The sequence below is a fragment of the Buteo buteo genome, chromosome 18, assembly GCF_964188355.1.
Source record: "Buteo buteo chromosome 18, bButBut1.hap1.1, whole genome shotgun sequence".
Lineage (NCBI taxonomy): Eukaryota > Metazoa > Chordata > Aves > Accipitriformes > Accipitridae > Buteo > Buteo buteo.
Genome location: NC_134188.1, coordinates 713,615 through 829,907, shown reverse-complemented (window position 1 = coordinate 829,907; position 116,293 = coordinate 713,615). Strand labels below are relative to the sequence as shown.

The 116,293-nt window shown below is 39.9% G+C and overlaps 1 protein-coding gene across 2 annotated transcripts; it reads right to left on the bottom strand.

Annotated features, from left to right (window-relative positions):
- Positions 1 to 16,923: 16,923 nt before the first annotated feature.
- TRPC4 (transient receptor potential cation channel subfamily C member 4) lies at positions 16,924 to 108,878 on the bottom strand. Of its 2 annotated transcripts, none has more exons than XM_075050505.1 (10): positions 108,501 to 108,878; positions 85,455 to 85,973; positions 58,956 to 59,292; positions 42,801 to 42,940; positions 34,307 to 34,620; positions 31,880 to 32,075; positions 30,000 to 30,194; positions 23,103 to 23,144; positions 21,181 to 21,270; positions 16,924 to 18,162 (listed from the first exon to the last, which is right to left on the bottom strand). In XM_075050505.1, exons 1-10 carry the CDS (start codon positions 108,876 to 108,878, stop codon positions 17,446 to 17,448), a joined length of 2,928 nt encoding a protein of 975 aa, XP_074906606.1. In that variant the 3' UTR covers positions 16,924 to 17,445. The 2 variants fall into 2 exon arrangements, with proteins under 2 accessions (XP_074906606.1, XP_074906607.1); XM_075050506.1 differs by having other exon boundaries at positions 16,924 to 17,771; positions 21,213 to 21,270.
- Positions 108,879 to 116,293: the final 7,415 nt, after the last annotated feature.

Below are 116,293 nucleotides of genomic sequence, written 5' to 3'. Positions count from 1 at the left end.
AAGAAGGAGGGGAGGAGGTTGATGCCCCCGTGGTGAGGCGGCAGGCTGTCCCCCCCAGCCCGTGGAGGGGAGCGGGGGAGCAGGTGCCCACCTGCAGCCCGGGGAGAGAGGAGCCCACGCCGGAGCAGGGGGATGGATGCCCCCCAGGATGGCCGGGACTCCATGGGAAAGCCCGTGCTGGAGCAGGCTGTGCCTGAAGGACTGCAGCCCATGGAAGGGACACATGCTGGAGCAGTTCGTGAAGAACTGCAGCCCGTGGGAAGGACCCATGCCAGAGAAGTTCATGGAAGACTGTCTCCTGTGGGAGGGACCCCACGGTGGAGCAGGGGACGAGTGAGGAGTCCTCCCCCTGAGGAGGAAGGAGAGGCAGAGACAAGGTGCGATGAACTGGAATCTTAAATACCTGTTTAGCAAGGTGAAGGGTGGGATGTGTTACGCATCCTTTTGTCTTCCCGAGTATTCATGGTGAACAGTAAAATTCTCCCTCCCAAGATTTGTATAGTATTACCTGTCTCAAGAAACAATGTTTTACACCATAAGAAAGTTCTGATTCTCCTCATAAAATTAATAGTCTTTCTTTTTAATTATTTGCATTTGAAGACAAGAGTGGATTTGTTTGGATTTAAATCACAAGGTGTCTCAAGGGTTTTTCTTCTCCATAAGATTTTGATTAAATTGACTTTCTCGGTACAGAGGTTCTCACTAGGTATCTTTTCAGGAGCTGGCCTGGAGCTATGTGGTTTATGAAATGAAAAAATTAAACATGTGCATGTATTTCAGCAAATAAATCAATCAAGTTATGGTGCATATTTAGTTCCCAAACATTGTTTTATTTATTTTCTTATGCAATTGAGGGCTAATACTTGCCAATCTTTATAGGTCCTGAATATCTAAAGGCATAAGATTTGTGTTCCAGCTGTGGTTATTTCTACAGGCAAAGTTCCTTTGCAGAAACAGCTTCTGGAAACAGCAAATATTAATTTGGTAGATTTCAGAGAATGATTATGGAAAGTAAATTTGGTAGAACACATCCTGTAAACACAGCTGACCCAAGGAACTTTGCACTGGTCCTGGGTTGTGATGATATTGTTGGCACCTGTTGCAGAGGCAGGTTGTGCGGGTTAGTGTGTGTTGTGTGTGTTCATGTTGATGTGCAGACCACAGAGAAGCAGAACAACATATCATGCCTGAAAATGCTTAAGAGACTGCAGAAATCTTAAGCTTTGAAAACCTATTGGCTAAGTAAATAACCCCTATTCTAAGTGAATGACCCCTAAAATGCAAAGCTGTTTGAGAGCAAAATAAAGTAAATAAAAGATGGAAGATTATTTGTGGTATTCTTACTATTCAAGAGTAACCAGTCTGACCAGCATCAAAAGAAAATATGAACTAAAGCTAATGAGTTATTCTTTTCAATAAGAAGTGTTGATGTGGTTGCAACAACATGTTCACCTCCTTATGTGACTAAATGTTTTTGTCTTACACAAGACGTAGAATTGAAGGTGCTAGATGGAGCTTACTGACTTTGAATTCTGTTCTTCCAGGGAAGGCAAAACATTCCTGACCCAGGAAGCATCAAAGGTCTGCAAAGAACGGCAACCAGACAGACCTGCTGCCATTACTCTTGCTGCCCTCAGAGTAAAAGCTGTGTCTGAGGAGCTATGTCCATGGAGGGCTGTATTCAGATTGTGCTGCTTAGCCCTTTGGGACTACCGAGAACCAATAAATCTGTCCTTCCTTGAGTCTGGGACAGCGCTATGGCTTGGGATCAGGAAATTGTAAATGGAAACCGAATGCAACAGTTCACTTCAATCAGATGTCTTGCATTTACCCTTTAACTAACTACTGTAGTTTGTAAGTGTTTATAAGTGTCATGGGAAGGAGGATACAAATCTAAAGATGAACCTAATACACGAACCAAACAGAAGTGAGAGGAGTTCCTTTTGTCATTACCAAAAAATTAAGTCTAGTGGCAATTTGATATGAGTTGAATGGAAAAAAAAGGAAGCCTCATGGTTAAATATTTTATACTCGAGTATTTTAAAATTATTTTCATATAAACACGCCTAAATTTAGCAAAAAGTTTTTTTAAAAATAAACTAACTTATTTTGCTCTTCAGCTTTATGACTGAGTCGTAATTGGCTCAGATTAAAAATAAGTGACCGCACATAAACATTAAAAAGGAATTTCCAAGGCACCTACTCTACTAAAGAAGGTTATGTTCCAGAACAGAGAGTTTTCCTTCATTTGTTTTATACATTATAGCCTTATCAGGTTACTGGTTGGTGAAGTAAACATTTCTCTAAGGACTGCAGATGCTGGAATGAGAGTAATGACTCAAAGAAACTATAGTTAACTGTGGCAGGGTTCCTTTAGGAAGCGAATAAATATCCTCTGACATAATAAATAGCAAAGGTTTTAAAGGAGTCATTGCAGTTTATAAAGTAAATAATAGTTACTTTAACAAACATTACTATATAATTGTCCATGGCAATGATTACAGACTATCTGGAAAATATAGTCTGCTGCAATAGAAATACCATGGAGTTTAAAACCAACCTTTGTATGCACCTTAACCTCCTCAGATGCACAAAATTCTTTTTATTCCTTATAAGAAAAAGCACATGTCAATCTAAAAGGATCCCACAGGCTGGAGAAATCAGGTGCTTTGCTACCTGTATTGAGGGTTTGTTCTCAGGAAGGGGGAGCTGATCATACTGGACACCGACTTCTCAAGGATGGATGGGCTTCAGCGTGTGGAGAAGCTTAGGACTGGTCGTGTGGCTTCCCTGACCTCAGAGGCACGTTCTGTGCACCCTGTTCAGTGGTACGTGGCAGGCTTCACCCCCTGGTGTCGTCTCCCACAAAGCAGCCTGCATCGCCAAGCTCTATACAGTTCTCATTGTAGGTGGACAAATGAGGTGAGAACTTAACTCCTGGGCTGTCTACAAGCAAACTCTTCAATTTTTCAAGTTTTCCTTCTTGGAGGCTTCCAGGAACTCACTGCATTGTAAATCTAAAATATCAGTAATGAAATTGTCAGTGCAGAGGGTATGTTCATATGGCAGCTCTTCCAGCTGTACTGTTCAAATTTCAAGCTCTTCAGATTTCTTTTAAATCTGAAGATAGAGCTAGAAAAGAAGGAGGCAGGAAGGCACCTCTGGGGATCACCTCATCCAGTCCCCTGCTCAGAGCAGAGTCAGCTAGAGCGGGTCACTCATTGCTGTGTCCAGTCAGGTTTTGAATACCTCCAGGGATGGAGACTCCACAGCCTTTCTGGGAAACCTGTTCCAGTGTTTGATCACCCTCACAGTGAAATGTTTTTTTCTTATGTTTAAATGGAACTTGCTGTATTTCAGTTTTTGCTCATTGTCTCTTTTCTACTCACTAGATACCACTGGGTATCTGTTGTCTTTACACCCTCCCATTAGATATATGGCTTTTTAAAAAAACAGTTATCTAAGTTCTTTCCAAAAATTCCTATAGAGACTCAGCTGACTCGTGTGTAGAGCAGAATGTGATTTTTCTTGTTTCTGTGAACTGATGAACCGAAGATGTAAAAGTTCAGCGATCATTTTATTATTAAACAAATGGCAACAGAACCCAGGAGACTTGAGCATGAAAACTTATCTGCTTGAAAACATTTCAACCATTATTCTTGGTGCTTGGCAGCTTTAAGCCCAATGCCATATTGCTATAAGGCCTATAACGGACCTTTTATTCCCTTACAGATATAGCAAAGGGTACTTCACATTACACTCCCTTTGAACCCTGGATATAAAAACATAAACCTTCAGCTAGGATAATTGCTCCTATAATGGTTCAGTTTAAAGTGTTTTAAATTATCCTTTCATTATTGCAGACTCCAGGTTCTTACATGCAGAGCCAATCAAAATGCAAGTGTGTTTTAAGCAAGTTTAATTTGCTGTGGCTTATTTTTGTGTTACTTCTACATAATCTTTTTCGAATTCCAAAGAGCATGCATGGATCTTAAACTAAAGCAAAATACATTCTAATAAAGAAGAAGTAGAATTATCTGAACTCTTTTTTTAAAAAAAAACAAAACAAAACAAAACAACTTTGTTTCATTTGTTTCCAATGAACTATTTAAAACAGACTCACTAAAATACTATGTAGATGTGAACGAACTTTAAAGGCTGCTTGGAACACATTGACTGCTTTGACTTAGATAGGTGAAAGCTTAACAAGGATCAGCTGCTATGAATCTTGTGACTCACCAGAGCTAATCAAGACCAGACAGTTCAGATTTGGATATTGAGTACACAGAAGAAACTGCTTATATACTATCTACAGCCCGAATTGTGTTCACCAGACTTAGTAACCTGGTTAGTTTTAAATAACCTAATAGGAAATGTATGGCTTGAGCAATAAGGGAAATAGTCATGTAAGTATATGTTATGAATTATGAATTATAATTATATGGTAAATTAAGATGCCCATATTAAATAGCTGCATGTAAACTGGTAAAACCTCAATTCAAAGTCCATGTTATGTTTTTTGAAAAAAAATTTCTATGGAGTCATCTAAATCTGCCTGTCTTTTCAACCCAATATTTTTAGAGGGTGTATATTTAAACTAGGATCTCACCTGGTCTGGCTTTCTATGGCATGGTTGTCTCAAAAACTTGTAACAGTTCAGACAGTGCCTGATGAATAGAAAATAACATTTTTATTATATCACTCAGAAACACTATAGACTCTTCTTTTTTCCTTACCACTGTCATACAGGGGAACTGATAATCTAATAGATTTCTAAAAAAATTTCCCTGAAATCCTTTTCCCAATTGTAATGATTTTTTTCCACAGCTATGACATGTAATGACTGTCATGGAGACATTATTGTAATAATGTCTTCTTGTTCTCCTCCCCATTTTAACAGTAGGATCATTCTGTGGTAAGCCCTATACTTCCTATTTACAGGGTTGTACTCATGCCTTTTTACTCACAATGGGAACCAGATATAATTAAAATGCGCAAGGGTGATTGTTTGCTATGTATAGTATAGCGTAGTTTCCTCTGCAATCTTTTACACAAAACTAAATCAGTGATCAGAAGAAAGCAAGAAACAAACAAACAAACAAGACCCTGACTGGGAAATTCAGAACACCAACTTGCTTTTCTTACATGTAAGGAAAGCTTTAAATGTTACCATAACATCTGAGTATTAATTGGAAATACTTATTCCAGAAGAAGAGGTAGATGCTGAGTTCAAATCTAGAGTCATCCTTAATATCGTCCCAGTATTGGTGTCCCAGATAATTTGCTTGTAAGCTGAGAGGAAAGTATAAATAAAGAAGAAGGAAATGGATAAAAAAATAGTGTTGCTAAAAGCTGAAATATTGCATTTATGTATTTGAAACATTGAGCAGTATGGGACATTCACACTGATGATATTATTTTCCATGCAGAGCATATTGGATCTAAAGATGAATTCTGAGCAGGGCGCACGGATGGATCTCATTTTACTTTAATAGCTACCTAAAAGTAGGCCCTGAGGAAGGAGCAGAATTCTGTGCAATGCAACATAAACAAAAAAGAGCCCAAATCACCATCATTCTAGAGTCCTATATGTCCCGTGGGATGTGAGACCTAATACGTTGTGAAGAATTTCATTACAAAGGTAGAATTAAGTCCTGTTAGTCAGAAATTACAAATAGAACAGTATTCAGAAATTTCTGGATCTGTAAAGATTGACTATATTTCACATTCCTGGCTTTCCTCAGAGGCTTGGGGAGCTCTTTGTGCAAAAGGAAAAAACTCAGAAACATCACAACAAACTATTTAGCACAAATCCATGACAGCCTCTGAGTGTCAGAGCTGAAGCCTGCAGCTTTCTATCAAAACTGCGGGCAATTTTTGAGGGGAAATATTCCCATTGAGTTTCAGAAAGCATTTTTGAGATTTAATGTGTTCTGCGTTTGATTACATGAGGCTAAATCATGTTGTTCTTTTGACATTAGAAACTAATAATAATGTACTGCCCTTTTCTTGACGATGCTAGTATTTTTCAACCACATCAGCTGAGCAGTTGATAGCACCTTGCATTAGAGTGCAGAGAGACTTCTGTTGCTTCATTGACTGATTAGTGTCAACATAGCAATATAAAAATGAAAGATGGCCAGTCGTTTTGCAAGGGGAAGCTGCATGTGTACATTCAATCCAGCTTCAATTTTAGTGGGCATACTTGCATGTGGAAAGTTAAGCATGGTGGTGTTTGTAGATTAAGGACTGTTTACTCTTGGTAAGAGTAAGCTCCTTTCAAGAGCAGAAAAAATTCTTTTTGACAAAAGTTTTCTGAAACAACAAGAGTTCTCTGAAACAAACATGAGTCAATAAGAGTAGAATTTACAAACTCTTACTTATTTTTTTTTTTTTTTTTTTTTTTTTAGTAAAGAGAAGACATGTTTTTCAGGTTAAGTTATTCCAAGTATCTTATTCTTCTGTTTGTGTCCTAAAACTGCTTTGGAAATAGGTCTTAGACTTCCAAGTGTTTTCGCCTCAGACCTATAAAGGTATTCCAATGCTTCAGGTTTTGGTTTTGTTTCATTTTTTTCCCCCTGGATCTGCCATTTTAGGTATGTATAAACCATTTCTTTGAATTTATAATCTTTTTATCCTATCTAATTTAAAAAAATTCCTGTATTGTGAACATATTCAAGACTGTTAGGTGTTCTGAAACTGTAATCTTACCTGGGGTCTGTACATTCTCTACAAAGGTCTGAAAATTCAGTTTGAGATTTTACAACACTGAAGTGATAAAAATAGGTAAGAAGTAGTTCTTGATAAGCATCAAGACTAGGCCATCAAAAACTAATGGACAATTAAAAAATGAATGCAGCAACAGGTAGTTACCAAAATCTCTTCCTAGATTTGTTTTTTCAAAGGCAAGGTCAAACCAGTAATATAATGCTGCAAACACCAGCTCCTTGTATTTCACAGAATATTAGACATCAGTCCCCTGAATTTGTTCAAGGCAGAAACAAGGACAAGGGAAATACGATTTTAAGCCACCTCTTAGCTTTTTTTGCTATGGGATTCAAATGAATGCTCAGCATCTGATATATTTGTGTTCCCGGGGATTTAGCGGGTGGGGCTGGGACGCTTCCAGAAATACTGGAAGGCTCAAGTCGACGGTGGAGGTGTTGCTGACAAAGTCACAGCAGCCACTCGGTGTCTGCCCGTCTCTGCAAATGAAGAATGCTCTGCAGCCGGGGCTACGGTGCAGCTTCGGGTCCATCGTGCCGGAGGGACACAAGCCCTTGGCAAGCCAAGCATTTTCCCAGCTAGGTCTGTGTTATGCTTAGCCTTTCATACCAGAATAGGTTAATGCTGGGAAAACTCCAGTAGTCTGGGGGGAGACCTAGCTACTTGCTGCTGCTGATATTGTGGTAAAGTCCCATCAGACAGTGTGCTGTAGCCAGGACAAATGCCAAATCCACCAGACCTTTATATTAATAAGCATCTTTCTCAGGTTCTCCTGTTAGACTTGTTCTACTTTATAAATACCTTTTTTTGATCAGAAGAAATGGAGAAACAGTTCAGGGTGCTTAGCTGGGATTTGGGACGTCCAGGCTTCTTTTACAGTATATACTTCAGCTAAGAGTGGGAAGCTTCCTCCAGGCTCCCTAAGATCCTTGAGATATCTTTTTGTAGAGAGAGCAAGAGAGCAAGATCTGGAACCTGTTCTTCTGAGCTGAGTGTCCTTTAAAATAGGTCTACCAATATTTTGAAAAGAGGACCAGTCCTCTTCTCACCTAGGAGTTGAAGCCAGAGGGAAACACCTCCTTCAGTTTCTCCCAGAGTAGCTGAAGTGACTTGATACTCGGAGGTTTTCTTTTAATCCTCAAAAAGTGTGAAAGAAGCTTGGGTGCTAAACAAAGAGATAGCAAAGTATCTACCTTGTTTTAAAAGAAATGCTTAAGTCTGCTTCCAGGTATAGCAGTGAAGTATTTAATTTTCAATATTTAGTTAACAAGGTCATAGTGCAATAAAGCAAATGTTGGCTTCTCCTCTGCTGTGATCATTTCAAGAACCTCTGTGAAAAGAGATGGTCTAGGCATTAGAAAGCATGCTTGGATATTAAAAATATATGCTTGTTCACTGCCTTGATGCCAAATCACAAGCACATCCTAAACATGTTTAAGTCATTTACTGGAAAAATACAAAGATCACAAGGTCACGATTAGCAAACAAAACATGATTAACGGTAGAAAATACACTACTTGAATACAAGATATTCCCAGGGAGTGGAAGTATAGAACATTTCTGGGAAAGAGCTGAAAAGCAAAAACTTTGCTTCATAGCCAATAAACAAAGTATGAAACAACAACAGCAACAAAAAAGAGTAGGTTATTTTGAATCATTTTAAAAAATTAGTTTGTATTTTAAAAGGTTAAAAAAGGAAACTAAGATCAGTTAGTAGATTTTCCTGCAAATGGTGAGAATGCTTTAGTCAACTTTATGTTCACTTCCTCCTTCCATTAACTGAAATGATTCTGTCTGAAAGCATCAGTATGAATCTCAGATAGAAATGTGTAAAACACAAAATAGGCCCCAAGCTGGAAATTAGAATGATGAAATATAATCCTAATTCCTCATGCTTATCCTCATTAAAAACCAGATGTCTCTATTGTGTAAGTAGGTGTATTAGACTAAATATCCTAGCCAAACTGTATTAGAGGTAAATTCCAACTGCATTTTCATCTGGATATGGTTTTCTTCATGCTCAGCTTAAGCTTTCAGAGTACTCTTCAATATTTGTAGTGTCTGCTTAATGCATCATGATGCAAAGTCAGCTGAAAAAAGGTCACGTAGTGTGATGACCCCCTGTTGTGGTTTAACCCCAGCCAACAACCAAGCACCACGCAGCCGCTCACTCACTTCCCCCCACCCAGTGGGATGGGGGAAAGAATCGGGGAACAAAAGGTAAAACTTGTGGGTTGAGAAAAGAACAGTTTAATAGGACAGAAAGAAAGAAAATAATAATGATAATAATAAAATGACAATAATAATAAAAAAAGGATTGGAATATACAACACAAGTGATGCACAATGCAACTGCTCACCACTGGCTGACTGATGCCCAGTTAGTTCCTGAGCAGCGATCCGCCCCCCGCCCAGGCCAACTCCCCAGTTTATATACTGGACATGACATCACATGGTATGGAATGTCCCTTTGGCCAGTTTGGGTCAGCTGCCCTGGCTGTGTCCCCTCCCAACTTCTTGTGCCCCTCCAGCCTTCTTGCTGGCTGGGCGTGAGAAGTTGAAAAATCCTTGACTTAGTCTAAACACTACTTAGCAACAACTGAAAACATCAGTGTGTTATCAACATTTTTCTCATACTGAATCCAAAACATAACACTATACCAGCTACCAGAAAGAAAATGGACTCTATTCCAGCCAAAACCAGGACACCCCCTAACACAAAAAGTGTTCTTTGGTGTTCCACCTCATGCTTAATACAGACAATTGATTAAATGATTAAAAAAAATTTGGGGGGGTCACAACACATGAGATGAAGCATAGATTAATCAGGTTGACAGATTGCTTGCATTTTTTTGTGATATATGAAGAGTGAATATACTACTTCAGAAATTGTGTGTGATTGTATGACTTGACTGGGTGAACATCGACGACAGAGGAGGGAAAGAAAGTATACAAAAAGACTAGGAGGTGGGAGAACAGGGAAAAGAATGGTGGAAGACCAAGAGATAAAGAAGGACTGAATTTAGAAAGATGGAGAGTCAATAGTAAATACAGCTAGAAACAGAAGGGAAGAGAGTTTGGAATACCAGAGAGAAGCCTGGAAAAGAAAGGACCAAAGTGAACATAGAGGTTTGTATATTGTTAATCTGTGTCATTCACTGATTGAATTGATTTCAAAGAACCATTCACTGAATGATTTTGTGTGATTCCTGAAGCAGGTGCTGAGGACATGACTTAGCATGCTGTGTTTTTCCTCATAAATTCTGTTCATTACGGCTATTCCCACTTAGATGGCGTGGGAACTGCAGTATAGCCCTCCTGCTCCTACCATACAGCCCAGCCTTGCATCAGACTGCTGCAGCTGCAGGTATAAATATTTCCAATAGGCAGCAGTCTTGGTCTGTAGATGCAGCAATAATACACAGTAACTTTGTTGTAATGTACTTCTAAAGTTTCCAGCACATCTGTTATCTTAAACAGACGTAGAGAGAGGAGTTATTCCATCTTGCTCTGTAATGTACCTATCTCTGGGATGAACCATTATCTCTGTTTAATGGGATAGTTACTCTTGTCTGAAGTATAAAAATGTGAACTAAAAGTCTGTCTTCCACTTGTATTCCTTCTCTGTTTTTTTTAAACTGAGAAAGAAACAGGCCAGAGAGGAAAATAAGCCAAAATAAAGCCTGAAATGTTGCTCCTAGATTGAAGAATCAATTTGGCACAGTCAGGAGATAACACAGGTCAATCTCATTATGCTTTCTTTGATACTAATGACAGTGTCACAGGAGATCAGTAAGCAAATCCCAGGTGTGATTTCAGAAGTTGACTAATGAGAATACTTCAAATGAGATTTTAATACTGTCTTTATGTGGAAAATTGATTTCCCAGGGAAATTGTGCTTTTCCTAGTTTCTTATAAAAATTTTTGCATTTTGCAATACTAACAGCCAGTTTCAGGTTTATAATTGCTCTCACTTGGTCTTTCATCACTTATCCTGACCACGCTGGATAAATCTTGGCTCACTATCATACATCTGGTTCTCACTTCATCAGCTCCAGGGTGTTAGCGTGTAGGAATATTTCAGGTTTCAGAGGTTATTTGTGTTCAGCAGAAAGAGAAAACAAACAAACAAAGAAGTAGCTCCCCAAATGAAGTACTCTTTCCCCACCATACATGGTCCTTAATGAGTAAAATTTGTCAGTATTCATTTCTCTGGGGATATTTGGGCCAGATTTGGGGTTGAGTGTGACTTTCTAAAGCCTGGCTGTTTGGACTGATGCTTTGGGTTGGCCTGTTTTAGACAGAAGTCCATTGCTTAAATACTGAAACATGGATTATTCTTTCTGTTTTTCCAACTTATATTGTGTGTATCTATTTTTTGTATTATTGTTATTATTCTTTAGACATGACTGTTAAATGACTATAAATCATACCCAATGGGCCTCTCTCCTGAAAGCAAATCATTATTGTAGACTCTTAAAATGAGCAGAGCACATTTTGCTGAGGCTGAAATCCTGACACTTCCTCCATGTGGATCTGATTTCAGATCAGAGCCACATAATTCAAGGACTGTAAATTCATTTGGGAAATGGTCAGGGGGGTTTATATCTTGGGAAGTTACAATCCTGTAAAAATAAAATTAGTAGAACCAGTCCTCAGATGAGGTCTTCCTTAATGGTCTCCTGATTTACAATCTCTCAGTTAATGAAATTCTTATTAATTATTAAATACGAAGTCTGGGTGTCTTGCAAAGCAAACCAAGAAAGCAACTGTATCATTTAACAAATAGATGCTGAAAAAAACAAACCCTTTTATTTTACTTAATAAAAGTGAAGGGAACTAAGGTTACTAATAAACACTACTCTAAGTCTAATTTAATAAAAAAAAAAATCTCTCTCAATTTTCTTTTTTCTGTTTACTTCTTTTTCTTGGGGTAGAACTGGATTCAGTTAGTCATGGAGAAAGACTATTTCTGTGCTTTGTTAGCTGGATATGGGTACTCATGTTTGTGATATGGCTGAATGATACCTTTCAGTACCACATGTAATTAATCCAAACAAAATATTTCTAGTATTCCCTAGTAAACTATCCTGTAAGCCTATGGACACAAGGTCCCAGGTTATACTTCAGATGATGCAATGTGAAATATTGCACTAGTAGGTCTTACTGTCTATTTTTAGAAACATGTAGTGGAAATGTGTAAGATATCTATTGTTATTGGGAAAGCAACACATTCTCTGTAGAAACAAATCATCAGACAGGGAAGATGAGTGGAAGAAAAAGGAATGAAAATTATTGCAGAAATGAGCATTTGTGTAGGATGTCATGAGTTTCTCTGAATGTGTATGAATACTTACTGTATTTATTTTAAGATATTTGACACTTTCAGAAAATGGTGATGTATGCATCTCTCATCTTGTAAATTGCATTTTGTGTACTAAAAACATTATTCATTAACCAGAATTAGTTATTCTGCAGTTACTATTCTCACTTGGCCACATTTAAGGAGCAGTCTATGTTGTCTATTAAATTTGTGAAAGGTTACCTCAATGCTTCCAGATATTCTGAGGGTACCATTTACACTAAGAAAACCCATGAATCTCTGAAGTCTGAAAAATCTGTGTATTTTTGTTTGGGGTTTGGGGGTTATTTTTTTTTTTAATGGGGACTAGAGTTTTGGGATATAGTATTGCAATCTGTAAAGATTTTCTGTTACAGGAGAAAAAAGGCTTTTTACTAACCTGCTAAATTGAAACACATGGATTTCTAGAAGGTTATTTTATCTTCCTCACTAACCATGGACTTTTATTGCCTGTTTAAATATTCATGGCATAATTTTATTGTGAATGCCTTGGGTTTTTTAAAAGTTGAGCATACAAAACAAATATAGATGGGGCTATTCTGGCTTTTTCTGTTCCACTGAATAAAAAGTATGCAAGCTCTTATGAATTAACTCTTGATTCCATGCAGTGGAAGAGTTTCCCATGAGTTCTGCATGTGTGAGGTTCCATTACTAATTTCCAGACTAGAAAGCATTAGTAATGGTAATTAGTAATTAGAAAGTATTAGCGGTTTTAGAGGTTCAGTCTTTATGGAAGCTCCTGTTTTATATCTTGAATACTTCCTCTGTCCTTATTGCAAGCACAGCTCTGATACTCTTAAAATGCAATAGTGAGTATGTTCCCTTAAAGAGACTGCATTACCAACAAGGTCATCATCAATTGCATTGTTAAAGAAGAGAGGTGAGAGAAAGATAATGGAGAAGCACCATGTGGAACTGGCAGGGATTAGAACTGAGGAGTGCCACTTCCCAGGGGTAAATGCATAGGATTCTTATTATTACATTTACTACCACTATTATTACTACTACTACCAGTACTACTACTACTGCAATCACTACCACTACAATTACCATTACCAGTACTATTGTTTTTGTGAGGTTGCCCTACTCAATCAAGCTGTTGGTATCTCTTAAGAGACTTTAAAATGAGGATGGATTATGTTGTTGTCCAACTTGTACCTCTAGATTCTCAGAAGAAAACTTGATACCAAATGTTTTGAACTGTGTTCAAAAGTTCATTGCCTCATCACAATCTTTAAGCATGATCCACTTCCTCTTTCATGCTACTTCCCAGAATCTGATTAAATGCTCATCTGAGGTTTATAGAGGAAACAGGATGTTATAGCCTGCAATACGTATATAGTAGAATTTGAGATGGACATAGGATAATTTGTGTCTTTTGTCTACACTTTATTCCTGTGAGGAAGCTACACAAAAATTCTTCTCCTGAAAGATTGGTCCAAGGATGCTGTTATGAAAGATATTCTTGTTTCAAACGTTCTGTTGAAGAATATTTGGGTGCCCAAATACCAGAAATTTCCTCACCTTTTCCAGCTCTCAACAGTTACAGCTATGATGAAGATAGACATTCTCCTGGAACTGGACACTACTTATCCTACAGAGTAAGTACTACTACAGAAAAAATTCAGATTAGGAAAGTGGTAGAATTTCTCATTAAATCCTGACATATTAGGAAAAAAAAAACAAAGGTGCTGTGTGCCAAATGCCTCATACAAACTGTATGTGTGAGAAGTTTGGCCCACACCAGTCAGTGGTCTCAGTCTGCGGACCACGGTTTCCCCGAGGGACAGCTACCTGGCGTGCCCCCTGGCGATACCGTCCCACATGCAGGCAGCGCAGTGGCCCGCAGCCTGAACGCTCGGACGCACAGCTCGAACCTCTGCAGTGCCCCTGAGGGCCAGCGAAGCACGCAGAGCCAGAAGCAGCTCTTGCAATTTTGTTTTGAAGGTGCAGCATGCAGTCCTTGCATCCCTGACCTCTGACTGTGAATCAGTGTGCAGCCCGGGGAGAGTGGAATTCAAACCAGCCTTGATAAAGACACCCACCACGCAGTCTGGTTTGGCTCAGACCTGCTGTGCTTGGGAGGACTGGGTTGCAAGAATTCAAGCTGGCTCCTGCCCAGCTACGCCAGGGTAGAAGAGTCCTGCTGTGCTGTCTCCACTCTCTGTTGCTCCAGGGGCTGATGAAAATGCAAAGGGCAGTCAGGTTTTGCCCTTACCAAAGAAAAAAAAAGTATAAATTTAAAAAATGTTTTCTGAACATTCTGAATGACCTAATATTGGGATTAAACCCCTTTGTATTAACACGATTTTCGAATTCCTTGGAACATGTCATGATTTTAAGCTCTGCTTCAAAAGACTGGCTTTTATAGGGGTTTATATCCTGGGGTTTTTTTGTGTTCCTCCTATATTGATGATAATAGAGGCTGCAGGCAGAGACAGGTAGGTTTGAACCTTTTATTTCTCTTGAGGAGAAAGTATGCTCAGCTTTGCAAAGCTTAATGATGACTCTGCTGTTGTGTTGTTACAAACCTTGCTGTGTGCACCTCTAAATCTTTCTTGGCACAGATGTCCTCTTGGAGGCATCCAATGAGAAGCGGGGTTTTTTTGCCTGCCTGCAAAGCAATAAAAGTCCATCACCATTTCAAATTTGGACATATTTTGGACTTTTATCTGTTTTCACAGAATGAGGTGCTTATTTGCCATTAAATTTAAATCAAATGGGATCAGGTCCTTATTGGTGTCAGGATTCAATGCCTAAGAATCACATAAAAATACAGCAAATGTTGATTTGAAGTACGCTTTATTTAATAGACCTTCATTTCAACATTTGGTTGTAAAAGAAAGAAAAAAGACAGCAAAAGACTGACCACCTATTGCTATGCAATACAATGTCATGGCCCTATGCCTAAGTATCTTGCCCACCTACGCTGTCTTTGCCGTTCTGTCTTGTATCTACTCCAAGACTTAGACCGACTCCCAGCACAGTGGGGTCATGATGTGACGGCACGGCTGATGTTTCAGGTTAACTGTCCTGTGGTTTTGCCCTGCTGGGAAATTCATGCACAGGAGAAACAGGCTCTTATGATGGCAGAATAACATGCAGGGCTCTTAGAGCTGTGGTAGTTGTCCTCATAATGGTGCTGGTGGCATTAGAAATACCTTGCTCAGGCACATTTTGTCTGGAATGAAACCATGTGGCTGGGCTGCATTGAAAGCTCTTCGGAGCAAGGACTGTTTGTTTTGAATTTGGCTAGTGAGAGGTAATAAGCTGTGCTACAAACCACAATGAAGAATGAGACAATGAAAACAATGGTGGAGAAGAGCTGTGAACTGGGATATAGAGAACTTTGTGACAATGTGTGACACATCGGCTTTATGTCACTCTTAGCACAAATGTTACAGTAGAAAAGAGAACTCTCTAAAAGAGTTGACATAGTAAAAATGATATGAAGGTATTCCACTATTATTATTATTATTTATTTCTTGTTATGCTTGTAATAATTCAGGTGCTTTCCAAACAGAAAAGCTACAGGCCTTGCCCCAAGGAGCTCACAATCTAAAGGTGGACAAGGAGAGAGACATGAAGGAGAGGGAGTCCACAGAGAAGTCAAGAGGCCAAGATGGAAATCAACCATATCTTAGCAATCAAATCTGGTTTGAACGCGTTGTTGCAAAGCTATACAAACTATTTTCCAATTACTGCTCATATTTTCCATTTTGGTTCAACTGATTCACTCCTAGGTGCTATGGCACAGGCAGATGTGCAGGAAGGAAGCTTGCAATATGTGAGCTCAGAGAGAGTAGCACGTGTAGAGTAGAGCTGGAAAACTCACCTAAAAGTATAGAGATGAAAGGGGTTTGTCTGGATTTTCAAAATTCAGGTCAGTACCAGGATAGTTTAGATCCAGAATGGTATGGCTTTAGGTCAGGTCCTACAAGGTGGGAGTTACATGTGATGGTTTCCATCTGGAGTGTAAGTGTACTCTATGCATCTGGAGGTTCCTTAATACAGGCTAATACTAACTGCAAAATCTGTCATGGCAGGGCTAGGGAAGTTAAGAACGAAATGACCACACTGATGTGGTATATTCACATGTTTCCAAGGGAGGAGAAGCATGGCGCTGAGAGTTCGAGGGTTGTCATTCTTAGGTCAGTTGTAAAATTACATTTTTAATAATGTAGGACACCAGTCACCGATTAAAAAGAAACAGACTGTTTAATTTTAAAAATACGGGTTTTGACTATGACAATAAGTCACTCATCAGTTATGAAAAATACTATTAGATTTTCTTTATACATTTAAATGTTTAAGTATTTTTTATAAAACCTCCAAACAGGTTCCCCCAAACTCTGAAATTGTCAAAGAAACTCTCTTAAGGCTTGCCTTTAAAACCTTCTCAACAAATTGCCATATTTTTCCAAGTACTCGGGGGATCATTGTATGTTTGTTTATTCCTGAAGTATCTTTCTCTTAGGAAATAGGAGTGTATTGTGAAGGCAAAAGCTAATAAGCAGTTGAATATTAAAGTGCATAGGTTGTCCATGTTTGGAAAAATGAATGGTAGAAGAAGCAGTAGCTGTTGTGATTACAAATTTCCGGGGAGTAATCCGTCATCAGCTTTTTAGCAAGCCACAGATATTTCTTTTACTGTAAGAAACATTTTTTTACAGTCTTCAAATCCTGCAAATGCATTTCTAACAATGGTATCAGGACAGTGATAATCCTCGCTGGGAGGGAGAAGCTGTAATTAAATAATCAAATAGACTGATCTTTCATAATTTACAGGTATTCATATTCCTTCAATAAATAAAAGAATATACTTTATCTTGTGATCCTGTATAGCTTTTGAAACAAACCAAGTTTCTAGCAATTTAAATAAATTATTCTAATAGCTTGACATGAATTATGCTGACAAGAGCCGTTTATGATTATTATGGTGCCCAGAATCTTTTAAGAAACTACAAAGTTAAATAAAGGCTTACGAGTCTCTTAAGCTACTTTTTATTTGCATAGAAAAATATTTATCATAGGAGTCAACTATCATATGAGAGAAATTGCATTTGTTGTAATTGAAAAAGATAGCTAAAAAGTTTCTGTGGGTTATTGCAACAGTACAAGAATACAAGATGCTTCCATTTATTAAAAAATGTAAAACAAATCGTGAAAGCTAAAGCAGGCTACAAAACAGAAGGTCCCCGTATTATCTTTCTCTTGACTACTATGTTACAAGATCATGTGCCACAGTTGAGTACTATAAAGTGTAATTCTGCATTTGCTAATGTAATTCTTAAAACATTCCCCCCCAAAAGCACTATGCAAAATATATATATTTGTGAACGCTTCCTCCTGTAAGCATCACAACCTTGTTATCACATAATCACCCTGATCAATTGTTTCCTGTTTCCCATCGCAGTCAATGCAAATGTCCAACTCCTTGTCCAGCTGATCCTGCGGCGTGGCGGATTCTGAGTTCTCTAACTCCATTTTCTCTGTTTCTGAAGCACAAATACTTCCCTCTTCTTGTGAATCCAAAGAGTCACTGTTATTTTGTGACTCAGATAACACACACTTTTCATCAGGACTTTGGATGTTTAATTCACAGTTCATGGTCAGTTCTCCCTCTTCCAGTTCAGCAGTTTTCTCACATTGTTCTTCTGCCTGTTGACGGGACACTTCTTCAGAAACAGTGTATATTTTATTTGTACTCTGCTCCACAGAATTTGTTTTTGATCGTCTGTGAAATAACCCAAAATTTTTTATGTCTGTTACGAAATTCACACGCTTTTGTTTCTCCTTAGTGGACTCTGACACCATCATTGCTGAGCCGTTGCTCACATTATGTGCTTCAGAGGCAATAGTGGCTGATCTTGGGTGAATCATCGTTGTTATGTCAAAAAGGCTGAAGGTCTTTTTCTTTCCTTTCTTGTTTCCTTCACTCTCACTATTTTCTTCATTTTCTGACAGAGAGGCAGCATCCTTGTTCATCTTTTCAGTCTGCAAATTCGACAGCTTGCTTCCTTTTAACAAACCCAGGACTTCAAAACGAAAGCTGGAAATATCTTGTTTTAACTCCTAAAAATTAGGAAGATGAAACATCAGAACGTGAAAGCTAATTTGACTTTTCCTCTTGTAATTAAAAAAAAGAAAAAAAAAGGCTGTTGCTAGGGATCAGTAATAAACTTCACCATCTGGATAATACCTGGCATCTTAAAGGTGCTTTGCAGACTGTCTAATGGATCTTCCAGGTGAGACAGAAAAGTGATTAGCAATTTTATCAGAGGAAACGTCAGAATAAATGTACCTTAGCCTACACTACTCATAGAAATCACTAACAGTGGTGGAGGAAGGAGCATGGACAACTTGAAGACCTATAGCCAATCTGCTAGACAGTATTATCCCATTATGGCAACAGCATTTTGATCAGCTCTTAACATCAGCCCTGACAAACACACACGGGGACACATGCATGCACAAGGCATACACATGTGTGCACGCTTCCCTGTGAGTAGGAGCGCAGGTAGGACTGCGTGCATTTCCACTAAATGTTTGGCCGCTAGCAGCTAAGTCAGAGCTAATCCTTGGAGGCTGCTTTCAGCCAGTGCAACCTCTGTCTCTTAAAGGCCTGTCTAGGAGAAGGCACCTGGCCTTCAGGAGGTCCCTATTTCTCCTCATTTTCTCTAAAGGCATAATCATAGAATCATTTGGGTTGGAAAAGACCTTTAAGGTCATTGAGTCCAACTGTAAACCCAACACTGCCAAGTGCACCACTAAACCATGTTGCTAAACATCATACCTACACATCTTCTAAAACCTCCAGGGATGGTGACTCAACCACTTCCCGGGGCAGCCTGTCCCAATGCTTGATAACCCTTTTGGTGAAGAAGTGTTTCCTAATATCCAGTCTAAACATCTCCTGGCACAACTTGAGGCTGTTTCCTCTCATCCTATCACTTGTTACTTGGGAGAGGAGTCTGACCCCCACCTCACTACAAGCCCCTTTCAGGTGGTTGTAGAGAGCGATAAGGTCTCTGCTCAGCCTCCTTTTCTCCAAACTAAACAACCCCAGCTCCCTCAGCAGCCCCTCATAAGACTTGTGCTCCAGGCCCCTCACCAGCTTTGTTGTCCAGCTTCATATTCAGCCGGCTGTTGGCCAATACCCCCAGCTTCTTTTCCGCCGGGCAGCTTTCCAGCTGCTCTTCCCCAGCCTGTAGCGCTGCATGGGGTTGTTGTGACCCAAGTGCAGGACCCGGCACTTGGCCTTGTTGAACCTCCTACAATTGGCCTCGGCCCATCTCAAAGGGATGGAAAAGGTGATGATGATTGACCGGGATGTAACTGAAGGTATAGGAACTGAGCATGACGTCAATGGTAGAGAATAAGGGGTGGATACTGTCCTGGTTTCAGCTGGGACAGAGTTAATTGTCTTCCTAGTAGCTGGTACAGTGCTATGTTTTGAGTTAGGTATGAGAAGAATGTTGATAACACTGATGTTTTCAGTTGTTGGTAAGTAGTGTTTAGACTATAGTCAAGGATTTTTCAGCTTCTCACGCCCAGCCAGCGAGAAAGCTGGAGAGGCACAAGAAGTTGGCACGGGATGACAGAGCCAGGGCAGCTGACCCAAACTGGCCAACGGGGTATTCCATACCATGGGACATCATGTCCAGTATATAAACTGGTGGGAGTGGGGACGGGGGGATCGCTGCTTCAGGACTAACTGGGCGTCAATCTGCCGATGGTGAGCAATAGCACTGCGCATCATTTGTATATTCCAATCCTTTTAATATTACTGTTGTCATTTTATTAGTGTTATCATTATCATTATTAGTTTCTTCTATTCTGTTCTATTAAACCGTTCTTATCTCAACCCAGGAGTTTTACTTCTTTTCCTGATTTTCTCCCCCATCCCACTGGGTGGGTGGAGTGAGTGAGCGGCTGCGTGGTGCTTAGTTGCTGGCTGGGGTTAAACCATGACACCATCCATCCAGCCTGTCCAGATCCCTCTGCAGAGCCTTCCTACCTTCAAGCAGATCAACACTCCCGCCCAACTCAGTGTTGTCTGCAGTCTTGCTGAGGGTGCACTCGATCCCCTCGTCCAGATCATGGATAAAGATATTAAACAGAACTGGCCCCAGTACAGAGCCCTGGGGAACACCACTTGTGACTGGCTGCCAACTGGATTTATCTCCATTCACCACAACCCTCTGGGCCTGGCCATCCAGCTGGTTTTTTACCCAGTGAAGAGTACACCCATCCGAGCCATGAGCAGCCAGTTTCTCCAGGAGAATGCTGTAGGAAACGGTGCCAAAGGCTTTACTAAAGTCCTGGTAACCATCCACAGCCTTTCCCTCATCCACTAAGTGGGTCACCTTATCATGGAAGCAGATCAAGTTGGTCAAGCAGGACCTGCCTTTCATGAACCCACATTGACTGGGCCTGATCCCCTGGTTGTCCTGTACGTGCCACGTGATGGCACTCAAGATGATCTGAATGAAGCAATTAGCTCAGGCTCTGGCTGTATCTTTGTAAGCTGAGGCAGATGAATGTCATTTTGAATGTTTGGAGTTTGAGGTGCCAATAGTAACAAAAACGTTTGATGCTAGAAATACACAGTGATGTATGTGAGTGTTGTGATATAGATGGCCCTGTTCACTTTATCTGTGTCAAAGGATTTTAATGTTTGACTGCTTATTTAAGTTTTCCATCTTTTAAGTCATATAAAAGGTGTTCCGTTACAAGTAAGTGCACAACAGCACTCTATAGCAGAAAAATTCTATTTCCTAAGGTGCTGAAACTGTTTGCATCTTGCTTTAGTAAATAAGTTGTTACACGCACTTAGTCCCACTTTGGTGTCCCCTTACATGGGCACAATTCAAACCAGCTGATAAAACTGATTATTGCTCCAGCTAAAGAAAGAAGGAGACTTGCTGGAGTCCATGTGCAGTACTATCTGTGTGTGGTTCATCAGGACACGGACATTACTCTAGGAAGCAAGTTATATGCTACCTGAACAACTGAGGATTGTGAGAAATATGCTTCACGGTCTTATAATATCTTAATAAAACACCTATAAACATATAAATAAATGCATACCTTAAAATTTTCTTCTGTCAGTCCTTCCTCAGTTTTGGCATCTCTGATCATTGCTGCAACGTATCTCTTAACCAGATTTCTCATAACTTCCTAAAAATATGAAATACTCTGTTAGCTTTCTCGGTATTAGTTACTAAACCTACACTCACTGGGCCTGTCTGGATTTCTTTGTGCTTAGGAACACGACAAAAAATGTACAAACCTTAGATCTGGTTTAAAATTTGTTCTGCTTTTCAATGGAAAGTGCTGATACTAATTATCCTGAGAAGGGCTGCATTGGATTTGATCAAAGGTATGTCTCATGCCAGTAACATGCAGTCTGACAGTGAGCAGTTGCTGATGCCTCATGAGTAGTGCAAGTCTAGTTCGGTTGTATAATGTTATTTCCAGCTATACTCTCCCAAGCCTCCTATGATGTGAGATTCAGAGACTTTCTGAATCAGAAATGATAGCTCTAGGTTTAATGGGCTGTGACAGGTTTTCCTATGTGTTTTGAACTCATGTAAACTTTCAGCATCCACAAATCCTCTGCCAATGAATTCCACAGTATAGCTGGAATAAGATTCCATTTGAGATTTTTTTTATTTTTAACCTGCTCTCTGATAGTTTCCATTGTTGCCTTCTACTTCTAAGAATCCTAAATTTATTTAGGTTGGAAGAGATGCCTGGAGGCTGTCTGATCCACCTCAGGGCCACGTCCAGTCAAGTGCTGAATATCTCCAAGGGTGAAGATGCTGCAGGCTCCCTGAGCAATTTTTTTCCAATTCTTTACTGCCCTCATTGTGATGATTTTCCTTACAGAATTTCCCTTCCTGCAACTTGTGTCCATTGACTCCTGTTATTTGCTGTGCACTTCCAAGAAAAATCTGGCTCCTTTTTCTCTCTAACCACCCACTATGTTACTGAAGACAGCAATTAGATTCGCCTTAACCTACTCCAGGCTGAAATCCGAGCTTCTCCTTTTATGTCAGCCCTCTAACCATCTTGGTGGCCCTTTGTTGGATTCCTTCCAGTTTGTTAACATCTCTCTTGTAGTGGGGGGCCCAAAACAGGACACTCTGCTCCAGGTACAGTCTTGAAAGTGTGGGCTGGAGGAGAATAATCACTTCCCTCAAAGTGCTGCCTACAGCCTTACTAATGCAGTGTAGTACATGTCTGGTATTCAGTTTGTGGCTAGATGGTAAACAGCTGCTCTGTGTTCACCTTCCCCATGATTTTATAGATCCCTGTCGTACTTCCCACAGCTGTCTTCCTTTCAGGTTAGAAAAGCCCTAGTTTACCTAGTCATTTCCCATATGGAAGCAATTAATTACCAAACCTACAAGTGTACAGCCCACATCTCGTTTAACTTGCAGCCCTTTTAACACAACAAAAATTGAAAATAAATCTGAAAATTATTCCTTGTGCTACAATAATCTCAAAAAATCAGAGGCTGAAGCAGGAAGGATGGAAAAGAAGAACAGCTTACAGGGGATCTAGACAGAGGGGTTATTAAGGGACAGAAACTTGTCTATGGGGGACCAGAGCCAGACAGATGGAGAGCAGGTTCTGATGGAACATGTCAGTGAGCTGTATATATGATCCTGATGAATCTCAGCAGGGAGGTGGGACTATTTGTTTGCTTTTTTAAAGGCAATCCATGTTACAGTGGACAAAATACTGGTTAGGATATTATTGCTCTAGGAAATACCATTTTGCATCCCAAAAGTAGACAACCCTACTTCTCAAATGCTGTTGTTTGAACACCAAAAATACTATGCTTATTTGCTGAGGATGAAATAAGTATGCATTTTGTGAGGTTTTTTGGTTTTTTTTTTTTTTTTTTCTGCTTTCTCATTAAATACTTCTTTTTTTTTCCACTCATGAAGACTTTTTGGAGGCATAGAAAAATAATTGCCCTCAAAATAAACATGGGCCTGTACCTGGTATTGATGATGTCTTCTCAGATTGTCAGCTGCACGCCTCTGAAAAAAAGGAAAGGGAAAGAAAAGAACAGAACAAAAAAACATTAATCCCTCTTTGGTAGTAAAATACTTACAGCATAGAAAAACAGCAGGTCTGTGCAACATGTGGTATCTAGCAAGCTGAGAGACATGGTTCAAAATCTGTTGAAAAATGGCAGTGTTGGAGCAAAGGCTGTCATTAGCTTTACAGAAGGAAGAATGGTGTTACTGGGAAGGCAAAATGGATTTTCTACCTTTTCATCAATGTGCTGCTATTACAGCATTGGGATGGATGTGGTGGGGCAGCCAGGTCTCTCCTTGCAGAGCCCCGAAGTCACTGATCTGAGATAGAAGGGGAACAGTGTGATCATGTCACTCGCTCGCAGAGACTGAAGTGTATTTTACTGAATTGAGAAAAGCGTGACATAAGCATGGTGGTAGCAAGACACTCGATATGGCTCCTAATGTGTCTTTTAAGACAGAGCTAACCAAAACCTGCACTATAAAACCATATCAAAGAGAAAATTTCCTGCTTAGTTCCCTGTTAAAAACACTTGGTGTGGTGGTTTAAGCCCAGCCCATAACAAAGCACCACGCAGGCGCTCAGCTTTCCCAGGGACTCACGGCCACCTGCGGGGGTCTCCGCTCCCCCGCTGTAAAAGGAACGAGGCCTTAAGCCTTATTGTTTCTAAGACTATTCATATTAGACATATAACTAACGATTAGAAATTGGTTTAGATATGATTAATAGAATGCAGGTGCTTATAAAACAATATGCATAAGCTGCTTATTTGTCCTATGTGTGTCCCCCTCCATGGCTGGCCTGAAACCCAGTCAAGCTGAATCAACAGAAGGAGGATCATACATCTTAGACCTGAGACATGGGAGTAAGTGATTAACTTTAGAACAAGAAAAACTAATAGAATAGCCTGAGTGATTTTCAGACATTCAAAGGTGATCTTTGATGTGCAAGAAGATAAGTGATTGTGGTGACCAAAGACCTTCTGCCTACGACCACTTACTTCAGAAGAACCAGGACACAACAACTGATGAGATAAGATGATGAATGGTAATGACATGGGAACAGAGATTGACTGGAAAATGACAAAGACTTTGGACTGGGACAATTGGTGGTAAAAAGGTATATAAGATTGGGAAGTTCTTGGAAGGTTGCCATTCACTGCGGTGGTGGCCCAACTCTGAATTGTTAATAAAGCAAACCTAGAGAAATCCACATTTGAAACTTCTTTAACACCTGCTCCCCTCCACGGGCTGGGGGGGCATCAACCTCCTCCTCCTCCTTCCCTGACCTCAGTATCCGCAGAGGGGTTCCTCTCACGTTCCAATCCCCCACTCCCTGCCGGTTCCCCTTCTGAAATCTCTTCTCCCCGAGGCGCTACCGCCGTCACTGATGGGCTCAGCCTGGGCCAGCGGCGGGGCCGGCTTGGGGCCGGGGGAGCTTCCAGCAGCTTCTCCCAGGAGCCGTCCCTGCCGTCCCTCCCCGCTACCAAAAACCCCTTGCACCACACAAACCCATAACACTTGGTCACGGAGAGGGGTATGGAAGATAGAAGCTTAGCTTGCAATGCAGAGTTTGGTGTTGATAATGAGGGAGAGTAAGAGGGGCAGTAACTCTGAAGAGGAACAGCAAAAAGAAGTGTGGTAGGATGAAAGCATGGTACAGGCTTCAAGCAAGCGTTGCATTAGATTATACTGCTGTATCTAAGGGCTGTCCACAAGAAGATGGGGGAAAAAAAGGCCTGAATTACTTAGTCCTTGAATTCCTGTTGTCCTCAATAGCATACTGAGTCACATCTCCATATTCTCTACCTTTAATTATCCCTGACCGGTGAAAGACTTACAATTTTAACTTTGGTTTTTATACCTGCTGCTGGTGAGAAAAGAAGGTGTCTGAGCACTGATTGTATTTCTACAAAACAGAACACTTAACAGCATCTTAGAAGAGGATAAAAGGACATCCAAGGGACTTGTTAAAATTGACCTCAGCTGCATAATGAGGCAGGCACAGTAAGGTATTTTGTCATCTCCTTTTATCTGAAACTAATTGGCAATTTATGATTAACAATTTCCCTGTACTTGGAATCAGTTTACGCTTTAGGGTTGATTTCTTGTTTGTAATTCATTTGAGGGTGGCAGTACCTGTGTGGTTGGGCTTGGCAAAAAAAAAAAGGTGAATAGCATTATTTCCTAATCACTCTGAACAGCCACTGTGGTGCAGGGTTTTATACATAACCATCTTGTCTTCAGTGTTTTTCCCGATGATGTTGCTGTGTCTATGCCTCATCCAGAGAGAAGACAGCGATTCCTTGTGTTTAAGGGTGGAGGGATGGGCGAGCCTGCCCACCGCCGGGGCCGGAGGGGGCAAGGCAGCCGTGGGACGGCTGAGACCCTCGCACCACGGTCTTTAGAAAAAAAAATCTGATTTTTCACAGTTGACCACACGATGGAGATGTTCCATTGCTGCTGAGAAAGCACTAAGGGAGTCCGTGGCTAAGAAAGCTCTCAACAATAGATCTGACTCACAGGTAAAGGGAAAAACACTTTAAGGTGTAATTGAAACGCACTTCAGTTCAGGTAAAGCTAATAACTCCTATAAATAAAACAAAAGCTGATTCTTTTCTCGCAGAATACTTTCTGCAGTTGCTGTCTGCTCTGCTTTATTTTACAGTGAAATGTGAAATAAATGCATAGCTTTAATTCTGTACCCATAAGAAAAGCTTCATATAAATCCTTTCCCTAGCACGTCTGCCGTAAACTATACTGACTCTGAACCCTTTCTTTATGAGTTCTGCCTGCATACAATGAACTTTCAAGTGTACATGTATATGTATATATATACATGTATATATGTATACAGTGGTGTTTTGGTGACACATTTAATACATCCTTGATTCATTCCTAGCTCATGAATCCTGGCTTTTTGGTACTAAGGTTTCTTATGCAGGTATCATGCCTGATCCTTGAAAAATGCTGGCTTTAACAAGCCAGCTCCGTTATGTCTATCATCTGTTTTGTATCCTCTAGCACTGACTCAGCCTTTGGATGCACACTACTGATTCTTCTACTGGGAAACACCATAGTACGTCACTGCTAATTAGGGCTTCCTAATAGGAAAGTTAGCATTTAGAGGTTGCAGAACAAAATGTTTTGAAATCTGAGTTCTGCCTCACAGAGAACATGGCATCCATACATCCATATAGCCAATGTAAGAAAATGAGCCTGAAACTGAGTCTATACTGGCGTTATTTTCCCAGTACCGGTCATAGGGAAGGAATCACAGTTCATAATGCAGGACTCAATGAAAAGAAGTATCTTGTAGCTCTGAGGCCAAAGTTATTACAGAGAAGATTCCAGTGAGCTGGAGTCAGAGAACCATCATCTGAGATCCCCAAACAAAAGCCAGAGAAAACTCTTCATTTCCCTTTGGCTGAAAGGGCATAGAGGTTCTAAATTTAATTTGTGATGCAGTTTGTTGGGACAACTGAAAAAGTTCTGGGAACCCAAGGCTGAGCTGTGGGTGATGGGAATAAGTTTTTCAAAACCAGAAAGCAGCGAATTGCCCCAGGACAAACTATGAGATCACCTAGGTATGCCCATTCATTCTCCAATGACTTAACCTCTTGGGGAAAATCCAGTTAACAGCATCTGGTTTGCATCTACCCAAACTGTGTGTAGACCTGACCACTGGAGTGAATAGTAGTGGCTCTCACACTCTGGTGGGTATGGACAGATTTTCTTAATGTGGAAGTTAGAGCGCATAGTGCATACCCACATCTTAGCCCTTTTTGGAATTTGGGTGCATAACTGGGCCTAGAAATTGCAAAATGTTCCAAATTCAGATAGCCTTAATGGGTATTCTGTTAGAGCTGAGGAGCTAGCTGAAGAACTTTGTAGTTTTATGAGATGTCCAGATGTGTGGACTGTCATGACTCCCTGGTCAGACACAGCCATTCACATTTTCCAGGCAGCTGGAAGTCTTGTTGCCATGAGCCCCCTGCTTCAGAGGGGTTTCGGCTATACTTGCAGCTAAGTACTTATTCTGTAGTGTAAACTAGCAATGGATATGGTCCTATTGTCCCACAGACTTTGGGATTTCCACTTTCATCATTATTTTTTTTTAATTTACTCAACAGAAATTAACCAAAAATGCCCTACATTTCTCCCTCACCTATGTCCTCTGCTCCCAAACAGTTCAGTAATTAGTGGTTCACATTCAAATCATAAGGAAGCCAGGTTCAGCTCCTTCTTTTCTATTCTCCCAAGAGAGTACATTTCCCCGCCAAGTTCTTAATGATTTTGAGATGGAAATCTCTCCTGTCAGAGCTGTTCTGCTTGGGGTAAATAATTAAATATCCACTGGAGAATAGAAATGAACCTCGGTCTCCCTTAACCCAAGCTATTTGCTTTACTTGGCACCTGCTCCTTCTCTCTCCAAACAGAAAGTTCATCCTGAAGCTGAAAAGTTTTTCCCAACAAAAGCTTCTTTGAAACTGGTATATATTAATGAAGAAGTTTGGGGGTTAAGGATTTTGTATTTTTTTCACTAAAAAAAAAAAAAAATTCTGTCTGGAAAAATTCCCAACCAGCTCTGTGTATAGACTCCCTGCCCTTTGACCCTTTGCTGCACCAGTTTTCCAAAGCTCAAGCTGCTAATTTCTAGAAGGTGGTATTTATGTACCCCAGCAGGAGGTAGGTGCAGGAACCAGAGGGTGACCTTTCTGAGCCCCCTTCCTCACCACGCCATTCAGCAGGGGGCTGAGAGCACCCTGTTTCTTACCTTATTGTTCCACAGAGCCAGGAATGAGTTTACTCCCAGAGCTGCCATTTGAGAGGGAAAAAATATCCCTTATCATGGATGGGAAGTCTGACAGAAAATACTATCCTGAAGGTTTTGCTGGGATGTATAAGGGTATTCTGGATCTCTCTCAGTCCAACAGGCATATTGTGTTAACCAACCCCAGATCCTCAGCTGCTATACACTGGCATCACTCCACTAATTTTAATATCACTCAATCAGTTTACACTAGCTAATCATCCCTACCAAATGTTTAACAAATGCCTAGAAGCATTGCCCACTCTCCCACACACGCAAGTGCACCACTTCCTTGATATTCTCTTTCTAACAAAATCTCACAGTTTTTCCTCCTGTTGGTCTCTGCATTTACTTCTTTCCCTTGCCAGGTTACACAGTGATGTTTTAGTCCTGAAATTCTTCACCATTCATGCTAGTTCATGTCTTTTATTTTTATTTCTAGCTGAATCACTGTCTCTCTTTACTGCTTTTCTAACACTAATTTTAATGCTTTTTTTTTCAGTGTTTCTTTCTTGTAGTCTATTATGGGTTTGTTTCAATGTCATCCTCCTTTCTTTCCTATCCACAAGTATAACAGGTAAGTGAAGCATATTTTGCTTTCACAATGTCAACTGGTTAAGCCTGATTAGAAGCTTTCCACAAAGAGGACAAAATCCATTCATCAGCTTAGGAATTGTGAATTAGTTTTATATGACACTCTTCCTCTTTATCATACTCCTGTACACCCCTGTGAACTTGTTCCTCCAAGTATATCTGGTGATTAAACTGAATGCCAGGATATGACAGTGAGAATATGTAGGAAAAGCCTATCCTTATTACTCACTTCTCAAGACACTGGGAAGAAATACAAAGAAAAGGTCAATAGAGTAATGGTCCAGCAAAGAACTGTATCGTAACCCCTGGCTTCTTTGAAATGAATGGAAGTTTTGCTACCAGGGTCAACAGCATGAGGACTGTAACCCTTTCTTCTTTCCCTTACCCACACATGATACACTTGTACTCTCACTTAATGCTTTGCTATTGGAGTTCCTAACAGACTTGAAAACATTTATATTCGCCAAATCCCTATCGTATAGGGACAGTGCCATTATCCACATTTTACCCACAATAGTTTTCTTTATGTTGGAATTGGCTAAAAGCAGTCTAGTTACTGAGGTTCTGGTTTGCTTGCTATGGGAAATGCAGAAAACATAGCTAGAAAGATTTAGTTGTTGGTGGGTTAGGTTGTTGCCTGGATATTTCCTCTGACAATATAGAAAAACTGTGCTGCTGACTGCAGTATCTCAACTGGATAAAGTTAGGAAGGACAAATTCAAATCTGCTTTACCCACTGCAGCTACCAGAGAGTCTGTGGCTGAGATATTACACAGGCATCTGCTGAATCGAGATGCAGGACTACTCTTGCTCCCCTTGTGTGTCTTTTCCTCTCTTTTTTTTAGCAATTGCACTGCTAATCAGCACTATTAGAATAGGGTACCAATGTGATTCTGTGAACTCTACCTGTAAATTCAAGTAAGCAATTCCAAGTAAATGCTGTTACCTTTCAAAATGTTTTCAAAATGGAACAGCTTTTGGTAAGAATGCTTTTATGGTAAACCCACTCGATTACATGAAGAGAGACAGAGAGACAGAGAGACAGAGAATATCGCATGATGAATACTTCATATACAAGTCTGTGATTCATGATATGTCAATGATACTTGAACTGTGACGCTTGAGCTAGAGATCATCAGCCACGTGTCTGGGATTGGCAGACAAGTATACACATTTGATCTCTCATATTTGTATTACTTTTAATCTTTCTTGCATTATCTGTAGATGAGGCACAGTCATGGTTCATATTGTCATTGCACAGGAATACAATGATGCTTTCTCTTCAGTCAAATACACTGACATGAAAGTAAAAAATAAACATTCTCCGTTAGAATTATTCTCTACTCATATGCACATTATTTGGCAGTTTGGATGCTCTGTAAGGCTGAGAAAGACTCATCTATATAGCAAAGAGGAGGACTACAGCCAGAGTAAAACACAGAACTTACCCCTATTGTTCCAAAACTTTCAGGCTTTCTCCTAATTTTTTTCTTGCAAAGGTGTCTCCATAACCATTTGACCAGATACCACAGAGACTTTGGGCTTGGTATGACATTAAAAGGAGTAGGTAGAGTTCCTCCTTCTTCAAAGTAACTCATCCAGAGTTTTGTTCGAGCAAACTTCCACTCAATGTCTGCATGATCCTGCACACAAGAAACACAACACCAGCACAGATGTTGCTGTAATTAAGGAGGTGAAACAAACTCTACAAAAATCTAAAAACCTAAAACTAGAACAACCCTGAAATACTAATGAATTTTCTTGTTAAAGTGCTGGCACATTCTTTAGACAGAAGGTCTTTAACACAAAGCAAAGCTAAGCTGGTTTACTTCAGTAAAGAGATGTTAGTTACGTACAGTATATATCCACCTTCAACCTTTCTTTCCTTGCTACAGGCTTTTAAATGATTAGAAGTCTCAAACAACAAAGGATAATTACAAGCAGAAAAATGCTACATTTCTGGAAGAGATGTTTTATTACAACAGCAGCTCATCATTATTCCACATAGATCACCCTAATTACTCTGCTGTGTAGCAGCTTCAACAAGTCTGTAAGTCTCATGCACTCTCTTAGCAATTGCCAGCCCCAGAAATTCACAAATAGGTTATCCAACAAATCACGAGGCTACAAAAAACTGTTGAGTATCTTTTTTTCCTCCTACTTCAGAATTATATATTGGAATAGGTTGTGGGGTTTTTATTTTTTTATTTTTATTGGAAATTTTATTTCTTTTGGATTCTATATAATATTGTATAATTTTGAAAATTTTGAAAGAAATCAAAACTAAAGTCTATGGAAAGATTGCTAAATCCTAGCAGCTGAACAAGAAGTTTAAATTGCTAATATTAGATTTGGACAACAAACATAGTAGCCAAGAACTTAAACTACAGGTCTAGCCCTAGTCTTTAATATTTTGCCAGATACACAGTAATCAAAACAGTAACTTAGAAGTTGTAGTAGGAAAAGTATTCTACCTGCAGTCTGAGTTTTGAAGAATGCTATTGTGTTGTGATATTGTGCACCAGACTTTGCCAACTAGTGTTATATAAACACATGTAGTCAGTATTTCTCTTGTGGAAAAACTTGTAATTTCCAGATTAGAAAAAGGCACATTTTAAAACCTTAAGACTGTGAAGGTTTCTTTTATTTGTTTGCTTTCTGCATGCTCATGTTTTAATTATCATACGATGAATCAGTGTTTATTTTCATTAGTCTCCTTAATAGACAGCTGAGAAATAAAAATAAGCCAATAGCTCTAATAAGGATAAAGACAGTTTTCATTGAAGGAGAAGACAGGACACTGCTGAATGAGAATTCATGACCTTTTGTTTGAATTGCTAATGGGTCCAAAACTGTCCATGAAACATGGACATCCAATTTCTTTTAACTGTACATTCACGCTATACAAAAAATCCAAAAGCAACAGCCTTTTAAAGGTTAATAAATATAATGTATTAGAAATAAAGCAGAGTCAGAACAAACTTTGGCGGAGTCTCTTTCTCAGGAGAGGTGCTGACAGCGCAGCTTGGGCTGGGCTGGAGCCCCCGTCACTTGCAGCGGCTTCGGGACACCCTTCCCAACCCACGAGCTGGCTTCTGCAGCAGGGCCACCCATTCCCCATGGAGAGCTGGGGGGGAATTCCCTTCTGCCCAGTCCAGCTGGGGTCTGGTTTCTGTGTTGTTCCAGAACAGTGCAAAAGAATTGACATGAATCAGAGAATTTGTCCCACTATCCTGTCTGTAAGAAAGATTTACTGCCAGAAAAATGGGATGTAGGAACAGAGAGAAGGTATATATTATAAATGATTTAAGAATAAGAAACAACTTACAGCAATAAGTTGGTAAGAATTATTCATCATGGCTATTAGCATGTTAAGTAGAACAACCAGAGAGATTACATTGTAGGTGCCAAACATGGTGGCCCCAACAAATTCAGTAAATTCATGCTTTGCATTCACATTGGTCACATAGAGATTGATGAGTCCAAATATAGACCAGAATAATGACTGCAGTGTTTCAAATAATCTGAAAAACAAAACCAGAAAGGAATAGCTGTATGATAACAGTACATGCACTTTCCAGACGGTTCAGTTTTTCCCCAAACTCACAAAAGTCCTTGACTTGATTGAGATGAATGATACTTATCACAATATAAGCAACATATATGCAGTATCTTTCTAGGGAAACAATGGCTTAATGTTTCAAATCTGAGCCTCTAGATATACAATACTGAATCTATAAATAAGCCTGCGAGTAAAAGGCTGATTTTGTTCTAACTTCTGAGGGATAAATATAGTTTTAGAGAACTTATTTTGGACAGCTTCCTTTTTAAATATTTTGACCCATTGACTTGACTGCAGAGGGTAGAAGAAGGATCCAAAAGTAACTCAATTATTGTGTTTCGTCAAGATGTTAAAACAATTATGGTATCTTCATACCTACTTGGTGTTGTCAGTTTATGCAATTTCTCATTTGTGTTGAGAGCCACTGAGATAAAAGGAGTGTATAATTAGAAAGACATTATCATCATTAGCATATGTTTTGTTTTGCAAAGAATGAAGACATTAAAAAGACAAACATGCCACTCTCAAATGAAACTTGTGCTTTTATAACTAAATTATAAGATATTCCCTTAGAAAAGTTTGGGACAACAGCTAGGAAGCTAAATAACAATAACCAACTTTAAAAAAATCCTCTGCAACTAGATAGCTTGACATAATTTCCCTTTTGTACCATGTTCAGCTACCGTACGGTGCCATAAGCATGGGCCCAAAAGTTTGGAGCAAAATTTTCTGCTTGTCTGGTCCCATATCGTGAGGTGCATTGGAGCGAGTCTTCCCATCGCCTCCCTCCTGCTCCTCGGCCCCGACACCAGAAGCCCGTTACCCAGACGGGACGCCTGGGCCACCAGCGCTCTCCCCTCTGCGCCCGGAGCAGGGAGGCTGCCGAACTGCTGGGACTTCCACCCCCCGGGGCGGTTCTGCACGCTGGGACCCGCGGTCCAGAACTGGGCAAAACTTCACCCTTCGGCCCCTTTCCCACCGTGAAGCGTAACTGCCGTGCAACCCAGTCCGGTGCTGTCCCGCAGAGACGCCCGAGAGGGCAGTACGCTTTTGCTTAGAGAAACGCTAGGTCCTGAACCTCTGCTCCTGTACTACAGTGTAAAGTACCGCTCGGGAGTCTCTCGTGTGGTGTGTACTGGTCCGAGCACAAACCGAACAACCACTATTCTCCCCTGCTCACGGTTGCAGAAAAGGCTCATGAGGCATTGCAGTTTGCCTTCACACCATCTTCTGGCACTAGTACCAGAGGTCCCAACTATTTCCCAGATGAATAATATTGCTTCTCTCAATGTTCAGCTCTGAAAAATTTCCCTGTGCTTTTCTGTTTAGATCATACAAAGTTTAGACCTGCATAAGAGGTTATTAATATGCAAGATAAATACGCTGTGCCTGAGCAAAGTTACTTGATTAAGATGATATAAAAGGTGCTGTTATTATAAAATTATTTACGTGAAGGAAGCCATTGGTAATAAATATCTTTTCAAAACAGCCTAGATATGATTCATAGAAGGTAATAGGGAACAGGTATTTATAGCAGGAGTTTGATTCAGACTGGAAGTTGAAAGATGAGATGGAGAAGCAGTATTAATTTGGTAGTGGTTTGGTGCTATAGATGAACTACAGAACAGAGTGAAGTAAAATTGATTTTTAAGTGAAAGAAAAATAAATAAACTTTGAAACAGAAATTGGAATACAGTATTTGATCGTGTGGAGTAGACTCAGGGTCAGTAGAAGCCTGGACCGAATGTTTTTTCCTGCCTCAGTTTATCACATTTACAAGGAATCTTCATGTTTTAGAACACCAAACTTATTTAATGCCCACAAGCAGACATGGAAGAAATGCAGAATGACAGCTGCCTGGATAAGCAAGGTCTGATCGGGTGACCCTTCTTCCCTTAATTCTAAATATGTACTTTCTAATCTCATATAATCTCCCCCTCCTCTTTACTTTATCTTTTTATCTTTTGAGATATCTCCAATTGTACAGACTTCACTGTGGTATGGGATGAATATTATTACAGAGTCATGCAATGTTAATGTTTATTTTTTTTTATTAGGGTAACTTTAGATGTATCTGTCAGGACACCGCTGTAATGCCAATAGAAGACAGACAGCCTCTTCCCTGTAAACAACGTCTAAGTGATTAAAATATTGGGGGCAGAAGGGGACAATAGAAATAGATCGGCCACTTACGTTGAAAATGCGTTATTCTGCTTTTCACATCGTATTCCTTTGCAGTTGCCAAGTTCGTCTGTCTCATAGTAGAAGTACAGCTGGTTCAATCCATTCGCGAAAGCTAGCAGCACAAGGCAATATATGAAGAGAAACTTCAAAATGTCGAGCAACATTCTTCCTAGAGATATCTGCAGAGGTCCCAGGTGAGAATTTGCAGTGAATAATGAGATCAAGCGTAGGGAGCTAAAGATGTTTGCAATTGCAAACAGGGCCTCAGCCACCAGGGTTGGATGCCACATGTCCCAGCTCTCCCGTGGAACTAACCCACTATACTGGAAACAAGCAGAAGGGAAGAAATTACTCCTCTATTTTTATGCATAAACAAGTATGTCAGTTTCTTTATAAGCTGTTCAATTAATTTGCAGATAGCACAATAAAACTAAACATTTTTTTGGAAAGCAACATGTCTTCAGGAGAATTTTTTATTTTAGCAAAACAAAAAATGGGCAGTACCCATAAACCTGTCCTTCATTTTTATCTGCAGGATGGTCTACGCTTTGAAGTTTTTTGCCTGTGTTTTGCATTTGGTTATAATTTTCACAGCAGCAAAAGCAAGTCTAACAATTCTGACTGAGAGTAAAAGGAACAGTTTTTGAACACCTGGGCTTTTAGAATTATAGAAACTTTCAGCTGTAAAATAAGGTAAATTATTTCTTTGGAGAACAGTGCAGATATGACAATGATGTACAAAAAAGCGCAAGAACTTTGGGAAGTTGGAAGAAAACATTTAATCAAGGTGTAAGTATATCGCTTAATCACTAACACTGGACCAATGATGAAGAGCTGTTTATTAATCAACCATGGAAAACTGCTTGTGTGTCTCATTATCAAAGAGTCTGATCCCTGGAACTGTGACTCTTTACTGTTCCAGCTCTACCAAAAAATTTCTTGAAGATGAAAGATGTTACTTTGAACTGAGGCTTAACTACTGTGGCAGACTCATTATTATTTATATGGTTTCATTAATCTGTTTTACAGAACATATCAGAGGACAGAATCTATGCTATGAAGCACTGTAAACTGATGGGATAATATAATATGAAGAATATTTCAAAGGGGGACTATGGTACGGTCTGTATTTACCTACTCTAGGCCACCCAGATGCATCCTTCAGAGCTGCTGAGCGTGCCCTCAGTAGTAAGGAAAGGACCTCTTCTGTGTCACTAGGGCCAAATGAAACAATATAAGCAGGCATCCCATTTCCACACCACACGCACCCTCCAAAGAAAGTGACTGCTCTCACAGTCGTTCAAGACCACCCGAGGAACGTGAACATACATAAGTCTATGGGACCTGATGGGATGCATCCCAGAGTCCTGAGGGAATTGGCTGATGTAGTTGCCAAGACACTCTCCAGGATATTTGAAAAGTCATGGCAGGCAGGTGAAGTCCCCAGTGACTGGAAAAAGGGAAACATTGCACCCATTTTTAAAAAGGGTAGAAAGGAGGACCCCAGGAACTACCGACCTGTCAGCCTCACCTCTGTGCCTGGGAAGATCATGGAACAGATCCTCCTAGAAGCTGTGCGAAGGCACATGGAGGACAGGGAGCTGATTCCAGACAGCCAGCATGGCTTCACCAAGGGCAGATCTTGCCTGACCAACCTTGTGGCCTTCTGTGATGGAGAGACGACATCAGTGGACAAAGGAAGAGCTACAGTTGTCACCTATCTGGATTTCTGTAAGGCCTTTGACACGGTCCCCCACAACATCCTTCTCTCTAAATTGGAGAGAGATGGATTTGATGGATGGACTATTCGGAGGACGAGGAATTGGTTGGATGGTCACATCCAGAGGGCAGTGGTCAATGGCTCAATGTCCAGCTGGAGATCAGTGACAAGTGGTGTCCCTCAGGGGTCCGTACTGGGACCAGTGCTGTTTAATATCTTCATCAATGACACAGACAGTGGGATCGAGTGCACCCTCAGGAAGTTTGCAGCTGACACCAAGCTGAGAGGTGCGGTTGACATGCCTGAAGGACAGGACGCCAATCAGAGGGACCTGGACAAGCTCGAGAAGTGGGCCTGTGTGAACCTCATGAGGTTCAACAAGGCCACATGCAAGGTCCTGCATATGGGTTGGGGCAACCCGCAGTATCAATACAGGCTGGGGGATGAAGGGATTGAGAGCAGCCCTGCCGAGAAGGACGTGGTGATACTGGTGGATGAAAAGCTGGACATGAGCCGACAACATGCGCTCGCAGCCCAGAAAGCCAACCATATCCTGGGCTGCATCAAAAGAAGTGTGGCCAGCAGGTCGAGGGAGGGGATTCTGCCCCTCTACTCCACTCTGGTGAGACCCACCTGCAGTTCTGCACCCAGGTCTGCAGCCCTCAGTACAGGACAGACATGGATCTGTTGGAGCAGGTCCAGAGGAGGGACACAAAAATGGTCAGAGGGATGGAACACCTCTGCTATGAGGAAAGGCTGAAAGAGTGGGGTTGTTCAGCGTGGAGAAGAGAAGGCTCCAAGGAGACTTTATAGCAGCCTTCCAGTACTTAAAGGGGGCTTACAAGAAAGATGGGGACAGACTTTTTAGTAGGGCCTGTAGCAATAGGACAAAGGATAATGGTTTTAAACTAAAAGAGGTTAGATTCAGACTAGATATAAGACAGAAAGTTTTTACACCGAGGGTGGTGAAACACTGGAACAGGTTGCCCAGAGAGGTGGTAGATGCCGCATCCCTGGAAAAATTCAAGGCCAGGTTGAATAGGGTTCTGAGCAACCTGATCTAGTTGAAGATGTCCCTGCTCATTGCAGGGGGTGGGGGGACTAGATGACCTTTATAGGTCCCTTTCAACCCAAACCATTCTGTGATTCAAACTTGTTGTTTTGGACAGTGCTAGTCTGGGCATTGTTTCGGGCAGTGCTAGTTGGCGCAGGACCCCACCACACTGGGGTTGCTCTACCCAACTGGTAGTGCAGGTGGACAGTCCCAGTGCCTGACAGCAATCCCTGGCATGGTTTTTTTACTCATATACAAGCAGCCATAGCACCTGACAGACTTGTGGATTTGGGTATGAGAACTGCAAAACTGGAGAACAGTAGTCCATTGAAGAGTTAACAATCACTTAGCCTTACATTTCAACCACCGGTGATATTTGTTTTCTACAGAGTAGGGAATTAAATCCAGACCTGCTGGAGTCATAGGTCAGTACTCTCTTCATTAGACTATCCTCTCCCTAATGATCATGCTGTAAAATCAAGTCTTACTGCATTTGACACTGTAGCTCCAAGAGGGATGCTATGATGCCTCATCCACTACTGCCCTTCAGTCCAATTCTGATTGATTCAAGATTGGTGACAAAGTAACAGGCAGTAGAAAACAGAACTGAGTTACCAGAGAGATCAGCTAAGAGATAAAAGCAAGAAGAAACTTAAGAAGAAAAAAATTTCAGTGCTTATTGAGAAAAGAGAGGTGAGAACTCCTCAGCATGTTTTCTATAATGTCTTTCTTTGAATAATATTATACAGTATATTACTGTGAATTCTGATGGCACTTTACAACCCTGGTATGTGAAAACTTGCACCTATTAAATAGGAACAACTGTCAGTACAAGCAAAGACTAGGTGCGGAACAGTGCAGTAGATGCTCAGATTAGGGAAAAGTACACAAGGTATGTTGGGGAATAAAGAAAAATACATTAATGAAAAAATTTAAAGAAGATATTTGAAACTAAAAAGAGATGGAATTTTTGGTAGAGAATCAAAAGCGTCCAACTGCAGACATATTTTAGGTGAAGGCAAGTAGTGGGAGATTCCAAGGAAGTTAAACAAGCGGGGTGGGGTGGGGAATCTAAGGAAATACTCTTCTGAGAAAAACATGGAACTACAGGACACTGAACAAGGATAGCATACGATATAGTATGAGAGCAAGGATCAAGTTAAACCAATCAGGCGTGGACAGCCACATCTGTGCTCTCCGTCACCTCCTTTTATAGTCAGCAAAGAAAATGGGTATTTCTAGAGTAGTAGGAAAGCAGATATCCCAAACAGGTCAGATGAGCTGCTCTAACTTTCTCTGTTCCTCCTCACTGATTATTGGGGTAGGGGAGAGGCTATCTGATAGGTGCAGTCTGACATGATGTATCCAATATCACCTTTTCTAGAAGAGATGAGGTTAAGGAGAAAGGTGAGAAGAAAGGACTTTATCTACGATGTTCTGTATTGAGACACAAAACTGGTGTGTTATAACAGTCAGAAAAATATCAAATGACCTCTCATTTGTAAAAGGGCAATCAAAGGCACAACTGCGTTACTTCATCTTAACTGGCGCTGCCTTTCTTGGGCCCAAGTGCCTCCTGCGTCTGTGGATACAGCGCAAAAGGTCTCTTGGTTGTAAGCAGAGAGTGAGGGCCATTATTTAGTTTTAAAGAGACATGATTTCAGAGACTGGAAATACTTGACTGAAAAATAGTGAGAAAGGTGAAGGCCTGAGAAGTAAGTTTGGAAATGGTCTGTGAAATATACTAGCTGAAAGAAGACAGCAAATAATATAAAGAAAATAATGAGTATAAGAGGGCTCTGACAACAAAACCCTGTTGATTACAACTGAAAAGAAATCTAGAAATATCAAGGAAGAACCAGGAGAACAAAGAAGCTCACATGTGAAAATGAAAAGAAAGCAATGGAGTGAAAAGACTAGGCATGTTAAAACCAGAAACAGTGAAAATATGAAAAAAATGAAAAACTGTATTTTAGGACCAAGCAACCCAACACACACAGAAATGAACTATTTGTTCTCTCACTCATGCTTGTTGATGTTCTTCTGTTCTATATAGAATAAATAAATGTTTATTGTTCTAGGGAATGGAAAATGGTAAGAGCAAATATAGCAACACTGAGCTTGTTGTAAATCATGCTGTTGATACTTTGCAGTCTGTCTTTTATAATTTTGTGACCCTGCTGAATTTCTGTCTCCACTTCGAATGCAAACACAAACTTCTGACATGTAACAAAGCCAACCACCACTCAACGTGATTAATACCCATCACTGGTTTGTTGGTTGAAGGAAATGTACATGGCAAATCAATGGAAAATTAAGAATAGTGGAAAACAAATTGAGCAGCATATAAACAGTAGAGTTTCAAGGCAAATATATGACGATTGTACGATGTCACGCAGGGAATACAAGCTAATAATTCTTGATCCTTACTCAAAGGAATTAAAAAGCAAATCTAATAACTATTTGTGAGAAAAAAGCTGAGTGTTGACTGTTTTCCCATGAAAACAAAAGTAATGAACTGTAGATTTCATGAAAGCACCAAGAGAGATCAAACAGAGATGTAGATCAGGCTACCTAAATGTTTAATGGGCTGTTGGACCTTGGTCCCCTTGTTTCTGATAACAAAAAGAAAAGTTAAATAATATCCATTTCAGGAAAAGTACTTTAAATCCTTTCCTGAAACATCATATGCAAATGTGAACTCTTCCTATTTAAAATTAAAAAATCCCAATCTTGGCATTCATTATGACAAATTTCAGAGCAGCAGTAGAAAGAGGGCAGGGTGATGGCCTAGCAAACAGCTATAGAACAGTAATTACACTGAAGAATCGAGTCTATAATTTTTCAGGAATCGAGGGGGGCCAATACTCATATGTAAATGGACATTTGGTCTGTGAATCTGGTGAAACATCAATCAAAACCATTTTACAATGCAAACATATAAGAAGAAGATGTTAGCTTCTGCAGAACTGGTGGCAGAAGAGAAATATAACCTTATTTACTACTAAACAGAGTAGATCTGACATAGTGATCATTAAGCCAGTAAATATTGAGACAAATAATGAATTTTTAGTTACTTTTCAGAGTTCTGTTTCCCTGCTAGCTTTTCATGTCAGTGGCTGAGACACATAATCAGTAATATGAACTTGCATGCGATTCCTAGCAGAATTGGAAACAAGCAGCACTAGGTCCAATGCTCGGGTTTAACAAATATTTAAGATAAAGCAAGAAGGGTCTGCACATAAGTTGGCACTGCACCTAACTTTATGCATCAGTACAAAATAGATTATCTTCAAAAAACATAGAAAGAACCATTTTTCTTGGAGCACAACGATTTCTGTTTAGGTTTATAACCCTCCATCAAAACAGCTGTGTTGATTAAAATCTGTCATCTTGTACTCTCTTAAAACACGTGACAGTACACTATTTATAATGACATTATTTGTCGGGGAGAGAGCATTTTCAGTGGCTATACTGAATAGTTTAAAGAGACCTCACATGCTGATATACAATCAGAGGCAAAAACATAGCCCTTTGAAAAAAGAGATGTACTCATTTTATTTGAATACTGGCAATGAAACAAATAACTTTGAGTTATCTTAGCAGTTCCCTCATCCTGAAATTATACTCTTTCATGTATTTTACACTATCCCATCAGTTGCTGTAAATATCATCTGCTTAACTACTGTGTCAGTCAGAGAGCCTTGAATGGGCCATAAACACTATGTTTTTCTCTGGGAACTTTTATGACACAGGAGAGTAGTATGAGGGCACTCATAATTTCATTCAAGGGAGTTGGTTAAAATGTTTTCTTAGGTGGCTTGAGCTGATTCATAGAAGGTAGAATACATCTAAGAACAGGGCTTATATATTTGATTCAATAAATACAGAAAAGCTGCATTTTAGAAAAACTTGTCTTGCAAGGTTTAGGAAATGAAAATAAAAGCTTTAATCAAAACATACTGGTTACATATGGCATCCTCTCAATCTCATGTGGCATAGATGTGAGGAACTCTGTTGTAGGGATTTGAAGAAAATGTGGCTGGGTATTAAATTACACTTGTATTACTCTGTTCATTACACCATCGTGTTTTTCAACTGACTACCACAACTGAGGGTCTTTTAAGGAACAAAAAGGTATTTGGGTGCAACTTTGCACATGCAGTAAAAAAATAATAGCTGCAGAACCAAAGATAGTGCTTTATGCACTGAGTTGATTAGGATTGGCATGCAAGCACTAATTTGGAGAGTAATGGATGCACATTATCCCAGATACTGTCACCTTGGAATCTGATTATCGTAAGCAGAAGCTGTCTGGGAGATGAAACGATTATAATGTCTGCTAATTAATATTATTCTAAGTGAATAATTGGCCATCTCCAATGCTTTGAAATGTGCATTTTCAATGAACTGCTTGCTTTGTTACATGGGACAGTGAAATGACTATTTCTTTTCCATTCACTTTATGATAAGGCATCCTTGTGTGTAAAAATGCATTTCGTCAGCTTTAAATGACAGCTCTCCTCACACTTCCGAGCACCTTGCTCTTTCAGGCAACGGCTCCAAATTTCTTTGAGTGAGAAGACTTCCCAAGGCTTGCAGCCAGCAACCTTTTGTCACAGGAGGAGGCCGGTGTGTCAACAGATCACAGGTCTTTGCTCATCCCTGCCCCTGCTGGGCTGACATTTGGACCCTCGTGAATAGACACGAGATGACACAAATCAGCGGTTCCTGTGTTCCCCTACACTTATGGCAGGGCTGCAGCGGGAACAGCTGCTGTTTGAGGAGAGGGTGCTGCAACCAGCTGCTTGACGGCTGTCTCCTTTTCCCAGCCAAAAGGATCTTGGCAGAGGAGAGACTCTCCTTCTATGCATACAGGGTAGCTGGTGGTAGGGAACTTGAAAGAGCTGAAATAAATACAATGCCGATCACAGTGGCCAGTAGAAATGGGCTTGTTATCTTTACCTGGATGTGATAAGAGCTCCATGACAGATGCTAGGAAATGCTTTCATTTCCTTTCAGATGTGGTTTCCTTGTGCTTGAGACCACCTTTTGATTAAAATACTTCGTTTTACGAGGAATTTCTATCATATTACGGATCATGTTGAATACATAGAAAATGCAACATGTTCCATGGCTTTGGAAAGAAGGGCTGTTTTGCTGGAAGATACTTCAAACAGTGGGTATATAAAACTATTCATAAAAAGTCCATGAAAAGGATAAGAAAACATAACCAGCTTTAAGTGACCATTTTAAATCCTTCAGCTTTACTTTCAAAAACAAAATTAAAGTCTTACTCTTTAACTCCCCCCCCCCCCAGCCCCCTAATTTTGAGTAAATATTTTTCTTGTAGTCCTACCCGCAAGTTTTGCAGGGTGTGTAAAATTGTCTTAGGGGAAATAATTTATTACCGAAAAACAGCCGAAGACTAACACAAAACATTATTAAATATTACCAGTGATTTTCCTTTCCCAAGAAAATGACAGTATGACTGTTAGGGATCAAATAACAAAAGATTGCCAGGTCCAAGAAGAAAAAAGTATATATCACAATGTTTTGTTTGCTCTTATCTTGGTCTAGCTTCTTGTCATAGCTGCAGAAGATTCAATAAGCACAATACACATCTCTTGCATTGCTAAGACTGAGAACCTCCAGATACAGAAGAAAGTTTGAAGAAGCCTAATTTCATTTATCTTAAATATTTTGCTTATTTTTTAAAAAGAGTTTACCTTTGAAAATGCAACAATTTTCAAAGAGATTGTTGCCAAGTACAAGGAGTTCATTACAAAATCCATGAGGTTCCACCAGTCATGAATGTAGTCCTGTAGTCCACCATCCCACATCTGTTTAATTTCACCCCAGATAAAACCTGTAAATAGAACATAATTCATTAAGCATGAATATTAAATAAAAAAGGCTGTGACTATTCTAGACACTTATCTCACAATGGATCAGTGCTCTAAATTACACATCTAGTTAGGTGAAATTTTATCTTCCCATTAATGTTTCTGGAATTAATTTGATAGGCAAAACTAAAAAAAATAATCTGCTTGTACAAGGGCAATTTCTTTGGCTTTCTTCAATCTCTTTTCCCATCGTATCCCAATAGGTATAAAGAGGGTCTTAAAATCAGTCACCACTGTCAACTCTGTCCTTGGTATCTGCTGCAATATAATTCAAACTGGAAAATATATGACTGCGAGAGTCAATCCAACACATTAATTTATTTCGGTTGGAACCCACACAATAAGGAAGAGAATTTCTATTATTATTATTGTCAATGCTGAACTAAAGTCTCCCTTTTCCATAGGGAAGAGTAGTGTCTGCAGCAGAATATTTTTTGTTGATTCCTTCCTTTGAGACATGAAGCAATAGAAACTGTTTTCAGGTGTGCAGAGCATGCATTGCACTGGACACAAAGTGATACAGAAATATTCAACCCCAGTGGGAAATTTTGCAAGTTGTCTGACATAAACTTGGTTTAACAGCTCCAGAGACAACTGTGTGGAGACTCTTCAATGCTGTAAACATTAAAACCTCTCTGAAGAAGATACTCCGCATTATTGTATAATATGGTATAATAAAACAACATGGAACGTTTAGATGCATGTTTCATATTATTATCTACAGACCTTATTTAATAATACTACCAGAAGAGCTTTTAATTTTTCAAAATTAATTATTTTCTTACAGGAATTTCTTACTTTTTTGCTCATTAAAGTGACACAACTCACCACAAAAGAGACCAGTCTGACATATAGAAATTGAGATACAGTTAATTCAACATGGCTTTTCTCCACCTGCTTATCACATGTCCCTTTAGAAAATGTTGAACAGATTTCATGCAGGGGTCTATAGAGTCCTGCATCACTCTAGTCTGGCATTAATTCACCTTGAACTTCAACATTTGTCTCAATGGTCTTCTAGATGACTGCATGGAAAACTTGTGTCTTCTCTCAAACATGACCCCTAAGGAGTAATTCCTGGTCTATTCTTGTTTGTACCAGACAGGGTTTTGAGTGATTTGGAAGACAGGAGGGGAATAGATGGGAGGAGTACAATTTCATTTCGTAGTGTTTTGGCTTGAGTCTTTCTGTTTCCTGATTGTTTTCAAAATGAAAGGTTCCCTTCCGCACTACCTTCTCCCCTCAAATCTCAGCCACATGTTCCCATCTTGTTTCTGTGTGTCATCATCAGTAATAGCGAGTCTCAGAAGTATCCAAATCATCTGATTTGTCCAGCAACTTGTATTTTCATGGAGTTCATTTTCACCCAAGCCACCATCACTACTTCAGCGTTCTGCAGAGCTGGGGGAACACATTCTGAGAAAGGACCATGGTGGGAACATGTAGACAGGAAAGTGGGATATGCCCATTTTAGTGTCTACAACAGCCTAGACAGGCTCATTGCAACTCTTGTCTTTAGATTATCAGATAAGACTAATACACAAAATGTAGCACTGTTAAGAAGCTAACATTTATTTGCAAGCTGCAATCAATTCTGATGAGTCACAGTGAGAAAACAGCTGAACATTTTTGCATGGCAGGGGTGACTATCCACTCACAGCATCCACTGCTGCTGTTAACTGCCCAAGTGCCATCGCAAAGGGAACACCCCTTCACAGGGCTACTTGGCAGGCTCCTACACGCCTGCTTATTTCAGTCTGTGAAATGACTTAACCACGTACTCTTCAAAGAGCTGGTCACTCCTGACACACAGTACGAACAGGACAACAGCAGGTCTGGCTCTCCCTTCCCTCCACAGTCCCCTCCAACCTTCAACACGCAGCCAATGTACTTGCCAATATCCCTGCTTGCTCTTCCACTACCTTTTAGGCATAACGTGTTAAGCATCATCAGGTCATAAAAGCAGCTGTTCTGTGGGCTGCAATATACCCCTCACATTTCAGACACTGCTCTGAATCACCCCTGCTCTACCTGCAGAACAGCACATAAAAATCACCCCTGTCTGCAGGAGCCTGAGGAGACCTGGCTCCAGGCTCGGAGGAGACCTGGAGCCAAAGGCTGTGTAATACGGATACAGCCTCAGTGTTAAAGAACACTTCCTTGCTCTTTTTTATTTAATAATACAGATGTAACCCCAGGATCCTGACACTGGGTTATAGCACAGAAAGCAGACAGTTGCATTGATGGAAGATCCCCACATAAAAAGGCTTTACAGAAATCAATACACACATTCATAGAATTAAATAAACTCTTGTAATTCATCACAGTTAAGCATTCCCTTTAAAATACGCTTTAAAAACAGAGCAGAAATAGGTTGGGATGATTAATAAGATGAATGCTTAAGTGAGAGGCTGTAGGTTCATTAAAGTCTTCTGCCAAGATATTCCATGATTCACAACCAGCCAAAGACATGAACTGACACAAACACAACACAGCTGTTCTCTGTAAGACCGTTCCTCAGCATCATATGCTTTGATAGCACTGTCTAAAATACAGCAGAATTATGTACAGATTGAAAAAGGAATGCTGACTAATGCTGCTGCATTTGGCTTGTTCTGTGAGTGAAAAGCCAGACTGTTTTTCCAAGCACTTCTTGGGCTTCAGAAAATGAAATGTAATTGTAAAGTTGACACCAACAGAGAAATACTGACCTATTATTGCATAGCGGAAGAGAGTATATGGCTATTGTAAATTTGATTATTTTGAATTAGAAACATAACTAATCCAAACTACCAGCAATGTTAGAGTCACTTGGCAGCTGAAAGTTCTGAGTATACTTTGACATCGTAATGGTGGTGGTTCTAAATTTTTTCTTGGTTCAAGACAACTTTTATGTTCATCCTGATGCAGGCCTTGTTCTTTTCAAGCAAATGATAATGAAAAACTGGAAATCCTACATTTTTGTTGGCTGTAATGGAGGTGTGGTAGTTTAGTCTTTCTTGCCAGCCAAAGCATCTAAGTGCAAAATCCATATATAAATACAGTTACTGAGATCTTACGGGACTCCAGAGAACTTGAAACTAGGCTGACTGATGGATGCTATGTTTGTGACAGACACACAATCCATGTATGCACAGTAGAGCTTCCCAGACATGTCTTTTTAAAGGCAAATCTTTGAAGGTACAAGATCCTAAGGTTGACTGCCAAAATCCACAACTCCAGGGCAATCTCACCATGAAAGCTGAGAGCAGAGTCTTTGCAGGTACCAGGTTTCTATGGCTAGGTATCCTGAGGGGTTCTCAACTGGAGCAATGAATGCTGGAAGAACTGAGATCTCTGAAGTTCTGTAAATCCTCCCAAGTGTGCCTGAAGGGTCATCCTAGAAAAGCGTACTCTGAAATCCCGGAGCCTTTCTGCAAAGCTGAAGACTTCTCTAAGGCTTGGTGAGCTTACACGATGGAGCTATTCTGAGCAACAAACCTCAGGGATTTAAAGTCGTGCTGTTTAGGATTAATTTACAGTCACATAGCCAGAGGTCTTGAAATCTTGTTGTAGATCATATCTTTTTGCAAGAAGGAAGGGTTGGGGGGGGAGGCAGATGTCAGTCAGCTCTTATCTTCACAGGGTCTGATACAATATGCCAGTTTTGTTCTCTTACATTCATTGGGAGAATCAGGAAAAGGCTAGGAAAATCTATGTTTAATTTTTTCTAAAAAGAAAAAGACATCCAAAGATCAGGGCAGCATTCTCTCTGTGACCTTGCACACTTCCTTTTTCTATTTAGAAGACTTACGGATAGCTGGACACAACCTGACTTTATTATCTAAGGAGACTTTTGGGCAATTCCAAAATACAATCTGACATGACAGAAGAGAAGACACGCAGTGACAAGACTGTCTAATGTGTGCATTGTTACAGGTGGGAAAGAGATCTAGAGTCCAGGCATTGCCTGCTGATTAATGTGCTAAAGCATCAATGTTACCCCACGGTGACAGAGCTCATGTCAGCACTACATGTTCAGCAGCAAGAAAGATGACATCTCAACAAAGCAAATGGGACATCGCACAGGTATTGGGGAAAAAACTGCTAAGAGAAACCATCTGGCAGATACAAGGGGTAGATCTAACAGCAAGAGCCTTTAGACGGTCAGGGCAGGGACAAGTTCATTGCCCAAAGCCTTTTTACCTCCCTCGGAGGAAAGAAGCATCTCCAAGGCAATAATCCTGTCATCTGCAGGTGGGTCAATCTTCCCATTGACTGAAAAGAGAGTCATGGAGCATCAGGCTGGATTAAAACAGATTTCTAACTTCCAGGTGCCTGTATTTAGCTGAAATAAGTCCACACAGAGCAGATTTCACTGTTTTAGCTGGATAATCTTTGCTATATTCTGGTTGTCTCTTTGCTCCTACTGTGTCCTTCCGATCTCTTCACACCAGGTAGATTTCATACCTGCCTCTTATACCCTCACCTATACATTCACCATCAACCTGCTTTTATCATTTATTGCCACTTACAAGGAAATTATCAACATTATGCAGCTCTTCCACCTCATTAATCAAGAACTTAAATTGAAAAGTTGAAGGTGAGACTTTCAAGCATTTGTTGCATTGTTTATAACTAGATACTGAAGCAGTAAAATAGAAATAACAGCATGGATATTTTGAAACAGGCTGAGATGATAGAAACAAATTTCATTAAACGCCCGGTGGTTTTAATGGGATGAAATAGACATAAATTGAGGGCAGGAATCCCACAGACCACATGAGGCCCTGGGAATGACAGAAGCCATGGAGAGGTTTTGTATAGCACTGTGAAGTATTATACATGCAAGCTGATGAATGCAACCATTTGACTGAAGTCCAGTCTGTGTGATGCAAGAAAGGAACTAAAATAGATCAGCTAAAATAAATTTGGAGGAATGAAATGAAATTTGTGTGCTAGGTATATTTTCTTTTTTGCGGTACACATTTCTGAACATTGGTGAAAAAAGTTCTTTCTTCTAAAATAAACCCTACATATTGTGAAAATAAATTTTATCCAAGCCAACAAAACAGACAGAAATTAAAATACTTCTTACTGAAGAACAAAAGGCACTGAAATAAAATAAGAATTTTCTTCTTTCATCTTTCATTAATATTACCTTGTAACACTTTTAAAAAATCCTTAAGAATTAGGTAATGGATATGACATACTACGTTTGATCAATGTGTAGATATTTGTATATGTAGATACATCAATACATACACACTGGTAAGAGTAGCTTTTATTTTATAAATTTATGTATAGACTTAGATTTTGAATCTGTATTTCCAGTCTTGAAGTCTTTGGATATTAAACACTGAAATGCCTTTTAAAAAATGTGGACCTACTTTTCTGTTCATAAAGTAAGACCCCATTGGCAAACCTTAGAACTTTGAGCAGGGCAGCAGCTCAATACTCTTATGAATGTTCTCTGTCCCTTTGGATAAAGCCTTGGGTTAGACACAATATCTTTTTGTGCGGGCTGGCAGATAAATTTCAGATCGTAAAAATTTTGGATCTATCCTGATAGATCCATTATCAAGTCACAGCTCCCTAGACCTGTAATTTTACTCCTAAGGAACATGTCTCTCATTCCCATGCAAAAGAAACAAACAACAAAGAAATAACTCGCCCACAAAATCCATTCAAACATGTATTAAGTTCTAAGACAAAAAATCTTAGATACACCTTGTCTAAATTTCTATCTTGTATTGAATCTTGAGCAACTACAAAAATCACTTTCCAGCAACTGTGGAAATTCACGAAAATATTATGCCATCTCCACAACACTGCCTTTTGTTGTTTATAATTATAAATATGGTTAAAGTCTCACTGTAAATAATAACATTAAGATTTGTCAAAGAAAGATATGAAAGGCAGTATCCCAAACTATTTTTGTTTTAAAAAAGATTTGTGGATCCCTAGCTAATTTTGGCCTTACCTTTCCACAAAAGGTTGGTTGCTCTGTGCTATTTTTGTTCCTTAGCATTAAGTGATGGGAAGCAAGAGGTTCCTCAGGGTCAATCTCTGCATGCCAAATTCAACAACAACCTTTTAGTACGTTTCTTGGAGAACATATTTCCACTGGACTGTGAAACCATTTAACTGACAAACTCAACTTTGCTCTACTATGCAATTTAGAGTTTTTCAGAGATACAAGTGAGACAAGCTGCTAATGATCTCAAACTCTCCGAAGCAAACGAAAGCCATTCCAGGGAATTCAGTGAGCATTGATAAGGCTTGAAATATCTCTCCTGTTTTACACCTGGGCTGATGAACTGATCTCTGCTGAAGGTATATGAAGGAAATAAGAGGAACAGAGAGGAGAGGCATCCTGGCATAATTCAGGGGCTCTCAATCTCTGGGGCACATTTTGTTAACAGAATGCAGCTATTTCAAAGGAACACGCACAAAATCAACAGCATGCTTTCTGCTTTCCCCTGGGGACAGGGAAATGGCTGTCTGGGAGGGGAACAACTGTGCACAGTGTCTGGGTCCTGTGTCAGGTCAGGTCAGGCAAAGAGCTGGGAACGACATGGCCAGAGGCATCATTCATGTCCCAGCTCTCTTCCCAGGACAGTTATACTCAAGTAAGCTGAGTCCGGGAATTGCTGGTTTAAATTATCTGTGCATACACCTCAAACTGAGAATACTTAATATCTAACCTCTATTCACTCTGTCTTCACTTTCTTATCTCTGTAATTGAACTTAATTCCCTCTCCCACAGAAGCACTGAAGATGAGTTTAGTTATGCCTCTGGAGTGCAGTGAAAAGGTAATGAACAATACAAGGATTATGGAGCATTCGAGCCTTTTGGATGGACTGTACTCCATCAGAGCTGAGAGTATTCAGTGCTGATTAGGTACCTGCAGCGCATTTACTCTTGTGTTCAAGGAAAAGTGTAATTTCTAAGAAACTGTCATCAGCTGCAAATGAAACTGGTCTAGGCATGGTATTATGAATTATGGTGTTTTTTATATATAAAAATATAAACACATATATATATTTATTTATGTATTTATTTTTTCACCCACTATGGAATGGCAGGTGCAAACGGTTTGGACAAACAGCATTGAATAGCCCCTCAAATATTTATGGCTTAGTTTCACCACCTAGTCCAATAGCATCAGATTGTTCAGTGGCTTGTGTATTTATGCAGTAAGGCATCCATATAAGTGGGATAGCTATTCCCTTAACCAAGTATCTTTAGAAGGGACAGTAGCCAGTATCTTTAGACCACACACTTTCTTTCATAACTTGAATAGCAAGAAATCTGACTTTCACAGTACTCCTATAAATGCCAAAAGCAAATACATGTAATTATCAGTTAAATTGTTTTAAGCAGTCTTTTGGATTTCCTTTGCAAAATGTTCTGAAATGCAAATAAATTGTAGTTCATCATCATAGTGGAATATTAAAGGAGATTTAACTTACTTAATATCTATCTTAACATTATTGGTCCTTTTTCTTTTTTTTTTTTTTTTTTTTTTTTTGCCTCTGTAAAACAGGGTTTTGGTAACGAACAGGAATATAAGCCAATAAAAAATGATTTTTTCCTGAAGTGTATGCAAAAATAAATTGTAACCCTGGACTGACTGTTATGTTCAATATGAGTTGGCTAGTGGGGTTAATAAATTTCAAATTAATCAAAGATGCTCATCCAAACCATTTCAGGTTTGTGCACCTAAGCCTTCCATACCAATGGACTCTAGATGGTGATGGTGTAGTTGTCATGATGTAGAGAAACATGAAAGATACTGTATTTTTTGAACGTATCATGTTTAAACAGAAGTGTCTAGTGCCGTTTTAGATGCCCTACGTATCCAAGCTGGCCACCCCATGCATTGCCAAAAAAAGGTACAGGTTTCCTGTAGGGTATTTATCATGGGTACAAACTCTCTGTGAGTATATCACACTTCAAAAATGGGATCAAGTGCCTCTTCATGGGCACCTGAGTTGCTTTCTTTATGTTTACTTTGATTTAGTCTCTTTGGTTAAATCCTAAATTATAACAACCAAACTTGCTAAATGCCCAAGTTTGGAGTAAGGGGCTATGGACAGGTACCTAAATATAGCCACAGAGTACAGAAATTCAGCAAATTTCAGCTTTTGAACTCTGCTGTACAATAATGTTGTAGACAGAAATTTAGCCAGCCAAAGGTATTGGTCCATTCTCTCAGGTACTTTTGCATAGGCATGTATAAATCTCTTCAAAGAAAAAGTATATCCTCATTTACTGCTTGTAAATCTCTATTAAGCTCAACAGGTTTACATGAGGAGTGAAGCATGCATAATTTTACTCATTATCCTTTAATCTCCATGGCTTCATTGAAACTGGCATTTATTTATCAAAATTGATTTAATACAGAAAATAGTTTCTTGCTTTCACAAAAATATTGTGGACAGGGTAAAGAGCAAAGCTTATATCCTAACTATTACCACAGACAGCCTTAATTTATAAAGCAACATGTATCCAATGTGTACAGTACTGCAATCTAATATTCATTAAAGTGTTATCTCCAAACATCTGCATGTTCCTTATCTTTGCCAGCACTTACTACATTCCCTCAGTGTTGCTAGAATAATATAATGAAGATATTCTTATCAGGTAGTTAATAGTAAGAAATACAGTTTTCAGGCGTGCACAAAGCTTAGATCCACAAAGGGATATGAGACCTGCAGGCAGAATAAATGAATGTATAGCTTGTCTGTGAAACACAGAAAGGCCTGTATAGCATTGCTCAAAGGCTCTGACAGTCCTGCACAGACCAGCTTGGCATTGTATGTGCAGCTCTTGGCAAGGCCAGAAGTGGATATTTAGGGATGTAGGAAACTGCTCATCCCCTTCTCTCCTACTAACAGGCCTGTAAGGATTTGAACATCTCAATACTGAGGACCTAAACCTTGTATTTGGGAGTCCAGTGCCATGAAGGGGTTTAGTCACTGAAATATTCCATGATTCAATGTCTAAATTAAGTACACAGTACTGAAAGTAAAATTCACCGTGCAAGAGACCTAAATTCCCCGTAAATTGCATTTTATGCTCACTTTGAATTTCAAGTGCCTAGCTGAGGTCCACAGCCTACGAATACCGAGTGCTAAGACAGACTGGACAAGAGGAGCAGCAGGAACTGGGAGGAGGAATGAGTCGCAAACACTGCGTCCCACCAGCACTTAGAAGCCTATCTCAGGGCTTCAGTTAGATGTCTACATGAGACTGAGTTTCAGCATCCAAAACACCTTCCTTTCCTGAAATGCTTAAACTATATCCCCCAAGAGTAGTGTGAATGTTTAGCACTGCAGCTTCATGGCTAAAATTCTTGCACAGGGACCAGGAAACCTGCCTTTTCTCAGCCTGAGGGAAGACTGAACCTCTATCCCACAGGAGTACTAGGGCAGGAACAACGCTGTGTGGGTGAAACATTCACCACTTCTGCTAAAAATGGGAGAAAGGGAAACTTAAGGACAGAGGATTAAAGACGACAAAAAAACCCAACAGGTGTCTTTAGCCTTCTTACTAAAGGCCCGTACTAGGAAGCAAAGGCATCAAAGCTAGGCTTTGCACACCCATCGCGGACCTTTTCTGTTTTCTTTGTCCTCAAGCTATGTGATTGTAACGTTAAAATGTGAAATATCTGAATGCTAGAGGAGCAAGCAAAATGGTACTCAATTGAAAACAGGACTGAAGTCCAAAGAGTATCTCAGAATCCTGCCAAAACCTGCTTCCATCAGCAAAGTATGGTGATTGCAAGTAAACATCTGATTGCATTGAATACTTGTCCATATATGATTATTTTATAGTATTTTGTAAAAGCAGGTTCCTTGTTTGCAGTTCTAAGGCATTGCCTGTGGGAGGGAAGTTTTCCCTAGCTAATAAAAGTGTATGTAAAATGAACATTCAGACAGTCATTGTTAAGGAAGAGAACTCCCTTTATTTTCTGTACTCTATTTAAACACTGTGAAAGGCCAGTAAGGCTAAGACAGACCACTGTTCCATTTAGCCTAAACTGTGGCTGATCCTGAATGCTTAGGGAAAGGATTTGAAGACAGGATAAAGTAAAAGGTTCCAGGTTTGCTAAGTTCAGGTGTATCCTTGTCCAGAGATCACACCTCTGCTACTGTGGCTAGGAGCCACTGATTAAGGCTAATTGTGACACTATGGATGGGATTCAGGAACCAAAGCACAGTTTGTAGCTCCATTTTAGATGGAGACACATTTACACAGGCTTTTCAAATTTAGGATAGATTTTTACTAGAATACCAAAAAATACATACGGCTACCCATATTTAACTGGAGGTTGTGCACCATTGAAAGTGTTTTCCCAAAGAAAAAGGCTCCTGACTTTTTTTTATCACAATCAAAACAAGACATTTTTCTTTGGCCTCAGTTTTGGAAATGGTAAGACCATTCTATATTAAATCTTTAACACAAGAAGACACATATCAGCCAACACCACCAACAACCAAAGAATAAGATAAAATAATCTACACAGAAAATGTTCTTAAATATTTAAAACCTGGTAAACCTACAAGTGACTGAGTAAAAGGTCCCATTACAGCAAGATTCAGGCAGTCCTGACAAGAAGTGGCCCTCCTGATGTTTAAATAAATAATCTCATTAGCTGGTCCAGTGTTGGGATCCCCAACAAGAGAGATTAACTGACTGAAGAGAACCTACTGGAAGGTCACCAAGCTGACTGGGGGCTGGACCACATGATGTACAAGAAGAGGCTGAGACTGAGGGAGCTGAGTTTGTTCAGCCTAGAGAAGAGAACACTAATGGGGGGGATATTACTGCAGTCATCCACTAACGAAATTGCTGCTTATGAATAATCGGAGCCAGACTTGTCCTAGAGGTGCCCATTGGAAGGGCACCAGAAGAGGTGATGACTGTATGTTGTGGCATGGGATATTCCAACTGATATCAGGAAAAAAGTTCACCAGGGGCTAGACACAGGCATGGGTTGCTGAGACAGGCAGTGGAATATCTGTCCCTGGAGAAATTCAAGCTTTGACTGGATAAGAACCTGAGCAATCTGGCCTATCTTTGCAGTTAGCCTGTGTCTAGCAGTAGTTTGGACTAAATGGCCTTGAGTGCTCATTATGTGCGTTATCCTTCTTTCTGACTGAAGTCGTGTTCCAGCTTTGTCTGGGATTATTTTCCTCTTCTGCACTTTATTTGTCACTACTGGTTATGTACCGTTTCATCTTGCTGGCCACATTATCCTTTATACCTGCTCCCCGGAACATGTCATTTTGTACTAACTGTTTTATTTTTTACACAACACTTTCTTGACCAAATTTAGAAGATGATGCACAGTATACGTGCCACCTCTATGGTCTCTTCATTTGAAGTGTCTTGCTGTGCCATTGGTTTGGATGTACATTGCGCTAAGTACTGACAAGACTGTACACTCCCATACATCCCACCAGCAGTTTGCTGACCACAAATGTCTACAGTTTGCAGTTCCCAAACATCCACATTCTCTATAGATTCACGTACTCCAATAGCATAAACCACTCTGACAGAAAGGATGGGGAATGCATTGTTAAATCCAGTAAGGCTGCATTCCTGCTCCAGGCAGTATTCTGAACAACACAATTACGATGAACATTTAAAGATGCCCATAAAAGAGCAAAAAACTCCTCAAAACAAATTTGCCTAAAAAAATGTTCTTTTTGCTGCAGCCACCCAGAACAACTGGCAGGGAGCTTTTTAACCGTATCTACTAAGCACCAAGTTTGTCTGGCTGTTGGCTTTCTCCTCTGAATTTTGTAGCATTCCCTAGTGAGCCAAATGCCCGCTGTGAGGACATTTAGCATGGTCACTGCTAGGTTTGAGGCTAGGGTGTAGGGAAGAAGAACAGGTATGACAAGTCTATAGGGATCAATATGATCCTTACAGGAGCTGCAGTCAAGACACACAGAGGGTGAGGCTGGGTCTTATTTGATTTCCCCTTTGAATCACTGTTATCATGTTAAGAGGCCACTCAGCTATAGGACGGGGAATTTGATGATGGAAAACATTGTTCTTCCTCACTTTTTTTCACAAGATGGGGTTTTTGTTTTTCCTGTCCTTTTTTCAGTGATGGTGGATTCTCAAGTATAGAAAACAGGCCTATGTTTCTGTAGTGTGAAGCATCTGGCATGCTTGGGAGATCTGAATCAACAGCTAATAAGAAGAACAAAATTAATTTTCCTTACCAGCAAAAGCTTGTTTCTTATTTGTTTAAATGCAAGGACAGGAGATTCTGACTCCTCTGACCACGAGGTTTTTCCACAACTGCTTCTTAAAGCTAGAACATTAGCCTTGTTATACTGACTTATTGTTCCATGGATAATCACCACATACTGTAACAGCACTTGTGTAATCATCTAATCATGTAAAAGACAAAATTAATGTAGAAGTTTCCTTAAGAGACTTTTTAAATGTAAAATTGATAGTCTCCATGGAAATGTAGTCCAATACAGGTTTTTCCTCTGAGCCTCCTACTCTAGTGACACCTTTAATATGTCCTAATTATGCACATTCAGCCTTCTGTTACATTGTAGTAGGCAAATGCTAATTACTGTTTGATCGTTGGAGAGCTTAGATTGTTATGGACAATGTTGAAACTTGTTAAGTTCTATGAAATATATGTATGCTGAAATTCATGTCAATGAGAAGCCTCTTACTCTCTTAATTTTAAGGGAGGTAGCTATTAAAATGTAAACTACACGCAGACCTATTTGAATTAAGCAAAAGACAAACAGAATTCTGTTGTTTAAAATGTTAACAGTTCTGACATGCTGTAGCTGCAAGGACAGCCTTTGCTTTGGGAGAAGGGTTTACTTGGTCATGCTTCCAATTTCAGAGAAAAACTATAACCCTAGAGCCACATTAGTTTTGTGTCAGACGTCAACACTTTTTGTTTACATCCAGAAAATGCAAAGATATACCTACGTACCTTAGATTTAGGCTCCCTTGTGTAACTCAAGAGTGCTGCATTTACCCTTTTTAAGGGTACTGCATAACTGTATAGTTTGAAGAGATGAGATGACAGACTAAACTGTGGCCTGGAACTAACCTTAGCTTATTAATAAGGACTTAATAAAACTATTTGTTTTATTAAAGTATGCCTAGACCACAGTTTGTCTGTATGTGAATATGAAAACAGCAGGTTTTGGCTGAGATTCGTTCCTTTAAAACAAACAAAAAAACAAACAAAGCTGTAGACACGTTGATCACGTGCTGTGAGCCAAAGTGTCCTGTGGAGATGTGTGTCTGTCTCTTTCAATGACAGGGGGAATTCAGGTACCTAATTAATTGCCTGCGATTACGGTGGGTTAGTCTGGGGCCTTATCGTTTGGGTGGGCTAAGGCACTGCAACAACCAAAGTCTGAAACCTGAACCCAGCAGATGTGAAACTGGAACTACAGGAAACCACTAGTTAGAAACCACTAGAGATCAGTGTGTAAAATACATCGGTTTAGATGCAAGAGATTCTGGAAGGCACAGTTTCTCTGAACATTACAGTCTAGATTAACCACAAGCTATTTGACCACATGGCATCTGACTATTGATCTTTATCCATGCTCATGAATATCTGTTTGTGCAAGCAGTTCCCTTGCCTTGACCTGTACTGCTTGCAGAGGAAGGGCTTATTCAGCACAGGCAGTACTGGCATAATCTGGCCATATGAATCTATACTGCAAGTATTAATGCTGCTTTTAGAAATGATAGTCATCTTTACAGTCATAATTCTCAGGGTTAATGGCTTCTTCAAACAAGCGCTTTGGGATTAAACCCTTTCCTAAGTAAACACCAGTGTCAGAGTTTGAGGGCAATGGAGGTTCTTCCTCTTCCCACTGCATGTTTTCTAGAGAGGAGCTGGTCACCAAAATTTTAGAACTGCCTTTAGCTGAAACTACCCCTTGCCCTTCTCAAATTGTGCCTTTTCTCTGGGCTCTAATTTCTTTCTTTAAAATGATAGGTTAATGATAAAACCCACTTTGGCATGTCAAGGTCTATATGTCAGCTATGCATTTGTGTTTAGTATCCTTCAGCCTCAAGATACTGTGAAACCTGATAGATACTGACCACCTGCTATTTTGGAAGGCTGGACAGAAAAGCTACTAATATCTCCTCTGGGCATGGGACAGCACAGATGAGGCCCTTGCCCCTCCTCAGCATTGTAGCATTTATTCCGAAGAAGTAATGTATCAACCTAATTATTTTTATATTGGTTTCTTATTTCTTGATGGTACAATACTGGGAAAATTTACTGGAGGAAATTTTTTTTTTAATATTTAAATGTGAAACTTACACACTGAAGTTAGTCTGACTTGTCTGTAGAAAATGTCATTCTATTCTAAGCAGCCTGCCAGATTGATTAATTGCTTTGCAATAATACTAGATATTGGCTTTTTTAACATTAGTAGCAACATTTACCCAGCAAAGGACAACACACCTTACAGTGAAGGCTGGTGATGAGGACTGTTTTATGCTGTGCTATCATGGGGGAAATCTCAAAAAGCAGCTCATCTATGGAGGGCAGTTCCTTCTGAGAGGTTCCCGACAAGTAAGTGTACGCAGTTTTCAGTCATGCATGCTTGTTTTCTTAAGTGAAAGACAGATGTAGCCCTGCCTCCTGCTTCCCACAGTGCTCTACCAAGGAACATAAAGAGGAAAAGCCACTGACTTGTTCTTCTCTGGAATATCAGGCACTGCCAATTAGTGTATTATAAATTAAACACTGCACTGTAAATTATGTATGATCAATGATGCCAAAAGCCTTGTCAATTTGGTTGCTCTAAAAAAAGCCAGGTGTCTGGGAAAAGTTGCAAAAGTGAAGAGAAACAGCATCTCTTAATGGGAAGCTCTGGGAGAGCTAACAGTATCAAAACCCCACCAAAATATTTCAGAAAAGTTTGTGCATGAACTTGTCTATGTGATGACAATTCAAATGAAGATATCAAACTTAAATTCTTGCAGTTAAGGCTACTAAGTCCCTCCTTCTACAATTTCATTTCAGTCAAGATAAAGTGTACTTGGACTGACCTGGTCCAACTTGTGCTCGTTCCTAAAGTAAGAAACAGGTAAGAGATCACAGCACACCAAGAAAGATACCATCTAGCAGAGCAGACATCCAAGGCAGGGAGGACCTAGGACAGTCCAATTCAATAGGACTGAGTAATCACACAGGAAGACACTTAAGGCCAACATGGCCCACATCAAGTTGGCTTTCAATAATCCCAGACCAAAATTTTTATTTTAAACTATCAAGACAGAGTAGTGATTTTTTTTTCCTCATTTTAAAAATGCTAGGGGATTTTCTTATTCCTTCTGATGTAAAATATTTTGCTTGAAGTTGAGTGACAAGTTCTCATCAATGGTTTTGCACAGCAAAAATACTCTGCATGTATATTTTAATGAAAATATTCACTTGAAAAAGCTGGTCAGCACTATTTGCAATAGGTCAGTCTGTTATATTAGAAAGAAGGATACTTTAGGTAACTAAGGTTCATGATAACACTCCAGAAATGACACTGTGCTTCATTCTAATACATGAAAAATAATCACCGTGGCAAAGGGACCCTTTTTTAAAAGTAGACGAACAAAGAAAAAAAATGGACACTTAGAAGAATCAGAATAATTTCTGGCCTGAGGAAAATAAATATTAAAAAGAATATCAATATGTATGTTTCAGTGCACTGCTTAATCACAGGAAGGAACCCTCGATATCTTTTGTTTTCCCTCACTGTACTATATCAGGTGGTGACACTTTGGATTTTTAAACTCTTCCCAAATTGTCTACTACTCTTGCTAGGTATTGGAGGAGATGGACCATTTGCCTGTGTTGGTAGGTCAATAGTTCATGGCAGAACTCTCTACTGTATTTCCTGCCTCAGGAATGCTTGGCAAAACCACAGGGGTCTAAACACTTTTCACTGTATTTTCTTTAGTAGTACATTTACCCAGGACCCACGGTAATATCATCCACTCGACGATGGTTGGTGGTGGTCCCTGCAGTCTCACGTCTGACCTGGCAATGTGCTGAGAGGCAAGTAACAGCAGGAACAGAAAAGTCAAGTAGGATGCAGTATGGCAGATAAATTTGATAAATGGCTTTCTGATGAACAGCCCTAATGGGCTTTTGGGAGCTATCAGGTAGCACACAGAGAAGACCGGGAAAAGGAGTCCTATCACAACACATGTCAGCATCTTCACAGCCCAGTGTCGCCTCCTCCATCCGGGGAACTCATCGTACCAACGGGATGCGAGCAGCTGCTGGCAGTTGGGCTGAGCAACAAACTACAGAGAGAAGAAGAAAGGAAGACGATTAGTTCCTTGTTACCTCTGTAAAGTTATTTCCATGCCATGTATGTTACGATGAATAACTTTTGGATAGAGATTAAAAAAAAAAAAAAATCCACAGCCTGGGCAAGCTGACTTATACTGATAATACCAATAAGACAGGGCTGGGTCAGCCTGCCCTTCCTTCAATGCGAGAAGTATAGTACAAAGCCATCAAAATTCACTTTTCACAATAAAGCTTGACTTCCCTGTCGGTTGAGTACACAAGAAGCCAACAGACTGTAAAACACATGTGCCTCAAAAGCTGATTTCAAACTGAAAAACAAGTTCAGAAATACTTCCATTAGTCAACCAGCAACATTTGTGGAGAATTTACAGAACACAGGTGGAAGTCACTATGAAAATGAAAAGCATGACTGAGCTCTGTAAACAGTGAAACTGAATTCCACAGCCATGAATGAACGATACTCAGTATGTTCCCTGCTAATTCTCTAAAAATCAGGCTTACATGCTTTTATACTGACAAAACGCTTACAGATACACTACATAATGCTTGCACAATGAGAACTAGGCACTAGCATTCCCTGGTCCTTCACTAATCCTTGTCAGGCTATATTCCTATTCTGTACAATATTTTATGGTCTGTCTGTTCTTCATGATGGGATTTCAGTTTTTAAAGTATGTTCCTTAAAGCTAAATTTCACCCCAAATCCCCAAACCCAGTAAATATTTAATATTTTTCAAATAGCTTTTCAAAGAAACTTTAAGTCTACTCCAGTGTTTCATGTCATATTTCTATTTGATCACTAGTTCCTATTTTCCCTAATGCTTTCTTTTATAAAGGGGACATAGAGTAGCAGCATGCTAGACCTGACATAAGAAATATAGAATAGAAGCAACATATGGATCAGAGAGAGCCAGAGTTGTTGCATTTTGTTTAAAAAAAAAAAAAGAGGAAGAGAAGCAGCATTTTCCTTATGTTACTGTGATGGGTGGACCTTGGCTAGATGCCAGGTGCCCACCAGGCTGCTCTATCACTCCCCTCCTCAGCTGGATAGGAGAGAAAATATAACGAAAGGCTCGTGGGTTGAGATATGGGCAGGGAAATCACTCACCGATTACCATCATGGGCAAAACAGACTCGACTTGGAAAAAGTAATTTAATTTATTGCCAATCAAATCAGAGTACGGTAATGAGAAGTAAACCCAAATCTTAAAACACCTTCCCCTCACTCCTCCCTCCTTCCCGGCTCAACTCCACTCCTGATTTTCTCTCCCTCCTCCCCCACAGTGGTGCAGGGGGACGGAGAATGGGGGTTATGGTCAGTTCATCACATATTGTCTCTGCTGCTCCTTCCTCTTCAGGGGCAGGACTCCTCACTCTTCCCCTGCTCCACCATGGGGTCACTCCCACGGGAGACAGTCCTCCACAAACTTCTCTAACGTGGGTCCTTCCCACGGGCTGCAGTTCTTCACGAACTGCTCCAGCGTGGGTCCCTCCCACGAGCTGCAGTCCTTCAGGCACAGCCTGCTCCAGCGTGGGTCCCCCACAGGGTCACAGGTCCTGCCAGAAAACCTGCTCCAGCACCGGCTTCCCACAGGGTCACAGCGTCCTTCGGGCATCCCCCTGCTCTGGCGTGGGGTCCTCTCTCCCCAGGCTGCAGGTGGAGATCTGCTCCCCCGTGGACCTCCCTGGACTGCAGGGGGACAGCCTGCCTCACCGTGGTCTTCATCACGGGCTGCAGGGGAATCTCTGCTCCGGCGCCTGGAGCATCTCCTCCTCCTCCTTCTGCACTGACCTGGGGGTCTGCAGGGCTGTTTCTCTCACATATTCTCACTCCTCTCTCCTGGCTGCAGTTGCAGAGGGGTTTTTTCCCGTTCTTAAAACTTTTATCCCAGATGCACTACCCCTGTTGCTGATGGGCTCGGCCTTGGCCAGCAGTGGGTCCATCTCACAGCCGGCTGGCATTGGCTCTGTCAGACATGGGGAAGCTTCTAGCAGTTTCTCACAGAAGCTGCTCCTGTAGCCCCTCCGATACCAAAACCTTGCCATGCAAACTCAATACAGTTACACACATGCACATATACATATACTGGATTAAACCATTAGCTGAAGACTTAATAAAGCTATGTACAAACTACTTTATCTTATTAAATAATAAATTTTTTAATTTATACCAAATAATTCTAATCAAATGCACCTAGTTTGGGATTTTACATTATTTTGATAATACTTATAACTACAGGAGCTAAGTTCTTTTGGGGATGAATAATAGGTAACTTCTCAAATAGTTGATGAAATCACTGGAATTACTACTGGTAGGAAATGCTATTTAGTTTGGAATGAAACAAGAGGCAGCAAGCATCTTTATATATATATATATGGATCTTGTCAGAAACATTAACCTGAGCCAAATTCAAACCTTGTGTATATTAATGAAATGCCACTGTCCTTAGCAGAGAGGTATTTGCCTACCAGACGCCACCACTAAAGCTGCCTCTGACTGTTGTGAAAGACAAGAAAACTTACTCATACCATAAACATCTTGAAAATAGCCTTAAAGAAAAATAACAGAGTGTTCTCTTCCATTAGGAAAAATGCATTCACAAGGTTTCAGAGTGTTTGTTTCAAGATAGAAATGTCTGGAATAATACTGCGTTCAGTCAGAGCAGATGGTTTCAAAGTTATGTTTTTGCGAAGTTTTTAACAGGGGACTCCCTACAAAATTTTTCACCTCAATTTGCTTGGGTAGGTAAAGATTAGTGCTTTGCTTGACTAGTGAAAAAGTATGACTCATGGACTAATTCCTGAGTGAACTATTTTCCTTCTTTTTGCCCCAGAATCTGCCACGTCCATGTTTGTTTCCCCTTCTTCCTAGTATCTTCCCATTACGTATGCTCTCACCTAAAAGTAATCAGTTCCTAAGTCTTGCCTGTGTCCCCTTTCTCAGCCCCTTTGGGCTGCCCTCATGTGTCAGGGACCCAGGTGAAGAACAACTTCGGGTGGCTAGCAAAGGCTGCTGGTAGACATAAGGTACCTACTCCTTGCCAAGTATGGCTAAAAAGGAATTAATTTTCCTCGCTGTAATGTGGAGGAAATTAAGTAAAAGGAGGGGTTATTTTCCAATGTCCACCAAGTATTGGGCTGCTCTGGGGCTGGGTAGACCAGAATTGATGCCGAGGTACCTCATGCCATGAGAAGATGCTGGCTGACTGCACCATCTGAAGGGTGCGCCACACCGTTCTAAACTTTAAACAGATTAATATGCAAAACTTTCAATGTTAATACAGAAAGCACTTCTGAGCAGGCTTGAAAAATTGTTTCTTGTCTCCTAATACCCGTATTAGATTTTGTCATGTTGTGACTGTATTGCTAAGGGACGATGTGTTAAAGGCAAGGGTTGCTTTCTGAGTCACAGGAAGTTTTTCAGTAAGTGCAGAAAATTTTCAAATCCCAGACACTGAAGAGACAATTTTTTAAATTGCTATTTTTCAAGAAATTAGCTCTCATATTTTTTCTTCAAATTATGACTGTGACAGGACAGTTTTAGCATTGGTTGGATCCTCTGACTATAGGAGAAAACTAACATAGACTATATATTTGATGTGGCTAGAGTTAGGGGGAGCACCATTAGTAATGTACTTTAAATAACTTACTAGACCCTAAACACATAAGAAGCAACTAATACCGTAGTATGGAGCAAGCATATAAAATACTATGTAGCTTATTAAGAGCTCTATGCATAGGGAAGCATTTCTAGTATTGCAGGCAAAGGTCTATAACAGAAACCACAACACAGTGTCTATAGATGATCTACTGCATTTCGGAGAGGTCTAGATATCCAGTTTCATGCTGTCATTTTTATCTAACAACACTGTTGGCAAGGTTAGTTAACAATGTCCTGAAGCAACAAAAATATCTGTCTCTTCACTGCAGCTTTTTCTTTATGGATCTGAGCTCCATTGCCCATATAATATACACTATGAACAACTCCAAAGTGTTTTCTTCAGACAACTGGAAAATTACCCTAAATCTCTTGCTGACACTTCTTTTATAGCTATGCTTTTCTGCTTCATTATCAAGGAATTGTATGACATTATTAAAAATGTCCAAATTAATTTTCACAAATTTGACTATTTGCTCCATTTTTGTGGTTGAGAGCTTGCCACCATATGCTGTGAAATAAGTTCAGTAGTGGTACCTACGTTTATTATATTAGCTGAATAATGAAGGAAGTTCTTGAATGGGGAACAGTTGGGGTACCCTGATGGAAGAAAAGTGTACTCAATGGTGAACACTACAGTGTTGTTCCTCGGCTGCTCAGAGAAGGGGAGCTTGTTACTGCACACTGCATCTCCCTGCTTGTCCTTGTGGACCTGTTTTCCTCCAGAGGAAATGAGGGGAAGATGTTGTGTACCCACACCATGTCTTCATGTGTAATAAGTGAGTATTTGAACACATACAGGAACTGGGAGCAGGGAAGTCTTCCTGGGACGCACAGTGTAAATGCTACCTATATAGGCTGTCTCAGAGACATTACTCATAGGTTGCATACAGTTATATTGGTCAAGTAAATTTATCTGTGATTAATATATTTTATTACTGATCCTGAATCCTTATTACACTTGACTTTTTGATTTATCCACTAAAAAGCCCTTCTCTACAGAAAAAAAAAAAAGTCTTCATGGCAAAATTCTCTGGTCAAATGAGATTTATACTCTATTACAAAACCTTCTATTAGAAAGGAACAGTAGAAGTAGATGGAAGAAAGACTTGCTCCAAGCCATAAGACATTTCCTGTATAAATGTATGGAATCACATCTAGGATGATCACATAGTAAAGCTAAGTAGAAATCTAAGTCCTCTGCTGAACTGGGAGCTAAAAAAAAATTTGTTCAAGTATTTTACACAAATATTTTATGTCTAGCAGAAACAGAAATACTCTGTGACATTAATTTGCCAGTTCTACATTGCCTATGCCAAAATATTTTCACTGTAGTATATTTTTTCTTCCTTAATTGGAGATATTACATTCTGAGGTATTCAAAGTATCTTTTGTACTGTCAGTATTATGTTGTATGTTATTTGACTTTGACATTGTCTCCATATAATTAGCAATCAGCAAGTTTATATTTTCACATTACAATGGCTTCCAAAAGATTCCAGCAGTTTGTAATTACGCGAGGGATTTTGCTATAATGATTATTCCTGGTTGCGCATCTTTAGCTCCTTCATAGAGTCTGCCCATCTGAAAATGTTTTGGTATTCATTCTTCTTAGTTGTCATGCTGGGAATTGGCTCTTCCCCGAGACTGGTGAAAATCAAAAATTATTCACTGTGCCAGCAAAACTAATCTGGTATAAATAATAGCAGAGCCTGATTCTAGTGATATCCAAGCATATACGTAGCCCAGGATTTCATTTTCACTGCTGATTAAATCTGATCTTTAGTTTTGCTATAATACATATCCTTCAGTCAATGGAAATGATGAAGAAATAACACTGTAAAATGATACTATTAACTATATATTGTCTTTATAGAAATAATACTTTTATAAAAATACTTATTTTATAAATAATGTATCATCAAAGTCAAGTCAGTTCTTTACTGTAGCACAATATACCTTTAAGTATTAATTTCATTGCATTAGGAAATATGCAAAGATATTCTGTAACCCACCTGTAAGAGTGCTCATTTTTACACTTACAAAGCAATCTAACAAAATCTGAGGTCCAAATTAAATTCTTGTTCTGAGATCAGTAGGTCATTTAGTACATGTTATACAGAAGAAGAATGTGATTTGTGACCTAGAAATGGAAGCTGTCAAAGGAAAGTGATTTCCTTTTTGACTTATGTAGAAGTGAGTTGTGCTGTAACACAAAGAACTATCCCTGATACCATTCTCTAACAGATAAATGTGAAATATCTTTGGGGGGGAGGAAGCAAAAGAAAATGGTTATCATAAACCGTCTTAGTAATACTTTTGTAAATTTGCAGTCAGATTCTCTGTTGTGCTGTCTTCTACTGCCGTTACAGCCAAGCTGGTAGGAAATATTAGCTCTGAGGTCTGCTGCTTTGTCACACACATTTTCCAATGATTGTGCTCCAGTTCAACAAGAATTAAGCCCAGTTACTTTTTCTTTCTTGAGAACATTTTACTTTTCATATTTTGCCTATTTTCCCAGGCTCTTCTAGTTATTTTCACTTCAAATTTAGATGTCAAAATTCTCTATCTACTGGCTGTGAAAAGTATATTTGCTTGGCACTAATGACAGATTCAAGTCCCAACCTCATTAAGTAGACTCCTAAATTTGTTAGATTGTTTCTCCCTCTAGACACATCACTGCATATTCTTTTCTATATCTTCCCCCAAGGATTATATTTGTGGATTTTGGCACTTACTCTGTGAGGACTGGTTCATTAAGACAAATAACATTTAATTGCAATTTAAATGTTTTAATGTTATTGACTAGATCAGCACTACATTCTCCTTTCTAAAAGCCAGGGACCATGTTCTGGACTCCCTTGGGTATAGTCATACTGTCTGTTTTCTGCCTCAGGCCAGAAGCCCTGATCCCTGTGCCAATTACTGTGAATCTTCTCATGTCTATCCTGTCTAAGCCTAGTGCCAACTGGAGCAGGCGATCATTATAATCGTGATCCTTGCTGGACCCAAACCACTGGGTCAGCTTCTCCTCAGCTCTGTCTGCAGCTGTGTTATTAAGGGAACTACCAGCTCACTCGGGATCAGAGCACCAGAGCACAACAGCTTCTGGATCATCAGGGCAACCTGCTTCAGATAAGGTCCCTACAGCAAAACAAAGTCACGGCATGGATGCCTTCATCATAAGATCCAGAGTTTACACTGCTCTCACCAACAATAGACTACAATGATAGGTTTTTATTGTAATTATCCTATTGTTTAACTTCAAATATGAGGAGGAAGAAAGCAAAAGAAAAGGAAAACATAAAAGTGAAGACTGAAATGCTTTGTTAAAAGGATTAATGAACATTATTATACAAACAATGACATTGCAGTTTTTAATGTTAACTTTTTAAATTTCCTTTTTGCTGCATCAACATAAGCAGAAGCTCTTTATTTGATTCATTGCTCCTTCTCAGTGAAAGGAATCAGCACAGAGGAAACTATTAAATATCTATTTAATAAGTCAAGACTTATCTATAATTGCAGTGATTCTGATTAATTGCTCAGAAAAGGCAACAGCAACTGAAACTAGAATGCAGTTATTAGGAACCAGCTATGCACGAATAGCCTTGTTAGACTTCCTAGGGGTAAAGAAAAGTGAATCAGTTGTTGGGCTTTGGGATGAGTGTGTAAAACAGCTCCAAACTTCAGAGCTGGGATGCTGGTATAATACTTCTGCTTCCCATTCTGGGCAAGTGGTAGACTCACCACAATTCAAAACATTTTTTGTAGGAAAAAACAATTAAAGAACTCCTGTAAGTATCTGCAGAGGCAATACAATATGAACTTGCTTCTGTTATATTGGATCCTTGTTTTTACACACCTACCTGATGTGTTTCCATGCATAGCAAACAAAAAATAAGACTGATATTTATATGCAAAGTCCTACACTTGGGACAGAACAACCCTGTGCAAAAGGGCTGGCTCTTGTGATGTACAGGGACAGAAGGGAATTGGGTGGGCTCAGCCTCAAAAAGAGATTCATGGTAGAAACTCACTTGCTGTCTTACACAAATGAAAGGGAGGTTATGGATAGAAGCAGGCTTTTCTCAGGAGCACAATGAAAGGATGAGGATGATCATAAGCTGCATCAAGGGAAATTCTAGTTTGATGTAAGGAAAATATTCTTCGCGACAAGAGTAGTTAAGCACTGGCACAGGTTGTCCAGGGAAGATGCAGAATATCCATCCTTGTAAATATTCAGAACTTGGCTGGGAAAATTCCTTATCAACCTGATTTATCTTCAGTATTTTTTATGATCCTACAAGCCTACTGCATTAAGCCAAGCAGTGTTTTCTGGGGTAACAAAACTCTTAGTAAGAGCCATAGTAATTGTGTTTACAGGTTTGCATTTATTTATTTAGGTTTGAATTACTTTTCTAGGAATATAAGGTATTACTAAGATCTGTTTCACCATTGGTTACTCCCTTTGAAAGAGGCAGAGCCTGTCTCTCTCATATCATTGAACAATATTATTGCCAAACAATACCTAAAACCATTTCAGCTGTTCCAAACACTTGTGCCATAATAACCTGTGCATCATGTGTCGGGAAAAAGATATAATACTCAGAATATTTCCTTCAGTCTCTGTCACTTCAATCCTATTATTCCAAAAGCAGTCTTCAGATACCTCGGATACCAAATTTGCTGCCTGCACCAATAGTTTGTACAAAATAAATTAACTGAAAAGAGAACAGAAATAGTGGCTGATCATTCTCCCAGTATTCATTCTAAAATTGAATCAATTGAGACTATAAACACATTTTGTTTATAATCTCAAAAGTCCAAGTTCATTTTAGGAGACCAAAATCAATATATATTCTAAGCAACTTCATATATTAACACAGGTAGAAATCACATGCACTGTTCATAGCATACAATTCATGTAAAACATGCTATCAACTCAAACTGATTTGGAAAGAAATAGCTACCTGTATAAAGAATAGTCTGTTGTCAGCCCCAGGGGCTGTAAAAAGAAAAACCCCACACCTCTGGACCAGTGAGCAATTACCAGTAGCATGTTTCTTACATCCAAGCTGGTTTTGTGTCCTGTATTGGTAAGGCTTGTAAGCATTAACTGGTCAGCCAGAAGGGGTTAGGATTTAAGTTAGTTACAATCCCACTATATGACAGAATCAATGAGTTTCCTCACACCCAGCTCATTGTACCACTTCGTCTACTTTTGTAGCTGCCACGTTGCCAGAAGGAAAAGTTACAGATTAATAAACCAACCTTTCGAAATTCATGAAGAAGCTACAAATATGTTGAAAGCAACTGAAGCACAGAACACAGTAATTGGAGAAAAATTAGCTGGGAAAAGCGCTGAGTGAGGGGAGGGCAGAAAAGCGACTAGAAAAGCTAGATTCTTCCTCTGGGCATTGCTTGCTCATTTGAGAATTTCTGTTGGCATCACTGGAGACCACCCTGTTCCTCATTTGTGCAGTTTATTGCAGAGGCCAAAACAAGGTAGAGAGACATTCTTAGCTCCATATTCCCTTTTAAAATGTCCTTTCAGATTTGAGCAGGGTATTGAGCTATTTGGAAGAAACCTAACTACAAAATTATTTCTTCTTTCTTTTCTCCATTTTCAGGCTCTTTGCCTGTTTCTGTGAAGAGAAAACTTCTTGGAGCAGTGACATTTTGTCACATTATTTGATTTTTTCTGTAAAGACAATGGTAATCACCTTCCATTAGCACCAGGAAAATTTAGGTTTCACTCTGTTAGCTTAGCTTTATGAAGTGCCATCCTGCATCCTGATGTGAAAAATGGATATAAGCATAACTGTTCCTGACTGCAAGCTTATGCTGTTGTAGCCAAGTGATAGGAGAGCCAACAATGGAGTCATGTTGAACTCCAAGGTTTCCCACTTTCTTTAGAAGTGACTGTTTATTATGTGAAGCTTGCGTGGAACTGAAGTTGCCAAAGTTCCCCAAAATCAGTGGGAATCCAGTTTTTGGAAAGCATAACACTCATTTGAAGGCTGACTGAATACAGAATTAGAGGGATGAGGGAAAAATAAAAACACAGAATGATTACAAAGGCATTCAAACTAAATAAAGCAATAAACTGCAGATTTTTCTCTTGAAAATTCTCTGTTAACATGTTGTAGGGAGGTCTGGCTTTGTAGTTTCATTAATACTTAGGAACAGAATGTATATAGTCACTCAATCTGCTTTTCTTTCTCTTCAAATACTTTAATGCTTTTCATCTTTAAGTTCCTCTTGTTTAACTTGGCTGTGTGTTTATCTGAGAATATTAAAGGCTGAGAAATCAGATTAATTACCCAGTTCCTGCATAAAGACTAAGCTGAAATGATAGGTCTTTGGCAATGATGCTCAGTGAGCATTATTCTGAGACCATTTGCAGGAGAAATGCATGTGAGTCTGTAGCAGATGCATGAATTATATCAGTCAAGTGTGGCCTTCGTGAACCTTCCTTCTGCCCTTCAGAGATGATGTTTTTCAATTTTTTCATTATCTCTACAATTCACCTTTCTTCCCAGCTTTGCCTTAAATGAGTTCAGAGGCACTGCTCTTGAATGGCTGGTTGACAGCCACCATGTGCAGCTTCTGCGGTTTAAACAGAGAATATGAATCTTGGAAAGAACTGCGGGGAGTATAATTGCTTGCTCAAAGGCCTTGCTCTCCAAAAGCTCCTTTACACTTAAGAATAGGTTGTGGTTGAAGAAAATGACCTTCTCCTGTGAGCAGACCTAAGAAATACTGTGCTTTCCCATAACGGAAAGATACCTACACCAGCTGTTAATGAAATTCTGTGTACCCAGCATCTGCCAGCCTGGAGAAATAATGACAGTCCTTGGGCAGTTCTTTCCCCTTATGAAGCTCTTCTATTTGTGGCAAAACATTAGATTTTGGTATCTCAAATGAAAACCTGGAGCTACTCTCACTGTTCTTGTACAGAGAGATGTCTGAACACTGCAGGTTTCTTTCATGGTGAAGAACGAGAGCGATGAAGGAATCAATAAAGAGCCTGTTTTACTTGAGTTCTACATAGGTATCACTTTTAGGGATGTTCAGGCTACACTTACACTGAAGAAATCAAACAGTGACTGAGTCTGAGCACTGGACCCCAGTCACCCCCACAACCTAGTTGGTCTTGCCTGGTTCCCATTTTGACCTCTCCAGCTGCCTCTGTGCAAGGCAAATCTGCAACTTGCTGCAGCCTGTTTGCATACAAATCCCTCAGTATCCTCGGTCTTAGGGTCAGGCTATGGTCTGCTTTCATTTAGCAGTACAATGTCTCAAAGACCAGTTCCTTGCACAATATTTTACTGATTTACATCATACATTTCTGAGTTAGACTGGTATTTCTAAAACTCACTGCATGCTCCTAGAAATTGGGTAACTCAGGACATGTTTTTGTTTGCCCAACTTCCATAGCTACTTCTTATGGAGATGGAGTAGAACACATTGGCTTACAGTTCCAGGTAAAGGAAAATATTTTATTTTAAAATGTGGAGGAAAAAGATCATTTGCAAAAAGCTAGAGGTGGAAGAGGCATATGTGGAATGATATAAGCAAAGGCTGTGTTTCAGTCCCTAAAGGTTTGAGGCTACACTCTTCCTCAACAAATCACAGACAATTTGCTCACTGACAGAGGAAAACACTCCATAGGCTGTTGTCACTGCCTGCATGACATGCATGCCCTAGCTTCTGCTCCAGCAAGTCAGAAAGGGTACATTTCTCAGAGCGAGCTGCTCTTTAATCCTTGTGAAAGATAGCTCACTGGTACTCTGCAGGAATATTTTCTGCTTCCTTTGCAGTCTTCTGTGGTGTTAAGCAGATGTATCCTCATCATATGCTGAAATCATGATTCCCTAATCTGAAATTTATTCAAGAATCAGACATATGTTATAATTAAGAATAAAGAAACTTATTTTATAGTAAGAGATCAGTGAATACAGAGAAAAAAATCCCAAGTAAACCTACAAAACCACTGAAGTTCCTATGTGACGTGCAATTTAAATGTAGATTGCACGTGTACCTTTCCCATCCCCTGCACTTATACAAAATGTACAGGCTTTAACAAAATCGGCCAGCTGAAGGACTGCTGCCTTGGCCCACAGGCAGGCTGGGTGATGCCTCTTGAGCTACAGTCATGTTCCGTATCTATTTTTCTCCACAATATCCAGCCTGCAGCTGTAAAGGTCTCATGCAAATACCATCAAATACTGTGTTCAGGGAAGAAAGAGCTCTTCTTTATCAAACACCTCTCTCAAATTTACTCCCGAAATACCCTGTTACTGAGGTGATGGTGGTGAGACCCCCGTTCCTCTCCATTACTTACTGCTGCCTACTCTGTGCCGGTCTGCTCCAACCCCCACAGAAGCTGTAGTGCTCCTGACTCCAGCCTCCATCAACACAACAAAATCGTGATTTCTTCAGCATCCAAACACTTCAGTGAGAGGCAGAGAGGATTGCAGCCAAAACAATCCATGCTTGGTAACTAAACAATAGGGAACAGCAGCAGCAGCAGCACGCAAAGTTTTAACTGCGAGCTCCTTTAGTGCTTCATGTCAGAACTTCAAAGATAATCCACCATCAGGGGTTTTTTGCAGGGAATTTTAGAAACCCCAACAAGGGATCTGACACACAAACCCCTTCATTCTCTAACCTTGACAGCTCACTAAGGCAAAAACTCACCTCCTGTTTTGAAAAGAAGACTAGATGGCAGATATATCTCAGTACTGCTTTGGGAAAATGTTCTTTTTCTGAAGTACTGAACTTGCTGGACTTGCTACAGAACTCAGCTTTTCCACAGAAATTGAGGGAGGATAGAAGCCAAAGGACCCAAGGCTGAGAGAATAATATTTACATTTGTATTGGCAGAATATTTACATTGGCAGTGTAACGACTATGGTCAATTTACATTAATTGCATTTGTGAAGGAAGGAAAGTAGAAAGGAAGGGAACTTCTTTATCTTAATTTTCTTTTTGAAAATGACAGGATAATAATTTTTACCTAAATGTTTTGAGGTGGTATCATCATATTTGTTGAAAAGTTGGTAGAGGAAGAATAATATACAATTGCTAAATAGTCCATTGTTCAAATTTTTTTGTTGTTGTTTTTACTACTTTTACTTCTAATACTAAGCATTTGTGTTTTGTTCCTGGGAAATAACATCTGTGAACTGAACACTTTCATATTCTATCTTCTGATATAATAAATAATTTTATACTGATTCACCCTTTTCCTTCCTTAATCATTTCAAAATTTATATTACTTGGTTATTTCAAACTCGTTGAACTGGATGTAAAGTTAAATATCCCTGGAGCGCTGCTGCAATATTAATAACAACAGCAATACTCCTTCTGTGCCCTTAAAAGGTGTTAAGGGTTAAGAAGATAAAAAAAATGTTTCTCTCTTTATGCTTTCAGTTGAAATGCCAGGGCATATACCAGCAAACACGTCTGAGAAAGACTAACACGGCCAGATTTCTGAATACCACAGAAGAAGAGAGAGGCAAGTATCTGTCATCCTGTGTACACTTGATGACAGCTTCACAGAGACCTCCAAGCACACTGGCGACAATACATTCGGCTCTTCAGTTCCCATCATCAGATCACAGGATAATTCAGGCTGGGAGGGACCTCAGGAGGTCTTTTGTCCAACCTCCTGCTCAAACCAGGGTCACCTATGAGATCAGACTGGGTTGCTCGGGGCTTCATCCAGTTAAGTCTTGAAAATCTCCAAGGATGGAGACAGCACAACCTGTCTGGGAAACCTGTTCCACGCCTGACTGTCCTCATGGGGAAAGCTTTTTTCTTCTTTATATGCAGTCCAAACTTTTCTTCTTTCACCATTGTTTATAGTCCTTCCACCATGAACCACTGTGAAACGCCTGGCTCCATATCCTCGATGACGTCCCTGTAGTCACTGGGGGGTGATGCTGGTTCCCCTGAAACCACCTCTGCTCCAGGCTGAACAGGCTCTGCTCCCTCGGCTCCTCCTCGGAGGGCAAGTGCTCCAGCCCCCGCCATCTCAGTGGCCCTCCCCTGAACTTGCTCCAATTTACTGATGTCTTTTGTACTGAGGGACACAAAGCTGGATGCAGGATCGAGATGTGATCCAGTGAGTGCTGATTAGAGTGGAAAACCCACTTACCTCAACACACTGTTGATGCTCCTGTTAGTACAGCCCAGGTTACGGCTAGCCTTCTTCGCTGCTGGCCTTTGTCCAGCTGGAGGTCCTCACACCTCCGGCTCCTTTTCTGCATTGCAGCCAGGCAGTCGGTCCCCAACCCGTGTCACTGCAGGGGCTTCTTCCTTCCCAGGTTCAGGACTTCGCGTTTGTCCTTTCTGAATTTCAGTTAGGGTCCTGTCAGCCTGTTCCTCCAGCCTGTCTTGGTCCCTCCAGAGGCAGCCCTGCCTTGAGCATATCAGCTGGTCTCTCTCACTTGGTGTTGTCTGCAAACTTTTCGAGAGTGGATCTTCTCCTGGTCACTGATAAATCTGGGCCAGTACAGATCCTTGCAGCACTGCAGAGTTTTTACTTGTCATCAGATAGAGTATGACCCATTAACCACAACCCTCTAAGCTTGACCATCCCACCATTAGCTATCTCGTTCTCCCATCCAGCCTGTAACATCCTAACATGGATACAACACTATAGTGAGAAATGCTGTCAAAAGCCTTGCTAAAATCAAGGTGAATGAAATATCTTTGGCTACAAATCTAGTCAGTGTTCAAGCAGTGTTTCTGTGGTCAGGTATGTATACTCTAACTGAAAAAGCTGCAACAGAAAAGCAAGCCAACTTCAAACCAGTATAGTCTTCACAATTGACAAGGTCTTGTTTAAGCATTCTTTGTATGCTGTAATTTGCAATTATTATACCTGGAAAGTTCCATCATTGAAAACAAAAAGACTATTTGTGCCAAGGTTGAGTACAGAGCAAAGAGCAAATTTTCACAGCCAGGTTGGGAAGACCTAACCTTAATTTACTGTAAAGAAAATGATGATCTCTCTTCGTTCCAAGTGTGATTATGCTACTGACCTTTAATGTGATTTGACTAATGTATTTGTATTGAGAATATGGCCACTTGCAGTGAAAGAAAACATTTCTTTTCAACGCATACAAAAGCTTTGTCTCTTATTTCAAAATTTGGACTGATTTTGAATAAGTTCACTACAGGTTTCCAGCTTTGGAAATAATGATGAAGAAATGGCTCAACACAAGCCCTTCAGGCTGTCATAGCTCTAACAACAGTTAGCCTTGCAATATGTTCTATCTAATCTTGAGAACCTTCATGTAAAATTGAGGATTTTTCCCTCAGACCAAACCTCTGAAATTCAGCTTTGCATGATGCTTACTCCTTCAGGTGAAATCTGAAATCATCACCCAATCTCTGTATGTTGGTGAAAAAAAGTCCCAGCATGGCATGATGGGGGCTCCCAAATGCCTGATTTTTCTAGGACAAAGGTGCCACGTGTGCAAACAGTACAAGTCCTATAAAGCTATCTTCCAAGGACACATTGCCAGCTCTTCTGTAAGGTGGACACATGGATAATGGTGGTCAAAGAGAAGTTACATTTCACTGAAAAATGAAAAGCAGATTCAAGAACTTTAGTTCTTGACATTAGTCCAGTGAACTCTGAGGCTTGCATACTTCTCTTCAAATTGTTGGCTCTTAATCTGTGTGTAGCTCAGGTCTGGAAAGATGAAACTGCTTAGGACGAGCTGATCTGAGACTGTTTGACCATATCAATAATCCAAACATGACCTGTCCAGACTGCATGAGTGAGGCCTTGTCCCTAAAGCAAGATAAACTTTTAATATAGAACCACAGAATGGTTTGGGTTGGAAGGGAACTTAAAGATGATCTGTTTAGGCTTTTCCCCTCCAATAAACTGTACAGTGAGTCTAAGCCCACTAAGTCTAAATATGTAATTGTAAATAAATGTCGTGGTTTAACCCCAGCCAGCAACTAAGCACCACGCAGCCGCTCACTCACTGCCTCCCCCCGCAGTGGGACAGGTAAGAAAATCGGGAAAAGAAGTAAAACTCGTGGGTTGAGATAAGAACAGTTTAATAGAACAGAAAAGAAGAAACTAATAATGATAATGATAACACTAATAAAATGACAACAGCAATAATAAAAGGACTGGAATATACAAATGATGCGCAGTGCTATTGCTCACCACCCTCCGATCGACGCCCAATTAGGCCCCGAGCAGCGATTCCCCCCGCACCCCAGTTCCTATACTAGATGGGACGTCCCATGGTATGGAATACCCCGTTGGCCAGTTTGGGTCAGCTGCCCTGGCTGTGTCCTGTGCCAACTTCTTGTGCCCCTCCAGCTTTCTCGCTGGCTGGGCATGAGAAGCTGAAAAATCCTTGACTTCAGACTAAACGTTACTTGGCAACAACTGAAAACATCAGTGTGTTATCAACATTCTTCTCCTACTGAATCCAAAACATAGCACTGTACCAGCTACTAGGAAGACAATTAACTCTGTCCCAGCTGAAACCAGGACAATAAACAATATAGATAAGTCTTTGTGGGAAACTAGGTTTCTCCCTGAACTTACCTGCTAAGGCAGACCCTTAGATCACACAATGCATTAGAAGGGGTTTCTGCAAACAGGTTCATCTAATTCAGCTTAAGGGGTTTTTTCAGTTCTCAGAACAACAGAGTATCAAGACTTAAAAAAATTAGCTTTTGCCCACCGTTACCTACCTTCCAGAAACAACATGCTATTCTTCTTAAAGGATTTTACTTTCTTTCTAGCCTGTACAACACATCTAGCTACCCATGTCTCCTCTGCAATAAGCGTAAGTAAGATAGGTAGTGACAAAAATGATTTTGCTCTGAGATGGCCTGAGCTGCCGTCTGGAGATGCCTGTCTCTTCCCATTGACTATGAAGGGACCCAAGGCTAGGCTGCTGACATAGGTACCTTAGTTAAATACCTGAGGTTATGCGATATAAGTCAGGGACTCACAGCACAAACACACTACAGGAATGGCTATTTCTAGTTTCTATCTGCATGCTATTAAGAAGGCAGGAAAAAAGAGTCTAAGCCTTCAACTAATTTTATTAATAATGTGTTAAACCTTTTTCCCTTCTGTTACACTTTCAGCTTGTCTTAATGTCAAATGCTGTGTAACTGAGTCATGTCTTTTTGTGAACCATAACAGGGCTGCTAATGAAGCCCTTAAGGTTAGCTATTTAGAACAACCTCTAATTTAAATGGCTACATTACCCTGGCAATTAAATATTATTATCTTTTCTGCACAGCAGGCAGAGTAAAATGTTACCTCTTCCTCTTCATCTACCTAAAAAAATAATGAGCCAGATCCTGCACTTGAGCAACAGAGCATAGGAATGTTGCGCTTTGTAGAACTTCAGCAATTTCTACTTGCTGAAGATCTGCATTGTTTTTTTCTCTCCCACAGATGTTAAGGGCCCTCACATTTTTCCTACATTATTCAGGAATGAAACACATTCAAAGTATAACAGCAATAATTTGATGTAATAAAGAACATGCCAGAGGATGTTCAGTCCTGGATTTCTTTCTTCTCTTATTCATACGCATTCACCTTTGGCTTTCCCCTGTTCTTCAAAACATCCTGTAAAATCCTTCCTTATCAAGTCCTTGATTGTTTGCAAGTGCTTACCAACAGCTGAGCCTATTGTCTTCCTAGGAAAAGAGTTTTCACTTTCTTAAAGTCTTTCCTCAAAATATCTTATTTTTGCAAAATATCTCTAGCCTTTTGCCTCACTAAAACTTTGCATCTTTCACTAGTGGAGTATTTGATATGAGTACAATAATGGAAACACTAAATATCAATTTAGAGTGGCAGGACCTGAATTAAAGAACAAGGATTAAAAAAAAAAAGTATAAATTTATTTGGAGATTCCACAGGGATTACAGAATTCAAGCCAAGAATGAAACTAAAATCTGAGTGGAAATACTGATGGATGATTCATTGTGTCAGGGGAGGGAGAACAGAAAGGATGCAGAGAAACACAGCAACTTAAGTAGCTGACACTGTCAAGATGCTATTCAATCACATACGCAGAGGACAGGGAAATCCGCCCCTCTAGAATGGGCACATAGTTGTATGGAACTGGTCAAGAATAGTGATAAATCACTGGATAGTAGGGAAAAGAAACAGTCCTTATGCAATCACAGAGGTGTGTGACTTATGTTCTCTAAGAAACACTGCCACTTGCTGTTGTATATGGTATTGAGGGGCAAGTGACAGTATAAAATGGTGATACCAGAAGGCATTTTCCTTCCTGTGCTATCACTAGTAGATGGCAGCATTCCAGAGAAACTCTGAATATTGCAAAACTGGACACCCAAGTTGAAATAAATTCCATTATAACTTTAGTTATAGAAAATGAGGTCTAAGACAGTTGTCAGGACCTCTCTTCACCAGCCAAAGGTAGTTGTAAAGGGTAAATAATCTCATTTTAGATTAGATGAACAAAATAATATTCTGGAAGTGTCTATTCCTCTCCATGAATGACTACCACAGACTAGGGATCTAGTTTGTGGTTGAAACACCTAAATTTAGGTATATGTAAGTAGTGTGCCTTACTTAATGAAGTTCCCATCATCAGTGACTATCTAGTTAATACAGTCGATGGATCCTACAACAAAATTTACATTACATCTGGAGATACAATTCAGTTACCTACATACAGACATCTAGTGCTGCTGCAGATGTCCTGAAGTATTCCGGCCTGTGGTTCCTGGTCTGGCAGGGCCCATATCCCCTGTAGGCATTGTGCCATACCTACCAGCTCTATTTATTCATCTCAGATAGCTTAGGTTATCTCAAATAACACTAGACAGTTGTGCTTAGGAAACTAAGTCCTTCGCTAGTGCCTGTTCAGCTGAATCGTGCTCTAGGACCCACTGACTGTAAATTAGTGAATGCAACAGGAGCTTACCCACCTAGCTCACCTGTAAACAACAGGCAGACCTTAAGAGGTTTCAATTCCTACACCTCTCCTACCATTTGACATGCCCAAGTGTACCTAAGACACCTGCAGAAGACTGAGATACATGACACAGGAAATACGGGTTATTGCAGGAAGGAAAACTGTTGATCTGTTGAATCCCTGAAATACCATCTAACGTGGAGTGTACAGGATGTGTACAGGAAGAGTCTGCAACCTCAATTCTTTGTCCGGGGCTTGCTAAGCATTTGCCTAAGCAGAAAAAAAATAACCAACTGAAAGCAGTTACAGATCAGATAAGCAGATCAGTTACTGAGTGTGTCTGCAAAGCACAACATGCAGCACATACAACCTGCTAAATGGTCTACTTCCATTATTGTGAGACCAAATTTAACAAAATATAATTGAAAAAACCCATGTGCTTTCAGTTCTCTCTTCTGTTTATTGTCGTTCAGCATGCCTTCACACTGGTTTTAAGTTGTGTCAGGTTCTGTAAATTTAGCACCATATAAATGTAAGTGATATTACCAGGAAAGTTAAGCAACATAGAAGAAAGACTGGTTATATTCTATATTCATTAGAGATAATAATGAAATAAAACTGATTTCTTTAGGCAACAAAACTAGCAAGCTTTTCACAATCTTTCAATAAAAACTCAGTATGCCTTTTTTTCCCTCCAATCTTTCCTTTGTTCCCTACAACAACACTTAGCAGACATTGATGTGTTGTCTTCCAGACAACTGAAGCTGTAACTAACAACAGCAATTTCTTCTGGAGTTTTGCCCTCCAAAGGCACAATCTTTACTTTGTTGCCATGTTTTAAAAGAAAGCCAAGAATTTCTTTTAAGGTGAAGAAATGGATGATACTATACTCACAGAAACAAAGTAAAATTCCCTTTCTTGTCCCAAGAAGACATTCTCTTAGGCAGATAAAAACTATAGAAAGTCCACAAAATTTCATTGAAGCATAAGAAATAGAGCAGTTCTGTGGCAGGTCTAAGCAGGAGTGTTATCAAGTAACACAAAAGCAGAAGCTGAGTCAATGAGTACCGTAGGCTGCTCTAGCCGTACCCTCTTTCTGCTGAGGTAGGTTGGATTAGTTTCATTCATTAAGCAGAAATGAACCATTAGATTATTTATTTTGCCAGCATCATGAGTGCACTATTCAAAAAACAAGTAAAATACAAGCCTTAAGAAATGAAAAGGAAAAAAAAAAAAAGTGATTCCTGCTGTATTTACTTCACCCTTTATCATCAGGAGCTGCAATCAGCCTTACAATGTAATTATTGCTCTCAAGGTGCTACAATAGCACAAACAGGCCCTATCTGTAACTAAGTCCTGACTGTGCTGAGCACAGCACAAAACCTATAAACAACAGGCAAAACTTATCCTGAAGATCCTATAATCCCAATACATGATAGAGGGTGATAAATGGTTGAAGGCACATCGCTGCATGCAGATCAAAGCACTAGGCTCTTGTGGAAAGACAAGAGACCAAAGATCCACCCACTTGGACTGAAATGGAAACTGGTGTTGAAGCCACATACAGACTTCGGGCTAGCTGTGTCCCGAAGTCCACCTTGCAATCTGACCTGAAGCACACTTGTCAACTTCATCAGAAAGGGCTGAGACAATCCCAAGGCAGGGTAAATCGGCGCACTCTCCATGGTTATGGCACCCTCAAGAAGCACCCCGTCAGACAGAGGAAGGAGTTCATGTCCCCCTTTGGGAATCCTTTTGGGTCTCAGCTATGAGTAAGGCAGCAGGAAACTCAACATACATGGATTGCAGTGACTGGACGAATAGCCAAGAGGCACCGATAGCAACCCAAGTGATTATTCCATAAATCTTTAAGTGATTAGGGAGTTTACATACATTAGACAGAAGCTGCGGATACCTGTACTTTATTTGTGAAGCTAACATGCAATCAACTTTCCAAAATCACTGAGCAAGCTGGTGGCAAAGGAAGGACTGAAATCCCCTATTCTGTCTACTTAACCATACTGTTTCTTGTGTAACTGAGTCTGGGAAACGAGAGAAGTTTCCTTTCATGACCAGTGTGTATTTACAAGGGTTTTTAGTCCTAGGAGTCCTGTTTGATCTGCTCTGTCTCCCAAGGTAGAGTCATTATATTAGGGAAAACAAGATTCAACAGAAATGCATGAGGCTGCATGGGTCTGGGACACCGTTCTACTGGTGCTCAGCCTAGGGAATGACTGTATCTAAGCCTCAAGCTCCTTCTACCTCCTGCTGTCTGTAGCTTTCCTCTTGGGGAGGCAAAAGCAGTGGCAGTGGATGGGGCCCAGGAATATTTGCAATAGTATTGGCCCTGTGGATAGGACAACAGAGAATGGGCAATGGGCAATGGTGTCTGCAATTCAGTAAGAAAAGAGAGTGTTAGAAAAAAGAGGAGACGAAGGGTAACAAAGAAATAAATATGGATCTTGAGGTTCCTGGAGTGTGCCAATAAAAAGGAGAAAGGATGTTTAAATGTATCACAAGGAAATCTACTGAGATGGTATCAAAACAATATAGAGTCTCCCGGTGTATTTTATGTGTCTAAGTAACCACCAAGGGAGTTCCTAATTTTCTCAGCTGTTTTATTCAATCCAAATTATTGACTGAAAGCTATTCTACTATTTGGACTAACCATGAAATAATAGATTGTGAAAGTGCAAAGTTCAAATGAGCATTATCAGAGTGCTGCAAATTCCCCTCACTTGTGATACCTCCACTGTGCATCAGAATTTATCAAGTCTTGGGCTAGAAGGAAGTGGGTCAAAGGAAAATGGGAGACACTGCTGGACCATGCCAAAGGAGATGGACTGATGATGATCTAATAAAGAGGGAATGGAGTGTGGAATAAGGTCATCCTATTATTTGCAGAAGAAAGCCAAGTGTCTCTCTAAGGAGGACTTGTTAATAGTTTTGTGTGAACATTTTCTTTTTAGTATGAAAAATACCCTAGGAGTTCAAATGCCAACAGTCAAACTTGAGAGCTATATGGCTTTCACGAACATAAGCTCCTGTTTGTCATACCACTGCCATACTCAACACCTCTCTTCATTTTTTTATTTTAACTCCTGGAGTTGTAAAGTTCAGAAGTTTTATTCTCCACTCAAAAATTTGAATAAAGACCTGATCTCTTTGGAGGCACAAGAGTGAGTTCATACAACAGGAGTTTGTTTTTCTCATAAATTTCTTGTTTGATAATGGATGTCCCTATTGATGGAGGCAATGGATGAAGAAACCCTTTGCTATTTTAATCTTGATAGCTAAGGCTACAGCAAAAACAAGGGGTAAGGACGGAAGAGAAGAGTGCTCTGTGGACATCTGGTGAAGCAAAAAGGAGGTAGATTAAAAGAACCAGCAGACAGGCCTAAGACAAGTTTGCTTTGGCTGTCTTGTTTTATTGTTCAATAAATGTTTATCTTAATGGAGGGAGTCCAGCCAAGCAGTGGAAGAATTCGCACTGCAACAGCATGCAGAAGTTTCAGCCAGCGTGTTCAAATGTGCCTTGGTTAAGCAGTCACTCTGTCTTAGGCCAATTGCACCTAGCACAGGCATGGAAAGGTTAGATCTTGGACAGGAGGACAGAAGGCTTTGTGCAAGAGCCTCCTACAAGATATGTGAGAGAGAAGGGATTGCTTAAGAGTGTCCTGGGAGCTAGGAAACACAAAAACCAGAAAGGAGTTAAATGCTCCCCTACGAGTTAGATGCCTGTATGAGCCCTTCATGCTACAAGGGCAACTACTGGAGCTGAAATAATACAAATTATTTGAAGTTCTTGGGCTTTGCCAAAATTACCTGCAGTGAGGAGTGAAGCACAGCTGCTGGTGCAGCTACGGCAGAAGGTGTGGGGAGCACAACGGAGGGGGTGGCAGCAGTCAGAAGTGGCTGATGGCAGCCATGGGAGGAACGGGGCAGCCAGCAGATGCAAATCCCACCACAGCTCAGTCTGGGGCTCATCACCCAGCAAAACTAACTGACCTGAGCTGTGGGTTAGGTGCCTTTGCAGGGGTGGGAGGAAGAACAGCCAGATCCCCAGCAAGTATATGGAGGGAGGGAAGAGGGCTGTAGATTCCTGTAATTATAGGTTTACATTCAAAATTAAATCCTGCACGCTACCTTATTTATTCACTTTGTTCAAGATTTTTTTTTCTCCAAAATTTGTAAGTAAATGTTACTGTAAGTAGAAAAAATTAGCTCTTGGTGCTAAACCTACCGCAGGTTTGTAGGGAAGCTTGTAGGTGCATTAGTAGTGACTCCTTCAAACCAAAAGCCAACTTCTGTTGCCGCCAGTCACATCCTAACAGAAGGGTTGTGCACTGTTGGTTAGGGATATGCACTACTAGTTGTTCCTGCTTGAGGAAGACATCCCAGCAACACTTCTTTTAAGAAAGATGCAGAAAAGGAACGGCAATGAGAGATTTCCACTGTACTTCATTAACAGCAAGTCTCCTCCTCTTTGAGTTAATTACTTCTAGCAAGTGTTCAAAATAAAAAGACATTGCTGTCAGTTCATGAATAGTTTAACTAGAACTGTGATGAGAGGGTAGCAGCTTGTGTGCAGCATATAGCATTCAAAGGTTATCAATGCCTTCTGAGACATCATTAAAAAGTTAGTGCTGAGATTGATTTCCCCTTATGCAGGCTCTGAGCCTTCAGAATCTGAAATCTCTGTTACCACAGGGTAGAAATGGCAGTTGAAGCAGTAAGTTGTGTAACTTGCATCTACATTTTCAATGCCTAGTGAAGTAATTCTTCTAATTGAAGCGCCCTGTTTCCTTACCCAGCCAAGGGAGAAGAGAGAGATGTCTCTGAAGTTAACTTAGATGTCTTATCTTGAGCAGACAGGATCTCCCTCTGTGCATACCTCTGTCTTTTGACTGTATAAGGAATTTACTCACATACTTTAGGAGGATTGCTTCACCACGCATTTAAAATGTAGGCACAATTAAATGCTGTATTAAGCAGATGTGCTCCTACCCTGTGATTAAAGAACATTTTTTTCTAGCAGCAGTAAGTACAGCTTCCACAGGGACACCTACACTTCATTCCATTCTGAGGTAATAGACAACCAATTAGAGTAAGACTTTAAGTATGTGTAGCAGATAAGCTACTTACATAATTTATGCTATTTAACCATCTGTGGAGTCTTTATCTATAAACACAGAGACTTTTACATGATTTAAAAACCAAACATATGAGCTGTTTTAGAGTACCTGGCTCTTGCCTGGAAAAATGTTTATCAAACTTTTTGAATACTATGGCTGAGAGTCTGCAGAAAAGGGTCTTTTGGAGACATGGACTCAAACGTGCATACATCACTCCTCTCAGTTATGGGATTCATAGACTAAACACATCTTCCTTTGGTGTTAAAAATGTCCAAATATTATCAGAGTCCATTTTTTGTGGGGTTTTGTTATTTTCTACATGGAGACTTCTGACTGCACCTTCCCAGTCTTTTGACAAATACTCACATACACAGTGACTTGCTAACACATGGCTGCCGTGCTTCTGTTTATTTTCAGGTGTGGTTTTTTTAAATACAGGATAATTATTAGATGTTGTGTTTCCAAAGTCACTACTGCTTTCAGAGTCAATAATTCAGGTTTTTGCATATGGAAGACTTTTAATGAGAAATTCATTATAATGGCTACTAAAATTACTCAAAATCAATCTGTGGTTCCAAAGAAAATTCTGCTCTATGAGACAGCCACAAAGCTTCACTTAGACTCTTAAACTGTATTGCTGCCAGAGAAGCAGAAATTTCCAGTATTTCCAGACATATTTTATATTCCCTATCTGAATAAAAAGCCAATGTTCCCAACAGAATGGCAGCTTAAACATTAAAAAACATTATTAAGAACACAGCAACTTTTCATTTCAGTACTTTAAAGTTATTTTCTCTAGGCATTGTTGAGATATTCAATTTTGATAAGGAATAATTTTTGCTTTCTATCACATTTATACTGCTTTGTATAATAATATGATATGGATGATACTAGGTATAAGCACTGCATTGTCAAAAATGTTGAAGTCCAAGTGAAGTAAGAAGAAACTGCAGTCAAACAAAATGCTTTACTTAATTGAAATGAAATGTTTAGACATTGCCATGAAATAACAGGTTTGAAATGATTTGATATTTTCATTGAAAATTTCACTGAATTTGTGGCATTATTGTGAATCCTTTGGAAAATAGAAGTCCAAGTAAGAATTTCTTAAATGACTGTAAGACAGGATTACATTTCAAGAAATAGAAATAGTAGTTGTTAAGAAAAGTCTGGAATAGTACCATCTGAAAATAATTTATGAAGGCAGTGAATACGCTGCCTAAAACATTATACTATCAAATATAAAATTATGCAATAAGTTTCCTGAAGGAAAAAATACTTATTAGAAGACATGAAGTCAGAGAGCAATTGAGATATTTTTCCCGCAGTACTTCAGTAGGTCCCTACCTTCATGATAACTTCTTTTCATTACTAAATTGTATTTCAAATTGACAACAGCATCATTAAATGTTTGGTTATTGTTCCTGCAAACCTTTCTAGCATATTTAATATATTAATGCATTTACTGTTATATTTTGCAGAAAAGAGATTTAGCGGTGATAGATAGACTAGTTCAATATAACACAGAAGTTCCTTAAGCATTTGCCATATTTTATATGAACAAGTAACCTTTAATTATTAACAGCATTTGTCTTGCCTATACACTTCCACAGCTCAGCTGATTTTGTATGTACAGGTTCCAGATGAGATGATAAAACACATTCTGACATGATGATGAGCAGGGATCAAGTGAAGTTTTGGAAATATCAGGGGAACTGTCTTTCTAACTCCTTTTTCTCTTTTGATTCTTTTGCTTTTCCATGCACATAAGAACTTGAGTATTTTTTTAAAAAATGCAGACATCCTCTGATTCCAACTGAGTATCTATATCAGTGAAACAAACTCATGAATTTTTAACTGTCATGCAAACCAATACCCAGGTATCTCCATTTTGGACTCTTTATGAAAAAGAATCTGAATGTCAGAATTCTGGGGAGTCATGCATTGCTATTAATCTTATGTTTCAGTAGCTATTTATAATAGCCATTTTTTGAAGAAAGCTCCCTGTAGAGGTACCTGTAGTATTTTATAGGTGTTTAAACACATAGCCTCCTTTTTCTGTCAGACACAATTAAAGCTAATTTGAAGCATGCTGTATATATTTCTCATCCTATTATTGAAGAGCTCTTCAGAGCACACTACTGGAGACTATGTCTATTCGGGTGCTAAAGAAAAAAAAAGCTTCTTTGGATCTGTGCTATAACAGAACATTTTAAATTCTGATACTATCAAACTATAACAGCTACTCAATTCATCTAATTAAAAATATAAAAAAAAGAAGAGACCCTGTAGAACAAAAACAGATAAGCAGCAATTAGTCTCAGTTAAAAGGATGTATTTCAGGCTATTATCTATCACATTACTACTATTAAATATGCTTAAATATTCTCCAGCACACTCACCTCTTTTTGACGGTACTTAATTGCCAGTTTCAATCTTGCAAGATCGTTACCACTTTGTTCTTCTATCAAGCTATTATCATCTCTGTAATTAAGAATAATTTCCAATTCCCTGGAACTCCGTGTCTGATCCAGGAGATCTTTTGCAAATTGCTTGCATTGCCGTGACAGTTCCTCGTACTCCGATTTAAATTCATTTTCGACTTTACTCAGTTCCTGCAGCTCCCAGCTCAGTTGAAAAGCGGTGAGGAAAGGATCCTCACTGGACAAAGCAATCAACGACGGGCTTGCCAGAGCCTTGTAGATATTGAGTCTAGATCGAGAGTGGCGGAGGCTGTCCACGTCTGAACTTGAGACACATTCGACACAGTTACAGCGCACCTCGTGTGGCCTGGGCACAGAGACCCCCTTCTGCACGAGGAGCTTTATGATTTCATAATTGTTGGTGTGGGCAGCCAGAATAATAGGTGTGATATCTGGCGTAAATTCTGAGAACTGCTTGTCCAGAAGCACTGGTGGCACCTGTGAAAAAAGGCAAAAACGCTTACAGGCCTCTTCATTGAACAAGAGCTATAGAAAATTAAGCTACAAATAGTTTACCAGGTACTAACTTACTGATGGATCTTTGCTTCTGGCCAGAGTTGAAGGAAACACTTAGAACAATTCAATTAGCTAAGATAGCCTCTTTCTGGTTAATAAATTGATATAAACGGGGTGTGATTTTTCATAAAACCTGTTTGCACGTAAACAACCCATGGGCAACAATTCATTAGAGCAAATTATTAGATAAACAAAGAAGAGTCAGACACGTACGCTCCTGTGGGGTCCCTTGAAGTGCAAGCTGTGAGCAAGATGGAAATGCTTTCTTGTCTCTCACTGGTTAATCTCAGTTTTATAGGGAAGACAGATTCATGGGGGTACAACAGTGATTCTCTGAAGGAAGTGCTGAACAGGATGCAGACAAGTTAGAGTTATAAAATAAAATGGGCAAGTGAATGAGAAAGAAAAGACATGTTTTCTTAAACAGAAGGTTGGAAATATGACTGTGTAGAGAAACAAAGATAACCTGCTGCAGAAAGCTTAATGTCTTAAGGCTCAGTTCTACATTCACCTGTGCAAACAAACACACTCTTTACACGAAAATGGGGTAGCTGGTAGAACAAGGGCTCCAAGAGAGCATTTTTAAAGCCTCTTCTGGTGTGTTTCTATATTTTATCAGAAGACTGTAAGCTCTTTCATTTTAAACTTCTTCTTTATTTTACAATACCAGACTCTAAAGCCTTTCCCAGATCAAGACAGATCATTAGACTAGTATGATGAAGCCATGTAAGTGTAATTAGCCAACGTCAATCAAAAAAATGGTATTGGCATCATCACTTATGGACTGCCTTTGGTCCGTAGCTCAATAACCAAGAACAAACTCAATCCACAACAACAAGATGTTCTGAGTGATGCTCCTTTAGGAAGAAGAAAAGGGGAAAACATTTGACTCAAAGTTACCTGAAGGCTAGGGAAATACATGGCACCTGGAGGGAGGAAAAAATGTTTGATGGAAGTCCTACGATAGCAGAATGACCTCATTGCCAGGTGGAAAAACCACAAATAGCTAAGAAGAGAAGTTAATAGAAAACAGGTAAAGCATGTGAGAAAAGTCTAAGAATAAGTTGAAATGAGCTACGTTTAGAGCCTTGGGAGGGAATGAAGCAGAGCAAAAACCTGAAATGCACAGAATCAGACAGAAACTCAGTGGAAAAGAAAACCAGAATGAAATTAAGCTGAAAAGAAATGGTAGTCTGTGGATCTAAATCCATAATCACATATTTTTTTCTCCCTCTTTCTAATGAAGACACTGTGTATTTTGTATATTTTTTAGCTGTTCTGCGTGTAAAACAGCTCATGTTTGTTCAATGGCACTGTATCCATGTATAAGAGCGACTATGTGTGTGGGCTGTAAAACAGGGGCCTGAAGCACTAATTAGCTGAATAAGAGAATTACTTTGGGAGGTGGCCACTTGTATTCTTATAAAATGGGGTGGAAAGTCAAGACTGGAGATCTGGTGCTTGGGATTGTAATCACACAACCCTAGGGAAACAATCCCTGCCCGGCCATAGCATATTGCTGACCTCGAGCAGCTGTGCCAAATTCTGAGAAGCTATGTGGAGTCAACAGGCAGGAACCTCTTTTCTCCCTTCTCAGGCGCTCAAACACGCACGCTTGGCTTGGCACTGGGTAAGGCCAGCACGGAGTCCGTTTTGGAGCAGGACAGTGGGACGCCTGAGGTAGCCCACCCACCCTCACGACCTCTTGCAGAGGGAGCAGCCGTCCTCATGGTCCTCCCCACAGGCTTACGGGAGATGTTTACAACCAGCGGTTGTGAGCCGAACAGCTCCTGAGCAAGTTCCTCCTGCTTTCGTTGTTGTGAGGTACAAACAAAATAGTGTAGTGTGTGCAGGCGAGATTGGGTTTGTGTGGTGGGGCTTTGGTAGCAGGGCAGGGGCTGCAGGGCCGGCTCCTGTGAGAAGCTGCTCAAAGCTTCCCCAGCTCCGAGCTGGACCCGCCTCTGGCCCAGGCCGAGCCCATCAGTGACGGTGGTAACACCTGTGGGAGAGCAGATTTAAGAGGGGAAACCTGCAGGGAGTGGGGGGATCAGAATGTGTGAGGAGCTCCTCTGCAGGTACGGAGGTCAGTGAAGGAGGAGGTTGATGCCCCCGCAGTGAGGCGGCAGGCTGTCCCCCCCAGCCCGTGGAGGGGAGCAGATGCCCACCTGCAGCCCGGGGAGAGAGGAGCCCACGCCGGAGCAGGGGGATGCCCCTGAAGCGCTGGAGCAGGCTGTGCCTGAAGGACTGCAGCCCGTGGGAGGGACCCACATTGGAGAAGCTCATGGAGGACTGTCTCCTGTGGGATGGACCCCACGGTGGAGCAGGGGAGAGTGCAGAGTCCTCCTCCCCCTGAGGAGGAAGGAGCGGCAGAGACAAGGGGTGAGGAACTGACCCCAGCCCCCATTCCCCGTCCCCCTGCGCTGCTGGGGGGGAGGAGGGAGAGAAAACCAGGAGTGGGGTTGATGTGGGAAGGAGGGAGGGGTGGGGGGGAAGGTGTTCTAAGATGTGGGTTTACTTTTCATTATCCTGTTTTGATTAGATTAGTAAGAAATTAAATTGATTTTGGGTTTTCCCCAAGTTGAGTCTGTTTTTCACCTGTGACCATAAGTAGTGAGTGATCCCTCCCTGTCCTCATCTCGACCCACAAGCCTTTCATTATCTTTTCTCCTTCCCATCCCACCGGCGGGGAGGAGTGAGCGAGCAGCCTCATGGTGCTTTGTTGCTGGCTGGGCTTAAGCCACGACACAGGCATACACAGAAATATGGGTTTAAAATTATTCAGGAGGTAAGGAACCAAGCTGAGAATATACTGAAGGTATATATGGATGGGGGACACACTCGGGTGCAAGAACAAGCGGAAGGTCTGTGTACTGTGCCCGATCTCAGCTGTGGTCGGGACAAGAAACACAACCGGGGCATATGTCTTCTCGGAGGACTCTCTGGCTGGGTCCACACTGCTTTGTCAGGTCTCTTCCAGGACACCTCTGGGTCATCTGTCACCTCCAGGCTGAACACTATGCAGAGCCCACCCAGGGATGCCCATATGCCTAGATCGTTTCACTATTCCTGTCCAGTATGGACTGGGGCTTGTTTTCTCACCTGTCTATGGTGTCAGTGGGGAAAATGAGACCCATTTCCAACCCCAAACGTCACTGGTTATTGTAGTCTTAGATTTATCTTCTCTTTTATTTATATATTATAGAGGAAAAAAAAAGAGAGCACGTGTGCATACACACACTTTTCCTGCTCTCTCAATTGCAACTGTGGCCAATGCTTTTGAGGCTTAGAAAGAGACGAAAATGGCAATAGAGGCTCAAAATTTGCATTACTAGAAGTGAGATTTTGGGCTAGCATAGGTCTGAAAAAGGTTTATAGCGAGGGATGTATTGTGCTCTGACAGTGTCCACCACAACTAGTGAGACTCCCTCTTGGCCCCAGGGTCAGGGTACCAGGGAGTAGAAGAGAGAGCTGCAAGGGCAGAAAACTCAAGGATACAAAGCTATAACTCAAAACTGACTGCTCAGAGTATTCCTCTGTCATTTAGCATGTCATTATCTTTCTACTTTCTGACAGTACTAAACTAGTATTTGCTTCGAGCCCTGCCAGAACTGAAGGCTATCTGAACATGTCATTAACCACAGTCTTCTCTGAAAAATTAACAGACATGGCTTCAAACAGCATGGCATTACAATGATTGACTTGCACATGGGGTCCATTAACTCAAAAGCTTCTTGTTTTTCTCGTAGCTTATCAAAACCTTTCATCTTAAGGTAACTCAGCTATAAGGCTAATGCACACATTTTGGAATTCATACCATCAGAATTTACCTAAATATAGAAGTGTGTATTAAATCATTTCAGCCTTAGTTTACAGAAACAGTTAAACTTAAACAGCAAACCCTAAGACTGCAATTGTAATTACAGCATGAGTTTAACCTCGGACCCTTTACCTCCTATTTTAAGATTTCCTACTCATTTAAACCAAAGATATACAGAATGCCAAAGCAGTAAGGTCAAATTATTCCCTCATCTGCAACATAATGAAGTACTTATCTTTTGAAGTTCTGAGTGCTCTCATGGCACTCAGAATATTTCAGCATTTAACTGTTGACCCAGAGTACTTGCTCTGAAGCCACAAGACTTATGATGAATTTTACTTTCAAACTACTGCAAAATAATTCTCTTTAAAGAAGCCAAAACAAATAACCAGCACAAATTGATATTAGCCACACAATCTAAAGCTTTGACAGAACACTCACAGAGAACATCTGAATCTTCCTTAAATCCTGGGAGGATGGGAAGCAACCAGATCTTACAGTCACTGACTGTGACTTCCCAAAACTTAGCAATGGTGTAACTATATTATACACTTTGGAGCTAATGTGTCAATTGTGAGGCTGCTTAAACTTAGAACGGTCAAGTGATTTTTGCCTCCTTACTTTTTGTTGAAAAATTTCTACTTCAACCCTATTTATAGGGCTCAGCTAAGCAGTCTGGTGATTGTGTATACTTGTATGCATATCTGTATGGGGATGAGTAGGTGAAAAGAAAAGAAGAAAGCATAGTTCAAAGTCTGTACACTTCAGTGCTCAAGGACATGAGATTTTTCATTGTATTCCTTTACCCTGCACTTACTGTAAGTGGGAATGAGTCAGCCTGACTGGGATAGCTAACAATTTTTTTTTAGATACTAGGTGGAACAGCCGTCTTCAATATGTGTTTAAGTTCCCTGTATGGTCTGTGTGAAGAGAAGCCCCTTTGTTATGACAGAAAGAGAAATCTAGGCTAAATTAATGCCAGTTAGGTCTGAGACATTTTTCTGCCCCTATGACATTAGAATAGAGACCAATTGCTGATGATCCCTTAGATACCCAGGAAATAGAAAAGGTAACAGTCAGTTTGGAAAAGGAGGAACGGAAACCCCAGATGTGTCCATTTCTCCATCTAGATTTCTCAGAATGGCTCTCACTACTGCAGTATCTCAACAGGGAGACTGAAAACCGCAGTGCCCATTTACCTCCTTCTTAAGTGCAAGAGCTCAGAATCTACATAAAGCAACCTATTTCCTTGGGCAAATGGATAGCTTGCCTGGTTCTTGTCTTTGCTTATTTATTTACAAATATTTTGCCTTTTACTTGTAAAGAAGAACAAATCCTGCAACGGCTGCAAGTAGTTAGGTGAATAAATTTCTGAGTCATGTCAATCATGACAGCACGATTGGAGGAAAAACCTAAAGCAAACAAAAAAAAGGATGTATGACAGATAACAAGATTAATACATATGTCATTTTATACAGTACCACATTATATAAGGAAATTAATATTATAAAGGTGTGTCATCAAGCTCATCAGTTGCTTCAGCACTATTGCTCTATAGCTGTCATCACGCAAACACCTTGAAAATGCTGAATGCTACATTCCAGTACAGCCCACAGCATAACCCTATGTGTATACAGTTTTCTGATTTACATTCTCGTTTGTTGAGTTCTCTTCTTTGGTTTCGTATTATTTTATCAGCTGAAACACATCCTGATTATGATAGTAGAACTAAGTCCACCAGGAAGGATTCAAAAAATCCTCCTACCCCAACTCCTTTTGCATGCACGAAGTCACTCATGAACTACCAGATAACTTGAATGACTTGAAGGTGTAACTTCAAGATAACTTGAATTCAGTTGTCACACCACTGAAGGGGTCTGTACACAGACTATCCTGAAAGCCATGCTGAAACTACCCTCACAAGACTGCACAAACTGCAGGCCTGCAATGGTGGCCCCAGATTTGGCCAAAAGCCCTTTTCCCCATCCCAGGGCATGTTGTTTGGCCATCGAGCATGTAAGGCAGGCAAGTGGATGGAAGTTGCCAAGCTGAGCTCAGGGACAGCGTCATTTCAGAGCAGCGTGGTTGATGCTAGCCATGCAACGCCCGTCTGGTATATTGTCATTTTCTGCTTCCATAGGCAGCTGCCTTGGCCTCCTTGGAAAGGGTTCAACTTGTTTATTGTCCTTGGACTCATTACATTTCCTACAGGTACGTACCGCGCTCTTAATGTGCTACTGCAGTATTTTCTCTCCTTTTATAATATTCTGTCTCCATGTCTATTCTTTTTGTAGGAAACGGATGTATCCACAAAATCTCACCCTTGCTCTACGGCGCTGTAAGTTAACTGACAACAGTCTGAGGACTAAATGTAAATGTATGAATGTGCAATGAAATTTTTTAGAGATACTGTAACCTCTTAAGAATGCACACTCTGAATACTAATTAAACATCTGAAATGCTGCCTGTGTAAGTTCAGCAGATAAAATTTCACCAGAAATTGTGTACTTTAACATTTTCACACCCCCATTTCAGCTCAATGCTGTCAAGGTGTTTAATGCTTATCTTCCAGATCTCTTTTCTCTGGAGTCTAACCACAAGCAACAGAGATGATAAAAATAGAAAGTAAATATTTGAGGTTAAGTGATGCTTATCTTTTGGGGTCTTAAATAAAATATTGACTCTTAAATAAAGTGTGCTTAAAAAATTATAATATTGGTTCTTATATAAAATATAGTAAGACCTCCAATTAAAATTCTAACGCTAGACACATAAGACCATAAAACATCCCTCTTGTGCTAAATTATAGGATGTGGTTTACAGCAAAATAAAAGGACTGACTAGCCAAAAATGAAATCCTAACCACAAGTTGAGACTTTGTGGTGGGAAGGTTTCTTTGGGCTGCAGCTCTGAGATGGAAATATCTTTTGTGAGATTCCAAATTATGTTATGAATGGAAAAAGTGGGGGATTCCTCGAGGGGAAGAAAGCACGAAAGCACATAAATGTGACTTAAGGCAATAACAGCTGGACAACTTATCTGGACCTCAGGACTTGGGTTTTGTTACTAGTTCTGCCAGTAAGTCTAGGTTGCCTAGGCAGACCATCTCTTTCTGCTTCTTTTCCCAGTTGGGTATACCTTTTTGAGCAAATGTTTTATCAACCCAGGATGTAATTCCAGTTATGAATTAATGCCAGGAAGATATAGCAAAAAATAATAATTAAAAAACCAGATATTTTTGTGTGGACATTTTTGAACAAAAGATTCTGGATTTTTTTTTATTTATTTTTAAACCTTAATTTTTTCCAAAATTTGCCTATAATTTAACAACAAGAAGGAGCAATCCCCCAACATCAGATTAAATTATTGTGATTATACTATTTTATTATGACAATTATGACTATTAATTTTATAAAATATCCCTAATATTTTCTTACAAAAATACGGTATTTCAAGTCAGCCAAGAAAGGTGTCTAACAGCGAGAAGCTTTGATAAGCAACCCAAACCAGGTATCTAATTTTAGATAGCTAAAGTTGGGTAAGGTAAACACTCCCCTTAGCATACAGCCCAGCAGAACTTATTCAGCAGACACAAGCCATATGCTGAACTCACTCAAAATTGGATGGCTGTGCTACCTCATGCTAATACTAACCCACAGCTAACCGCAGTTCATGCCTCCTAACCTGCACCGCTAAGATACAAGATGGGTATTTTTCAAAAGTACTGGCTTCGTCATTCTGGCCAATTTTCCAGGGTTTATAAGAAGGTATGAACAGTTAATGCTGAATGTGTTACCTCTAGGAGTCTGCTTTTTATCTATCTCCTATTGGTAAGGCGAGGAGCTGCCATTTTTGCCTCCTTGCAAGCCCTTCTCAGTGTACACCACACATCACATGTACACCACATGTACACAGTATTTCCAAGGATTAGGCATAAATGTCCCTATTTGCTGCTAATGTGCATTATTGTTAGCAAAGGATAACTTCCCCCCAGTTAGAATAGTGTGTTATGCAATATCATGTCCATTTATTTTGCTGAAAATTTACTTCCAGCTTTGCTGGGACATGACAAGGAACAGGGATGTTGCCATAGCTAATACAAAATCCCTGTCACATTTAAGGAGGCTTCAGTGCTTGCCTTTTTGTGTATATGGGAATTTTGCAAAGCTAAATTTACAAGTTTGAGTTATTTTCATTCTGTTTTTTCCAAGTAGAAGCTGAGTTTTCAAAACCTCAGAGTTTTTATCTTTTTTTTTATCAGTTACACTTAACCCACCCTAAGATGTGAGCCTATAGTTTTCTAATGCTTTTTCATGCTCATCCTATTACAGCTGAATCAATTTTGTGTGTCACAATGGTCACAGCATGGACTGATGACTTCCAGCCTCTGTGCCAGCCACATTGCACAAAAGGCATTAACGTTACATATTAAGAAAAAGAATTACATTAGCATTTAGTAATTCTCTGAAACCAACATTGCTTTCCTAAACAATGAGGATGACTTGCATAACCGCATGATACAAATAACAGCATATACTTAACACATCTGCAGAACATTCAAGCCAAACAGTGTAGAAGGATTCAGCAATAGGAGCACTGGACAGCAGGAAGGAATTTGTCAGAAGGTCTTGTTTGCCCCCTTGAACCCAAAGTATGGTAACTACACCTAGATCAACCCCCATAGATATTTGACCAATCTGTTCTTAGAGTCCTGCAGTGGTGGGTGGATATGTTGCACCATTTCCAGACTATGTTTCTGATACTTGATTTGTTTTACCTTTGTGCAGTTTAAGCCTATAATGTCTTGTTCTATAAAATGTGGATACAGAGAATACATTATTTCTTTACTATAGTTTCAGTTTTCTCTTTTAAACACTCATTCCTTCAGAATTCCCTTATGGGGAATATTTTCTAATTTTCTGAACTTTCTTATTTCTTTCTGCACATTCCTTACTGCTTCTGAGTATAACAGAGGACAAATGCACGTATATTTTATCATCTGTGCTCATCCTGATGTGACCAAATATGATGATACTGGCTTTTGCACAGTATTATGATATTGTCCAGTCTTTTTCTATTAGTCTTGTTGTAATCCCCCCTGCAGAACTGTTATCTTAATAGTTTTCAATTCCAGTATATACTTGGTTGATTATTTCTGCTCTACTTAGAACCTTACACTTTTTCTTAGTGTTTTATATTTTACGGAAATAATTTCTCTTGTTTGCCCAAATCGTCCTGAATTTTAATTGTGTCCTGCAACAGCCTTGTGGTCTCCCCAGCTTTGTGCTGCCTACAGATCTAATACACCCTGTCTTTCATCTTAAATGTCAGGAATGAATATACTGATTGGGATAGACCCCTGGAGAATTGCTCATTTCATCCCTCTGATTCATTCATCCTGTTTCACCAAGTACTGCTGGCAACTACTCTGAGTGTGGTTTTCCTAGACTGTATTTTGGGTGACAGTTTATGAAATCTTACAAAACTCAAGCTCTATGATACGTACATACTGCTTTTCCCCAACATACAGAGCTTACTATCTGGTGATGAATGAAAACTATATTGTTATGACAAGAGTTCTTCTTGACAAATCCTGGTAGGCTGCTATTCATGTCTATGTTTTCTTCTAGGTGCTTACAAGCAGAACGTTTATTTTTCTCAGGATTCTCCCTGCTGTGAGAAAGAATAGATTTCTTTTATTTGAAAAAGGAGAAGAGAGAATGGAAAGGAAATGCTGTAAAGTGAATTTATAACAGTTTCCAGACAGAATCAGAGGAAAAGATACTTGATTTGATAGATTTGGGACATGCACTTGTTGGGTGTGACTGATGACAACACGCTTCAGCATTTTATTTCTCTTTTTTTTTCTCCTCCCTGTATCTCTGGTAGCTGATCCAAAATGCACAAAAGTGGTCACTTTCAATTAATGTTTTCCTGTGAGCATTACTAGTGGATGGATATGCCCTTCCCTCAGTCAATGTCAAAAGCTTGAGCAAGAGTGGGGAACGACTTAATAGTAGACACGCAATAAAAGACTGCCAGGATATTTTGAATTTGTTTCCAGCTCTGAAACTCATACTTGCTCTCTCACCACTTATCTTTTTGAAACTAGGTAGAGGACTTTTTCAATTAAGAATTCTGGGCATTGCTTGAGTGCTCATAATGAAAAATGACAAGCAAACAGTGGTGGTTTCACTCAGGGACAGTGAAAGAAGATAATGAAAATGCTTTGCAAAAATATGAGAGCTAAGAAAGAAAAAAGATCTTATTATGGAAATGATTAAAGGAGAGCTTCAATTATTTCTGTCCCCTCATAATAAAGCTCATATATGTCTCTCTCAAAGTTTGCATGATGAGCAAAGCCAACATTGAAACTTCCTGAATGTTCAAAGTAGACCTAGTGGGGTCCTTCCCAACTGAATGTTTGTAAATGGATGCATAGATACTTCTCTAAAACACAGAATGGTTCATAAAGGCAAAATCATTTTAGTGAAGTTTATGTTTGACATTCCATTTCCTGACAACCCATGTCTCTGGTCTGATTTGAAAAATGTGGAAAAGCTCTTGCTTTTCCCTGGTTTTTGCCTTCTCCCAAAATGGCACCAATAGTTAGCTGGGGACGTTGGAGGAAATTGGCTTGCTTCTCCAGTGAGGTCTTGACAGAGATGTTAGCAAAAAGGAGTTCTTAGAATCTGAGCTGGATCCTTTGTTTTTCCCTGAGCTTCATGGATCTGGAAACAAGAAAAGGCGTTCCACTGGCTAAGGAATGAGAAAGATGGTTTTTGAAAAGCAGCTTTTGCAGAAAGAAAAGTAACAGATTGGTGGCCTCTCTAGGTATCAACAAACTGTTTAGGAGATATGAGCGCCTCAGAGGAAAGCTAAACTTCTTTACAGCTGAGTGTAACTATTTAGCATTGCAAAGTAATTTGAGATATCTTCATGGCTGGTAGGTAAATTTTGTGTCTGAGAAAATTAAAAGGGTTATACTTTCAAAGAACAAAGTGGGAATCACATATTTTCAAAACACTTAAAAATGTTTTATGTATTTTCAAAATATTATGAGAAAGGAATACAAAAGAGTATGGCAGGGACATAGAAACGCCATAAATCTGCAGAGGATGCAAAGAAATGTCATAGTAAGCTGTTTCATAACTACATTATTCCTGGTATGTTATTCAGTGGTTTGTTATTTAGCAGCAGCTCTAGTTTTTGAACCATGCTATAAGTTTTCCATATTTCACAGATGCAAACCAGAACTTGTTTCCAAAGTAGACAGAGGAGACCAAGGCTCACACAACTACACTAGGACATGCTGGGAGTGAAAAATGGAAGTTCCTTTGAGAGGCAATGGATACACAATTGAATTTTACTACAGATTAATGATATTCTCAGCTGTGTTCAATTCCTTAATGATAGACACTTTAAGATCCTCCCTGCATGCAAGAATCAATTGAACAATCCTACTGCTTATGAGGTTTTGGAAAGATGTAGTGGTAAACAATAGAAGATTGCTAGAAATAACAAATTTCCATTTGAATTTCTACTGCAAAGAGATCAAAGGAGAAATGGGAGAGGCATGCATTATTAATGACTTGTCCTATTCAGGGAGAGACCAGGAGCAGGACAGTTAGAGGTATTTAAGGGTAGATTGCTAGAAAGAAGCTTTTGAAACTGGTGCCAAGGGGAATGGATTGGTTCAAATCCTTTAATACTGGGAGTTCTCCTTGTTTCAGGTTAGTCTTATGTTAGTGTTATATTCCTTTTGAGCTGATTTGATTGCAGATCTTGATCCATACACATCTTATAGACATGGTGCATCCTAGTAATGAATGGGTAAAGATGTAGTCCTAACGTGCTATAGGATATGGAAAGTTTTTTTCTTTGAGCTTATGTAAGTATATTTTTACTCAGTTCGGTGCATGGTAGTAACAGCTGCTTAATAAGCAGAGGTTTAAATGAGCAGGAGAGAGAAATTTAACCTTGTCAGCTGGCTTGTTTGTACTTACAGTTGATGTCATAAAGCTAGTTGGTAGCAAATAAAATGGTGGCAGACTTTTTTGCATTTTCTGCAGATATTCAGCAGCATCTCAGCAGTACACAATATGGAATGTAAGGCTTTGAGGGTATATATTTCAGGTTTCCATTTTTCCTGCCAGAAGGCCTCACACATTGTGACAAGCCTGCAAACTTAGATAATATTTTATTACCAATCCTGAGTAATGTTTTAGTAGCTGAATTGAAAGGGGAAATAATTTTGCCTCCTGCCAGTCTGGGGTGAAGATATGGATCCTGGCACTGGCATAAAGGACAATTAAAACACTTCTGTCAGCATAGTATGTGACATGCATATCCTCTATCCAGAGAACAGTTGGTAAATTGACAGGCTAAATTGGTGGTCTCCTAAGAAAAGCAAGCCTCTCTAATCATGTTAATGGACTGTCAGTCACCCCATTGTGACTTTTGAATTTGTTGGGCTGTTCCAGCTGGATGTTAACAGGAAGGAATATTAGAGAGACTAAATTCCTACAAGTTTCCTAAAAGAGATGGATGATTGAGATCTGAAAAAAATTCTGGAGTGTGAGCTCAACTATATTACTAGATACCAGGGAACCCATACAAAAAGAGGATATTATGAGTGCATCATCCTCTTAAAAAGCTTTCATAAACATTCATAACATTAAAACCAGAGGAAATTCAATCATGATGCACATAGCTGTGTGGAAATCATATTTCATAAATTTCACTGCTTACAGAACAATTTGACAAGGGATGACAAGAGCAAAGTTGATGGTGGAGTGTTGAGGGCCATACATGAGCAAGTTTCTCGACAGTAGCGTGTGGGTTTTTTTAAACTTTCATAGGTTTTTCCCATGGCTGAAGGTTTGGAAAGCAATTAATTTTAAAGATCAATAGGTATGATTGCATGTTTGACCCTCAAAGACTGATGTTCACTTTGAAAAAGTCTTTCTAATTCTACTCTTCCTTGCATACAACTTCTTTACGAGGTATCTCCACAATCAAGTTCCAGGTAACTGCATTTCAGCACAGTGTCTCACAGACAAGGAAGAACTTTGAAAATATTTTTCAGTGGACCACTTTGCAGCATTGTATTGCCTGAAAGTTTGTGCCCATCAGGACCTTCTGTGCCTTTGAAAATGCTTCTTTCAGCACTGGTGGTTCTGTTCCTAAAATTATTATTCTGCCTCTACCACTACATTGCATTCAACTTCAGGCATCTGAATCAGGACCTGAGTCCCACCCCTTACATACATATATAGAGCAGATCCTCCCAATCTGTTTTATCAAGGGCAAAATCATTAACTGTCCCCAGAGGCTGCTCTAGGCAGAGGAGATACTGGTTTGTTTATATTGCTCCTTTAATGTTTACAAACTTGTTAACTTCATAAGGTAAACTGCATAGCCAAATGTAAAGATAATTGGCTACGGGCATTTCTAGACTTTAGAAGACAAGACTACCTCAGTCAAAAATGGTTCTATTTGTTGAATCTCTTGGTCGTCTTAATAGATTTATACTACTGGCTTCAGAGCTGATTCTTAACCTGCTTTCAAGCACTGAAAGGCTGTTAAAATCTTTAGCTGAAACTGTCTTTGCAGTTGTTGAGTTGTCAGGAAGTGAAAGCAGGTAGGTTTGGCAAAAAGGATTCCAAGCATGCAGGCTTACGAAGATGACAGTATAGGACCACTGATCATATAAGGCAGAGATTTTGGACATTTACTTTTTTTTATTTGTATGCTCTCCCTATTCTGATTGTAAACTTGGGTGAGTGCTGTAAAGTGGGGCTCAACAAATATAAAAAGAAGGGAAAAGAAATCAGCACCAAAAATGTGACTTCCTGAGGAGAAATCTGACTTTTCCAAAACCCTCATTTTTGCATTGTCCTGGTTTCAGCTGGGATAGAGTTAACTGTCTTCCTAGTAGCTGGTACAGTGCTATGTTTTGTGTTCAGTATGTGAAGAATGTTGATAACACTGATGTTTTCAGTTGTTGCTCAGTAGTGTTTAGACTATAGTCAAGGATTTTTCAGCTTCTCATGCCCAGCCAGGGCACCTGACCCAAACTGGCCAACGGTGTATTCCATACCATGTGACGTCCCATCTAGTTTAGGAACTGGGAAGGGGGGGGGCAGGGATTCGCCGCTCGGGGACTGGCTGGGTGTTGGTCGGCGGGTGGTGAGCAATTGCCCTGCGCATCATTTGTACATTTCAATCCTTTTATTACTACTGCTGTCATTTTGTTAGTGTTATCATTATTAGTTTCTTCTTTTCTGTTCTATTAAACCGTTCTTATCTCAACCCAGGAGTTTTACTTCTTTTCCTGATTTTCTCCCCCATCCCACTGGGTGGGGGGGAGTGAGTGAGCGGCTGCGTGGTGCTTAGTTGCTGGCTGGGGTTAAACCACGACATGCATTAACCTTCTAATGATTTAGAGTTATTTTAGATTTTTCTAAAGATTTTGATTTATTTTAGATTTTCAAATGTTTATTGCTAATCTGCACTCATCTCCTCATGATAGAAAAGTGTTTTCATTTCCAGCATGAGCTGAAAAGAAGTGTGAAAAAGCCAGCAAATAATGACAGAAAAGCGCTTAATCTTTCTGAATCTATAACACTTAAAGTTTAGGTAGAAGTTTGGTTCACCAATTGTCTTTGAACTAAATCTGTATTTGTCATTATCAATATTTTCTGAACTTCTGCAAACTGCTAAAATGGAGGACTAGATTCACAGCTGGTGTAAGTCATCATCAATGAGCCTACCTGCCAGGAATCTATCTGTAAGGATTCTGCTAGTCAGATTTTTTTATGTTGCCAATAAAAAGTGGCTCATCATTTTGTACAGGTCAAGACACTATCATGTTTCCACATATTTTGGCATGCTTCTTTTGCCACTGCTTCAACTTTGGAATATTATGATTTAGCATTTGTGACAAGGTGATGGGTGCATATTGTAGTACACATTGCCTATCTCAATATTGAAGTTGCTAGCAGCGTTATTTGATGGCACCAGCATTCCAGCTTCTGGAGTCTTTCTTCAGTAATTGTCACAGGTTTTTCTACACAGCCACCCACCCTACCTCCGATGCATATAAACACAGGCAGTTTGGGTTTATTGCCAAGACATAATGACACTTATGTGAAGCTTTTTTTGAACTTGAAAATAGTCAGCATCCCTCAAAAAAAAAATCAAAGAACAATATTTTGTAAATCCATATCTCCATCTCATATGCCATTAGTCATCTCCACCTTATGGTACACCTTTCCTTAAAAGCTATGTGTTTTCACATGCCCAAATGATTATACGAAAGACTGAACATGTGCATAGGCTACTACATCTATTTCATCAGTAAACTGAAATATCCCCTACACAGCCTCTCCCGTTCATATCTCTCTATGAGTATGTTAAAACCTGCCAGAAAATTCTAATTAATCAGATGCCACTGGGAAAAAAATACTCAGCTACCCACTCATGCAGCTAGGAGTGGGAAGAACCAACTTTGTGCCCTCACATTCCACTTCAAGACTGTGTACTTCAAGCCCGACAAAATAGCTTTGCATTGCCTCCTCCATACTCATTACTAGCTAGACTGCCATTAATCAGAACATTAAAAAAAGGCACTTAGTTCATGAACTTCTGTGGGAGACATTTTCAAAACAAAATTGATGTTTTAATCTCAACAGACAAAGAGCATTACACAAGTGATTGTGACTGATATTTTCCAAAGTTACTGGAGAAATAGTTTTAGATAAGAAAAACTACAAGGCATCATGCAGTACTCATAAAATCTTTTCTTTCTTTCTGCCCCTGTTTCACCAATACAAGTCCCAGTTTGGTAACTACGTGAACATTCAAAATAACATCTTAAAACAAAAGGTCCAACATCTTTGTACTTGAAGGTCCATTGCAGGTGTGCTGGGCCTACAACCTGTATACTTTTCCTGGTCTTCTCCATGATGACCCACACTGCTACCAGGAGGAGGTACAACCCCGACACAGCAACTTCCCCATGTACACCGTTGGGTTGTGGGGCAATGAAGGGCTGGGAAAATGATACCATCCCATGAGGCTTGGAAGGAAAATAATGGACCGAAGCCGACCAAATGCTCTGCACTTACTAAGAGGAGCCTGACTGAGACTGAAGCTGGGCTATGAGCGCAGCTCCACAGAAGAGCACTGGCTTCATCTCAGGACCCTGGGACTCCTCAAAGGGCAATTTCAAGAAGTCCAAAGATACGGAGAGACATGAAAGCAACAGAGCGTGTGATGAAGCCACACATGGGGAATTACCTAGGAGATAGGAGCTCTGTCAGACCTGATAGGACGTCTGTCAGAAGAGCAGAATCTGTGCTGCCAGCATTTCAGGAATGGAAAATGCTCTGTGCCGCTTTCATGCTGTTTCCTGACTTTTCACCTTTAGACTTTTTATCTGTTTCTGGGAATGCTGCCAGACTGAAGGCTTTTTGCCTGCAAAGCTGTCTAGCCTTGCTGCCTGTATCCCTTCCCAGATAGCTCAGGTGAGTGCCTGAACATCCACGCAGCAGCCTGCCCCAGTGGCCTAGAAACTACTGTACAACATCCTTGACACATCCTCACACAGGACCATTCCCTCCTCCTGGCTGTTCCCCTACGTTCTTTCATTCTCTCCCAAACTACATGGCAATGCTGCTAAAAAGAGTCAGATGTTGAGACATTTTGGCATAAGATCAATCATTGTTTATTCTGACAAGACTTGCATGCAGTAGATTCAAGCGAAAGACAACTTGCATTGTCAACACTTCCTCTTCTCTTCTACCTTCCCATACTCCAAATAATTATCAATCAGCTAAATGCATCAATATCCCAGTTGTAAAGCCCACCTTGACCAGAGAGACTACTAAAAAGGCCCTTAAATGTTCATGAAGAACGGTTGCTCAGTCTGTCTAGAGGCAAAATGGTTAATTATCCTTATGCTCTTCCTGAGGGAGTCTCAGAACCTGGTAGTGAAATCAGAAACTTGAATCCATAGCTCTGAGTGCAACCCAAATGGCAGCTAACCAGGTTTGTTTGCACGTGAACTATGGTGAGAATTGGGATGATGGAAGAGGACTTTACAAAGTGAGTGTATGTGACTTTGGGGTAGGTGGACATTTACAGGACCACTGTAACCAGGGAGCACTGACAATCCCTGCTGTGATTATCTCCATCTTAACTAACTTCTAGCCTTGAAAAGGCAGGAAAAGTTCATGAAGGTGTTGAGATGCTAATTCAGGCATCAGTATCTTCTACCACTTCCTAACCACTTGCCAGACTCTTACACCCTATCTCTGGGTATTCCTTGGCTTTTCACCAAGGAATATGCTGTGTCTTTCAGTCTATCTGTACATTTTAGGTTTCAGAGGTTTGAGTTTTGTCTGTTCTAATAAATATTTTTTTTCCCCCAATTTAGCCAACATATTGAACTTATCCTTTCTTGGGTCTTTGAGACACTGCCAGGAAAATCCATGAAAACCAATTAAAAAAAAAACAGAACAAAAAAACTATCTATGCCATGGACTTGCATTTTTAGAGGCCAACACATTGAAGAAGCTGAGGCCTGGCTTCCTGGTTCGACTTTGACTGGCGGGGACCGCAACTGAATCTAGGGGGGTGAGCAAACCGCAGAAACAGAAGTTGCAAGTATGAGATGGAGAAATTCAACATGTGTAACATTTCTTAGCACAATAAGTAGAAGACAAGGATTTTGCATAAAGTAGTTTATCATGTGATTTTACTGGTTGTCCCAGGAGAGCAAAAAGGCTGTGAAAGTTGCAGGAGGTGGATATAATCTCTTTTCAGCTTCTTACTGCCAGCAATTTCTTCTTTTCTCTGCACGTGGTGTGACAGCACAGCACACAAAAGGAGAGAGGAGTCAAGCTGAAATTAAATGCATGTTTCACAGCATTCTTGCAGACGTGGAGTTAATTGAAACAATTCTTACAAAGGTTTCCTAAGCCAGGGCATCAGAAAGTATGCACTGACTGTTACGCATTGGCTATTCTGCTAATTTTGACCAAACATGAGAAAAATTTAGATATCGTGTACCTTGCCAGGACACCCTGAAAATGCAGAGGTGCTGTACAAGGAATTGATGCACTACAGGCAGAAAGATCTTCCTGTTAATAGAGAAACCTGTCTGGACAGCGGACAGGAGACAGGGGTAGAAGTCTCACTGAGGACACAGCACCTCTGGGGAAGACAGTGTAAGGGTGACATCTGATCTGTGCATCCAAAGCACCCACAGACCGAGCAACCTGCTATATAGGAGATTTACCTCCCAAACTGCCGTGATGGCTACTAACGTTTTGGTACCAAACTGACTGGAAGAAAGCTGCAGGGGCTGGAGTCTGCCAGCTTCCACCTTCTCACCATGACCCTCCCACCATGCCCAGCAGTGTTTTCACATTGACTTCCACAGCACAGGAGTGAACCAGGGACATGTCACTGTGATCACTTCCCTTCCTGTCCTGAAGTTCTCCCTCCTCTAGCAATTCCCTTAGGTTTGCAAATGCCAGTCTGGCCTTAGTACAGTATTTTTTTTTCAGACATCTGCAGAATGCTGTCCCTGCGGTGTCCACCTATAAAAATACCCACAGCATCACAAGATCAACTTCTAATAGTGAACAGGGAGGCATAAAAGCACTACCATGTGCTTTTGCTAGCCAGGCAATGCCTGTAAACATTGCAGTTAAGTTCCCATGGCCTAAATCTAGACTGTCAGCTAATACAATGCTACACGGATTGAAGTTTAATAACTGAGACTTCAGCTTCACTTACGTGCTTTGCAGCATCCTTAGAAGACAGCTACACCTCTGCTTCAGTCTTCCCTGAATATACATTAATATCTAGGCAGTCAAGCACCCAGCTAGAGATTGATGCCTGGGTTCCTCAAGCAGTATAGCATGCTGTGATTTAGATAAAGGTATTCTACTCATTTTTTTATGCTACCTAACCCCCATCCCATCTGTGGATGCTGCATGCAATTTAACTAGATACAAATGTTTTCTTTAGATACTAAATTTTAAAGAACAGCTTTTTTTCCCCTCTTCATTTGGCATTCAACTATCCATCAGGGTAAGCAACAAGTGACTTGGCAGATAATTCAGGACATATGGCTTTGAAGAACTGATAACTTAAAAGTACTTGGACAAGTTTCCTCAACTCATTTACCTTAATTTGTGTTATTCTCTTTTACATGTCCCCTAGCAGCTGGTACAGCTAAAAAAGTGTAGAAAATATAATGCAAGTGACAAAATAACCTTTTCCTGAGTTGTATTACTGTATACCACAAAAACCTCACTCACAAACTGAGTAGCAGAAGGAGTCAAATACAGTTCAAAGCTGTTAAACATACACACATGCCTCATCTGTAGTCACCAGGTGGCACCAGATGTATCCATATATTGCCAATTAGCTTAAACCTACTGTAACCCATGTGGTCTTTGAAGTGAAAAGCATATCATGGATGAATATTAGGTAGAGCCCAATAGCTGAGTGGTCAGCAGACTAGAGAGTTTAGATATACCTTTAACAAGATCTAACTTGGTTTGGGGGTTGCTGGGTTTTGTTTGGGTTTTTTCTGAGAAGGAAGTACTGAAGAGTAAGATTCAGTAGCCCTGCCTAATTTTGAAGATACTGGTTGGGAAACTTTTCAAAAAATGCAAAAATGTATTATTTTAACTAAATTCATTGATTCTTGGTCAGCATTGACATCTTTTTACACTTTTTCCCCTTTTCTTTTTAAACATTGAAATGTTAAAAAAATTAAATTTTGGAGAAGAATCAATTATTTCAAAAGATACATTTCAGCTGTCCTGAAGAATTGTAGCTTCTGTTGATACAAGAGGAGATTTTCTTCTGGCATTCTGACATTGTCAATGAGCTCTTAAATTATGTAGGAAATCCTATCCTTAAAAATTCTTTTGTTTTACAAATATTATTACAATATTTTATGAGGGTGAAGCTGAAATTAGCTATGCATCATACATAGTATATTATCCTGTGAATGTAAAAAAATTAGTGAGAGCAAGTTCATTTACTTGTAAATCATGAGTTGTATCAGTTTTTTTCTGTATTTGAATGTTCATAACTTTCATCACTAATGAAATATTTGGGAATCTAAACTGATTTGTGAGCTTGGCAGTATTTAGCACGTGCATTTTTCTTATTCCTTATTATCTGTCTCCTCTGTGAATAACTTTTCATCAGGGGCAGAAAAAAAACAGAAGGATGAAATCTTGACCTCACTGAATCAATGGCAAAACTCCCACTAACTTCAAGGGGCCAGGATTTTACCACACATGACCAGCTTTATACAAAGACAGAAAACCAAACAGGCAGATATACCATGTTATTAAAAGCAGAGAGTCTGAAAATGAATCATCTAAACAATACGACAAATGTCTACAAATAAAAGTAATCAAAAAAAGTCAAGTTGTAGGTTGAAATAGAGTTTCAAAAAGAACTCGATTCTCCAGGGAAAAACCATATCTTTCTGTCTAAACACTGAAAATATAAATTTTAGTATATAATTCTAAGCATCCAGATTTTATATCTTTAGCCTATTGTAATGATTTCTGAGCCAGCAGGTACTTTTGATTATATTAAATACGCACAGTTGTATCTGCTTCATTGCAGCATTACTGCAAAAATGTAATCAACATTTGCATTCTCTTCAGCATGACCCATTCCTAAAAATGAACCAATGTGATTATCTACACATACGACACCCACAGAAGCTTAATGGTTATTGAGGTCCCCAGTGCAAACAACAGCACGCGCACGTAAATAATCTATTTATCTAAAGAACGTTTTTTGCAAGCACTGGCTTGCAAGCAATATTTGCATTGGCAATGGGCAAGCCTAGCCTTGGACAGACACAAAAGGAGATGGCTCTGTTCAAATGATTCATGATTATTCTTCATGCTTTACAGTAATGGAAAGACCCTCAGCAAGTACAAACAGAGAAACCAAGGAAGAGAAGGAGAAGCAGCACTCGTCATACCAGCAGTGGAGTCTGGCACTGAAACAACACGCTTAAGCTCCAGCCCACAGAGCTAACTTCTAGTTTGGAGCAAAGAAGTTTGTGGCTAATTTAACACTGTAGTATGCACCCAAAATGTAAGCCTATCTTTCATCTGCTATAGCATGAAGCTCACCTAAAATAAGTCTCACTATTTGTATTCACGTGTTTCCATTACAGTAGATGTGGCATATACCAAAAAGTAGTCCTGAAAGTCTGAAAAACAGCCTGAAATTTAGGCACCTAGTATAAGGTAAATTTGTATACTCTCTCTCTAGCTAGTCCAAAAAGTCGTTTATGCTGTCTTAAGACAAATAATTGAGAAAGACAGCATAAGTTGTTCTCCGGGTATCTCTTTTTTTTTTTTTTTTTTTTTTTTTTCCCCATTGATAAGGGGAGCCCAGGCAGCCAGATCAGAGATGAGACACAGCTTTAGATGGCTACTGTCAAGTGAGATGAACTCCACTCTGCAAATGGCAACTTCCACTATAGAGGCTGGAGAATGGAGACACAGGTGGTTTAACTGGCTTGGCACAGGGCCATGCACTGATCCTTCCAGGTCCTGGTACATTGCATTGAGAAATTCCCATACATTGTATTCTCATCTGCACTATCAGTTGAGAAATAATGAAACAAGACAAACATAGTGAATCTAATTTTCTTCCCTTTCTCTGGCATAAATCTGATGTCATTATACAGGAGCTCTGCTTTTACTTGGTAGAAGAAAAGGCAGACACACACATTTGTACAAAGACCTACTATCTTTCTTTCTTTCCATAACCAAAAAAAGCATAGAATTCATGTTATTTTATCAGCAAAAATTATACTCTTTACCTATTATCTGCAATTCTATCCATAGCAAGTACACTATACTGTAATTAAAGTATATTGTATGCATTAGCTGTGAAAGGGCTGTAATCATTTCAACATACTATTCATTGAAATACATTAATACAGTACCTATAATACATGAAAATTGAAATAGATTAAAATAGAATACAATATTATAACTATTTTTAAGGTTTTTCTTCCTGGAAGATTCCTAGGAATATCAGAATTTCTGGACTATGTTATGCTGTCTCCACTAGTTTCTTAAAATGAGAAAGATATGCAAGAGGCTAGTTACCTCCTAGAGATGTCTCAAGGCAGTACAAGGGGAAGCAGAGTAGGTATCATATTTATCATGAGACTGTATGTAATGATTTTCTCCTTTGAGAGAAGACAGGGAGAAAAGGAGAGGAGTTTGTACCTTTCTAGCTGTACTTGATAGGATGGACAACTACTGGAGAGAGGGCTGAAGTTCTGATCAATTGGGTCATGTCTCTCAGTGTTGCCCGCATTAATGATCTTAATTAATTAATTATTAATGATCTTTAAAGGTCCCTTCTGATTCAAACCATTCTATGATTCTATGATGTCTAAACACAAATTAATACAATGCATACAGCAAAGTCTTTGATTTTCTGATTTTAAATACTTGTGATAGTTAGATTTGTTTTTCTTTTTGCGCACTCCCCTTGCACAATTCTTCTCTTTTCATTAGAGCACACTACAAACCTAGAGAAAATCCTGCACATACCTGTTTCTCCCCACTGGGCTTCTTGTGGTTTAACAGCAGCTCCACGGCACCAACTACCTCCTTTCGTATGGCATGCAACAGAGCGTCTCCCACATATACATTAAAACTTAAGAGCAGCTCAATGAGCTCAAGGTTCTCATTTTCAATTGCAATAAGGAGTGCAGTTCTTCCCAGGGGATCAATGCAATTAATATTGATCTTGAAATAAATTTCTGCTTCCTCCAAAGCTTTCTTTACACTGGCATAATCTCCTTTCTCCACGGCGTTCAGATAGGCTTTTTCTGAAGGAGACAGTTCAGATTCTGCCCGTACAATACGAAGAGGGATACGATCTCTGTAGGGAGCATTGACACTTCTTTTGTAGTAGAACTGGGCCATATTTTATGCCATTCTAATACTTTGTCTCTGCAATATGAAAAGAAAGATTAAATCAGTAATATATTTTGGGGGTACAGTGCACCAAATTAATATCTGCAATATGTAAGTATTTAAAACTCATACTAAAAAGTGATGTTGAAACAAGTACAAATGATCTCTATCCATAGAGCTTGTCAGATCATCAGTAAAATGCGGAAACCAAAACATATAACCAAGTTGTCGCAACTTACCAACTCAAAGCGTATCTGTCAGCATACCATTCCCTTGTATGTATCCCTTAAACCTGTGACAAGCATGAGGTACTACGATACCATGTAGTTTGCACCAAACCTGTCACTCCACTTTATCCTTAATTTCTTCATTAATTTCCACTGCCTCATGTTTCCCACAGTTTAAGAGTATTCTCATACACAGTTGCTCCTGCTGCTCAGTAGACTACAGGGCACGTACCCCTTTTAAGCTTGATTACGGCAGTGGTTATGTCACACAGATTGGCTCAGTTGCCCACAGAAGGTACCTACGCCTCTTTGAGATGCGCTAGTTATATCTCATCTGCACTCCAGCATGGCTTGGGTCCTTCACAACGCCTGTGCACATTCGGTACCTCCGTGCAAATGTCTCTGGTATCCTAAACAACGCAGGCGTCACCCAATCCTTGTGTGCGGACAACTAAACACAGCCCTTCTTATCTGTTTCTTCAGCTTGGGCAGAAAGAACTTGTTAGAGTTGGAAGAGTTATTAGCATTTACATCTTTTAGTGCTGCTGAAATATCCTGACTTATCTTTGGCAGGCACAGTTCAGTGGTGAGCTTTCCTACTAAGATTTTGATTCAATCTCATATGCTATTAGAAAAACATTCCTATAAAATGCTTTTTCAACCAGCACTTACTAGGGTATAAACTAGAATTCAGAGCCTAAAAGGAAAAACAAAATCCATACGAGAGAAATTCCCAAGGACTGGTAGATAATAATCATCGTTTTGACTCTGAACTATTCAGTTCTAAACTGGAATTAATACTGAAACACTGCAACTGTAAAACAACTCTAAAGTCTTACATATAATAAAGCATTTAATGCCTCTCCTTTTACTCTGTATAAGGACTTTACAAAAATAATTCCTTCTAACAGGATGATTGTCTCCTGTCTCTGTCTTCTACCGGGGGGGGGGGGGGGGGGGGGTAGGGAAGAGAAATATTTGATTTTAAAGAACAAGGTACACAAAAAATATTTCCTTCTGCACTTCAATTAGAGGTTGAACACCTTACTAGCCAAAGAACTGTAGTTTCTCATCACTTTCTCAGCTGACAATGCAAGTTGCAGTAACCCACTGCCTTTTCCTCCATTTCCTTCAGGAATTAAAAAAAAATATGTCTGTTGAGATCCTAGTTTGGAAAAGATAATACATATTTTTATTATTGTGAAGTTTTGATCAATCAAAAATTTCACTAAACACTGTGAGGAACATAGTAATTCATCTGCTCCAGTCTCCTTATGCAGTGCGATGAGAGCTAAGTACAAAGGCTGTTACTAAATCGTTTTCTTTGTCTCCCAGGGCAGATCAACAGGGCTTGAGGCAGGCAGGAGACAGCAAAGCAGACATGTTAGAAAGAATTCCCCTCCAGATCCACATACAGGAGCTGAGCAATTGCAATCCTCTGCAAGATGTTTCCCTAGTCTCCCTCCAAGATGGTATCAGTCTGCAGTCTGGGCTACTAGAGGTTGCATAGTCTGTGGATTATGTTCTGTTAATCTCACTCCAAGTAAAATACATATCCATTGCACAGTTTTGTACTCCTGGAACAGAGATACCACATCCTTATTGTTAATGCACTGTGTTTTACCAGTTTGCTTTTCATTCTTGCTTTTCAAAATTGCAAGTTCAATTCAAGAAGAAAAAATTTTCGTGTATGTTCAGCTCCAAATTAACAGACTTAAATGTAGATGTTCACAAGTAGATATCTACAAGAAAGGTGGGTTGCTATATTCCCATTAGAGCCATGGAGATTTAGGGCTCACAACTTGTCATCTGGTGCTGGATGCTAAAGGGCATCCTGCCTGACTCTGGCTGCCACCTCAGAATGACTTAGTCTCACAAGAGGTCTGTTTCATAGATGTCAGGCAGATGTTGGGTAACCCACAACAATGCACAAACATTATTTGGTTTCTTAAGATGTACAAAGAGTTCCTCAAGATCACTGGAGAAAATGGAGTGACTGTAACTGGGAGGTTATTCCTAAAACCTCCTCTCTCTTAAAAGCACAGAAACAAATAAACGGATCATTGCCTCCCCAGTTATTGGGAGTTAAACCAGCAATTAAATTGTATCAATGAAGTTGGGCATCATAGAGATGCTTATGGTAGAAGAGTACAGTGACTTACAGATGGGATCTATTATGATTTCATTAGGATGATCTGGGGGGGTTGTTTCTTTGTTTTTATCATAAGTCTGAGGAAGGTCTATTATTGCTTCACTGTAAGCCCCAAGGAAAACACTTGCTGGAACCTCTTGGGTTTACCTTTTCATCATTCTGGAATGGGGAAAATTAGATCTAAGCTTAGTTTGTCTCTTTCAGAAGAGACACATTAAACACACATTCTTCTAAATAGCTGTCCTCTGCTAGTCTTTCTCTCTCACCTGTACCACCTTCTGAAAATAATCAGCCATAAGTAAAATTTTGTCATAACTAAAAATGTATGTTTACACACAATTAGAAAGTATAGATTGATTGCTGATACAGTACACTCCTGGAAGGTGATATATAGATCAAAGATAATGATTCATGTGTGTTAAAAATAAACATTTATTTTGATTTTATCTACAGGTAAATAGTGTTGTGTGACAACAGGTACTGTGCTGTCACATGCAAATGTATGCATATGACAGATTTACAACGAGAGCTGTAAGAGCTAGGAGTAGCCAGCAGCTGTAAGGAAGTGTCCATTTGTTTTGAGTTCCTCTGCAGGAACAAGAGTCTAAAGAAACAAGTGGTCCAGTACACTAGACCAGTGCAAGGGGAATAAAAGACAATAAACTATTTATGGTGCAAAACTTAGCAAAAGTGGAATTATAGTTTCCACAGAGTCCATACACCTAACACATAATAAAAATACTTCGGAGAAGAGATAAAGACAAAAAAACTTGCCCTGAAAATAAGAGTATAATCACATATCAGAAACTCATTATAACCACAAGCCAATAAACACCATGTGACAGATTGTACCCGAGCCATCCAAACATTCAGACTCATGGGGCTCAAATTCATACCTCGGAGGAATTCTTTTTGTCTCTTTATTGAACTTGGTGAGGGGAATTAGGGACTGGGAAAGAAGTTTGAGACAAAGAGAAGAACTGATCTTCAATATTATTCTGCTCTTGCCTGTCATCCCCCTAATCCTGACGGTGTATTTAAGACGTGCCATAACTAACGCAATTTATTCACCGTTTAGAGGAACCCTCTCTGACTTGCAAAAGAACATATAATGAACTTGCTAAAGCAAAATAAATTCTTTTGATCAGCTTGGAGAAATATCACAATATCCTCTTTCTACATAATCTGTAGGTGGGTTTGTATTTCTGAAAGGCAAAACAAACTATTACAACTGGCTTTGCAAGATATTTGACGATTTCTCTGACCCAACTGACAACACTGAAAATTACTATTGCTTTAAGAAGTAATAGTACATTGATCAGTATTCTGATCTACTAATCCATGCTTTCTATTAATCCACACAAGGGACTTGGTTACAGCACTTGCAATAAAAGAGCTAAAAATATTATCAAGCTGTGCAAGGATGAAACTTACTCTTTAAGACACTTAGTATGAAGAGATAATATAAGATACTATGTCTCTGGAATACCTGAATAACCAGACCCCACGATGCACAGAATATTTTGAAATTGTAGCGACTAACTGTAAACCCAGCTGTGAAATGTTTTAGGATTTAGATTTATGCTAGAAAAAAAGCCTCACTGCAAGCAAAAGCAAGAGGTATTAATTTCAAAATAACCTTCACTAGATAATTATGTCACAGCTGAAAATTATGTTTTGAAAGTGCATGTTTCTCCAAATACAGTTAAAAACTAATAAAACACTTAGCATAACTTTCCCACAACTAGAAAAAACAAACCAGCATCAAACAGGGGCAGACAGTTTGGTGATGAAGGGACTGAGAGCAGCCCTGTGGAGAAGGACCTGGGGATGCTGGTGGATGAAAAGCTGGACATGACCTGGCGACGTGCTGCTGCAGCCCAGAAACCCAACCGTGTCCTGGGCTGCATCCCCAGCAGTGTGGCCGGCAGGTCGAGGGAGGGGATTCTGCCCCTCTGCTCCGATCCAGTGAGACCCCGCCTGCGGTTCTGCGTCCAGCTCGGGGGTCCTCAGCACAGGAGAGACAGGGACCGGTTGGAGCGGGTCCAGAGGGGGGGACACAAAAATGGTCCGAGGGCTGGAGAACCTCTGCTGTGAGGAAAGGCTGAGAGAGTCGGGGTTGTTCAGCCTGGAGAAGAGAAGGCTCCGGGGGGACCTTATTGCAGCCTTTCAGTGCATAAAGGGGGCTTATGAGAAAGACAAAGAGAGACTTTTTACCAAGGCCTGTAGTGACAGAACAAGGGGCAACGGTTTTAAACTGGAAGTAGGCAGGTTTGGGTTGGACGTAAGGAAGACATTTTTTACAGTGAGGGTGGTGAGGCACGGGGACAGGCTGGCCAGAGAGGTGGTCGATGCCCCATCCCTGGCAGTGTTCAAGGCCAGGCTGGACGGGGCTTGGAGCAACCTGGTCTGGTGGAAGGTGTCCCTGCCCACGGCAGGGGTTTGGACTAGGTAGTGTTTTCATCTCCTTTCCTACCCAAACCATTCCATGATTCTATGTTGTCTTTATGATTTTCTTTATCAGTATTTGCAAACATGCTATTCATCACCAAGCTAGCTGTAGAAATGATAGAACAAATATTAACAAAAATATTGAATAATGTTATATAATTATAAAAGATATTCAATTACTTTCATGCCATTAGTCTGACCACATTATATACTATAATACTTTAAGCTACACTTTAAGAACTTAAGGGAGGTTTTAGAAAATACAATATTAAATCTACAAAACATTGCAGCTTGACATTGGTAAAATTTTTAGCTATGAGCTAATTATAACACATGAAATATATGGGTCTATTGGCCCCTAGAGTCAAGCAATTTGCAATGACAGGAAACTAGCCAGAATGCTTTAGTGCTTCTCCAGTGGCATGAGATGTGTCCAAATGGGGCACAGAGCCAACTTCCTATGGAAGATTCATCCCACTTAATTTTAGGAGCACGGCTGATTTATTTAAATATTGACATTTATCATCATGTTTTCACATTGCCTAGGGTACCTCACCCCTCCTTCCACTGTTTCTACCAACGGGCACAGGTTTCCTTGACGGGTCCCATGTCACACCTGCCAGCCCTGGGCCAACGCAAGCCCTGGGCCAATGTCCTGAGCATCTCAAATGGCCCAAACACCCAAATTCTGCTTTAGCAACTGACTGCTGCCCTCCGTGTTTACAGCTGAGAGTAAGGCACTTCCTGAGCGTAATTTGTCTGCCTTGTTTTAGACAGCTACATTAGGGTGAGAAAAGTCATACCCTTCTATTAACATGGTTAAAAAAGAATTTGGTTTTAATTTCCCTTTCAAGGGCCTCCTCAGCTTGATTTATGGCTACTCTCACATTATTGGACATTGTGACCTCTAAAACCTAGCTTACTGTATTGATCAGTCCTTTCTCCCTTGTCTGTAGGCTCCCAGTTACTCCCGATTTCCTTTCTAAACTGATGACTCAGTCAGTTGGGTTTAGAATCCTTTTCCATACATTTTTTAAACATATTTTTGGAAGCAAGTCACAATTATATTTTGTCCTAAAAAAAGTCTAAGACACATTTGCATTAACCTTTGTTCCAAATTAAATTTGGGGTGGATTTTAGATGAAAGTAAGCAAACCAGTGTCAGAGAGCATACTGAGGTTCAGAAAGCTTATATTTTTATATACACAGGAAATTATAAATAGTGAATAGGCTCAGCAATAGAGGCAGTTTTTCAGCAGTTCTTTCATTTACCAGAAAATTTCCACAGACCTGAAAAAGCCAGTAGCTTAGAGCTAAGAAGAGTTGCTTGAAAAGAGGGGGAACGTTAGTTAAATCTTTTCTCAGGAGGGTCTGGTAATTACAGAGTTATTGGATTTCCCAGCATCAATTCCTCTCTCAGAAATCCAGCATTAAGAGGAAAAAAAAAACCCAACAAAACCAAAACCACAAACAGAACAAAAAAATCAACCAAAACCCACCTATGATACTTGAAGACAAGATACTAAGAGAGTCAGCTATCATTGGCCTACAGCAGATGTACCAACTGAAGCGCACGCACACCCCCCCACTATATATATATATATATGTGTGTGTATATATATATATATATTGCTTCCTGCTCTCTGCAGATGTCAGGGAAATATAATCAGCACCTGAGCAGAAGAAATATATAGAAGAAAACCATAATACTTTGACAGAAAATTGATTCTTATCAGAAAAGATTTCTTTCTTAACAGGCAGTTTCATTTACATCTGCTACAGACCACTATTTCAACTTATATGGGACTGTATTTTTCATACACCATCTTTCAGGGAGGCATGGAAACATTTTGCCTTTTTTTGCAAACCTAACATTTCCACTCTATTTATCATTATTTGATAATTCAATATTTTTAAGAAAAGCTGATATTAATTTTACTGATGCTAAAATAAATAATTGGAAATTGTCTTCTGCTGCTATATCATATGTGTATATACATGCCTATTATAACCACAGGTACACAGAAATTTCCCCATCAAAGTTAAAGCTGAAAAAAAATGCAACCAGAAGTCCTTGGCTTTTATTCAACCTCTGCTTTTGCCTTATTTGCTTCCCCTACATATATGATCATATCCTCACTATTTTTCCAGGGGACCCTGACTTGCATTTCCCTTGCATGCTGTCCCCTACCCCAAAACACTATTGTAGCTGCGTGCAACAGAGAGAGAGGAAAATCAGTGACCCACCAGCAGGCACCAAGGGCCTCTGTGACAAGCCACTTCTATTGCCAGCCACAGTAATGCACTTGTGTATTGTAACCCTTCCAGAGACGGGCAAAGACACCCGATGACAACACATCTCCTTCAGCAGATGGGCAGCTGGATGGACACAGATGTGCTCCAGAGTATCCACATGTGCCACTTCTGAAATCCTCATTGATGCTACCCTTCTAAAAATACTTCATTTCCACCACTGATCACTCAGTCAGACTTACTGTAGCATTGTTATACTATATAGCTTCTTCTATGATGTCATCAAAAGTACACCTGATTTTGCTCATGAGTTTGCTCTTCAGACTATTTGTGTGGAAAAA

Excerpts from the sequence above, each read along its gene's own strand:
- TRPC4 (XM_075050505.1), bottom strand. The coding sequence starts at position 108,878 with ATGGCCCAGTTCTACTACAAAAGAAGTGTCAATGCTCCCTACAGAGAT. Across the intron at positions 59,293-85,454 it reads TTAAGTACCGTCAAAAAGAG|TTTGTTGCTCAGCCCAACTG; the intron begins GTGAGTGTGCTG and ends TTCTCTCTGTAG. Across the intron at positions 32,076-34,306 it reads CAGAATAACGCATTTTCAAC|ATTATTTGAAACACTGCAGT; the intron begins GTAAGTGGCCGA and ends TTTGTTTTTCAG.